Source organism: Leptonotus elevatus, chromosome 2 (assembly GCF_054856555.1).
Source record: "Leptonotus elevatus isolate MCC_2025b chromosome 2, RoL_Lele_1.0, whole genome shotgun sequence".
NCBI lineage: Eukaryota > Metazoa > Chordata > Actinopteri > Syngnathiformes > Syngnathidae > Leptonotus > Leptonotus elevatus.
In genome coordinates this window covers 41,776,209-41,913,003 of record NC_141240.1, presented here as the reverse complement: position 1 = coordinate 41,913,003, position 136,795 = coordinate 41,776,209, and the positions used below count along the sequence as shown (strand labels likewise).

The following is a 136,795-nucleotide window of genomic DNA, read 5'->3' as shown; positions in this document are numbered from 1 at the left end:
GCTCCCTAGTGGTAGGGAGTGGAGCTACATTCTGCCACAGTCTGATATATCGTGCTTGACAAAGAACCTAACATAAGCATGTTATGCCGCTGTGGGTCAGTTATTCTTTTGTATCTCTGCTGCAGTGTCTTTTTCTGTGTGTGTGTGTGTGGGAGGGGGGGGGTGTGTGTGTGTGTGTGTGTGTGTGTGTGCGTGTGCGCGTGCGCATTGCACCCGTCTAGTGTTGTCATCCCCCTGCAGGGATGTCCCTTTACGCCTCCACGAAAGGCAAACAAATGATGTCATCACCAAAGTGTCCTTATCAGGACAGCTCAGTATTGCTTCAGACTTTGGAGGGAAACAGAGCAGACACACGGACTCCTCATGAGCACGGCTTGACTCTTTTTTTAGTTCAATGACAAGAAAAAGCAAGTTGAGGGATTAGTCTTGAAAATATCCCAGTCACCTGCAAAGGTAAGCTCTTGTTTATGCTTTCATTCTACATGACGACAGTGTGTTCACACGCAATGTGCTTATTCATTATTCGATTCGATTATTCATGCGAATTAGGCTGAATGATGTTCATGTGCTAGAATGGCGGACAATGAAAGATTGAAGACAACATATAGATTACAAATACATGAAACAATTGGTATGTGTTTGCTTTTGCTTTGTATTAATACAGTGCGATTAAAAAAATAATGTACCGACATACTGCAAGTTATATTTTAAGAGCGACACTTCACAAGAATGAAAAGAGTTCATGCAGAAGTTTGGGTCAGCATCGGCAGGATTGCCGATTCGCCAGAAAGTGAATTAACACATTGAGCTGCATTGACATTCATTTGGCTAAACTTGCTCAACAAGGAGGCTAAAAACACAAGGAGGAAGGAAACTGTGGAGGTCAAGGGAAGAGAGAGGCTGAATCACAAGGAATCCTGCCATTACACACAACGGAAAGAAAGGGTCGCATTTTTTGTGTGCTTTTTTTTTGACACAAATGATCCTTTTTATTATATACTGAGAATTTAACCATTTTAGTCATAAGATACAAAAGCATTCACAACGCTGTCACGGTGCGGATGAGGACCCAAGTGCAGGCAAGTAGAGGTGCGGAGAGTGGCAAAGTCACAAACAAAGGTTTGCTTTAATTCAACAAAAACAAGGAGCCAACAAGGCACAGGTAAAATAACAACAACAACAACAAAGTCCTCATTCAAAACGTGGGGGAAACGACAAGGCGAGATACGGAGACAAATGGCATCAGCGACAGGCAAACACACAATGGACCAACAAGAACTGAATCAAAAACGGGGGACTAAATACGCAGTAACTAATTACACAACCGGGGACACCTGGACAAGACCACATGGCTGGCACTGATTGGCTGACACGAGAGGGACAGAAGACAAGTACAGCTGGACAAAATCACACTTAACGAGACAAAGGCAGACAAAGAAAACACAACAAAACCGACCACAATGGAACCAAAAGCAAACAACACAAAAAAGCCAAACCAAAAAACAACCCAAAAGCCAAAACATGACAAACACAAATTAGCGCTCAACGAGCAAGTCCGCCTTCGACCTCTTTGCCCAAAGCGCACCACAAATCCAAAACAAAACCTCGACCCCGCAAACTAGTCAGACAGGATGGTTCATTCTTTCCGCATTAACGTTATGTTCATCCCGCTCATGTAACTTTCTTTGGAACACGCGGAAAACGCACGTCATAAGACAAATGCCCTTGTTTCAAATAAATACAGAAACAGAAACGCATACAGGAAGTGTGAAGCTCAAAAGCTCCGTTTCACAACAGAATACTAAAGTTCCATATTGGTGAGAGGAGCACTACAAAAAGTTTGGATGGTTCCAGACCAGTGTTGTGCCAGAACAGCAGTTTGGCACCGGGTTTGAACGCAAAGGTCAAAAGTATGGCGAAAATGGAGCCCATCCATCTCATTCAGAGAAATCGCCAAGATCGGAAAGTCATAGAAACTGAAACCTTTCCCAAACAGATGCAGGTTATTGCACAATGTTTTCCAAAAAGACTTCTTCTTGATCGCCGTACTTTGAATGTGTGATTTGTTAGTCTTCTTCAAAGGGCTACTTTCCTTTCCTTTCGCATTTCATCGAATTTGACTTAAAAAAACATGATCCATCCTCCCCAGAAAACGGCTCCGACAATGCAAATGGCCAGCTTGAGGTTTCTCCTGCTCATGTGCTCCCTCGGCAAGGTAGTCCAAATCCGCACACTTTTCTATGCTTGAATAACAGTTCTAATCAGGAAAGTTGTGTTTCAACCGCGTCAGCCGCTTGTGGCTGAAAGTTCTGAAGACGACTCTGAGGAACAGCCGAACCCTAACAGCGAGCATCCGGCAACAATCGCCATGGCCCAGTACAAGTGCTTCCAGCGGATGGTGAACGGAGACCACCATCACCGCAAGAGCCAAGCAACGGGTGAGGATGACGACGTTGATTTTGCTGAACATCTGCAGCAGAGGTCAAAGGGCAAAAACCATGCGACGCTTTGTCTGCAGGGCTGGCGTGCAACATGACGTGGGACGGATGGTTGTGCTGGGACGAAACCGAAGCAGGACTCGTAACAGTGCAGGGCTGCCCTAATTATTATAAAGACTTTGACCCTTATGGTAATATTTTTGCTTGTATGCCATCCAATGACCTTGGTCGACTTTGATGGTTGTCATAGATAAGCGGATACAACAAACGCATTAACCGACCTTTGAAGGGCTAATTGAAAGACAGTGAAATTCTCTCACCAACGTGATGATGATGATGATGATGATGATGATGAAGTGCCTCCTCGAGTGAACATAGAACGCATGCTGTCTTTGCGGGGGCTAATTATCGCGGGAACAAAATCTCTAAAAATGCTCTGTACTTGTATCGTTTTACAATTTCAATTTTATGAACTTGAATCATTCTAATCGCCTTCAATGCTTTGTGCCAAAGATTCAATGGTAAGACGTCCTTGAGGTGCATGTTTGAATCTCACTTTAAATGGGAAGTCAACCCCAAACATTGATCAAATCTTGACCATAATATGTGATATGCGGACCCACGAGTCGAAATATGTTATTGTTTTTAATATGAGTTAGGCAGCAACATCGAGCAGCTTTGATCAATATCAGAAGATTTAGCCGATGGCTGTCGACTGAAAATGACATCGTGGCTGCTTCGGTCTGAAGTGACAACCAATCACAGCTCAGCTTCAGAAAACAGGTGAGCTGTGATTGGTCGTTGCCTGAGCAACTGCGGTGTCATCTTCAGTCGACAGCAAGTGGCAAAATGGCCGTCCCGTGAGATGGATGAAAATGGCTGCATTTTTGCTGCATAACTCGGATTCCTCATTCGAATGTCATGTTTACACTAGTGAGGTCACATAAAACATATTATTGTCGAGAAATGCTGAAGGTTGACCCTTCAAGTCTGCCTTTTTCCATCAGCGCTAGCGTCCAAAGTTTGTACGGAAACAGGCAATTGGTGGCGCCACCCGGAGAGCAACCGGACCTGGACCGACTTTACCAACTGCAAAGCCAACACAACACATCATGGCACGGTGAGACAAAATCAGGGGTCCATTTCACAAAGCGCGTTCAACAAACACCGAGACTAACTCTGAACAGCGAGTTGACATAGACTGAGAGAGGAAACAGTTTTCGGTTCCGGGACAGCTGATTTGAGGAAGTACTGAAGTACTTTCACCGCGACACTAAAAAGTCCACATCAATGGAGCCGTGAGTCGTCGCGTTTCCATGGCAACGGGGAAGCGCAGAGCACGTGCCGCCCTCTGCTTCCCCTCTCAACTGAAAATCTCAATGCGATCACATGGCGAACACCGCAGCGGCTCGCTGTTGGGGAAGCGGCGCGGGAGAACGTTGCTGCTCCCGTCAATGCGTACATTTAAATGTTGTCCTTTGGGAAAATTCATTTCCTTTTGGTTCAATCCTGCGGGGGAGAAGCGCACTTGACTTAAGATGAAATATAAAAGCATTATTCAAACCGTTATTTAAAAAAAAACGGAGTTCAACACACACTTTATGCTGTGTTGTGAGCGCTTGACTACGGCGCCGGAAATGTTGCAAATGTAAGGCCGGATTAAGTTGTGATGTGAACCGGTACCGTTTAAAAAGATAACTGTCCGGAAATATTTATGCCCGGTCTGACAACATTCTCGAGACGAATATTGAATTCCCTGTGAAATAACGCGGCACCTTCATCAATAGGGTTGTTGTCAAAAGGAAATGCCACGTTTGTGACAAAAGTGGACTTTACGCTATCGACGTATTTGCGCAAAAACTGTCCACAGCGGACTTTATGAATGAGGAAATGAAATGTCGTGTGTGACGCAAAGGAGGCGGGGACAGAGACAACCTCAAAGTAAATTGTGAAAAACCTGCAGCCGACCAGGTTTGGTTCATGGAAAATGTTAGGACGGTAACTGAGCGAGCGCTTAAAAGACCTCTTTTTATGAAACCGGCTCGAGTTACCTCTTATTCTCTGGTTACCTCCTCTTCTGAAAGGGAAAATGCAGAATTTGCCACATGTCAGGGTTTCTTGACCCACGGTTCTCACTAAACCTGCTTTGTGAAATGCACCCCAGGACTCATTAAACACAGAAAGCCTCGGAAAGTTCTCAAGTGAAATGTTGTTCTTGCAGGCGGCGATGAATCACTTCTACCTGGTCATGATTGGTCACGGGCTGTCGCTGGTCTCACTGATCATATCACTGGCAATATTCTTCCATTTTAAGTAAGTGCCTGCTGAACAATGCATCCATTTAGATAGCGCTTTTCGCGACACTCGGGACACTTTACAATGGAACGGATACATTATTCATGCACTCACACATTCACTCACAAGCAAGCAAGCTACTTAAGTAGCCACAGCCGCCCTGGGGCAAGCTGACGGAAGCGTGGCTGCCAGTGTGGGCCTACGGCCCCTCCCACCACCACTAAACATTGGCACCTTCCATACACCAGTGTGAGTAGCACTGGAGGCAATGCGTGTGAAGTGCCTTGCCCAAGGACACAACGGCACATGACTTGGATCGAACAGCCGACCTTCTGGTCACTGAACGACCGTCCCTACACCCTGAGCCACGGCCGCCACGGCCGCCACAAAATACTGAAAATGCGTCATGTTGATTCCGTTATATTCAATCGGCTTTATTTACTTGAGGTCCCGGCAGGCATAGGCCTTCGGGCAGGAGGCGGGGTACACCCGCAACTGGTTGCCAGCCAATCCAAGTCATAATCAGTGTCTTCGTGTAAAGGTCATTATTTGTTGTAAATAGCATTATTTGTTAACCATAGCATCAAATTAGAACATTATTCAAGCTAATTTGAGCAAATGTGTTATTTCAGAAGTGTGTATCTAACTGGTAGCTCTTTGCAGTTAATCAGTACCCAAAAGTAGCTTTCAGCTTCAAACATGGAGTTGAGCCTTCATCAGTATTTAGTGAGAATGTCTGAAAATGAACATTGGCCATTTCAATTGTCCCTAAGATAGTCTCCCAAATAGGACCAATGTCATGTCAATGTGCAAAACGTTTGTAAAAGCACCTGTGAAATAAAGCGGAACGTGTCCACGGACTTTCTTCTGCAGGAGTCTGAGCTGTCAGAGGATCACGCTGCACAAAAACCTGTTTGTGTCCTTTGTTCTGAATTCAGTCATCACCGTTGTGTGGCTAACAAAGGTGGCCAAGAAAGGACACACTTTCGACGACTCGGTAAGTGAGTCGCTGCCGTTGCAGGTGCCGACCGTGGACTCGTTGGACTTGTTGGACTTGTTGCCATGTGCTTGTTTGCTGTTGCTAGGCGAGCTGCAAGCTGCTCATGTTCGTCCACCTCTACCTGCTGAGTTGCAACTACTTCTGGATGCTGTGCGAGGGCATCTACCTGCACACTCTGATTGTGGTGGCCGTGTTTGCCGAGAAGCAGCATCTCTTGTGGTATTATCTGCTTGGCTGGGGTGAGCTTGTCGCGGAAGGAACTCGTACGACCTTTAACCTGACACGTAACGCATGTGCTTTGCTTTTGGCAGCTTTTCCGTTGGTGCCGGCAGTGCTGCATTCTATAGCACGCCAATGCTACTACAATGACAAGTGGGCTTTTTTCTTTTCTCTCTTCATCTTAAATATTACAGTAAAGTCCGGACTGAATATAAGGCACATCGACTGGAGACAAAAAAGGACATATATAAGACAGACTTGTCTTCAAGATGCACGTGTCCACGTTGAAAGATTGGATATTTGCACGGAAAGGATGTTACAGAGAAAGATGTACTTTTTAAAAACATTTTCTTTTGTGATGTAATTTCTCATGTAGAGGCCGACACGGGCGTTTGTTGATCTCGAGAAATATTAACCCCTGCCCCCCAAATGCCCCCCAAATTGTTGCACTGTCCCCACAATTTGCTGGTATTCACACTCAACCGTATTAGCACACAACCGAAAGCTAAAGAGCGAAATAAGGGCTCGAATTAGCATCGGCCCTAAATGTAGCATGGAGCTTGTTAGCCCGTAAAAATCCATAACCGAGCCGAATCATTGATTCCGCTTCAGGGTTCAAAGCACGAAGATAAAAAGTAGCAGTTTATAGTCTGGAAATGATGGTCACATGTTGCTTTCAGAGCATCTTTTAATGAGGTTTTGTTTTGATAGCTGTTGGGTCAGCTCGGATACGTCCCTGCTTTACATCATCCACGGGCCAATCTGTGCCGCATTGGTAGTAAGTGTCAAACTCTTACTCTATCTAACTATCTATCTCAGGTAATGTAACGTAATCTAAGCTATCCGCTTCCAGGTGAACCTGTTCTTCCTGCTGAACATTGTCCGTGTTCTGATCACCAAGCTGCGAGTGACCCACCAGGCCGAGTCCAGCCTGTACATGCGGGCAGTGAGGGCCACGCTGATCCTCATTCCGCTTCTTGGCATCCAGTTTGTGTTGCTTCCCTACAAGCCACGGGAGCACTGGGTCTCTGAGATCTACCTGTACGTCATGGAGATCCTCATGCACTACCAGGTGAGTGCGTCCGCGCACAGCCGCCACTGGACGATTTCTACAGTTTCGTGTCTTACTATCGACACTTTGCGGCACTTTCAGGGTCTCCTTGTGTCCACCATATTCTGCTTCTTTAATGGAGAGGTAAGACACGCAACTGCTTGTTTTCTATGAGGATCCAACCTTTAATTTTGTAAATGAAGTACTCCTTGTTACAGTAACAAGTAATCAGTGTCGTCACAGATTACTTGAAAAAGTAATGTGATTACTGACAGATGATGCCTCCAGAAAGTAATCTCGTTACTTTACTTTATTGCCAAAGTAACTAAATGACTTAAAAGTAACTTATCAGTTACTTTTGACCAATTTGCGCCCTTTGCTGCCTCAACATAAGTATGACAACCGGTTACTCAAATAATACTTATGAAAGCGCATACACTTGAAACATGGACATGTTTCGATGTGTCTGTTTCACAATACAGAAATTTCTTACACCTGCGCAGGCTGGTTACAAACTGTAACTATAAAATGTTTCTATTTTCTCAAGTACCAGAGCTGGATTACAGTCATGCAGATATTCTCTTTTTTTTTCTTTTTCTTTTGCTCTGGCATAAGACACTGTGTGGGGCAGCTCAGCATTATTGCTAATAGGGATCTTTTCGAGTGTAACGAATTAAGTAACTGGAGAACTGCTGTCGGCTTTGCTTTGAGTTGTATCGCGCTGTGCTGTGATGACAAGCGTGTGCTCAAATTGGATGTGGAGTTTCTAGCGGGCGGCCAGCGCAAAGTGTTTGTCATCTTTACTGGACAAAAATGCAAAGTAATGGCAAATGCAACCGTTTGTGAAGCTCCTCCTGCTTCTTCCGTTGTTGCTCACACATGTTGGTCCACGCGACCCGGCATTGCGTCTTCCGCTGAGAAAATGTGACATGCGATGTGACGTCACTCCCAAATGCAAGAGAAACATTTTCTCCTCAAAATTGTCTTCAAAATGGACAACAAAATTCTGAATTCTACATACATTATGAGGTAATAAAAAATAGTAAGATACAGCCACTTAGGAAAGTAACTTTAACCAGATTACTTGAACTCGTTAGATTACTCGTTATTGAAAGAAAGTAATCAGATTACAAGACAACACTGCAAGTAATCAAGTAACATGAGTTGATGTCCATAAATTGCCATTAAATGCCATGGAATTGTTTTCGTAATTGCTGGTATTTTGCACCCTCCCGTAAGGTTCAAACGGTTCTGCGGAGACACTGGAATCAGCAGCGGATGCAGTTTGCCGGCACGTTTGCCAACGCCGACCTCTTCCGCTCGGCCTCGTACGTGGCGTCATCGCTCACCGAGGTTCACCGCTGCTACAGCATCGAAAGTCACACCGAGCACACGAACGGCAAAAGCTATTCCGACATATTCCGATCGGACAGCCCGTTTGTGTGACAAGGACGTTCGGCACAGGAGACACTCTGACGGTCCAAAGAACTGAGATGAAATGTCCCTTTTGTAACTCCATTTTTTTCATTGCAAAACCTTTGTATGATGAGGATGTCAACAAGCTTCACTGTGATGTCTTTTTTTTTCTCTTCTTCTTCGTCTGCTGGATTTAACAACAAAACCGCATTTTGAAGACCAAAAGGAAGATGCTCAGCTTAATCAAAGAGTCACAAGAAGATTGGCCGATATACACAGATCGCAAAAAGCTAGGGAACGGCTAAAACCTTTACAGGTGAACTTCATTTGACCTTCTGTAATGCAACTGTTCAATACTCTTTGCGCAACTTGCTGTTCTTGAACAAGGAGCTCAGTGGCAAAATTCACAACAGATGTTGGACTCACAAATCGCAAAGTTGTCCACTGCTGTGCCTTTTTGTGACTCTTCCATTCTTTCTATAATTCTGTGGCGTCCTTCTGGTGACGCTCCGTGGACGCTTCCCACCGACAGCGTCCTTAAAACGCTCGCCAAGATTTGTGTCAAAGACATCACATGTCGAGAACTGCTCAGTTGAGAAGTGCAAGTTGTGCAAAAAGCACTGAAACGTTCAACAGTTGTATGAGCAGATTCCAAAGTTCACCTTTAAACATTTCAAGTTCGTGTTGAATTTTCTCCTGAAAGCAGAACAGCCCGAACTTTTTGTGGCGTTGTAGTCACATTTCTATGACATTTCCCTCTGCTTTCACTACTTTGTCTTTTATTTATAACTCCTCCCTTTTGCACACGTCACAAATACTGAGGTCCATATTGTTCTTATTCTAAAATGCTGGAGAAAGATAATCAAGCTATGGATATCATCTTGTATGTAAATGACATGCATTTTTAAATATAACTTGTACGTTTTTATAATAAGCGTTGCTATGGCGAGCTTCTGAGGAGCTGCGGGTTTCAGCCTTCGAACCCGCTGACAATCTGTCAGCCTCCGCTGGATAACCAGTCATGTACAGTTCTTTGTACAGTTGCACATGCATCTTCAAAACACTGAATAATGATCAGATTGAACTGAAAATGCTTATTTTTGCTATTTTTCATTCTCAGCCTTTATGAAATAGATTTTTTTTTGGGGGGGGGGGGCTGTTTTGTAATAAGCAATAACATTGTATGAAGGGAATTACACAGTATATGGTTTGTAAATAAAGTTGTCTGTGTAATGATAACCCGCCGTTACTGTTCTGCTGCCATTTAAAAGGAAGACAATCATTCTTTTGGACTCATTGAAGAAAAGGTGGGATTTCCTTTTCTGACCTGAGAACTCGACTGCTGCTTCCAGACAAAGTGACGGCTTGTTTGCTATTTGCTTTTCGTCCAGCATGTGAACACAGAAGAAGTCCCAAAGGAAAAATGCATCCTTTGGCAACCTCAAACAGGGAAGCTGAAAAAGCAATTCATGTGACGCACTTTTAACATTGTAGTTAAGACAGGAGGAGACAGGAATTGGGAACAAAAGGAAAAACTTTATTGGAACAAGTGGGGACGGGTGAGAGGACGGGGGCAGACGGGTTGCCGTGATTGGACTGGCTTGACTTGGCAGAACTTGGGAAGCTTAGCCGGAACGTGGAGAACTTTACTGTGACGAGGACGACTAGACTAAGACGTAGACAACTAGACTGAAACGAGGCTTAGCTTGACGCGACGGGAAACACAGACTCCCACACAGGACTTGGACAACGACATAAACAATGATCTCACACCAACAAACACAACAGACTTATTAATACACAAACTTTAAAGAGACACACCTGGGGAACACAATAGGAAGAGGGCACCGATTGGTCAAACACACTGGGAAGGCGAAAGACACACAGGTGGACGTAATCAGACATAACGAGACAGGGGAAACATTCAGGAACACAAGACAAACACCAATCACAGAAAGACACAACAAACACACGAAAATAAACAAAACCCTAACCCGTACAAAACCGAAACGTGACATACGGGTTCTACATCATTTTCAGTTGTATTACAATACTGTTAATATTTATGTATCATTGCTGTTTTAATTCCAGGAGCAATAGACACTTTAACAGCAACTTAACGTGTGTGCGTGTGTGAGTGTAAAAACACACAACAAAATCTGTTACTAGACAAATAGAATCAGGCGCAGACGGTTATTACGTCCTTCAATTCAATTCAATTCAATTCCATAACACTTTCTTTGTCCCCACGGGCAATTCAATGGCATACGAGCAGTATTAAAAGGCAGGCATTGCACCAGCAAACATAAAACATACTCAAAATGCTACACTTCAAATGTGCTACATGCGTTGCGTCAGTCTCTGGGGACAAATGTGTCCCTCCTCCGCTGTCGTCTCCAGCGTGGGCATCTCAGCCTGCCGCTTGACGGGAGACGTTCAAACATTGGGTGAAGCGAGTGCCGGATTCGGAAGGCCGAGCGTGAGGTTTATTGGTCACGAAAGGAAGACGAGGCTCTGACAGGGTCCGATGATTTTTCAACAGACCTTGGTCATATGAAGTAGGCGTGTCCGGTCTCGCAGGGGGACGGAGTGGAACCAAGAGGTCAACGCCAAGGTTAAAATACTCTCGATGAATGTATGATAAAAGGTCAGGAGAAAGTCCTTTTTCAGCCCAAAAGAGCTCCGCTTCCTGAGCAGATATTTGATGATGACCCGAATGTTATGTTCATGTGAAAACCTCAAGAGGCCATCAAATATTGTACCCAAGTATGTGAGATTCTCCCACCATCTCCACAGGGTCAGCCCGGATAGTGGTAGTGACGGCCACTGGCAGTTGTCGGTTGTTGGAGAATATAAAGATCAGTTCTGCTCTCAGGTGAGTTCAGCAGGAGAGAAGCATCCTCGCACCAGGTGAGGAAATCCTTCAGAACCGAGCCCTGGTGTCGATTTGGGGCAGGCAGCAACGAGAGCAGGACAGCGTCATCAGCAAATGTGATCAGATGGCAGTTGGGCTGAGTGGACCTTTCCATAACTGTTGATGTTTTGAAGCAGACTGACATACTGTACATATATATTTATATATATAAAACTTTCATGTTTAATGTTCCCCAAAACAAACTGATATTGAGTGACTGTGTATAAATGAGGATACAATAATATCTGTGTTATGATCACTAAATCAAGAACTTACAGAGACCCTAAGGTGACATAAAAAGGGGAAAACATGCCCTTGAAGTGGCAAGTAAGAAAAGATTTCACAGGAGGAGTCGAAGAAATATGAACATAGCTATGATGAAACTGCAGAGAATGAAGGCGAGTTGTCATTTGCCTCATTCCAAATATTTCCAGATACGCATCTGGCTCCTCTCATGATGGAACTCTTGAGAACAATAGAAGGAGCACTTGGCCCCACTTGAGGGTGTGGCGGGAGGGCGAGCAATGCAAGGGTGAGCTATGTGGCCTGCCTGCGTGGATGCGACCCGGTCGGGGCGGGGACGCAGGATGTCCGCACGGCCCACTCAGACCCACAAAGCCTCAACGCAGACTCCAACGGGAGGAGGCGCGCGTCACGTGATCGTGTCAATGTTCACGCGTGAGGCCGGTTCTGATCAAACATGATCCAGCCTTAAAGTCAAAAACGAGGAAGATGTTTTATTCCGAAAAAGTGTCTTTTCTATTATTTTAAGCCACTGCAACATTGTGTCGTTTTCAAATGAACACTGTGCTTAAATACACACACACACGCACACAAACTACTTAATTAATTACATTACATTATTACTATAAAAGCTTCATAAGAATTGTACCTAAATCTATGAAAACAGATTTTAAAGACTTCGAGCAAATAGTTGTACTTGAAAGTTAGATAGAAATGAACTGTAATGCTTTAATCCACAGTATATTTCCATTTATTTTCTTTGCACCTGCTGATAATATATTGTCATCAATTTTAAAATGTTTGATTGCACTTAATGTTTTAAATATTTTTCATTTTTGCTTATATTTAATTCAGGGATTCTATACTATACTATACCATCCTACCATAGAAATAACATTGGTTGATTTAAAATTTGAGTTCAACCAGCTTAGTGGAATGGACATACTGTACATATATATTTATATATATAAAACTTTCATGTTTACATACATACTACGTCCGCGTTCTTTATTACTCCTTTGGGAGAATTCCTTAAGGAAAATGAAAGTTTGAAGATTTCATCTCTGATGTGGATTCGAACAAACCACCACAAACAATCAGAGTATTTGAATGGACAAAATGTCAGTTCCTTGAGTTGTCTCGTACGTGCGAGACGTTTGGTCAGTCTCGTCTTCAGCATCATCTGCCAACAGGAACTTCCTGGCTCCTCTTCCACTTTCCTGCCATTGTTCTCTGCGCTGCCACCATCAGGCTCCGCCCAGGATCTTAGAAAAGGTGGGGTGTTCAAATGGTCCATTACAGGCACGGGGAAGGTGCGGTTGTGTGAAACGTTTCATATCGGCAAACATTATCGCTAATGTCCTCTTCAAATGTGGTCATTGGCATTTCTCAGTTACTTGTTGGAGTAATCGACACGCCAGGCAGAATATGACTCTCACAACAATGTATTCCCGCAATGAAACCATTCCAGCATATCCCACGTTGGAAATCTAATATGAATGCTGTCGCATCTTTGAGTCCTTCTCAGGCTGTTCCTGAAGCGTGACTGTGAGATGCAAGTTCATTTGGCGTGCAGGAAGGAAAAGGAGTTGCTGGGAAATCTCGGACGGACGGCGGCTCCTCAGCGAGCAAGAGTCATCCCAGCTGGGCGTCACTTCCAAGTCATCTCAGGGTCGCGGGCGCCTGGAGAGACCGCGCGGATTAAAGGAGCCGCCAAAATAGGAAACCTTTCGGCATCTGCGTGTCGCGATGTGTGGCTAAAGCAGGCAGAATTCTAGGAATTCCACGGGAATTCAGATAAGATCATCATTAAACAAAACGGGAACTTCATGTTGTCACAGCAGCAGTTGCTGAGTGTTTAATAGGGACAATAAATGAATAGAATAAAAAATCAAGGCTTAGGGTTATGTACTAGACGGTTTCTCAATATGAAAAACGGAGAGATTGGTTTCATGATTTTGCCAAGTGCGGTTTTCCTAAGAACGTATGCGACAATGTTCTTCCTATGAACACATTACTTTGCAAATTGGAACTCACTTCCTCCACCGACTGTATTTCTGTGATAGATATTTTCCTAGACTAGCCAAGCCTTCACAAGGTATCCCAGCAACTGATGACATTTCACAAGATAACACGAACGGATAAAAACGGACACGGGCGCAAATGAAGAAACCGCTTCTGGTCAAAAGTAAGTCACAAGAGAGGCCTAATCTATTTCGAAAAGCCCAAACTGTGGCTGAATGCTGACGTGAAACACCTGTGGGCCCAGGTGAACAGAGTGGCTAATGAGGTGGGCGTGGCTTATTGGCAGAGTTGAGCAGTGAACAACGGCAAACGCTACTTCATTTATATGGCGCGTTTCCACCTTCCAAGGCCCTCAAAGTGCTTTCAGTCCGACTACGCGTTCGCCTGCCGATGTGGCAGCATCAGGAGCAACCGGGACCTGGTTCAGGATCTTGCTCAACGGTACTTTGACGTGGTCGCAAAGGCATGGGGTCAAACCCGCAACCTCTGGGTTGGCAGACGACCACTGTGCCACTGAGCCACGCCGCCCCATCCGTTCCCGCCGAAGAGAAAACGAAGCCTAATTAGGGCACGTTTAGTTGGGGCCAATTTTGCATAACGCTGAATAAAGGCAGCACTCGGTCGGCTTCATGCAAGTACACGAGCTTTTACAAAAAAAATGGGCTCCACAAGCTTCCGTGAAAATGCTAAACATTGAGACTGGGACCAGGGATGGCGCGGCAGCGGGGCTGCAGGAGGATTGTAGACCCGTCAGAAATCGGTTTAGCCTTTCCAGCATTTGAATTCATATTCTAAAATGTAGTTACACATTTTTTTTCTCATCCCGGTTAAACCCTCTTTCAAATCCAAGTCTAGTCTCTAAATGGGACTTTGTTGGTATTTTTGGATGGATGTATTCTTGTTCATTTTTGAATGGAGCAAACATGCTTAGATGCATGCATGGAATTTTTGCAAGCGTATGTGTGAGCAGCAATTGAATGCATGAAATAGGTTTGCGTCCGTAAGCCTGATATTGAATCGATGTTCTGTACGGTCTTGTTTTAAGAACCTTAACAAAGTCTGAAATGGGCGACGGACACGCACCTCTGAGTCACACCATATCCACATGTTGAAATTTTCCCCACAACATGAAAATAGGCAGCCGTCTAAAAATGACCTCCTCTCTTTTTTTAATGACCTCCTCTCCAGATGCCTGGCACGGCTGCAGGAAGTGGCGAGAGTGGGCTTGCTTTTGGTGTTGGTACGGGGGTGAGGTCGACCCTCAAACATGTGCAGGCTGAACTTCGGCCCTTGCTCTTCCTGTAAGGACGCCTTCCTCCTCGCAAGCTCTTTGTGCTCGCTCGCACACCCCGACGTTGCCAAATGAGGAAACGCCTGCCAAGTCAGCATGCGTTCGTTCTCAAGCGAGAAGCCGATCATTTGCGGCCGAAAAGAAATACACTTTGTGTCCACTGCTTGGTTTCATTTCAGCCACCCAGTGAGGAACTACTTCTGTTTGCGGAGGCGGGGGCGTTTGGGGGGGGCTCCTAAACGGAGAGTTGCTGCAAATGAACTGCGCACCCTAGAGGAGAAACTTCACCTTGGGAGTAGTTTGCTCTTTTATAAGCGTTCAATACATGTTTATTTTATTCTCGTGCTTTATTGTGTGGAATGAGATCAGCCACCCCGGAAAAAAAGACATTTATTCTAAATCAATTGTCAACAATAAACAAATAAATTTAAATTTACAGTCAAGCATGTTGCATTTACAGGTGACATTGAAAGAGTTTGAGCAAAACACACAAAACATTTTAATGAATGAATATGTTTATGAACAGAAGTTGAATTAGGATCAATAATTAGATTTAATCCAGATTGAGAGCTACTCGTGTCAATTTAAAGGTGAATGTTCTGGATTGAAAAATGTGTTCGTCTGTCATTTTCCTTATCTAAATCTCATCTCTTAGGCATTTGTTGAGAACACTTTTACTCCAAAGACTATATGAAGGTTTCACAGACAAGATGAATAAATAACGGTGGCCTTCTACCAGTCACACTTTTTTTTTCCAAGCCACGTGTGACAGCAATGATGTAACTTTCATCCACAGCGCTCACAGGAAGTGGAGTCATTTTCTCAAACTCACACACCCACATTTCTCCTGCTATTTGTGTTTTATGAGAAACACACAGGTCCGATGTCAAGGCCGAACTCCTGATTGGCCTTTCCGATGTCCATGGGCGCTACGTCCGCAATGGGCAGCCTGACTGGGGTTTGAGTCCTGTATTCCAACACTGTCTTGGCCCATTTGCCATTCGACTTCTGGCGAGAAAGAAGACACAAAGCATGGACGTTTTTCCCCATCTCTGATATACATGTTTTTTCTTCTTCCATTTGTTGAGGACTTACCACACAGCCATCTTCAATGACGGCGTATCGCAGGCGGTTGTTGCCTTGCGCCCTCAAATCCTGACCGTTGGCCCCTTTCAGGATCAGGGCTTTCTTCATGGTGCCCTTGCCGTCCTTATAAGCCACGCTGTTCTTGCAGTGGTAGGCGATGCGCTGGTGGGACTCTTTGGAGAGACGCTGCAGTAGCTTGATCTGAACTGCTACCGCATTTGGCTGCTCTTCGCTGTTTCCGTAGCGGAACTGAAAGGGTTTGACCGTGTTACGCTCGTTCAGTCCCAAGAATACTCCCAAAGTACCACTGATCTCATTCAAGTATCCGCCAAGCAGTGTAAAATGAAGCGGCCCAAAGATGCGCCATGAACCGAATGGTGGAAAATGGACGACCCCTATTCAACGTATAATTGGCATCCTTTGAAATTCATTGGAGAAAATGTCCCTATAATTTCTTCAAAATATGCTGAGAAACATTCACTAATACCATTTCTATTAAAAACGGGGGTCAGAATAGCAATAGCTTCTTTTGTTATACCACTAATTCTATTATTTACAACCATTCAGAATTGGTCAGCGGTGTCCAAAAGTAATCAACATAAACATATCATGTGCTTACTGGAGTTCCGCCGTACATCTGGGCTCCGAACCAAATGGGTTTGTTGACAGTGGGAGTGGATTTTGTCCACCATGATTTGCGGGAAATGTTGGCTGGATTAGCAGCGATGCAGGTTTCACCGCTATCCATGTTGCAGAAGACTTTGATGGCATCTTTTGTGCTTCCTTGGTTTGGATCAACCCAGTACTCGCCTGGAGACAAACGGAACATATGTATGTTAATATTGAAGCAGGTTGAAGTTGTGTATGTATTACTGAGAAGAAGAACCTTACCACTTGGTTTTTGTGGGTAACATTGCTTGATGTCCTGACATGTCTTTGCAGGGTTCTCCTTTGTCCCATCTGGACTGCGAATGTTATGCACATGCCTGCTAAGGGTCTTCAGAGCCGAGTGAACAATGACGGGGCTCTTTTCAGGAAGAGCCTCATCTTTGTTAAACTCCGGAAGGGGAGGAGGGTCCGCTTCCACGTCATCCTTGAAGAACTCCTCAGTTTCTGGCACGCCACGCTCATCGAAATCCATGGGAACTGCAAAGTATTCATTCACAGCTGCAGTGGGAGGTCCAGGTGGACCTGGAAGCCCAGGAGGTCCTGGTTCTCCCTCAGGGCCCTGAAAAAAAAAAGGGAATAGCATGTGGGCTTTGGTCAACTGGAAGACAGCTCAACATCGTACCAACGTGTTACCTGAACGCCGACGTCACCACTGTTTCCTCTGCTCCCAGGTGCACCCATTGCTCCTGGCTGGCCCATGTTACCCTCCTTCCCAGATGGACCCACCACGCCTGGATGACCCTGTGGAGTCATAAGATGATGTAGCTCTCTTGGGTTTTATTTTCAGTTCAGAGAAAGTTTTCTGCATCTTACCCTTGGCCCAGCTGGTCCAACAATACCTGGAGGACCTGCATCCCCTGTAGCCCCCTGAAGGAGAAAAAAGCATCAGTCATATTCACTTGTTTTTCTCTTCAAAGACACATACAAAGATATAATATCCACTTACAGAAATTCCTGGCAAACCGTGGAGACCAGTAAAACCTCTGTGACCTTTCTGGCCCCTCTCTCCTTGTTCACCTTCTGGTCCTTTATCTCCCTGAGGTCCTTGAGGGCCCTAAAGAGATTACAAAAGAGATGTAATATCCTGTTTGATCATAGAGAAAATGAGACTGTGCAGGGATTCTCACCGCTTTGCCTCGTACACCAGGCGCTCCATGGGGTCCAGAAGAGCCTTTGGCACCCTAAAACCCCAAATATGCAAAAGGCCATCACAACGGTGTCACCATTTACTGAATGCTAGAATCATTGCATCGCCATAACTCACATTGTCACCGCTTGGTCCAGTACTACCTGTCGCTCCCACCGGACCCTCATTTCCTGGAGAACCTGGGCCTCCAGCCAGACCCTCGGGACCTGGATTACCTCGATCGCCCTGTAAAGCCACGCAGCTGATGAGCATACACAGATGTCTGGCCGCAGGCCTCGTAACATGTCCACACCTACCCTTGCCCCCATGAGTCCGTCTGTGCCGGGAGGTCCTTCTTCTCCAGCCACTCCCTGATTGAACACAAACAACCTTAACACACTCATACAAATGACTTGTGGCAAACCCTACTGCCAAAACCCAACAACCTCAGGGCCCGGATCGCCACTTGGCCCGGTAGCACCCACAGCACCAACTCCACCAGGAGGACCCTTTCCACCTGGGACTCCAGGAGCTCCCGGTTTTCCAGGTAGACCCTACATAACATAAGAGAATGTTAAATTGTCATCATGGTTCAACTGCCTCGAGCAGAGTAAGTCCCGCATACCGCAGTCCCGGGCAGGCCTGCCATAGCTCCCTCTCCTCTCACTCCAGGATGACCAACAACGCCTCGCTGTCCTGCGGCACCAGGAGGTCCTGAAGGTCCAGTAGGACCCTGATGATGAAAGACAAGACCAATCAAGGACTTTTACGTTTATGCAGCATGTGGGAGCGTGCTTAATGAAACTACTTTCTACTCACCGGGGAACCGTCTTCTCCAGAATCACCCTTGTCTCCAGGTGTGCCTGCCGGGCCTGGAGCGCCAATCTCGCCTTGAAGTCCAGGGCCTCCATTTTCCCCACGAATACCAGAGGGGCCCTGCTTTCCAGTAAGGCCAATGACTCCATCTGCTCCAACAGCGCCCTAGCACATACATGCATGCAAGATTCCAAATTACAATACCATTTGACCAATTAGAAAAGTCCTATTTTTCCCAATGTTATCCAAGTGGACTCACAAGAGAACCAGGTGGACCGACACCTCCAGCTAAGCCAGGGAAACCAGGAGAACCCTGTGGGAAGAGAACACTTCTGATGAAGCTTGTGTCAACAGCATGTGCTGAGTTTTTCGACAGGACTGTGGTGGCCAACTCACCGCTGCGCCCTGCGTTCCTCTGCCACCTTTGAGTCCAGTCAGACCGACCGGGCCCTAGAACATACATCTTCATTAATTCATCAAGTAAAATATGGCAGCGAGGCTGGGGAAAAGATAAACTTGCCAGCAAGCTGAATTCTCGCGGTATTCACAAACACCGCAAGAATCCATCTTGTACTGCTCCTGCTGATCTGTTCGCAACCGACCTTTTTAGGTCGGACCAATCAGGCATTGTTTAGGTCGGGACATGAAGCTGTGACGACATCAGGAAGTCCGAAGCCGTTATTTGGAAACAAACAACGAACCAAACATGGCGACACTGGACGACGAATGCATGGGCGCTGCAATTAATTCTGTTCTCGCAGAATTACTCACAGTTTCCTTTTGGAATTTGAACAGCGAGCGGTGCTTCGTGCATTTTTAGCTGGTAAAGATGTTTGTTTCCTTTTTTTTTTCCTACGACGATGACGACATTCACATTTGTTGCTGAGATTGGTCCAAACTAAAGTTTGGTAGGCGTGCACAAGTTGGTGCATCGCCCAATCAGCTGGTAGTATTGTACAGAGAACGTGCCGCCTTTCCCGAGCAAGCTCACAGTTGAGCGGTCCCAGATGTGGACAACTCACAATTATCAACCCGGCTAGCTTGGGATGCACAGATAAGCATCCGATGAAAGTGCTGGCTTTTGTTTTGTCGACGTCTGTGTCTTTAAGGGTCTTTTGTTCACTTTAGAAGTTTGTTTTAAATTCAGGGCTCACGACACGTAACAAAATCCCTACTCGGCATTGACCACACAGCAGAGAGGGCGGGATTAGCACTGACTCATTTACATGGAAGAGGACTGCCCCCTCAAGACTGCCCAAGTCCTACAAGGGGGTTATAAATACAATTGGCAATTGTTTTGAGAAAAGTGTCAAATCATAAAACGTTTCCTTCCATTGCAGACCTGTACTCCCGATATGCCGGCTATTCCTGGTGGTCCCGGTGGTCCTCCCTCTCCCTTAAGGCCTGGTTCTCCAGTCTCCCCTTTCACCCCAGGTTGACCTTCAGCACCCTGAGAAAAACCCACCAAAAAGTAAGCATGTGCAGTTTGGACCAATTACAGTATATGCTAGAACGTTTTGAACTGATGACTTACAGCAGATCCAGGAAAACCTGCAGCACCAGTTGCACCAGGCTCACCAGTTGAACCCTGTTGATGGCACACACTTGAAAGTCAGAAGCAACAGTGATGATAATAAATTCTGATGACATAAGGGGTTTTTTCCTCACAGGTACTCCTCTTGTTCCTCGGCGTCCGTTGGGTCCCGTGGAACCGGGCTCTCCCTGGAAAAACACAAACGCACATAGAAAAGGAGGCTTTTGTATTACCTCAAGTCATTTAACCAAATTCATATACTGGAATGCCAATGTCATGTTTTAACGCAAAACCTAAACATTGAGTCTTACCTTGGCGCCGTTGGCTCCGACTGCACCCGGAGGTCCAACTGGACCAGAAACACCCTTAAATAGACAAATATGTGTAATTATAGAAAATATGCCACACATTGATCATCAGACTCTTTAATAGTTTAAGACGTGGGTTTCCAGTGTCCACACTATTTCCTCTGAGGGCTGCATGCAAAAAAAAAGGAAGAAAAAGGATACATAGGCCAAATTAAAATTCTTCTACTTTAATTTTGTTCAACACACTAAAAGCAATCTATCAAGCAACTATATATTTAACTGTTTTTAAGTGCTTTGTCACAGCTTTCTGTTCAGCCCTGTTTTAAAAGGTTTAAAAACAATCATTAGGATAAATGATGCCTGTTTGTCAGAAATCTGCTCCAAACAACTCACCCGAGCTCCATCAAGTCCAGCTTTGCCTTCCAGTCCGATGTCACCGACAGAGCCCTGTTGGACGAGATCCTCATTTTGACTTCATGTGTCAACACTGAAATTGTTTTAATCTGGGTAAGTTGCAGGCGGCACTTACCACGTCCCCCTTTGGGCCGGGGGATCCTGAGATGCCTCTTTCCCCTGGCATACCCTGAAGTCCTGGACTTCCTATTTCTCCAGTAGCTCCTTTTACACCGGGCTTTCCCTAAAATACACCAGCGCTCGGATTAATATTGACCATGGCTATAATTTGAAGACAGAAACAGTGGCATGTTTCCCCTCTGATACCTTGAATCCATCTGGACCTGGACTACCTGGAGTACCCTTAGGTCCCTGCAGACCTTTGGGTCCGGTTTCACCTCTCCCGCCAGGAGCACCTCTTTCTCCCTGTTGGGGACAGTAATGTCCAATGATGTACAGGATTCAAATTTGACACTGTAGAAGAAAAACAAGAGCTGCTGACTTACCCTCAATCCGGAAGTTCCGGCAGAACCTTCCTCCCCAGCAAGTCCCTGAGCGCAACATTAAAATGACTTCATTGGTGGATCGTTACTGAAGCATTCTGTGATACTTCATTTGATCAGGAACAGGTAAATATTTTCAAATGACTAATACTGTGTGTCAGATTTGTATACACACCTCACTTCCTGGTTTACCAGAGTCACCGGGTGGACCTGGCACTCCAGGCAAACCCTGAAAAACACCCACGCTTGTATAAACAAGCAAGTTCATGCATGAGTTCAATTCAGACGTTTTTGTCGTGGTGAATCACCTGAAACCCAACGGGTCCCTGTGACCCTTGCTCGCCTCTCTTCCCTGCAGGACCCTGGATAAGAGAGCATAGTAAGAAGATTGAGGATTGAACTGGATTCTGCTTGTTTTATCCAAGATTAATCTGCACAAGTTTTTGGTTTCAACTGCATTTCGGTTCTCCCGCTCACTGCAAACAAACTCCAACATGTTAGCCTACTGTTCATTCCCATGGACGTTTTCTTGTTTGTATTTCTGTACATACTGTATATACAATATATACAGAATATAAGGCAAAGATGCTTTGATCAAGGGACTGTGGCGAGAGTAATCGGATTCTGGTAAAGATGATGAATGAGCTACTTACCGCTGGGCCAGTTGGACCAGCAGCGCCCTCCTCGCCGTCTTTTCCGTTCACTCCCTGGAGGACGTTTTGTGCATTTTATCATCACTTCAGTTCTTCATTGGATTAATAGTACATTTACTTTTGATTTGTAACAGAAAAGAACATACCCTTTGACCCTGTGAGCCAATACTGCCAGCCTCGCCATTCTTCCCAGGATCACCCTGAAAGTTACAAAGGAGTCAGCATCCTCTTTACTGCGTCATCAAATGGATTCTCAGATGATGCCAATTGAGTAAGGTCAAACTGACAGAGAGGCCTTTTGGACCTGACAGGCCCATGATTCCAGCTAAACCGCGACCTCCTGTTGAACCCGCTGGGCCCGGTTTGCCGTCATCTCCTGCCGAGCCCTGCAGCATGAAATGCTCATGAAAAATGCAGCATTGGCCGCAAAAAGACTCGTCAAGAACGATTGTTACAAACCTGCGGTCCTGGTTTGCCTTCTTCTCCGTCTGCACCCATAATTCCAGACAGACCCTGATGGACACAACATAGCGTGAGGATTGCATTTATGAGAGGTGAAGCCATGCGACAACAAGAGGCTTAATGTACTACAGATTTCAATTGGACTTACCCGAGCACCAGTTAAACCGGGCTCTCCACTGCGTCCCAGATCTCCTGCCGGACCTTTTGTGGCCAGTGTGCCTGGTGGCCCTCTTTCGCCCTGAGCTCCCTGCGATGGCAAAATAGCAATTTTGAAAATGTGACAAAGGAGAAACTGATTTGCTATTAAGGCAAGACAAGTAAAGGCAAGTTAAGCATAGCACTATTTACACGTAAAGTCATTTACGGAGCCCCAAAAAAGATAGACATCAGAAGAATGTTTTCGACTTGTGACAAAGAAGCCGTAAACAATACAATTTTCAGGTCAGATTGAAATGTACCAGCAATTTGAGCAGATTTTATGTGTCCAGGAAGATTGTTGCACAGTTGAGGAGCATAGAAACACAATGCTGCTTCACTTTGTTTCTGGTCTGAAAGTCTCAAAGGGTCTTGAATAGATTTGGCTCACTCACTTTTGCACCTGGAAAACCATCCGTGCCATGGAACCCACGATTCCCTGGGATGCCCTGTAACAAATCCATTCCAAAAAAACAAACAAACAATGTTTGTCATTGTCAAGGACATTTGCAACTACTTAACGAACGAAGCATCCCAGTTAAGACATATTGCGCCAACTCACAGTCTCGCCTTGAGGTCCCAGGTCACCGACGGACCCCGCATCCCCTCGAGGTCCACGCTTGCCCTCATCTCCCATGGGGCCTAGCAGACCTGGAGCGCCATGGTCGCCCTGACAACAGGTTACAATCACAGAAGGTTAACCTGTGCTCCACTAAGCTGTAAGTATTTTTTATATTGAAAATTCCGTACTCTTTCTCCTTTAAGTCCGGCTTCTCCTCTCACTCCAGCCACACCAGCATCACCCTGGAGAAAAGATGGCATAAGATCACGGAAGTGACAAAAGACACAAAGAAAGTGCTGTCTCTCATTTTAGGCTGTTACATCTTGGCCTTTTGGTCCCTGTGCTCCTGTGGTTCCTTGGGGTCCTGGGGACCCAATCGGGCCAACGAGCCCTGATGGACCCAGGCCACCTCCGAGGCCCTGGAAAGAAGTCACAGATTTAATGACAAACGTCACTGATGCTAAACGAGAAATTGGTATACTGGCTCACGTACTGTTGACCCCCTGGCACCTGGCGCTCCATCAGGCCCCTCGGCTCCCTGTTCGCAACCAATGACGTGCTGAGTTAGTAACGACAATGTCAACTTTTCATGTCATTAAACAGATCACTGTGTTTGCCCGCCTGCTTTCCGGTGGGGCCTAGTGGTCCGACGTGACCCGCATCTCCTCTGGGTCCCTGCTGACCTGGACTTCCTCTCACACCCATGTTTCCCACTTCACCCTGGAGAGGTTCAAAGTAACATGCAATAACGAATTCAAGAATTCAATGGATCGGTTGATCGCATTTGTCAAATTTCAAGGCAAAACTACAATCATACCTTCTGTCCCGGCCCACCCGGGAAACCTGGCACACCAGGGATTCCAATAGGACCCTGTGATTGAAAAAAGGAATGATCATGATATTGGGCCAAAATTGATAGTCATTGTAATGACACCAGTTTTTGGAAAATGTTGGACTCACTCCAAGTTTATTCTGGACTTGAAATGACATGAATTGTACTCACCAGGGGACCTGATTTGCCAACATGTCCGGCTGCACCGCGTTTTCCCTAAACCAGAAACACATCAAATCTCTCAATGCGGCAACATTTAAGGCACTCCAAATCAACATATAACGGATGGTTGTTCCTACCACAGCACCGGGTGCACCAGCCCTTCCCCTTTCACCCAATAAGCCTGGTGGGCCCTGCAAGACAATGAGTTCTCAATGCCTGTCCACATCCAAAGTTGCAATCTGTTCATCGTGTGTGTTGCCTACCACTGGGCCAGGAGCACCCATGGCCCCAGAAGTACCAGAAATACCCTGCAGAACACAATGAAGAGTAGCCGATGAATGTGAAAGAAACGGTACTGGCTCTGGTTTTGGGTTTTGTCATCAAACTTCAAATCCTACCTTGACTCCAGCAGCACCGGTCTCACCTCGAGGACCAAAAATGCCCCACTCGCCCTGTTGGAGGAGAAATTCACAAGTTCATTGCTCATGTCCAAAAACGTAAAGAAATTTGAATACGAATGTACCTTGTGACCTTTATGACCTGGGACACCTGGACTACCCGGTAACCCTCGTGCACCCTAATAAGATGGCATCATTAAATATGAAATGCTCTCAAAAGAATGTCAATCCAAAAAGAATGTTGATGTAGGAAGTGTTTGCCTACCAGTGATCCTGGAAATCCCAACTCTCCTGGAGCACCAGCGGGTCCAGCTTCCCCCTAAGCAAATTTAAACAATAGTTATACATGATGATCAAGCTCAACATAATCTTAGTACACAATCAATCGGATCAATGCAATAACTTAATATGGTTATTATTCATTGATAAATGTCACTCTGGTGATGTCTCACTGACATCAGGACCACTTTTTCCGGTCAAGCCTTCTGGTCCTCGAAGACCCGGTTCACCCTAAGGATGAACACAAGGGAATGTCAAAGTTTGAAACTTTTAGAGCACATCCAAGAGTGCAGGCTTGGCACGAATGTCCGAATAGCAACGTGAAGACAAACCACATGTCCCGGTTCTCCAGCCTCGCCTGGCAATCCCTGGCCACCGGCTGGTCCCTGAACAGGAACAGACAGAAAATGCTAGCGACTATGTTTTACAGCGACAGTTGAAAAAGCGTTCATTTGCATTCTGTCGTCTGCCCGCGTAGCACAGGTGTCAAACAAGATGTCAAACTCAGGTCCCGGAAGCCAGACCCAGTCGGTCATCATCAATTTCTGTGGCCCACTAAGGCAACTGTGTGTTCACTTCCTAAAATGCTCTTGTGTGTGGAAATTTGCCATTTTCTTTCACTTTTTACAGAGCAATTGAACAACATAACTATAATTGGAAACCATAACTAGAATCGAGTTTAACACCTCTGCGTCAGGTTTAAGGTGTGTGCAAAACCTACTGGCGGACCAGTCGCCCCAGCGGGTCCTCGTGATCCTGCTTCACCCTGAAACGGTAACAAGTGGCTTAGTGTCGGGCGGACCACATCAGAAGATTCCTAATGGTGCGGACATGTTGGCGTGTACTCACTCTTGATCCTGACACCATTCCGGTCAGGCCTGCTGACTTTTCATTGAAACCTGAAGCCATTTGTGACATAAAGTTTCCCTTTGGGTGAGAAAAAATGGACATTATCAATGCTTTTTCCCTCTTATTTGGATTTTTTGCCTGTTGACGGTGAATTGCTGTCGGAAGAATCCTTCTCACCCCAGGAAGGGAAGGAAAACCCGGGGGGCCCGGCTCGCCTGGATTTCCGGGTATACCGGGCTCTCCATCAAAACCTGGAGGCCCTTGGAATCCCTGTAAGTGTGATCGCGATTACATGAAATCCAAAATGTAAGCTTCGTTGACTTGTGTTTGAACATCAAAGCTCTCACAGATGGAAAGACAGCGATTAGGATGATTCCTAACTTGACCGAGTGATAGACACTGCTCTTCGTCTTAAGGTCAAAGTTCGCCATGCTTTCTTACCCTTCTGCCTTTAAATCCTCGATGTCCATGTCTTCCCTGAGCACCCGGAGGACCCTGAAATGGAAACGCAGCACATGTATTCATTTGAAATGCAAAGCGCCATTCGGACCTTGTTGCTTCTTCCATCTATAACTCACTGAGGGTCCTTGAGGTCCGGGGATCCCCACAAGCTGAGCGAGCCAGAGAAAATAAGAATATCATATCATCAACTTTCAAAACAAGAGTACTGGTAATCATCCTTGACGTTGCGTGCATCTCTATATGTTAACTTACATGTGGAATATCACCAGGTTCGCCCTTCTGTCCCTAGAAGAAAGAAATCAGAAACTCATTTCAATACTTGGATATTCACAATTGAAATGACTTTAGAAGACAAACTTTTTCTTTTCATCTCTACCCGCTCTGGGAAAAAATGGAGACTAAAAACAAAAAACATTGGACTTTTTTGATATGTTGACCATTTTTCACTGAAGCAAATAGATGCTCTTAATGCCAATATGTCGATTTAGAATTTTGGAGTTATGCCAACAGTCGTTTTTACAACAAACTAAAAATATATATAAAATCTTCAAATAGCATAATCACGGAAATAAATCATTTCTAAAAATGTCTTATTTTTTTCCAGAGCTGTGTGTCCATACAATGTACTTTTTTATTCTTCCTATAATGCTAAGTAAAGGTATTGGAAAACAAATATGATGACTTACCCTATAACCCATGATTGCTTGAAGAGAAAGTGGAAAAAAAAAGAAGAAGAAGAAGAAGAATATATTTATCAAAAAATGTTTTGCAGCTGGTGATGAATGCTTTAACTTTACAGGGCAGCGCACCCTTGTGGGCAGGGTGCATAACTACAGATTGATCCCCGCGGCCTTACCGATGTGCCTGGTGGCGCTGGCCAGGTTCTGGCACACTGGGCAGCACTCGCCCTCTGGGGTCACGACCTCGTGGCAGTCGGGCACCACCTCGCACTGCACGTCGCTGCAGAGACTCACGCCGTTGTCGCACACGCACACGCTGCACGGCGCGGGTTTCCAGATGTCGTTGTGAGCGTACATCTGGCCTTCCACTTGGCAGCTTGAACCCGCCTCCTTCACGGGAGCTGCAAGCACAGAATCAGTCAAGGACCAAATCAACGTCGGCCGGTGATTGCCACCACGATGATGCGTTCGTCTGTCGACCCGTGACAGGAAGAACAATTTGGTTTTATGGCAGAATTTGACACTAAAAGTCGAATCGAGGCGAATTCAACGTCTAGTAAATCTCTGACAAAGTGACGCAGCCTCCACACGAACCTGCGGAAGGGTCTGCCGCGGGAGTGGCCGCGGGTGCGACGCACACCGGGCAGCACTCGCCCTCCGGGGTCACCGACTGGGCGCAATCGCCAAGGTCGTCGCAGATCACACTCTCGCACGTGGCCTTGCCGGACTCACACACGCAGATTTTGCAAGGTTCGGGGCTCCACATTTCTTTGTTGGCGTACTCGTGTCCATTGTCAGCACACGTATCTATTTGGAACAAGTGCATTTTTCAGACTTAATTATGCAGTGTTAGCTCGGAGTTTGAACATAATTCGTTTCTGCGAAGTGTTCAAAGTCAGAATTGTTCAACCTCCCAAACGTTTTTTCCCATAGGAAATCATTCAAATGCAATGAATCCGTTCCCAAGCTCCAACATCAGAAAGTTCCTATTTTAATTTCTATGTATGTTTTTTACATTTACACCCTGTGCAGTATTAAAACAATAAAAACAATACCTTGCCTTACCTGTTGTGGTGTGATGGCATCAGTGAATAGCAAATGCTATGTTAATGCTAGTGCTGCGTTTGTGTATTTTACATTGGGCATATTGTTAGACTACTAAGCGGTCCTTGCGTGCGTTGTTTAACATCAGGTACGTTGTTGAACAGCGAAGGGGGGTCCTCGTGACAGTATTGACAGAAGTCGTCACGGGAGTTACAACGGCGTGATCATCTTCTTCCGAATTCCACTGTGGTTCGTAGTTTTGTCGTGTTTTTCTTTGCTGCCACTGGCACTGTTGTCTTTCTTTGGGCCCGAAATTGTCGTGGAAAAATCCAAATGCACTCGCGAGTATGGAGCACTTCCGAGAGTATTGACGATCTGACAGAAAATGAGCAGTTCATCGTCTCAACGACCGCAACGTGAGCATTCGGCATCGCTCGGCGTCGCTCGGCGTCGCTCGGCATCGCTCGGCGTCGCTCGGCATCGCTCGGCATCGCTCGCTTCGCTCGGCATCGCTCGGCATCGCTCGGCATCGCTCGCTTCGTTCGGCATCGCTCGGCGTCGCTCGGCATCGCTCGCTTTACTTGGGTGTTCGAACTCCGAAAATCAGTTCAAACTCCAAGGCATTTTTTACTCCGATTTTTTGTTTGATGTCCGATTTGTGACGATTGACATGATTTTTATTATCCATATTATTTATGGCTCAAGTATCAGTACCTGGTTTGATTGTTGGGGGATTGTGAGATTACAGCAAAGGATGCGTTGACCTACTTGGATAGCAGATTATCAGGAGGAAAAAAACAATTCATCAGAGAGTTAGCTTTATTGCAAGATGGTCTACTATTCTAAACAGAAGAGATGCTATCATTATGATTGTGGCTGTTGCTACTGCTACTCTGCTATCCCCAAAATAGCTCTCTAAACACTTTGACAGTCTTAAGTGGCTTAGAGTAGAGGAACGAGTGACACAAATGAAACGATGTATGGTCTATAGGATTTTAAATAATGGGGTCCCAGTGTATTCGATGAATCGTTTTTTCTACAATAAGTGAAGTTCATGACCTCGCCACCAGGGGTAGAGTCTCAAACCTCATCCCTGACAGATTCAAAAGAAACCACAATGGAAATAAGCCTGTGGCTTCGTTGTGTTTTTAATCCCTCTGGCAGCAGTCGCGTCGTTGTGTGTTTGTTAACATGCTTTGTTGTCAATAAATATTTCAATCAATTCATCACAAATATTGAAGACTCCATTTGAGCCTGAATGGTTGTTTGTTTTCTTCTGTATGTGCTCTGTGATTGGCTTGCGACCAGTCCAGGGTGTATCCCTGCCACCCCTCGCACAAAGTCAGCTGGGAGCGAATCCGGCTCACCCACGAGCCAAACACAAGAAATAACGGATGGATGGATTTTAGTTGCCGGCAGAGCGGCATTGCTCTGCCGGCATTCGAAGGTCAAATAATGAGTTCAAGTCATTAAGATGAAATATTTGGGGTCAAGGAATTTGTGGCTAAGGCAAACGAAAATAAAAATAGATATATTTTGAACTTGTAATGTGTTCTGTGTTTTATTGATGTTGATATGTTCAATAAAACCATAAACCAAAACAAAGAAACGGAGCAATCATGAGAAGATTTGTATGAAATGTTGCGTCCCACTCGGAGATGATTGAAAAGGGGAATTCTTTGCAATAAATTGCGTTTGACTTTTGATTGTGCTGAATTGTTTGTCGTATCCCGCATCGTCAACATCATCACCCATTTTCCATTAATGGCACTGGAAATGGAAATGGACCATGAAAGTCGTTCCACAAAACAACCCGCATGGTTCCATTCATGTAATTGGCGATTGTTTTCAACTGTCCTTTTCACTGAATCCCAAGCAGGAAGCGGAGGCACATTAATGTGACATGAGAGATCATCAGGGGTGCTGCAAGAAGTGATCCAATTTCACTTGTCTGAGAATTATTCCTGATAACGATATCTTCAACTATGTACTCCAGCGACATATAAATACAGGCACAACAATTAAAAGCGGTTTCATTCGATCGTAGGCGGTGCCATTTCCATTTGTAAGATTTACGTTCAATTACATTAAAATGGCTCAAATTTCACAGTCACAACACGAGTCCCCCCAAAATTCCAGTATTCATACTTTTTGTGCCGTTTTTGTTGTTATTGAGATCTTCAGAATGTGTTGGAATGGACTGCTATTTATATTGTGCTTGTTTTAGCTATGGTGCCCAAAGCACTTTCTATAGACTCCCATTCATCCAGCAGTGGTCAGCTGCTGCCACGCAGGACGCTGCCGGGTCCACTGGGAGCAAATCGGGCCCGCTTCAGTGTCTTGCTCAAGGGCACTTCCACATGGTCACCAGGGGTGAGGATCAAACCCACAACCTCATAGATGGAAGATGACTCCTCTACCACTGAGCCACGCCACCCTTCACGGGTTAATTGACTCAATAAATGTTGGGAAAAACGGCACTACATTTTGCCCGATTTTCTTAGGCAGGCATTCTCACGATCAGCGGAAAAACAGGCTTCATTTTGGCGCCGGGGCGAGTCTCGTTTCATGCGTTTGTGAATTTGGCGGACCGTGCAACATGTTCCGGTGCATGGAGCTGCCACATCGCAAGAAGGTTCGACAGACACGCTGTTGCACGATCGGGGGTCCAAGGCCGACTCCATGCATGGCCACCGACAACATCCGCGAAGGGAGATCTTGCAGTTGACTTGGAGAAAAACGCACTTTCTCGTGCATGGACCCCAGCCAGTCAAGTTCTGCTTTCGCGAGCTCAAGGACTGTGTGCATCTCAACCGCCGTGATTTGAAAGAGAATGAAGGGAGCTGCTTCGTTTGGCCAGCAGTCAGCAGCATTCCATCCCACAACGGCGCAAAAGCCCTTCTCCTATCTTTGCTAATTCAAGCCAAATACCAAAAGAAGGAAAACCTCACCCGTGCGCGCGCTTAGACTGCGCTTTGCACTAGACTTGCACGGGGCACGAAAATAAGGCCCTTCGTGGGCGTAATAAAAATGTCTTCGATGAAATCATTCATGGGTATATTTAAAGTCATTATTTGGAAAGTTATGTGACTCCAAGGCTTTCTTATGTGAATATATAACATTAAAAGTTAATGACAAAGAGAGAGCACAAAAATGAACATGAATGGGGCTTTGCGCCGCGACTTGGTGATTACGGAGCACTTAAGGTGCGCTTCAACGCATGTTTCATCTTGACAAGAATTCAACAAGTGCCATCAATCCATCGGACTCAACTCCCGGCATCATGAATCTTGTCATCGACCCGTCATATCACCTCATTATGACATACATGAATGCATTGCATTGTTTTGATGGCATATTGAACGGAATGGCCTTTTTGCGTGCTGGCGAGAAGCCGTCGATGGCGCTTTTGTGCGGAATGCGGCCACCTGCTGCAGACTTTGCGAGCTGCCTCGTAATTATGTGGTGGAGCCTCCCCCGCGCGAGACGCTGCTTCTCACCAGCAGCAGTTATTTTTAGGGGAAACCACAGTCGATGTTATATACGTTGGCTTTGGCATGAAACGTGTGGTTTGCCTTTTTTTGGCGGGGGGGGGGGGGTGCCACGCCCGCAGTTGCCTCCTGCAACCCCCGCTGCAGAACTGACAATTTGTTCTTCTCAAGATAATCATAAAAATGAAAATACATATATATAGAGGCCAATTTTGACATCCTTATGTCATTAGTTCGTCAGCACTATTTTAATGGTCAAAGACCCCCAAATTCCTCGCAGCGATCTCGTTTGCGTCTTTACAGCCCACAAAACGTGGAACAATTTGTGCCACCTGTTTAAAAATGCCGTCCTCCACCCGAGCAGCACAAAGAAAGCAACAAGTTGCATCAGTTGATCCTGCAAATGGAAGTCGTCTGCATAATTCGCACCCTTTCACTCAGGGCGTGTCTTGTGTGCCTCCGGGCTCGAGTCTGACCAAAATTAGTGGCCTGCTTTTGTCCGTCCCGTCCGCGAGGCCACATCATTACAGGAATGGAGCTCGAACCCCTTCATTGGGTGCCGACCGACCTCGCACCGAAATAGACCGGCCGCTCCTGTGAGCACATACTCAACTCAGCGGGATTGTTTTGCTGTTTTACTTCCAGCTTGGCATCCTTGGGAGGCAGAAAAAGTGCCCAAGAAGGTTAAATCACACTTTTGTTTGTTTTGAATGTTGTCACGCACATCGCCGGCCAATCTCACAATCTGTCTGTGCAACTTGGAAAACGTAAGGGACAGTCGAGGAGGATGAGGAGAATGCGGCATGCGAGCCAAAAAAGAAAAGAAAAAGATATCTGATTGGAGGTTCATGACGTCACAAATGACGTCACAAACGACATCACTGTGACGCAGGCAGCCGTCGATCAAAAAAAATGATGTTTGATTCTCGGCACTGCAATGCAAACGTTTTTAAAAATGTCATCATGATGATGTACATAAAAGAGTCTTAATCCACTTTTTTTTTTATCTGAACTGGATGCTCTTTCAAACCTTTCAAAAATTGCAGGAGGAAATTCAGGGGGGGGGGGGGTGACTATCCATCCATCCATTTTCTATACTGCGTCTTTATTAGGCTTGTGGCCATCGAGCAGGCGTGTCAAACCCTTTTTGTTTCAGTGACCCACTTTGTAGTTCCAGCTTCCCTTATTGGGCTGTTTTGACCGTGACAGTCCCATCGTATCATTAGATAAACACAACAAATTGATGGTTTGCTAGATGCTTTTTTTCGGGAAATCAGAAGTTAAGGATAATAGTTTGTTGGATTATTGTTGAAATCACTGTAAAAAGGGTAACAAAATGACTGCTGCATCTCAATGTTATTATTTATTATACATGAAAATCAAAATTAGAATCAGACTCCAGCAAGGATCATGGAAATACACACACATGACTCGCTTTCGTGGGCCACACAAAATGACGCGGGGGTCCAGATCTGGCCCCCGGGCCTTGAGTTTGTCACGTGTGATCTCGAGTTTAGCTAACATTGGGCGAAAGGTGGACTTCACCCTGGTACGGTTGCCGATCAATCACAAGGCACGTGTCGACAAACACGCACTCACGATAAACGAGTCTTCAGCGAACCTGTCGTGCAAGGCTTGCGAACGCGCAAGGACGTCGGAATATGCCGAGAAAAACACACAAGCACTCAGACAACAGGCAAACTCCACAAAGGTTCGAACCTAGAACCTCTCAACTGCGAGGCAAACACACAACGCCATAGTGCTGCCAGGAAAAAAAATATACAATTTAAATGAATTATATTAAATCTGTGAACTAAAATGTATCGTCTCCATGAAAACACAGGGTGGCAGAGAGATAAAAAAAAAGAAAAAGAAACAATGCCAAAAAAATAAGCTACTCACCATTGTTGGAGTTTTCCTGGCAGGAGACTGTAATCACCTGAATGAGGGAAATGGCGGCCAGGAGCAGCGTAATCCTCAAGTGCACGGAAAGGCCCATCGCTGCACGCCAGCCACGCAAAACACACTCAAAAGAGGAGCAGCATCCAGCCCCAAAGATCCCGATGTCCCTGAGTGCAGCCAACTCCCGGATGAGCTGGGCTCCTTCTCCTCCTCCTCCTCCTCCTCCTCCTCTTCCTCCTCCTCCTCACTCTTCATCATGGCCAACCACGCCGCCAGACGCCGCTCCAGTCTTTGAACAACGTACGTAATTAAAGGCTGCATGAAAATCCTTTGGGATCGAGTAAGAATGTCGAAAGATGGGAAAGCAAAAGAAAGAAAGAAAAGAAAAAGTTTGATTCCGCGTGACCTTTGACCCTGATTTGGAGCGATAGCGTACATCGATCCAGCACATCTTTTCGTGAATTCTTTTCATTGGCTGATTGAGGAACTTCATTTGGATGCGCTCACACATTCTCACCCTCGTCCAGACGGACTTTTGAACACATGCGATCGCGCTATGGTCATCGAGAAGGTGTGCCCGATCGTTTGATTGGCATCATGTGTTCGTTCTTGCAGCGCACAAGTTGCATCATCCGCTTGGTGGACAATGATGCCAAAATGGAGCATCAAAGGGGCGGGGCATAGGAGGCGGGGATGGAAAAATTAGGAAGATGAGATCATCACGTTTGTCGTGTGATGAACGACAATTCAGAACTGACATCCAGAGATCAATATTGAAAAATAAACTGCCAGTAGATCAGCTGGTCAGCGTTTTATACACTAAAAATGGATTGGTAAAAAAAACAAAAAAACTCAAATCTAGTAGGTTAAGCTTATATTGGCTTGATTGGTCAGACATTTTATTGGTTGGCCAAACAGCCAATGAAATTGGTTACAATGGAAAGTAAGTCAAGATACATCACTTGGAAATATATTTATTGTATCAACTTAATGTATTTATTAATTATAAGTAATAGCAATATATTATAATATAAATTTTAGTGTTTGGAAATGGAAATTTGGGTGGGTTTAATTTGACCAATCTGTTTTTCGGTTGTAGCAGCTGTCGGGAATCGATGGCACATGAAACGTATGCAACGCTGGCCAAAAAGTGGAACAAATACAATTGCAGAGAGAAAGAGAGAGAAAGTGTCCAAGAAAAACCTGAAAGCAGTGAAGGAACAAATGCATACAGTAGACCACAAACGTAAATCAAATACTGTATATTTAAAAATTGCATTTTGTCACCATTGGACCTTATGTTATGTCCAAATTTGGTCAATTTCATATTTTTCCACAAATGACTACAAATGGACTTTTGTCTTATTAACCAATTTGAAGTTTTGAAATTAAGCTCAAGACACTTTAATATAACTCTACCCCTTCTAAACTCTGCGGGAGACGTGCAGCATTATGTTGCTTCAAGATTGAAAGATATTTTTCTGGAAAAAAAATAGTGAGCCTCTTTTGTCAAAATGTATCATTGTAACGCTTCATTGCAGGACGCGCGCCAGCCATGGCAAGTTTGCTTGCAGAATTATTATTATTTCTTTTTTATTTTTTGAGTATTTTGGAAAATGATGCCACCCCATTTTCTGTTATTGGGGCAACATTCTAATGTGTAATAAAGGAGTGATTTTCAAGCTAATGCCGTTAGTTTCAACATGAAAATGGGGAGATGCCGTGATGAAGTTTGGCGCGCAACAGTATGTAAATGTTACCAATTGCTCCAATAACTAACTAACGATAACAATGTGGTGTTTGGAAACGTTCTCAATTTCCTGAAAAGTAGTTGCTTTGGAGAGACGAGGATTCCGCCCAACAGTGACGATATGTTGACTGGGTCATATTTCTTTCCCGGCGCTCGAAATTGAGAAGTGGCTCTCGAAAGGGAAAATGTTCCCCGCCCGAAGTTATGTCGAGATGACACAAAGAACAAGATGGCCGTCTATTTCTGGCCACGTCACGTCATAAGCGGAACCACAAAAGAGGGAAGGGTGGCCCGCATGCATGTCGGACACGCGTCGTGACCTCTGCCAAAAAAGTCGCACTTGGTGAAAGACAAAGAAATGGTTATAATTAAGCAGGAGTGCTTTCATTTGGTCCAAGATTCTCTTTTCTTATGTTACGCTCACACATTGGAAATAAAGAATTCATTTATTCATTTAAGTACAGTTGAAAAAAGCTGCCATACACTCGCACTTCAAATCTGCGTCATGACGTTTTCCAGGTCATGTGACAGGAAGTTGCCGCCTTCTGGTGACCAGGTGAGCACGCGTCTCGCCTTACAAACTCTGCATTATTCAATCGTGAGAAGCAACGCGGCCGCCGCTGCTGCTGCTGCTGCTGCTCCATTGGACATGTTTGCAGCGGCCACCAAGAACTTTGTCAAGCAGGTGGGAGACACGGGCAGGTTGATCGCCGTCCCCGGCCTGAGCGAGGCCGACCGCTATCAGCCGCTCAGCCTCGTCACCAGGAGGAGAAAGAAGCGTTTCTGGAAGAAGAACAAGAACAAGTACGCCTCCACCGCATTCTCCCTCAAAGATATCCTGGTCGGCGAGAAGGAGATCACAGCAGGTACACCCTAAAAAAAAAAACACCCCAAAAAAGGTTCAATTTGACCAATCGAGCTGGTCGTTGTGTGTCCGACAGATGCTTTGGTCGAAACAACTGCTCTCGAGCGGTCGGTGTTTCCAACCAATATTTATCGGCGATTGGGCCAACCCAAACAAATTGGTCATTCTGACCAAGAGATTGGTTCATCTGTGTTAGAGGCTGACATTTTGACATCGGGAATCCCGCGGGTCATTGGATTCCCGAAAAAAAAGTACCCCTGCTGGTCTCACCCACCTAAATGGGGCAAAATTGGCTTTCCACATTTGCGGTGAGCAGCAGCGGGAGCCGTGCTCGGCAATCATCTCCCCAATCTCAATCCACAATGCTGAGTGTCAGGCAGGGAGGCAAACAGCTCCCATTTTTATAGTCTTTGGTATGATTGAACCCACAACCTCCCCGTCTCAGGGCAGACGCTCTCCCACTAGGCCACGGAGCTGGTCACCCCTAGTGATCTATCTTGGCACACATTTCCATTTTTAAACACTATATTATAATCGCATAGTAAAATCCATTTATAATACAATAAATTGATACAATAAATATATTTCCAAGTGCTCTATCAAGATTGACTTTCTTTTGTAACCAATTTCATCGGTTGTTTGGCTAACCAATAAAATTGGTATTCCCGTAACCACCCGGAACGGTCAATGTCCGACCAATCGATTGGTTAATCAAGCCAACATGATCCTAATGTCGTTTTTATGAAGCAATCCATTTTTAGAGTGTACGCTGAGCGTGAGATGTCAAAAGTCTGATCACCAAACCTCCATCAGGTGTGTCGTCTTATCAGCTGCTCAACTATGAAGACAAATCGGACGTGGCCCTCAGCGGTCGCCATGGAAACCACCTCATCAACGACGTGGGCTTCAATGTCAGCGGCTCCGATTCGGTGGCCGTCAAAGCTTCCTTTGGGATCGTGACTAAGCACGAGGTGGACGTGCCCACGTTGCTGCGGGAACTCAACTCCAGGTATGACGCAACTTTGCATCAGCTCGGTTCACGCGACCCGCAGGCCTGTTCGTGGCTCTTCGGACATGCGAGAACTTATCGTGTGGCAAAAAAGCAACACGTCCTTTTCTCACCGACTGACGGAAGAGAAGACATACAGCCGAATGATGTTTGACCTATTTGGGTCAGAGGTCATATGAGAAGACGGCTTCCCTGAATAAATGATCATGTTATTCTACACTTCCACAAAGTCAACTTCAGTGTCAACGTTTGATGCGCAAACAAAACGCAGCCTTTGTCGAAAACGCGCACACACAATATTGAAAATGAGCTGCATTTTAGGAAAGTAGATGTGGAGCATTGCCTGGTGCGCCAATCGAGGGAGAGCGGATGGAGCGTCCTGTGCGTCGTCACGGAGAGCATCCGCACCACTCGCCAGTGCTCTCTTACGGTCCACGCCGGCATGAGGGGCGCCGCCATGAGAGTAAGCAACTCCGACCCGAAAAGGGGGCGTCGACATGAAACATTTCTTCATAATCATACGTGACCTCACTCGTCTCAACATCACATTCTGGTGAATATGACATTTTTGCGCAATATGAGTTATGCAGCAAAATCCAGCCGTTTTTATCCATCTCAGGGGGCGGCCATTTTCCCACTGGCTGTCGACCGAAGATGACATCACAGTTGCTCAGGCAGCGGCCAATCACAGCGCACCTGTTTTTTAAGATGAGACCTGAGCCACTGTGATGTCATTTTCACTCAACATGGCCACCATCTGATATTGATAAAAACTGCTGATTCCACTAACGCATTATTAACCAAAAATACCGTAGTTCAACGAGTGGGACTGCGTCGAAGATATTATTGTCAAGAAATGTTGGGGGAGTTGAATTCCAGTTTAAAAACAATTCAGAAAACATTTTGCTTTAAATAATTTGAATTCAGATCAGCACCCAATTGTAATTGAAAGGGAATATATATATATATTTTTTATTTTTTATTTTTTTTTATTCAAACTGTTTACGTACTGTTCCCATGTGCATTAAAGATGATCTCTTACATGATTTCGTCTGACGAAGCATCCACTTGTTTTCTTTTTTTGGGCCGCAGTTTCAGCTCGACGATGGCCGGAACCCAAAAGGCCGAGATAAGGCCATTGTCATCCCAGCTCACACCACCATCGCCTACAGCCTGTGCGAGCTGTTGGTTCGATTGGACGGGCAGCTCGGTAACACGCTCACGTGCATCGCTCACAATCAAGCCTGCAAGTGTCTTTCTCAAGCAAAACTCTTTTGCGCTATAATCAAGCGAGAAAGGCAACGAATCACGAGGACGAGAAGTGTGTGTTGTTTGTAATGACGGGTTCCGATTTACAACTAAAGCCTCGTGAAAAACCCGTGTGGCTCACACGTAAGGCTCTTCTACGCACTTGTGTTTTCCTTCATGAAAGGTGAAATGCAGGTTGCATCATTCTGTAATTCCCTTTCATAGATTATATATATATAAGCAGATAAATACTTGAAATCGCTTAAGTTGCGGGCCCTGCGATCTATAAACGATGAAAGTTTGACTTTTTGAATGGAATTACGGGAATGATTCCACTTTTTGAGGATATTCAAATTCTTGGACGAGCAACTTCATGATGAACTCGTAGCAGTGAATCGCCAAACGTTGTATTCAGGGAAAGTACAGTTAAGTTGCATGCGATCTTTAAGAACTGCTGGATTTAAACTGTTATTTAGCTACAATTTGTATTTCGCTTTGAAGAGTGAAACATTTGAATGTCATCAAGATTTCATTCCTTTTTCCAAAACACGTGTTCGACTCCCGAGCCTGAAAAGGATCAGGAAGTCTATTTTCTCTGTGTTTTTTCTGCATCAGACATCTGCGTTGCGCCGGGATCTCGAGGTGGATTTGAACAGGGTCAAACGAGGCAGCGGTTGGGCGGCTTCGCGGGCGACTTGTCCACGGGCCGACTGCGCCGCTTCCTGTCCGGCATCATCTACGGGAACCCCTTCAGAGCAGGTGCGGCGGCGAGCGCTCCGTCCCTTCTTCCCGCACATCTTCACCGTCGGCCGTCTGTCGGCGCAGACGATGGCGCGCCGGAAGAGCCGACTCGCTCGGATACCTTCGCGGACGACGCCGTGACCGACTACTACGAGAAAGCCGCCAGCATGACGGACGTCTCCTCGGCCTACTTGAGGGAAAGCACGCACACGCGCGTCAACCTGCTCACGCACAACATCGCCAAGGGTGCGTGCGCCCTGTGCGGGATGGGCCATCAAAGGCGACAAACCGTCTATGGCTGTGTGGAATGCTCATTCGGGGGTCAGAAATACGTACGGCTGCATGTTGTACCCTGTTTTGACCTCTGGCACAAAAGCCTGAAGTGATAACGTTTTCTTTTGTTGCTGAGGTTCAATATTTGTCTTGTTTTTCGGTCAATAAAATGCATGGCTGACCGTGCTGGGAAGTAAAGTAACACTACTTCCTTACTGTATTGTGGCGAGAAATGTAAAGTAGTGTTGTTCCGATACCGATACCGCTATCGGCAAAGGCCCCGATACTGCAATAAAACAGTGGTATCGGTATCGGTGAGTCCCAACAAGTAACATGCCGATACCATTCATTCTGACGCTAATATAGCACATGCAGCATCTTGCGCGACTTTCACTGACGTGTGACATGTTGACTGCATGCCGAGCCAAGATATCCGATTGGCCCTTGAATGCTCTGAACCAATGGCAGGACAGCTTTTTCATGTTGAGAAAAACAACAACCCTGTATGGTATCGGCATGGGCCGATACAGCAAAGCTGGGTATCGGAATCGGGGGCCAAAAAACAGATGCTTCTATGTACTTGTTTACTTTACTGATGACTTTTCGCATGCACTCCCTACATTTGACATTAGCTTCTATTGTACTTTCTACTTTTGCTCCTATGAATGACATTTTTCATTTTATTAACAGATCATTTAGCCATTGTCTCGACTTCCAAATGTAGTCCTCCTATATTTGAAAAAGGAGCGATGATAGCTCATATGAGCGTATGACGATACGTCTCAAATTTAGTCGGCACACAATAACCTGGGAAATGCGATCACTGCTCTCAACAATAAACAATAGAACATATGCTACATTGCAATAAACCAAACAAGAAGAAGGTGATTGAAAAAGAAAAGAAAAGAAAGTAATACAAGCATTTGGACTTCTCACTGTCGGCTCTCAGAAAAGATAGCAAGACTTGGAACATCAACAATACCACATTGCCTATGATATTAAAGTTATGTATTCCTTTTTTCTTCAATGCAATCGCGCCCCTCCACATCCTCTTAATACACACTACAGCCTCGCTGCTGGTGGTAAGTCACCATTATTAGTCTTCCCCTTTCAATAACTTTCACCTTAATGTTAGGAGCACATGGTGATGATTCCGTTTGGAAGCCAACTGTACTGTTTTGCAAATAGGTTTTGAATTTCTGCAAGGTTTTCTGGACCGGCTATTCGGTTGCCTTTATTGTCATTATACAAAGTACAAAGAAATGTGAAACTCTGTCGCAAGTGCACACATAGTAGACAAATAAAAAATATATACAATGAAATAAAATGGGACGCAAATAAATAAAGCCAATTCTGTATAAAACTACTGTATCCACTATACATATTGCAATGTGCAAATGTGCAATGCTGGAGGAAGCCAAGCAGGTTGAACAGATATGAATGAAATTGATATTTCACTTTGATAACGTGGACACATCCAACTACGCCCACTTCAAAAAGTGAAACATCACAAGTAGCCTGTAAATATTCAGCCTCCATGAAAGACAGATTGCTGGTCGTGTGACGGCAATGAGGGTGAGTTCCCTCAAAATGACTGGGAAGACAACAATTTGAATGGACACGTGAGGACAAGCGCTTCAGGAAATGAACGTAAACATTTTCATAAAAGAAAGGAAAACGAATTTTGAGACGTGTCATTGTCGTGGTATAGGCTTTGTGTAAATGTTGGACCCTTCAAGCTCAAAATGGGATTATTCTGCCACATTTTCATTTTGAGTGTTAGTCCTCCTTGCCGCCAGATGGCGCCTGTTTGTACATTTCGACTCAACTCCGAGCGGAAGTTCCGAGTGTCAACACAACGTAAACACGTGCGAGCGGCATGAGAACAAGCATGTATGGCATTATTAGACCTTTTATTAATACTTCACTGAACATTTCCACGGAATTTGAGTGACTGTACAGTATAGTCAATTTAAAGAATCTCGCGCAAAATGAAGTTTGCTTATAAGGTGAGTAACGAGCCTTTTGCTTAGTACGGTAGAAGAAATGGAATCCGAACGTTTCTCGGAAATATGGCAATCAAAATGATACTGCGTTTTTGTGCGTCACCACTAAATGGCATTAATAAATAAACGTTGAAGTTAGGCTCGCTCATTTACTGAACGCAGTGTTTTGTTTTGTTTTTTGCTGCCGTGACCGGGAACTTGCCACGGAGCCTTTTGCCGTGAATCTCGCAAGAACTCCAAGTACAAATTCGCGAACGTAACAGGGCAGCCTACACATCACGCTAAAATTACATATTCACGGCCAATTTACTATAATCACGGTAAAATAGCCGTTCACGCCAGGCCAAGACATCGGTTTAAGGCAGAATAATGCCAGCGGAAGTGTTGCTGGTCACGGCAAAAAACAACAACACAACAGCAACTTTTTTTTCATTATAATTGTCAACTATATACTAAACTTCTCTGTACACAAAATAGTTTAATTTAGTTTTTGTGTCAAAAAATAAGGAATATCTGTTTACCTTGCGCTACGTATTTTTTATGTTGTGTCGTAATTTGTGAAAGTAAAAAAAAAAGCAATAAGCCTTTTTTAAATTACTTTTTTGTAATGCCAACCACTGGCAAAACGTAAAATGTATTGTCATGTATTGTTGAGCATGTTGAGTGTGTAAACAAAATCCTTTTATTTGTGTTAAGTTTTCAAATCTGCTCGGAGCTGTCTATCGTCAGGGGAATCTAAGTTTTTCTAAGGATGGCAACGCTGTAATCAGTCCGGTCGGAAACAGAATCTCCATCTTTGACCTCAAAAAGTAAGTGCGCTGCATGGCGCGTCATTCATTTTGTTAAACCTTGAAAAGGGAAATAATAAGTCTGCCCTTCAGCAACACATCAGCGACTTTACCACTCTCCACTGCAAAGAACATTACATGCGTGGGAATCTCACCCAATGGGAACTTGGCAATCGTGGTGGATGAAGGTCAGGCCACAAATGTTACTTTTGTCTCGTGTTTTGTAAAAATATGAATAATAATAATAATAGTGTGTATGTTTTGACAGATGGCGCAGCATTGCTGGTCAGTCTCATCACGCGCGCCATCCTTCATCATTTCCACTTTCACAAACCCGTCAACAGCATCCGCTTTTCACCCGACGGCAGGTAGCGATGAATGCGTGCGAGCAGTGACACCAACAACTTGAATGTGTAGATAAATACCGACCCGGGCTTTCTTTTTTGTGAACAGGAAGTTTGTTGTCACGAAGGAGAATGTTGCGTTGCTGTACCACGCTCCCGGCAAGCAGCGGGAGTTGAACGCCTTTGTGTTGGACAAAAGTTACCACGGTCCGTACGGTGAAACCACCTGCATCGACTGGACTGACGACTCCAAGTAAGTCGGTGCCACGTGAGACTTTTGACGTCATCGAGCGGGAAGCTTGAAAACTCGATTGCTCATGCAAGCATGCGTGGAAGCTGAACCTTCGAGTGAGATTAGCGATAACCATCTTGGGTTCTCCGACTCTGAGCAATGATTACTGAACAAACTGCCGCTTGCTGTGAAGTGACTTTAGCAACCCGCCGACTGCCTCCACCACTTTGGCACGTGTTGCTTCAGCGCACGCAATCACTTTGAGTGTGTGAACATGCAATTCAGCGGCCGCTATGTTTTGCATTTTTCGTCAGGTGTTTTGTGGTGGGCAGCGAGGACATGTCCACGTGGGTGTTTGGCGCAGAGCGTTGGACAAAGCTCACCTACTACTCGCTGGGCGGACACAAGGACGTCATCGTGGGATGTTTCTTCGAGGAAGACAGTCTGGATGTGAGTCGTTGACTTCTTTTTAGTCCCGCCCATCCCAATCAAACACATGCTAATGATAATAATATGCAATCATGTGTTTGTGTGTGGGTCTGCAGCTGTACACAGTCAGCCAGGACGGGAGTCTGTGCGTCTGGGAGAGTGACACTGAGCTGGACTCCCTCGTTTTGAAGGATACACCCGACAAATCCAAAATGCCCAGACAGGGTGAGGAAGAGGAGGAGGAGGATGAGGAAGAGAGAGAAGGGGAGGCTCAAGAGGGACAAGTCATCAGAGGGAAAGCGCAAAAGTCCAAAAGTGAAGAGAAAACCAAGAAAGTCAGATACAAGCATATAAGCAAGTAAGTATACGCCCACAAACGTTCGCATTTGTCAACCTCTCACGCACGCCGTCTGAGTCCCGCCACGGGTTGCTGGTATGCGACGTCCTTCCTGAAAGTTTGACTTCAATTTATATTTTACACTTGGAATGTGTTTATATGTTCAATAAAGAAAGCAAAAAGTGTTGCCCTCTTCCCTCTTAAGGCACTTCTTCAATAAGGAGCGCGACTTTACCAAGCTGACGGCGGCTGCCTACCACAAGCCCACGCACATCCTGGTCACGGGTTTCGCCTCCGGAATCTTCCACCTGCACGAACTTCCAGAGGTTAACCTCATCCACTCACTCAGGTCAGAGACGCGAGACGAGAGACGATCGGTCAAAGCCTGCCAGGGGACATTTTAAGCACCGTGATGGTCTTTCTCCTTTTAGTATATCGGACCAGAAAATTGCTTCTGTGGCTCTAAACTGCTCCGGCGACTGGATTGCCTTTGGCTGCTCGGGTGAGAACGTCGTCCATCGAGTTGATCATGGCGTGAGACTGTTGGCTGTTGTCGTTAACTGCAGCTGTTGTTGCAGGCATGGGTCAGCTTCTGGTGTGGGAGTGGCAGAGCGAATCGTACGTCTTCAAACAGCAGGGACACTTTAACAATTTGGCGTCACTGGCTTACTCGCCGGACGGACAGCACATCGCCACGGGAGGAGATGATGGCAAAGTGAGTGCAAAGGGAAGGCGCGTACGGCGCTAACTTGACTTACGGGTCGAAGGCGTTCCTCGAACAAGCTCCGAAGGGATTCTTTCTTATGTATTCAAGCAATTCTCCCCGTTGAATTACATTGAACTGCCAACAACAGTTATTTACAAATTGTTACCGTCTAATTGTTTTATTTGTGTAGCAACAGGCTTTCATGGCGTTTCTGCATATTGTCAATGTTTCTAGGTGAAAGTTTGGAACACCAACAGCTGCCTTTGCTTCGTCACCTTCACGGAGCACACCAGCAGCGTCTCCGATGTGGCTTTCACCTCCAGCGGCTTTGTCGTGGTGAGCGCTTCTCTGGACGGGACGGTTCGAGCTTTTGATCTTCACAGGTAGACAAGCCACGACGCGTCAAACACGACACGTGGAAGAAAAGCTATCGTTGTCACTCAGCACGACTTGCATTTCTTCTTCTTTTGCTTCAGGTACCGGAACTTCCGCACGTTCACGTCGCCTCGGCCTGCGCAGTTCTCGTCGCTTGCGGTGGACGCGAGTGGGGAGCTGGTGAGCGCGGGGGCTCAGGATTCCTTTGAGATTTTCCTCTGGTCTATGCAGACCGGAAGGCTGCTGGAGGTGCGCTCTTACTTGCATACTCGCGTCAGGTTCAACAAGCACACATAGAACATCCTCTTAACAATTGTCTATATCCAATTATGAGCTGGAGATCATTTCAAAATGTATCATGTGAATGCGCGTACCTTTGTCAAAGTTGACCTGGAACAGCCTGCGTGTACATAAATAACATTTGTAGCTAGCACATGTACGAAAATGACATTTAAATATAGTTTCACTTTTGTGTATTTGAGGGCACTTGTGGAAATGTTATCACATTTCAGGGTAAAAGAATGACATGGAGGATATGGAATTGCGGTCCAAATTGTAATGGTTATAAATGTATAAGTTATCCCCTCGCTTCCTGTGATTGGCCAGATTTTAGGTGGCCACGAAGGTCCCGTTAGCTGCTTGTGTTTCAGTCCGGTTCAGTCAATCCTCGCCAGTTCCTCGTGGGATCGGACCATCCGGTTGTGGGACATGATGGACAGCTGGCAAGTGAAGGAGACACTTCACCTCACCGCCGATGGTAAACACAAATCCTACACGTAACTTTAGAAATCAAGACCTTGTTCAATTTGACCCTATCAGATGGTTCACGGCCATTTTTAATAGACATTTTTAAGATTCTGTAATGTTTTTGCTTCTTTTGCCACATCAAGTTTTTGAAAGTAATTGTCATCTCTTTCAAATCTGAGTATGAAACGTCATCGTTATTTTGACGCGTCGACTTGAAGAACCCCACGGAATTTCGGCTCATATGAACTTATTGATGGATATTTTTAACTAAAACTCGGTTCCCTGAGTTGGGGACGAAACCAGCATATTTTTGATATATTAAAAAAAACACAAAAATGCCCACCCCTGGAAAAGTTGCATTCGATTTGGATTAACATATCTGAAATTGTTTAAAAAAAGAAAAAAAAAGCATGGTAGACACTGTCTGAAAGTCTTGTTTGATATTGTTTGTTTTTTGCTTTGTCACTTCAGCTCTGTCGGTGACTTACCGCCCTGATGGTCAAGAGCTGGCAGTGGCCACGCTGAATGGAGAGATTTCGTTCTGGAACCCCAACACGGCTGCGCAGGTCAGCTCGGTGGCAGGACGTCACGATCTGGAGACGGGCCGCAAGGAGACGGATAAAGTCAGCGCCAAGCAGTTGTCCAAAGCCAAGTGAGTGGCGAGACGAGCGGCGTTCCTTCTTCAAGTTCAAATTCGAACCTTTCACTCGTGCTTTATGTCAAGGTGCTTCACGTCGCTGTGTTACTCTGCTGACGGGGAGTCCATTCTAAGTGGGGGCCAGTCCAAGTTTGTCTGCATCTACAATGTCAAGGAACAGATGCTCTTGAAGAAGTTTGAGATCTCATGCAACTTGTCCTTTGACGCCATGGAGGTCTGACTGCACATTTTTCACATAATTGAAGATTTGCCGAGGCCGGGATGAGAACGGCCGTGTTTGATGGAGGCGCTCGTTCTAAATTCAGGAGTTCCTGGACCGCCGTAAGATGACGCAGTTTGGTAGCCTCGCTCTGGTGGACGAGGGTGCCGGCGACAAAGACGGCGTCAACATTAGTCTGCCTGGAGTGAGGAGAGGTAAGAGGTGGCGTTTGATGACATCACTTTGCAAAACACATTGTTACCTCTGATAATGATAGTGGCACAATTATCCACTCGATCCTGGGTCTACTCCAACAGAATGAAGCAGTTGCCCACTAGCAAACTGTATTATTATGGGCCTGCTAAGCGGAGCAAGCAGGCACATATTACTATCCTAGAAAAGGGGTTTATTATTATGGGCCTGCTAAGCGGAGCAAGCAGGCACATATTACTATCCTAGAAAAAAGCGGTTTATTATGGGCCTGCTAAGCGGAGCAAGCAGGCACATATTACTATCCTAGAAAAAAGGGTTTATTATTATGGGCCTGCTAAGCGGAGCAAGCAGGCACATATTACTATCCACCCTAGAAAAGGGTTTATTTTTATTTTTTTTATATTTTATTCCACCGACTTTTCCGCAAAAATGCGGCCCGAACCGTAGATCGCACCGGGACAAATGAGGTATCAAACGATGCGGATCTGACTCGCTGCGCTATTATTTTTATAAGAATTCCCAGTTACCATGGCGACGCTATTCCCAAAAAACTCCCAAATAAAGTCCCATAGGAATGAATGGGAAACCGAAAATGATCACATCAAATCAAGCACCTTTTTCCAAGACACGCTGCGCGCGCATACGTTACCCGACCGATGTAAAAATTTGCTCAAAAATTTAAGGAATGAAAGCTCTCCCCCCTATGCGGGTTCAAAGACAGTGAGTGAAATATCCTTTATCCCATGTGTGTGTATTGCATGAGCTAGAGCGGACCAATTAAGAAACAGAGTGTAGACAGGGGAAAAATTGATTTCAAGTTTCACTTCAACTCGTCACCATGGCCACAATCTTTGCTCACTAGACATCATATTTGCACATTTTGTAGCCACAAGCCTCTGCTTTCTGAAAAACTAAGTTTTATTTGGCTAAGGTGTCATTTAGTACCTTTATTTTCACTTTAAGCGAGGAGAAGTCGGACTTTGGCGCCTATCTCCTCCATGTTAATTTCGCCGTTTTTTCCCTCTTCATTTTCGATCAATCATAAGTTTTCAACCTGCTCTAATTTGGTCATTTTTCATCCGATTAAAAAACTGAGAACATGCTCGCGTTCCCCAAACCCTTGCCGTTCTAACAAGCCATTTCTGGAATCTGCATCTTCAACCGTTAAGTCGTGAGAGGCTTTTGTTTGAGGTGAGCGTAATCCTATACAAATCAATGAATGTTGCTGCGTGACGTCTCCTAACAACTTAAAATCAAATGTGTGTGCGTGAATGTGCATGTTTTGTAAAGGGGCAGTAAGATACTTTTAGTTGATGTTGATTATGGTGAACTTCCACATTTCTTGACCGATTTCAATGGTTTAAATTTTAAACTGTTCAGCTCATTGAAATGTTACTTAAAATAAATTGTGTGTGCGTGAATGTGCATGTTTCTTAAAGGGGCAGTAACATACTGTTGATTTTGGTTAACTTCCACATTTCTTGACCGATTTCAATGGTTTACATTTTAAACTGTTCAGCTCATTGAAATGTTACTTAAAATCAAATGTGTGTGCGTGAATGTGCATATTTCTTAAAGGGACAGTAAGATACTTTATTTGATCTTGATTATGGTTAACTTTTACATTTGTTTGAGCGATTTCAATGGTTGAAATTTTAAACTGTTCAGCTCTTTGAAATGTTAGTTAAAATCAAATGTGTGTGCGTGAATGTGCATGTTTCTTAAAGGGGCAGTAATACTTTTAGTAGATTATGGTTAACTTGCACATTTCTTGAGCGATTTCAATGGTTGAAATTTTAAACTGTTCAGCTCATTGAAAAGAGTCAGCAGGCCCATTCAAAATTTCCGCGGAAATTTTTCTAGTTATTATTATTATTTTTTACATAGATATTTATTCAAACACGGGATGCTTTTATACAATACAATGGTATTTTTCTTTAATAAAGACATGTAAAAAAAAAAAAAAGACATTTTTTTTGGGGGGGGGGGTGTTTCGAGGGCTGGAATAGATTAATGGCATTTCAATGTTTAGTATTGATTATAGGGGTCAAAGGTATAGTCCCTTGAATAGTTAATGCAGCTCCCTGCTTAGTTTCTTGTGAGGGAAAAGGGTGAAAGGTTTGAATTGGATTATCATTTGGAACAACAACACCGAAGAGACCCGTAGCTGCCTTACTCAAAACTAGGTGGCCAACTCCTAGTAGATCATGAGACACCTGATAATCCCAGACATCATGAGACACCTGATGATAATCCCAGACACTAGCCATGAATCTGAGACGGAATCGTCTACCACTATCTGGCATTATTCTTAGGCTTTAGTGGAGCCCTGTAATGCAATCGGTGGCCTTCTTGTCTTGGGATGTCTTTGTGCATGCTTCTAAAATGGGACAATTCTGTCTGCATTTTTGTCCCCCAAAGGTGACATGAGTTCCCGACACTTTAAGCCGGAGATCCGAGTCAGCTCATTGCACTTCTCTCCAACGGGTAAGTGATAGAAGAAGCGATTTCTGGTGCATGGATGAGAAACAAAAGAAAATCTAGGCCTCAATGGACTTCGTCTCGACTTCCTTTTTCAGGACGCAGCTGGGCAGCCACAAGCACCGAGGGCCTGCTCATCTACTCTCTCGACGCAGCTTTGGTCTTTGACCCCTACGACCTTGACCTGGACGTAACGCCGGCCAGCATACGCAAACAGCTGCGGCTTCAGGAGTGGGCGGCCGCCATCGTTTTGGCATTCCGACTCAATGAGAAGGCCCTCAAACAGGAAGTGCTGGAGACGGTGCCGCACGAGCAGAGTGAGTCAACGACTGTCAACGCCGTCTATTCGCGCTTTGCTATTCTCAAATTCAGCTCTTTGCGTTTTGTTCTCGTAACGCTCTGCGATGCCACAAAATGGCAGCAAAACCCCAGCTAATACAAAAGTTGGAATTGGTGTCAAGGAAGTGTGTTCTAGTGAATCATGTGTAATTTTAAAGATTAATGGAAGATAAATTGAAGATGTTATTTAAGTATTTCTAGTTCAGCGTTCAGCACTAAGGTACTTTTCAACCTTGATCAAATATTTTCATAACTCTTTCAGAAGAGTTTTGAAAATATTTGATCAAGGTTGAAAAGTGAAACATCGACTTAAACCTAATTGAATGGTACCTTTTACATGGCCTGGGGGGAGGGGGGGGGGTCTGTATCATTTTTACTGGCACTAGTGTTGTCACGATACCAACATTTTGACTTCAATACTATACCTGCATAAAATGCCTCAATACCGACAAACATCAGCAAAAGCAGCATAATTATTTTCTAACGTTTTTATTAATTCAGAATATTAGGATGTATACATGTTAATTTATGTAAATACAGTATATATTTCTGTATGTACTGTACGTGCTTTCACATTACATGCCATTTTCTTGTATTTGACTGCATTTGATGTCATCCGTTTGAAATCTTGGGAATGCGCAGTGGCACTCCAGTGACTCCATGTAACGTTGCTCGTGTGCGCGGGCGCGACTCGGCTCTTCTCCATTACGCTCCCAATTAGTCGGATGCGTCATCAAATACTGCAAACTGGGAACAAAAGAATTCACACTCCACTTATTTTTGAAGGGACGTGTCAAAAAAATCATCATCTGGGCTTTTTCTGTGCGTCCCTCTGTGTGCCTGTTCATTAAACGCACTTTGAGTCCACTGCGGGGCGCTGGCGCGACGCTTGCTTTTTCTTCTGCTTCTCGGCGAAAAACATTTGCTCTTGTTACAAAACGTCATGACGGTTGGCTTGCCGTGGCTGTCGGCCATGTAAGACAAAAGTTCCATATGACACTTTGGAGGTACGGTACTGGTGCCGGTATCCCGTGCAACACTAACTGGCACGAAGCAACTTTGAGGAGGACGGTAGGAACACCGCCACGCAAAAAAATACAAATGTGCTGACTGCTTCATGGCATACGTCACTTCCTCCTTTTGCCAATCGTTACAAAGACAGACGTCAAATTGAATGTCGACGTTTGCTGGCGTGAGCTCCAAAACGACGCAATGCGCTTGTCCTCATGGGAAATGTGGTCTTCCTTCAAGCATAACATTACCGCTTTTGTCCATATGGCGTCGCCATAACCAGCGTGAACTTTAATCAAGGCATTTGATGGCTTTTTTAAGGGGCCGGGCGGCTCCAGCGATGTGACCAAATGTGCAATATTTTCTCTTTCAGTTGCAGTCATTTGTGGCACACTCCCTGACGTTTATGTGGAGAAGTTGCTGGGCTTCGTGGCCACGAGCTTGGAGAAGACCGGTCACTTGCAGTTCTACATGATTTGGGCTCAAAGCCTGCTCATGCTGCATGGGCAAAAACTCAAGAACAGGTTTGCTGCAGCTCACACTTGAGTTGGATGTTGGATGTTGGATGTTGGATGTTGGATGTTGGATGTGGAGTGCAGTACAAGATCTCACGGTAGTGTTTGGTGTGCAGGTCAGGAAGCATACTGCCCACCCTGCAAGCTTTGCAGAAGAGCATCCAGAGGCACTGGGACAACCTGGCCAAACTGTAAGTGTCGTCATCATTGTCGTCCCCCATTTGTCAATGTCACATGTCAAACCCAAAGCCTCGCCCCGTCATCTTTTTCTGGCCCACCAAAACAAATCAATTGTGTTGATGTCTGATGTTTCTTACTAAATGTATTTGCTCTTCATTTGAGCAGAAAATATGCCTAAAAATGCTATTTTCATCACCTTTTTTTCTTCCAGTTTTTACAAGCATTTGTTTTTACCAAAAGCCTTCTTAACAACGTTTGAACAATAGAATATATATATTTGTGGTGACCACTAATTTCCATGACTTCTGATTTCAAATTCAACATTTTGTTAACTATTTATATAACAAATGCAGGGGCAACTGTCAGTGGCGTAAATATCGCCGGGGCCAGAGACAGCGCAGAGACAGAAGGGGAAAGAAAGAAAGAAAGAACAAAAACAGTGAAACTAAAACTAAATTATTATTTTGCATCGGGGCCTCTCAGCATGGTGTTACGCCACTGGCAACTGTGTAATTGTAATATGTTGAGGTGACACATTGATATGATTTTCACAATCACAATGATGTGGCTCGCGATAGAAACGACTGCGACACCCCTGGTCTGTAAAATGCTGGATTGAAATATGAAAAGTAATTCAGATTTGTCTTTAATTTCATTCTTCAGCTGTGACTTCAACCTGTATAACATTCGCTATGCTGTGGCCCTGTCCAAGCAGAGGGGCATGAAGAGGGCACCAGAGCAGGAGGGGGAGAACAGCCAAGCTGATGATGATGATGATGATGATGATGATGATGATGAACAGTCTGAGGAGATGAGCCAGGCCTCCTTGGATAATGAAGAGATGATACTATAGACTGTTGTATCAATGTCACAATCTTAAAGCTTTTCCTTTTTTTTTTTTAAATAAATACAAATAAAATACATTTATCATACAAAGGAGGGTGTTGTATTTCGAAAGAGATTCACACAATACTGTATGTTTATATGGCTAAAGTGTTGAATTCAGTTCTTTATCTGAAATGGGCTTTTATTAATTTTTTTACACAATCAAAATGGCAGCTGTGGAATAAGAAAACAACAAAGCTAAAGGCGACCTCAATCTTGTGTGCAGTACCGAACCTCGATTTGGAAAATTAACGCGTCTCGGTGGGCGTTTCACGAGTTGAAATTGAACTACCGTTCCCAGCAGCCCTTGCGGCGGCTGTGGCCGCGAGTTGAAATTGAACTACCGTTCCCGGCATCCCTTGCGGCGGCTGTGGCCGCTGGATGAACGGAAAAGGCGGGGTTGCAAGCAACATGAGGGAAAATAAGAACATGTCTGAGTCCCCGTCTCAAGCGGGAAAAGAAGTCGCGGTCAAGAAACACAAGCTGAGCAGCGATGAAAACAGTAATCCAGATTTGTCAGGGGACGAGAACGTAAGCGCTCAACTGTTGTTCTGACATGATGATGTTGAATTGTGGCGCCAGTCAGCCAAGTTAGCACCCTCGTGCTAAAGTAGCCAAAAATGACATTTGCTAGCTTGAGTGATGCCTTGTTCAAGTAGTAAACAGCTAGTTAATTGGGAGTAACTCGATGTACGTATTTGCGCTCACTAACCTGCCTCAATAACACGAGTTACCGTGCATTTAGTTCTCAAGGTACTTACTTTCTGACGATTTGTTCGGGTTCCAAGCAGAAGAACACCGGTGCTAGTTGTAGCAGTTAGCACAAGTTATCGCTGTAGTCCGTCCGTGCTAACAAAAACTCATACAATTGCCAATGCCTGACTGTCTTCTGCGGAGCGTCGTTATTCATTGTGAATTTGCAGTGCGATTTTACCCGAGGTCATATCTGCCGGCCTTAGTTCCAACTATTATGTGTTGAAACTGCGGATTGCGTTTGATTTGTGTCGTGTGTTAGGATGACGCTGTAAGTGTTGAAAGTGGCACCAACGCAGAACGCCCTGACACGCCCACCAACACCTCCAACGCCCCAGGCAGGAAGAGCTGGGGCAAGGGCAAGTGGAAGTCCAAAAAGTGCAAATACTCTTTCAAGTGTGTCAACAGCCTGCGGGTGAGAGCAGATTCTGCAACCCTCATCTTTTTACTCGCACTGTGCCTATAACCTCCGGTGGGTGTTTGTTTCGAAATTGACTGATTGTTGCAGGAAGACCACGGCCAGCCTCTCTTCGGGGTCCAGTTCAACTGGCACAGTAAGGAGGGAGACCCGCTGGTGTTTGCTACAGTCGGGAGCAACAGGGTGACAGAGCCGTTCCCATTTGAAAAGATGATCGAAATACAGTACAGTGAACCCCTTCTGTTTGCGATCAGAGCTTGAGGCTTGAGCCCTGCCACAAATAGCGAAAAAGGGCGAGTGGAGTTTATTTATGTAGCCGTTAATAACAAAACGTCACCCAAAAAAATGACATCACCTTCTCTAGACCCCACCGCCCAGTTAAAACCCATTAATCGGTAAAAAGGGATTGTGCATGGATGACCAGGCGGCAATGGATGCCAAGTAGGGATGGGAATTGATAAGATTTTACGATTCCCACCATTCCGCTTTCGATTCTGCTTAACGATTTCATTCTTTATCGATTCTTTTTGGGGGGGGGGGAAAGTGAATAAACATAGATTAGCATCCCTTTTGTTAAAGCTTAGCTGTATCTATAAGCAAGAGACATGTTTAAAAGTAACATGGCCTTCCAAACACAAACAGTGAAGTTGTAAGAGGTCCACATTTGAGGACTCCTCAATGGGGTGCCCAGAAAAAAAAGATTTGAAATTAAACATAAAGGGCAAACGATGCCAAGGACTTGAAACACCGGGGGTTTTCGATTCCCATCCCTAATGCCAAGTCGGCAATATTGAATTGATCTGATGCTTCACGGTGCTCGTTTAACCACCGTCAGATGCCTGTTAATGAAATGAAGCGCTGCGGGTAGAATCCTCCAGCGAAAGTGCTTCTCTGGACTTTTCCAGATGAATCGGAGAAATGCTTTTCTTGCTTTGGACCGAGCACTGAAACAGTGAAAGCTTTTTGAGTTTTTCAACAAATAACAGAGGGTTAGCCGTGAATATGCGGGGGTTTACTGTACGTCGTCATTGACGTTGCTGTCCTTAACGGATGGCGTCTCGTCTCCAGGTCACTCTTTATGAATGTCACTCTCAAGGGGAAATCCGCCTCCTGCAGTCTTACGTGGATGCCGATGTATCCTTGCCGGCCTCGTCTTCGCCACAATGTCGATGATCACGTTGCATTTTCAGCGGTTTTTGCGCCGCCTGGCAAATGAGCGCTCGCGTCGAGCGGCACTTGAAACACGAGCCCCGCCATTTTCTTGACCGAAGTCTTGCAAAGGCGGACGAAAACTTCTACACGTGCGCCTGGACCTACGACACCAACACCAGCCACCCGCTGTTGGCGGTCGCCGGCTCGCGGGGAATCATCCGAATTATCAACCACATCACAATGCAGTGCATCAAGGTTGGCTTTTGTCTTTCCGGGCGCCGAACTCTCCCGTTGAGCGTTGGCAGTAAAGCGTTCGCGTCGTCTCTCGCCAGCATTACGTCGGCCACGGAAATGCAATCAACGAGCTGAAGTTTCACCCCCGGGATCCAAATCTCCTCCTATCAGTCAGCAAAGGTACGCTTTCGTCGCTCCCGCCCAAAATGTTGTTCAGTGCCTGGAAACGGCGTGTGCCCGCAGATCACGCCCTCCGTCTGTGGAACATACAAACGGACACGTTGGTGGCCATATTTGGCGGCGTGGAAGGTCACCGAGACGAAGTCCTGAGCGCCGTACGTTCCGCGCCGTCGCGCTTGATCGGCTCCCGCGAAGCCCAAACGCGTCATTTATCATCTCGCTGCAGGATTTTGACCTCCTGGGCGAGAAAATCATGTCGTGTGGGATGGACCACTCCCTCAAACTTTGGCGAATTAACTCGGAGAGAATGCAGAAGGCCATCCGCGGATCGTACGAGTACAACCCGTCCAAGACCAACAGGTAACGCAAGCACAAGCAAAAAGTCACGTGCGCGGGTTTTCACACTCTTGCTTTCTTTTCTTTTTGAGGCCGTTTGTGTCACAGAAAATCCACTTCCCGGACTTCTCGACGCGGGACATCCACAGAAACTACGTGGACTGCGTGAGGTGGCTCGGCGACCTCATTCTTTCCAAGGTAGGGTCCGAAGGCGGGGTCCGGCGTCGCACCGGTCTCCTTTCACGCGTCTTCTCTTCTCGCAGTCGTGCGAAAACGCCATCGTGTGCTGGAAACCCGGCAAAATGGAGGACGACGTGGATCGCATCAAGCCCAACGAGTCCAACGTCACCGTTCTCGGACGCTTCGATTACAGCCAGTGCGACATCTGGTACATGCGCTTCTCCATGGACTTCTGGCAGAAGGTGACCTTTCGCTTTGACGACGAGGCGCTTCCGGGATTTTCTTCGGCGCAGTCACGGTCCTTGAGCTCCTCATTGGTGTGACGCTGCACGACATTTGCCGTGCCAGAATCCGGTTACGGGGCGGAGCTAACTCAACTGTTTGGCAGAAATGGTTGAAAACGGAGCGACTGAGCCATTGGGTTCAAAAGTCCAAAAATGCGAGTAGCCCCGGCTGCAGAGCGCAGTTCGGGGCGGGGCTTGGACCTAAATGTTTGACTCCGCCCACACGGATTCATGGCTCCTCCGCGCAACAAAATTTGTGGTTTATTATAAAAAAAAAAACATTTTTTTTATGAAGTGTCAAAAATGACAAACTCTCTACCCTTATTCATTGGGAGCGCAGCTAACTCGACTTTGACGCAAGTGGTCAAAGCGGCCATTTTGTAGTGTGTCCAATGGCCTCCACAGAAATGAGTGGGATGGGTGCAGTAGCACGTGTTCCCAGCAGATGGCGCACTTCCCAGATGGTTGACGTTCGTATTTGGGTATTTAGCGAAATGGATCCTCACGGCGTCACGAGTGTTGGCCTCTTTGTTTAGCTCCGCCTCCATCCAAGCACGCTTGGAAAGGTGACGCCACCAAAGCAGTTGGTTCGATGGCGGTCTGCTTTGTGAAAGGACCTTGTTGTTGTTGTTGTTTGTTTGAAATGATGTCCTTCTGGTCGACAGATGTTGGCCTTAGGAAACCAGGTGGGAAAGCTCTACGTTTGGGACCTGGAAGTGGAGGACCCGCACAAAGCCAAGTGAGCGGATCCGGTCGACCAGAAACGTTCTTGTGAAAAATGTGGATCTGAAACCGAGTCCCGTTGTTTCCTCCCGCAGGTCCACCACGCTCACCCTCCCCAAATGCACGTCCGCCATCCGCCAAACCAGCTTCAGCCGCGACAGCAGCATTTTGATCGCCGTGTGCGACGACGCCTCCATCTGGCGCTGGGACCGGCAGCGCTGAGCGCTGAACGCTTCCGAGCCAAGCGACGCCGACGGCTCCTTCCTTTTCATTTGTGCTCGTCTGCAGTCAAGTCCCTTTTTTCTTTTCTTTTTAATGAACCACGAACGCTTTCCGACATTCTTCTATCGTGATCTTTTGTTCACAACGTGTTCAAATCGAGTACATTTGGGACTTTTTGCGCAGTCCAGATGTTTGACTCGTTTCCCCAAATCGCCAGGATGAATAATTAGGCATCAAAGGATATTTAGGTAGAAAGCATTTCATGACGCAGTTACTGTCGTTTAATAGTAAAACCGGATTCTTTTCCTCTGTAGAGTTCTTGTCATTAACTCTTATTTGGACTTGAATAAACTTATTTTTATACACAACTTGGTTCCTTTGCTTGAGTTGCTTTATGGCCTGTTGAAAACCACGACACTTAAGAAGAACAGACCAGATAGAATATATTTTGCTTCCATGTTGCAATTTTATTTTATATTTTTCATATGGAGATTTCTTCTTCTGATCTGTATTTCAACCTTACTGCGTCTGACCGGCATCGACTTTCTATTTTATTCCACTCTCCGTTTTGGTAACGCGCCGAAAGGACACATTTCTAAAAATGGCCATCGATCATTTAGATAAAAAAGAAGTCTCGAAAGCAACACATGAGTTATTGACTGTGCCGACTTTTATCAGGAAGCAGCCCCCATTTGCCAACGATGACGCAAGCGCCGACCACATGGCGGGAACGCTCGCGTCGGCCGCGCGGATGTTGACCGCTCAAGCAGATTGTTTGTCGCTCGTCTTATCAGCAGCGCCGCGACTCCAACTTCGTCCGTCCGTTCGTTCGTTCGTTCGCTCTCGCCGTCACGATTGCGGACTTTTGGCCTCTCATGGCCTTATAAAGACACGCCAGCCCGCCGACCGCGTCGGCCATGTTCGCCTCCAAGTTGGCCAGAAGTCTGCGGGGCAAGGATGCGTCCGCTGCGCAGCACTTGCGCATGTTGGAGTGCGGCCGCGAGGAGGAGCGCGCACGTTGCGTGCACGCTTCAGGGCCGCAGGTGCAGGTAGGCCTCCGGCACTTTTTCTTTCTCTTCGTTACCTGCTTTCCAAACACGCGTTTCATCGACTTGCTGCCATCATGTTTGCGTTCTTTCCGTATTTTAGAGAAGCATCCCTCCATTTTTTGGTCATTGATCCTTGTGTGTATTGATTGGGAATTGGGAGGCAACTTCAAGCTTGTGTTGACAAAAACATTGGAATTCACGCTGTCATTCGTGGAAATCCTTCACAGTAATCACGCGTCGAAGCACACATGCAAGAAAAGACAAACAGCCACTGAAAACGATTCGTATGCTATGCGGAGTTGATCCTGACTGATCTATTATTAGATGACTATAAGTACGTTTCTCATTATTATGATGATGATTTACTACAGCTATATCCCAAGTGTATGCATTTTTTTAATGCACTACATGATACAGAACTTCACTTTTTCCATTCTCGCCATCTCATCCCAAAATGAAAGAAAGCACCCCCCCCCCCCCTCAGAATTCTACACATAATATCACATAATGACAATATGAACGTTTACTTTTTTTTTTTTTAATTTACGTTATTATTATTGGAAATAAAATAAAAATAAAAACAACTGAGATAGTTCATGTAAATATGTTTTCACAGCTTTTGCACAATTCTTTATTGATACACATTTGGCAGTAATTACAGCCTGGAGTCTTTTTGAATATTGTCATGTTTGGGTTAGTTTTTTCAATTTTTCTTGTGTCATGATTTGGGTTCTGTTTGATTTTGTCATGTTTCTGTCATGATCCGTTGTGTTCTGTTTTTCCTTGTGTGTCTGTCCCGCCCTCCCTCGTGTCAACCAATCAGTGCCCTCAGCCACCTGTGTCTTGCCCCAGGTGTGTCTTGGTGTGTCATTCGTGTGCGTGTATTTAGGCCCCGCCCACACGAAAGCCGGTTTCAATGTTTCTTAGCGTTTAGGCCGTTGGTCCGCACGATGGCGCGGTTTCGGAGCGTGAAAGCGATGACTTTTGAAAGCGGGCTCCAGAGTGGACAGATTTCAAAACGCGTCCGTCCGGACGCCACATGCAGGAGACTCCTCCAGCGATGACGTAACGGCCGCAGCTCCGTGACGACGCATTGTCGCAGATTGATGACGTGAGCGGCAATTCTCGCGTGACTGCGCGCGAACCGTCAGTCTGTCAACAACAATGGCGGATTGCCGTGTCGTTTAGCGCAAAATATTTCGCTTCTTTCTTCCCACGTTCAACAAGCGGTGCTGGACGTGAATCACCCGCCATTGTCACTTCTCCTGTGTTCGTCTTTTTCAGGTTGTTTTGATACATGCAAAGCCATGTTTGTTCTGTAGATTGCAATAAAGTTAGAAAAAAAAGAAGTCATTCTTCTTAATATAATAATAATTTTAGATTGGATAAGTTGTAAATTTGTGTGTTTTGCCATTTTAAATACGTTTTCACAAACTTGAATCCAAAAGTCCGATTCCGGAGCTATAGACAAGTCTGTCTCCCATTTTGAGATGGGTAAAGACATTTTACCAGTCTATAAAAGTAACTTATATATTTTTGAGAGTTTTTTTGTTGTTGTCGGAGAAAGCTTGGTAATATCTTTAGCTAAAACAGGCGGTTGGCGCGTACCCCGAAGTGTTGGAATCTGTTTCTTTATCATACTTTTAACTTGCAGATAATGTAAAAAAATTGCATTTTTTATTTTGTATTTTTGGAGCAAGTTTGCATATGATATAAACATATTATCTGAGAAGAGATGGTGGAGATGTGTCATTCCTTTCTGCTCCCACACACCTAAATATAACGATTGGTTGCTAAGTTGAAAGTCGGGGTTATGCCATAGAGGAGAAAGCCCGCTGGGCTACACTTGGGCTTTTGTCATTTCTCGAGCCTTCCACCAGGCAGTCAGGGTGGCGGAAATCATTGGGTTTTTAAAACAATGATGTCGCTTAATCGATGTTGTAATAAAGAATCAATCTAGAAGTCTGAGGTTATTACAATCCTTCTGTTCTAGTTCCAGCCAACAGTTAGTATCTCTATTGGGTTGTGCCCATAAAATAATATATTGTAGCTGGTTGCATATAATTTGGATGAACTTTTCTGAAGAGTAGGTAGACTCATTTTTTTTATTCCAGTAAAATTTTGTAACGGCCGAGTCCAACAACTGGAACCAGTTAGCCGTAGGTTTAAATGGAATCATTGAGAATTTTATTTTTATTTTGGGTAAAACTTTCATTTTAATAGTGGCTATTCGTCCTATTAGAGAAATAGGAAGATTATTCCAGCGCTCCAAGTCACTATAAATGCTATCCAGAAGTGGAGTAAAGTTTAAATGAATTAAATCAGTTAATTTAGGTAGATTTTTATGCCTAAGTATTTTAAATTACTTAAATTTAATCGGAAATGAGTAGTGTGGGTCCTGGCTTGCAGGGTTCCATGAGTTTTCTGTAATAGGTAGAAGTATTGATTTTGTCCAGTTAATAGAATAATCTGATAACTGTGAGAATTTAGTTATTAAGTTAAATACTTCCCCTAACGAAATAGCAGGCTTTTCTAAATAAAGTAAAATATCATCGGCATATAGATTCATTTTATGTTCTGTTACCCCAGAGTGAATTCCTTGAATCCTTCTTTGCTGGCGTATAGCTAATGCAAGCGGTTCAATAAATATTGCAAATAATAAAGGCGACAGTGGGCATCCCTGTCTTGTGCCTCTGTAGAGTAAAACTCTTAGATATAATCCCATTAGTAGTAACAGTAGCTTTAGGAGAATCATATAATACTGACACCCAGTGAATAAATGACTTCCCAAAGCCAAATTTATTTAAAACAGCAAAGAGGAAGGACCAGTTAACTTCGTCGAAAGCTTTTTCTGCATCCAATGATATAATAACTGCCTTTTTATCGTGCCGCTGTGACATGCTAATAAGGTTAAAGAGCCTCCTAATATTATTAGTAGAGTGACGATCATTAATAAAGCCTGTTTGGTTGCTATGAATGATTGTCGGGATTACTGTTTCTAGTCTAGATGCGAAAGCCTTAGTGATCATTTTAATATCAGTGTTAATTAGTGAAATCGGACGGTAACTTGATGGAAGGGTGGGGTCTTTTTCTGGCTTTAATAAAAGTTGAATTGCTGCTGTATTCATGTGTGGGCGTATGTGACCATTAGTTTTAATTTATGTTACTACTCTTAAGAAAAGTGGAGCAAGCATTAACCAGAAGTGCTTAAAAAATATAGCCGGATAACCATCCGGGCCGGGTGCTTTGCCATTTGGCATACTATCTAGAGCACTGTACAACTCGTTTATAGTAAGTGGCGCATCTAACATATCTTTATATTCAGTAGTTACCTGAGGTATATTTAAGCTACTGAGGAATGCCTCAATATGCTCTGGGTTAGGCTTATTAGTTTCTGAGTATAGGTTGTGATACTAGTTATAAAAAATGTGATTAATTTCTTCTGGTGATTGTGTACATTCACCAGTTGTCCCTTTAATAGCCGTTATTAGCGATTTTTCCCAATTGCTTTGAAGTTGGTTTGCAAGAAATGTACCTGATTTGTTATTATATTCAAAGTTGTTGTATCTCAATTGTTGTATTATAAACTCTGTCTCTGTAGCTGAAAAACATGCGCACATCTTGATGCCGCCGTGCAGTCAGCCTGCATCTCTATTGGCTAAGCGATGAGCAGTGTCTGCTTTCTGTCAAAGGTGGCGCCAAACAAGTCCGGCTTTGTCTCCTCAGACCACAGAACGAATGTGCACCGATTGCTCGCATGCGCACTTCAACCGTTACACGACCCTTGCGGATGCACGTTGCTGGATCTGAATTTGTTTTGCTGACTCCAGCGCACTTTGGACCTTCGACTGTAATGCACTGCAAAGCAAAGAGAAGACTCGGGCGCCTGCAGTATTTGAACCTTAAGCCATTGATGGGTTCAGACGGTGTCATTGTGCCAGCATTCAAATCACTTTTGCCTAATGTACATGTCGTTTGAAGCGTTGGTGAGTAAAGGCATTATCTTGCATACATCTACTTGTATGCAAAAAGACCCCAGCTGGAGTCCGGAAAACTCAATATGCGATATGAGCATTTTTGTTTGTCCACACTGCCTGGCCATGGAGATGACTTTGAGGCCCTTTGAGGTGCCAATGGCTGACAAAATACTGATTATACTGAAAGTGATGTCTTTACTGAATATTAAAGTACTAATTATAATCCAAACAGTGACATCGTTACATAAAAGTAGCAATTATTGTACAGCAAATGTGGCTAAAGTAGCCCAAAACTGTAGTTAAGTCATTGTATCGTTACTGTAAAATAATATCACTTGAGTACAAGTAAATATTGGTTTTCAGTGGATCCCAAAACACGGACAAATAAGTGAATTTACAAAAAAACTGATTCACAACAAAAACGAAGCACACGAGCAAAAGTCATGACAGCACGACGCCTCTTTTCACGCACGGAATATCATGACGCCTCTTTTCACGCTCTTAGTACAAATGCGAGTTGATCGTTTGGCCCACTTTAAAGATGAAAGCTCCGAGTTTGTAGCCTGCGTTGTAATTTTTTCTTTTTATGAAACCTGGAACTTTATTGACACAACTCGTATGTTGACCTCCATTACATTGAATTGCTTTAAGGAGTGTCTGGACTCGTTAACCCGCCGAACGCCAGATTGACGTCCCGACATCTTTGCCAGCAAAAAATGCCTCTTCAACAGAATGAATTGCAGCGTCCCTTCGTCCAGGTTAGGTTTGTCTGTTTCCCCCGGCGTCGGCGCTTCTTGGTTTGGTCACAGCTGCATGTCCCGCCCCCAACACAATGTGGCTCTGTAATTGGTCCCAACCACTCGGTGGAAATCAACGGGCTCGCTTCAAGCTCGGGAGTTCGGGAACTCGCCAATGCCCGCCAGAATTCATCTTGCAGAGCAAGGTTAAGGACTCGTACCCAATACTCGTACCACTTGACCATCGAATCGCAAAACAATTTGAATGGATTGCTAATTGTACTTCTGCCATAAAACGTACGTCAATGTGCAAAAAATGCCAAATTCAATTTGATCATAATTGTAAATGGAGTGCACTTATATAGCGACACCATATGTAGTCCAAAGCGCTTGATCAAGCCTCATGTTCTCTTTTTTTTTTTAGAAGAAAAACACAACAAATTGGCGTGTAGCAACTTCCAAGTATGTGCCGACGCGCGAATGCAGCCGCGTCGAGCTTTGGAAAGTTTTTGTTTTTCCTTTTTAGTTTAAAATGACTTTTTTTCACTTTCAGGATCGCCGTAAACTGGCTAATGGCAGAATCCAGTGCTTGTTTGTTTGTTTTTCCACTTTTGGATCGTCCACCCGCCACGGCTTTCGGTCCAGTTAGCTTGCGCTATGCTAACCGATCAGCGTCCAAGTTTGTAAACTGCTTTTTCGTGCTCGGACGCCATCAAAGGCCAACAGCAAACCTGACGACAAAAGCCGCACTGCCAAGATTGGCTTTATTGACAGATTGCTTAACAGTTTGCTGGGATTACGGTTGCCAACTCCCTGAAAAATAAATAAGGATGGCCAACCTGATTGCTTCAATTTTGCTGGTGTGATTTTTATAAAGCCTTTTTTTTTGTAGATGAAACCATTTTTCCCATATTTTTGAATGATATGAACACGTGTAAAAGTTGTTATCCAGAAATGTTCTTACATTTTACAAACATTAATTTACGAAAATAAATCTTACTGAAACTATTCTTACTGTAATATTTATAGTTAGTGTCGTGTATCAACTGCATGTACAGGAAAAATGATACAAATCTGTTTGAACTTGTGCTAAATGGAAGGCGGTGTGCGTTATTCATCAACGGTTACTTTTGATGTCTGATCTATTTCACGTACGTGTCACTCTGCCGTGTTTTCCGTACAACATCCGTTGCACTTTCCCATATGAACCTTGATTACATCCCATATTTATCGCTGGCCTCGCCCGGTGGACAACAATTGTTTCTGGGGCTCCCCTTCGTTTGGTTGCGCGTTGCGCGTTGCGCGTTGTACGGCATTCCGCGTGCGTCCTGCACGGCTGCACCACTGGAAGCAAGACTTGAGGCCAGTCAGTCCAACATTTGGTAAAAGTGCGCCAGCAGACGTTACAGTGCGCTTGATCGATATTTCCTCACACTTTCCTCCACCCGTGTTTTGCATCTCAGTCCTGTCGGTATTTTGACAATTGTTTCCGCCTTTATTCGGAGGAGTACTGCTGCTGCGCCGCCGGTCGGATTGTCGGCAATGTACTTCCGCAAGCAACATCACGTCGACCAATAAGATGAGCGCATTCTCGCCTTGGAACTTTACCGTAAGTTCTCACGTAAAGGTTAAGCTGTTATTCATTAATACCAGACATTTTACAAACTATTTTTGACTCTCACGGTGAGACGGGACAAAGTGCGTCCCTCGACAACTCCGTACGGGACGCGTACGTGTAGGTCTAAATACGGATGCTGTGATGCTCATTAGCCGGCTAAACATTCCCATTGACAATTGCCAACACGCGGACATTTCGGATATTTCTCGAATGCAAATGCTTCGTTGAAACGGCAAAAACAAAAAGCGTAATCTATTGCTTTTGCCTGTGACCAGCATACAGACCAGTCGATTGTTCTAGTAGTCAAATGACATTTCATCACATTCTGAAATCAAAATAATGATAACAAATCAGAGGACAACCATCCAAAGTCCAATGCTTTTCAAAGAGCTTCCATTTACCGAGTTGACCGCCGACGAGTCGACTTGTGACGCGAGCTCAGAATTGTCGATACGTGCGCAAAGACGTCATGTGCCAAAGAGCGCGCGTGACACCATGCTGATACATGATAGTACTGTATGTCACACGTTGCCATTAGAACATTCCTGCCACACTCGTACCCAGGACAATATGCTGTGAATCGTTTTCAAACAAATCTGAAAATGTGGATTCAACGAATGGAATTGCCAATTGGGATCTCGATTCGAGTCACCGTTGATTCATGCTTCGTTTTAAAAACACAAAGTGAAACCGACCCTCAGTGGTGGGTTACGTTTGAACCCCCCGGTCCCCCGATCCCCCGGCACGGTCCAGACGAATTGACTGAACGATACACGTCTGTCCTCTTTGCAGCAAGCTATTGACAACTTGGCCTACGAGTACGGCAGCCAAAGTGACCTCCGCCCTCCGGTCCGAACCTCCAGCGAAAGCTTTCAACTCGTGGGCCTGGCCCCGGGGCACCCGATCCACGGCGTCGCGGAGAGCAGGATCTCCGCGGTGGAAGACTCCAGCGCTCGGACCACAGCCGCGGAGATGGCTCAGGAGCTGCGCCGGATGGGCTCTCGCGCCGACTCGCTGACTGTTTGGATTGGCGGGATGAGCTGCAACTCGTGCGCGCAGGCCATTGATGGCAGGATCTCTCAAATGACGGGCGTCCACTCCGTACGAGTGTCGTTCCAAGATCAAAATGCGACAATGACCTTTGACCCGGGCCTCACGGGGCCGGAGCAGCTTGGGCTCGCTATCGAGGACATGGGCTTTGACGCATCGCTTGCAGGTAGGTCGGAACAAACGTTAGCCTTTAACCGAGTGATGTCAAACAAAACACACAAAAAAAGAAAGTACAAAAAAAAACTGCCCGGATCCTGCACTTGATAAACTTAAGCAAACTGCACGTTTCTTCTAAGATTCAGAGGTTCATTTTATTTTTATTTTTTTTAATGAGGATTATGATATGAGGATTTCTCCCAATGTACTTGTAAGGGAAATGAATAGGGCTGGGTTTAAAAAATCAAAGAATCGATATTGAATCGATTTTCCTTTTCAAGCATGATAATAAAACCATAAATCGATTCTTTTAATATCTGTTTTTCACATACATTAACAAGAACATATCATTTTAAGGCCTGATTTTTTTATCTTACTGTTTTCTTGAAATTTACTGTTAACATGAATTAAAAATTATTTTCTTACATTTATGAAAGACCTGACTTATTACACTTTATGACAATTCTAAATATTTTTCATTTCTATTTGCAATTATTGAATAAGAATTATGTCAACATTTTTACCTCATCCAAGCTTGTTAATGTTTGTGTACCACTTAAGTGATTTATTAATAAATTTAAGCAGTTACTACTTCTGCAAAATTTCATTTGGAATTGAATGTTTGTGAACACATTTTTATCACGTCTTTGATATTTAAGAAGACTTGATGTTCCATAATTAATCAATATCGGATTGAACTGAAGTGAATCAAAGCGAATTGAAAAAAAATCTAAATTGAATCGAACTGAACTCTTGTGAATCTAAATCGAATTGATTGATTGAAGACATTTGAATCGATACCCAGCCCTGGAAATTAACGTCATGTTATTTTTATTGACATTAATTATGCTATGGTTTTCCTGGTCCTCCCCATGTGACATCAAATTAGACTGTAAGTGAACTACAATGAGTTGAACAATCAGGCGGAGCCCAAAAATCGTACTCTTGCATATGTTAGCAGCACTACGCGGCCTTGAAACTAAAGTAGTGCAGCCCCCGAGAATCAAACAGGATGTGGTTGTAAAAACGTAGCTCGTGTGCTATTGTACTTTAAAAGGCCACGGCAAGGCAGAAATGTAAAGATTGTCAAAGGCAGTCAACGTGACGTTAGCCTCGCTTTGGTTCCCACCCAACCAACCGTCTCCAGCGCAACATGAAGTCCTCCTTGAGGGTCTTTTCTTCGACCATTCACGTCAGCGGTAGCTGCCAACAAGTCAAATGAACGTCTCGCGCAGCTTTGAACGAAGACTTTGAGTGCTTTCTCAAGTTGAATTTGGCTTTCATAAGTAAGATAAAAGACACGACTGATGTTGAACTTTTAAATGTGAAAATACAGACATTTGTTAAGCCTTTCTTTCTGCTTACCAGAAGCAGCCCAGACCCAAGAGGCGGCCATGAGCTGTGAACCGTCTGCGCTGCCGGGCCGCTCTTGGAAAAAGGAAGTTAGCGACGGCACCGGATGTCCTTCCGAGTACGCAAAGCAGCGGATGGCCACCAAAGAGGAAAAGTGCTTCATCGGTGTGAAGGGAATGACGTGCGCCTCGTGTGTGGCCAACATCGAGAAGAACCTCTCCAAGCACCCGGGTGAGTTGCGTGGTGGCTGACAAGAAGGAAAAAAAGGAAAACTTTTAGGCTTAACAACTCATCAAAACACATCACAAGATTTATTAGCAACGAGTGTTATGACAGGTTTTTATTTGTATCCAATTTCTATATGTCCAAATGGAGTAAAGTGGGTTGGTTTGACCCGCCTGCTACGATAACGAAACGCTGAAAAAAAAAAAAAATGCTGCCCACACTTAAAATGCATTCTGGCCATTAAATCAACCAGCTTGTTTTTGTGGACTTTTTTTTTTCTTTTTTCTTTTTTCTTTTGTTGCAATTTCAACTGCTATTTGTTTTAAAGGGAGTTTGGGTTAGGAGGGAATCATTTGCAATCAGCGCCAAGGCAACCCGACCGAACCCCCCCCCCCCCATGTTCCAATACATTATATTCTGGTTTTTAAAAGAGCGTCTCCAACCATTCCTGAATTGACTGTGGCCAAAATGTTGAAAAATGTCTGAATCTGAACCCAACAATGAATCGTCACCAGCGGCAAAGTCAGTCAGTCCTACTGTTGTTCCCAGTTCTGAGAAACCGGTAGAAGAGAGTTTACCACTGCCTGAACCGAGTCCAAAAGGTGAAAAGACTGATGCTGCTCCCGAACGTGGTTAACCTGCTCGCGAAAGGAAGGCGCCTGATCGTTTGAATTTGTAGATCACAAGTGCGTTAAAAGAATTTTGTGTGTTTAACAGTTGTTAGTTATTCTGAACAGCTAAATAACTATGGGGGGGGGGGGGGGGGGGGGCGGTGTAGTAATACTACTACTAAGGTAAGGCAGGAGGAGAAGTAATGTCTTAATATGTACGTAGTCACGCAATTCCGTGTGTGACCTCATCTACAACCGGGGTCGTCATTCCTGCCGACCTGAAGCTACGTTCGAGAATCCAACACTGCCTTTCACGGTCGCTGCGCTTCTCTCTCTTCACTCTTGATATTTACGCCACTGCTTTCACATATATGCTACAATCGACTTCACAGAGAGGCAAAGTGGGAATGGAACCTCTTGTTTGGTGTGCTTGTGTGATTTCAGAGCTGTTTGTTTTGGATTTGGTCAAGGGATTCCCATTTTGGACATGTGTTTTAATTTCGGACATTTTTCTTCCACCAAAGAGACGGCAATCGTCTATTTCGGCCAAGTATGTAGAAACCCTCAAAGAATCGGTCTTTGTGAGTATGAGCCTCGCAAGTATTGCAGAACAAGCGGCATGAAAACACAACCAACATTTAGGACGTGACACGGAAGTCTTTCCGCGATGTAAGATATGCGAGAGAACCCTCAACCTGCTGTGCTATTAATGGCAGCTGTGCAGATGTGGAGTCATCAAGCAAAAATCGAGCGCAAAGAAGGAGACGGTAGTCAAATTGTTCGAATAAATGATTACAAATGATGCAATTCGTCCTACACGTTGTCACGTTGCTGGGCTCTCGCCGCGCCTGTTTCTCTAAGAGGCTTCCAGTGTCGGATTGTTACTCCGTTTGCTCACAGCCAAGTGTTATCCTCTGTTTTTCTGTCCTCGCTACTCGTTAGATTCTAAAGCTCTCGTTTTGGCTTCACGTAAGTTTTGCTATGTTTTATTTTGTTCCCACCTTTGAGGGGTGCGTTTTCATTGCAATATAGTACTTGTGTTGATTTCTGGTGTTTGCGGTTTGTAGCCTTCGGGTCATTTTGTGTTGGTGTTCATTTCCCTACTTTCATTTTCAAGCACTTTTTTGTTAACCTTTTTGTCCTGGCTTTCGACCACAGCTTTTTTGGTATTGACGTGATTTGGTGAATAAACCATTCGCATGTTCTGTGATTCTGGGATCTCCTCTTCGGTCATACCGGAAACTTAACACAGTTATGCGGATGCTGCGGAGAATCGTCACACACTTGAAAGTAGAGGATTAATTATGATTCCAGGATGATGCATCGGAATATCGATCAACAGTTATTCAAATAGCTTTTAATCATTTGACCAGCACAGATAGTAACTGTGACCTTTGACCTCCAGGGGTCATCTCTGTTTTGGTGTCACTGATGGCTGGAAAAGCCGAGGTGAAATATGACCCCGATGTGATCAATTCGCCTGCTGTGGTTCAGCTCATCGAGGACTTGGGTTTTGGCGCCAAGACCATCCAGGACAACGCGGTCACGCGAGGGAAACTGGATCTCACTGTGAGTTCATTTCAAACAAAGTGCAAGAAGCTCTCATTTGGATCAGCACGGTACAGTATCTCCAAATGTTATGATTAACATTGATGTATGCAATATGTAGAAAACTGCATTCATAATTTAAACAACATTTTTGATTCACATCTGCAGTTAGAATCAGAAGTTTACAAACAGTTTAGAAAACTTACCGAATGCAAAGTTGAGGAAATGTTTAACGTGTTCAGAAAACAAAAACAAAAACGGGGAAAAACAAGTTTTAAATTATTTTTTTTTAAACAACAAATTCAAACAGTTGTATTCCAATAAAAATAATTGTAAAAAAAAAATCCTACATTTTTGGGGTATTTTTTTAAATGATATTCTTAGAAATTCTATAGAAATATTCATTTATTTATTTATTTACATCAGTTTAAAAAAAGACATATATATATATTCTAATAGCAATATAGCAATAAATCTAAGTGACCTTGGACCTTAATGTCTGCGTGACTGACGGGGTGACCTTGAGTCCATGGTGTCGAAAAACAATGTTAAATGTCGAAAAACGGTGTTTTTCCTTCACTTGACTTTCAGATAACGGGAATGACGTGTGCGTCCTGCACCCACCATATTGAGTCCAAACTCAGCGCGACCCGAGGGATCGTGGACGCCTCGGTTGCCTTGGCAACGAAAACGGCAAACATCCAGTTTAATCCAGATGTGCTGGGAGCTCGAGATATCATTAACATCATTCAGGTGGAAGGCGTGCAATTCGCTCTCTGACATTTTCTTGCCTGTGTCTTAAAGTTGTTTCTTCTAGAACCTTGGGTTCGAGGCCACTCTGAAGAAAGCAGGCTACAAAAGCAACCTTGACCACACGGAAGACATTCGACAGCAAGTACCTCATGACCTTGTCAGAGCAAATTGAAAACAAGAAGCCAAGTCCAAAATGTCTTCACAGTCATATGTTCTTCTATGCACCCCCCCCCCCCCCACTAGTCTAAGCACGGCATTGTGATTAAGCTTGTGTTTATGAAATATGAATTAAGCAGCAAAATCCAACTAATTGTATCCGTCTTACAGGGTGGCCATTTTACTACTTGCTGTCGAATGAAAATAACATCAGTGTACACTTTGAGTGGTCCTTGATTCATTAAAAGGGGAAATAAAAATAAATGAAAAATAAAAAAAGAAAGCCAAATATATATATTTTTAACAAAGTCCCCAAAAAGTATTTTAGCCACATTTCCCTTTATTTTTTAATTTTTTTTATTAATGGGTGGAAACAAAAAAAGGCAAAAATCCAAAATGGGAAAATATCCACAGGTGCTGAAGTGAAAATATGCAGGATAAACTTTTGTTTTAAGTTGTAGTGTCACCGTTCACCACTTGATGGCAGACATGTAGTTGCGCTTAGATTGGGTTTTTCTTCCATATGGGACAACATGAGTAGGCCAAATATTTTTTATTTCCGGATTTGGAATGATATGAAGGACAAACATAATAACTCAATAATTATATATATTTTTTGTCATACATCTGTTTTGGAAAATGTGGGGGTCCTACGTGGCCCCCCCAGTGGCACTGATGAAAATGTCATGTCATGTTGAAAATGGCCACCCCCTTGTATGGATAAAATCAGGTGGTTTTTGCGATTGAATTCATAGTCCACAAACGCAATATTGATCAGAATACCGTGTCGATTCGTTGAGACTGCTAGAACATGTTGATAAGAATATTATATGCTATATTTTTGACTTGGCATCCCATTTATGCGGTCATTTGAAATGCAAAAGTAATGTGTGTGTGTGCATATTTGCTTTTGATGAGCACAGATGGAAGACCTCCTTCCTGCTCAGCCTGGTTTTCGGCCTGCCTGTCATGGGCCTCATGATCTACATGATGGTGATGGACGGTCAGCACCAGCAGCATGGAGGCGCCATGCCGGAGGAGCAAAACCTGCTGCCTGGCCTCTCAATCCTAAATCTCACCTTCTTCCTGCTGTGTACACCTGTCCAGGTACAATAATGTCTATTTACACAATTTAGCGATTGTCAGCGAGTGGTATGAAAGCTCCCTCTAGTGGTGTGTACCAGAATTACTGAATTAAATGCTCAGTGTAAGGTTTCAGTGGATCCCAAAACACGGACAAATAAGTGAATTTACAAAATTAATTATTTACAACAAAAACTAAGCACATAGGCAAAAGTCCAACAAAAAGAGCTTGCAATGGCAAAACAAAATTTAACAGCAAAAAACGCACGCAACAAATACGCGGAACCGTAAACACACTTGAGCCAGTCCAAAAAGGCAACAAAGTACAGCAAAACATCTTCAAGAACTGACAAGGAACAATACCAGTGCTCCTTACACTGGTGTATGGAATGTTTGGTGGTGGTGGCACGCTGGCACGCTTCCGTCAACCTGCCCCAGGGCAGCTGTGGCTACTTAAGTAGCTTACCGCCACCACAGTGTGAGTGAATGTGTGAGTGCATGAATAATGGACCCATTCTACTGTAAAGCGTCTTTGAGTGTCTAGAACGGCACTATATAAATCTGATGCATTATTATTATTATTAATAATAATACGGGACGGCAAGATCAATGTCGAGATGGCAAGCGAGGTCTAGGAGTCGAGGCAGACAGACAGACAGACGCACCGGGGCAAGGACTGTGCCTTATCCTTACTAAATACCTTCTCAAGGTCGTGATATTCGCCGATAATAACCTCCGGGCTCTCCTTAGTCAGAGACAAATTGTGACATTCCGTGGCTCTTAAACAATGAGAATGACAAAATGCGCTCCAATTCTCAGTAACTGCAGTATCCCAATTTATGTCTTGGTTATGCATCTTAAGCCACGGAAGACCGAGGACAACAGGAGCAGTGCGAGATGGCATAAAAAGAAACCATCTTGTGTCATCATGATTATCGCATCATTTGACTTCAAGAGACTGGTAATCCGATTAGCAGCCGCCAGGAAATGTCCGTCCAAGTCCAACACCCGACGTGGCTTACGCAAACGAAAAGTAGGACACTTCAAAAATGCGACCAGGCCAGGATCGATAAAACAATCGTCAGCACCGGAATCGACAAGTACGTTCGCTTTGGCAGGAGAATCAAAAGCCCGCATTTCACCCTTAAATTCAAGTTTTTTAATGCTCTTATCCGTGGGATAATCAGCAAGTTCAGTATTGGCATCGGCGGACTCACGCGAAGAATCGTCGACAGTGAAAGTGGACGAATCTTCCGCCGGCTGCTGTCCTCTGACGGCAGGAGTCCCTCCAGCGCGGCGGGAAGGCCGTACCGGGCAGGACGACACACGATGACGTAGAAGCAGGCACCGGTCCGTAGACGACGCCGGTGGCCGAGATACGTGGGTTCGTCTGTAGCGTGGACGGCCTCCAGGACGCTCCACGCGGTCCTTCCTGGCCTGCCCGCTGCCGTTCACGCATACGTAAGCGTATGGCGAGTGCGATGAGGTCCTCCAGTCCCGTGGTTTCGTCTCAAACCGCAAGTTCATCCATAACACTGGAGTTGAGACCTGGACGGAAAATGCTGCGCAATGCAGCCCCGTCAAACCTGCTTTCTGTTGCCAATATGCGAAACTGAATTGAGGCAACTGTCCTTGGCAAAAGTCCAGGAGCCGACTTCCGGCTTCCTTGCCCTTAACGGGGTGGTCAAATACCCGCTTGAGTTCCACGATGAATTCAGGGAGTGATGAGTGCAATCCTGGCCAAGTATTGCTCACAGCCATCGCCCAAGTTGCTGCCTTACCTGACAGCAAAGTCATCATGTCGGCAACCCGTGACACATTGCTAGAATGTGTCACGGGTTGCTGATAAAAATTTAGCGAGCACTGATAAATGAATTGGCCGACGAGTTTACCGCCGTATCGAGCCGGATTAGGCTCCCGAAAACTGTGCGCTGTCGCATCAGGGTCAAGCGCACGCGATGCCGGGGTCGGCGCTCTGGTTTCCACACGCGCACCGACGTGGGCTGCGAACGTCTCAAAGCGATTCATTAACATTGAAATAGCCCCACCGAGCTCAGTCAAGGATTGCCCGCGGCGCACCAAGAGTTCTCCCTGGCTGGCTCGGGTCTGGCGCAATTGAATGGCCGAGGGATCCGTGGTCGGACTATTCTGTAAGGTTTCAGCGGATCCCAAAACACGGACAAATAAGTGAATTTACAAAAAGATTTATTTACAACAAAAACTAATCCAGTCCAACAAAAATAGCTTGCAATGGCAAGGGAAAATTCAATAACAAAAAATGCACGCAGAACCGTAAGACACTTGAGCCAGTCCAAAAAGGCGACAAGGCAAAGTACGACAAAAATCTTCAAGAACTTACAAGGAACAATACAGGAAGGCAAGCTCAAGGTCGAGGTCACAACCGAGGTCTCGGAGTCGAGGCTATCTTGGACTGAGGCACGAGCGACTGAATAGTCCGACAAATGACATGAGCAGAAGACATCATTGCTAGTCTTATGTTTGGGAAATACTGGTGGACATCTTGAAGCCTTTGACATGATGGTGTGTGTTCTGGTTTGGCGCTGCAGGTGTTCGGAGGCCGCTACTTCTACAAGCAGGCGTATCGCTCTTTGCAACACGGCGCAGCCAACATGGACGTCCTTATTGTGCTGGCCACCTCCGTTGCTTACGGCTACTCGTGCGTGGTGCTCATCGTGGCCATGGCGGAGCGAGCCGCTCAGAGCCCGGTCACATTTTTTGACACACCGCCCATGCTCTTTGTGTTCATTGCACTCGGGCGATGGCTGGAGCATCTCGCCAAGGTAGGGAATGGACATTCCTGTATGGACTCTCCGATAACGCAAGGAAGAACCCTTTGAGTTCTTTCAGCCGTGTCAAGTTTATTATGAGAAATTCATGAAATTCAGTTTTCCATTAGTTATGTCGTAAAACAATCTCCGCCACCCTTTCCTCGCAATTAGAGCAAAACCTCAGCAGCCTTGGCCAAATTAATGTCGTTGCAAGCGACCGACGCCACCGTGGTCGCCATGGGACCCGACCACTCCATCATCAGGTGTGACTTCAAAGTATGCAACTCCTAAAATGAGATTGAACTGGAATCCATGCTTTGACCTCGCCCTGCGTCCGTCAGCGAGGAGCAGGTGTTGGTGGAGCTGGTTCAACGGGGCGACGTGGTCAAGGTGGCTCCGGGAGGGAAGTTCCCCGTCGATGGGAAGGTCATTGAAGGGAGCTCAATGGCGGACGAGTCTTTGATCACAGGTCATTCATTATTTCATAGAAAGGAATACATACAATGTTTCATTTATTTACATAATCGTTGAAATAGTGGTGAGCATGTTTGTCAATAAAGAAAGGTGCGAATCTCCATCCAATGATCATCTCTGTCTCCATAAAAATAATTTAAAATAAAAAGGATTTCATTCACACCTCCATCAGGTGAGCCCATGCCGGTCAGCAAGAAGGCGGGCAGCCCGGTGATTGCCGGCTCCATCAATGCGCACGGCGCTCTTCTCGTGGAGGCCACCCACGTCGGCGCAGACACCACGCTGTCACAAATTGTCCAACTGGTGGAAGAAGCCCAAACATCCAAGGTTAGGCAACGTCCATTCGTGAGTGCTTCAGACTCCAAACGCGGGATGACAATTTTTGGCCTGCCGTTCACTGGCAATCTCTGAAATTGTGCACTGATACTGTAAATACAGACTTATTAACACTCAAGGTGTCGTAAGACCGAATGCATAAAAAGGAACAACTGAAATGCAACTTCCATTACTGCCTCATCCTGAAGCCGCCTTCGCATCTCACTCCAGATGTGGATGTTGTTTCGCGGCGCTCATTCATCGTCTTTGATTCCCGCACGCAGGCTCCCATCCAGCAGTTCGCCGACCGACTCAGTGGCTATTTTGTTCCTTTTATCATCATGGTCTCTCTGCTAACTCTGGTGGCGTGGCTTGCGGTCGGCTTTGTCAATTTTGATGTCGTAAGAGAAAACTTCCCGGTAGGTGGAATCATTGACGGGAAAAAACGTAACTTTCCTTTCCACAATTCAGACTCTACTGTTTTACTTTGGCATAAGTCAAATCAGTACTTTTACTGTTTGTTTCTTCTTTTTCTTACACACGTTTCTGTACTTTGACTTTGATACTGAGTTTGAGTACCCCCCCCCCCCCCCCACATCCAAGCAAAAAGCAGCTCCATGCTATGTTCTTGACAGGGTTATAACCGCAACATTTCCAAGGCAGAAGTCGTCATTCGCTTTGCCTTCCAAGCATCCATCACCGTTCTGTCTATTGCATGCCCCTGTTCCCTGGGCCTGGCCACCCCGACGGCAGTCATGGTGGGCACCGGGGTGGGAGCGCAGAGCGGGATCCTCATCAAAGGGGGCGAGCCGCTGGAGATGGCGCACAAGGCAAAGCGCATCCGTCCTTCACTGCGCTCAGTCGGTGTGTCGCAAGAGGATGACTGTCACTCGCTCCGTCTTCAGATCAATGTGGTGATGTTCGATAAGACCGGCACCATCACTAACGGCGTGCCGCGGGTGACGCGTGTGTTGGTGCTGTGGGAGACGGCCCGCATGCCCCTGAGAAAGATCTTGGCCATCGTGGGAACCGCAGAGGCCAGCAGTGAGCACCCGTTGGGCATTGCCGTTGCCAAGCATTGCAAAGAGGTGAGTTCCGACTTTGAGTCCGTTTTATCAATGCCGTCCCAATTCACAGTTCAACTTTTAGGTTTACTCTTGAATCGGAGTAAGGAAGATGGTTCTACACGAGTGGAGTCTTAAAAAGAACCCTGACTGTAATGACAAGTGATTGCTCCATATGATTTATTTGCTTGTTTCTAACATATCCATGAGAGTCGTTTTTCAAAAATCATTTCCAGTTTAATACGTTTTGTAGAAATGTTATTTGCACGTACGCCGCCATTGTTGTTTACGCATTCAGAACGTCGAGACGTAGAATGGCGGCTGACTCTCTGCCAAACAATGCAAAACGGGTAAAATAAAGAAAGCAAGGTAAGCCTCCGTAGCGTTCCTAAAGGGACGATCAAAGCTCTCGAATGCGTCTGGTGAATGGCGAGAGCACAGCGTGGTTGGGGGGAAGAGTCGCCCCATCGCATGTTGTTTCTTTCGGAACACATTCGAGGCTTACCTCCAGCCGGCTTTGTACGTCAGTACGCACTGAGGGCCAAATCCACTAAGAATGCGCCGCGTCCCCGAACCGTACCAAACATTTCTCCACATCTGCACCCGCTTCCTGTTAACTTCCGATTCACTAAGGATATTGCTCCGATGATATACCAGCGCAAACATGGCCACAAAGTTTGGCAGTTGGGAGCAAATTTGCGCCTGATTTACCACACATGGCGATGGATTTGCGGCAAGAGCGCGGCAGTTTAGTAACAGCAGAAAGATGAAATTAGCGCAAAGCGGTCTTAAAGCGGGATTACACCGCATGCGTGTGCGTTGCGACTCTGCTCCGCTCCATCTTGACTGAATGCTCCGGACAAGTCCATTTTATGGACAAAACTCACCGGCAGCGCACAGCTGCGGTCCGCTCGTTCCATGGCCGACAACTTCCCGTCGTATTTTGTGCGATGGCGCGCGATAATGTGGCATTAAAAACAACCACGTCAGTCATACATCGATTTTCGCTATTTGCAGGTCAGCGCTAAATAGCCGGGTTCAACTGTAAATATAGGCTTCCGGAAAATAACACAATTGTAAATGCAACACTTCGCCCGTATGAGTTGCGGGCATGTCATATCTACCGCTTTACATATTTATAGCGTATTTCCACCGGAGGCCAGCGCCACACCGTGCGGTGTTGGCGAGCGTTTCCATTACAGCTGACCGTGTCGGAAGCGGACCGCGCCGAGCTGCTCACGGCCGTAATGGACATCGGCGAGGGGAAAAACAACTTCCCGGCCGTGTCCTTTTCGACAAGTGCTCGTATTCTTCTTAGCTCCCTCTGCTATCAGCGCGTATAGCCTCGAGGGCTTTCCGACGATAAAACGTCGTCCTTTTCTTCGCGGCGGTGATCCTCTGTGCGTTGCGAGTCTTGAAGAAGCGCCACCAAAAAAACTGAACGAGCAACCGATACCGGGCAGCGTCGTCCTCCATGACTTCCGTGTTTTGGTTATGTGTTGTTTCCCGCGCTCTCCTATTGAGTCGCAGCCGGTTATGCGCTACTTCCGCCCAGCGTCCCAGATGCACATTGGGGGTGGAAACGCACTGCGTGCTTGGGTTGGGCCGAGCTGACCCGCCCGCAAGCCGAGCAGTGCGGTGCTGGGCTCCAGTGGAAATAAGCTAATATTGTTCCCAGAATGCATTGTGTTATCGCTTATCGGACGTTAATCCATGTCGTACGTGTTTGTGTTACCACGAGCATGTGGGCCTTATTTCACATGTTTGATTGATATAGGTCTATGTTGTTGGGTTGTTGTAACTTTAGCTTGTGCGTAAAATAACGACATCCCGGTCAGTTCCATGGAGCAGTTCCAAGTTGCATTGCTCATCTGAGGTTTGATTGTGAAATTACATATTTATATGTTTTGATTTTGGCCGTCTGTTTAATTGGGTTGACGTTACGCATTTTTTAAACTTTACAAGATCATCTGGCGGGCCGGATTAAACCCCTTTGCGGGCCTGATGTTTGACACCCCTGATTTAGCGCCATTTATCGAATGTCCTTAAAATACTAATTATTGGTGCGATCATTTAAAAAATATATATTTTGAAGTTGACGTGGCCATACAGTATGCATGTGTCACGTTGTTTGCGCCACTCAAGCGCAGGGTGGCTTTAGTGCTGGCGTTGGTGAATTAGACACTGTTAATCAATGAGTGTCATTTGCATAGAGGTGGGCAATTTCTCCGCCAAATGTATGCAAATGACCTCATTTGCGCACGTGCAAAAAACACCGGTGCACCGGAGCGCGATCTGGTGAGCAGTGCAGTTGGTGCTGAATTCCCTAATCTGCACGTTCTTAGTGAATTACGCGCTCCCGGATGACTCCATTTATGCCGGTTAGCACCACGCAAAAGCTACACAAACCTTTCGTGAACCCTGAATGCGTTGCGACGTGAATAACAACGGCAGCGTACGTCCAAATAAAGTTTCTACAAAATGTATTCAACCGGAAAGGATTTTTAGGATAGAATAGGCACAACAAAATTGTGGACGTTTTCCCTTGTCAGTTAAAAAATAAAATAGAATAATAAAATAGCATATAATAAAATATCTAGATATCTACAGCATAAACATTGTACACAGAAGTAGGAATAATAGTCAATGACATGTTATTTGTATTGCACACACACACATTGCACATTTGCATGATGAATGGTGTCTTGCACAGATTGCATGTCGTCAGTGTTTATGGCAGTTCGGAGCGTTAGGGGGAAAAAAAAGCCGTTTTTTAGTCTGTTAGTTTTTGACTTTATGCACCTGTCGCGCCTCCCAGAGGGCAGAAGTTGGAACAGGTCAAAACCAGGTTGTGAACTGTGAAAAATGAAAAATGAATCTCGTAGTTGTGCTCGTAACAAGCAAACCATCAGGGTTCCTTTTAAGGTTCCTTTTAAGGAGCTGATGGCCGTTGTTGAATGCAGGAGCTGGGTGCCGATTTGCTGGGTTACTGCCAAGACTTCCAAGCAGTGCCCGGCTGCGGGATTAGTTGCCGGGTTTCCAATGTGGACCACCTGCTGCCACAGCAAAGTGAAGAGAGATTTCTGTTGCCGGGGTCGTGCACAGATGACAGAAGTCTACAGGTTGAGGCGGCAGAAATATCAAATGCAGGTGTGTTTTCTTTCAGGCCCAACGGGTCGGAGACCTTGCAACAGCTGATTTGTCATGCTTGCTTGCTTGCTTGCTTTCAATAAAAAATACGTTTTCTTACCTGGGATCCAGGCGGGATTTTGTGTTACTCCGTCCTGATCGGGAACAGAGAGTGGATGAGGAGGAATGGTCACCATGTCGGAGCAGACGTGGACGCTGCCATGTTGAGCCATGAGGCGAAGGGACAGACGTCTGTTCTGGTGGCAATCGACGGTAAGCAATTGCCGTCGTACGATATCTGGCTGCGCTCTTACAATAAGGTTCCGCATGCAGGACTGCTGTGCGCCATGATCGCCATCGCAGACACAGTTAAAGCAGAATCCGCATTGGCGGTGCACACACTGAAACGCATGGGCATCCAAGTGGTCATGATCACCGGGGACAACAGACGCACAGCTCAGGCCGTAGCTGCGCAGGTGAGGAAGCGCTGAGCATCGAACCCGTACGTCCTTTCATGTTTGTCCGCCGCAGGTCGGGATCGGGAAGGTGTTTGCGGAGGTGCTGCCCTCGCACAAGGTGGCCAAAGTGCAGGAGCTCCAGAAACAAGGCTTGCGCGTTGCCATGGTGGGGGACGGCGTCAACGATTCGCCCGCCCTCGCACGTGCCGATGTCGGCATCGCGATCGGCACGGGCACGGACGTGGCCATTGAAGCAGCGGATATCGTTCTCATCAGAGTGGGTGGCGGCCGACGCGTCGAACGATGCGATGCCACGATGTCACCATCTGGTTTGTTCTGCAGAATGACCTTCTGGATGTGGTGGCCAGTATCAAGTTGTCCAAGAGGACCGTGCAGAGGATACGGATCAACTTTTTCTTTGCCGTTATCTACAACCTTGTCGGAATACCCATTGCTGCAGGTGAGCAATTGTATGTTATGACGCAAATCGCTCTTCAGTGGTACCTTGACTTGCACCTTAAATCCTAATTTGCTGTTCCTGTTTACTCCAGCAAATGACTTTCAACTAGTTTTTGATTGAAAAACAAAAAAACATCACAGTCCAACAATGATCCTCTGTGACATCACCTGTGCTGCTGAGCCGCTAGTTCAGACTGGTTCTGTCTCACCCCCCTCCCAAAAATATATTCCATGTCCAAGTCTTGAGATCTATTGTAATGTTTGTATGTGTAAGGTTTTTTCTCGGCTCACCTTAAGCTCCCCTAGATTTTCCTCCTCATATTCTTTCCTTCTTATCTAAAATGGACACTGAAAATTGAGTACCGACAGTCCTCAATTGTAAGGTGGAAAAGCGCAATATAAAATGAAGTACCGTCTTGTGGTTATGATTTGTGGAGATCCTGCCTAGGTTTTTTGTTTTTTGTTGTGGGTTTTGTCCAGGTGTCTCTCGTTGTCTTGTCAGTTGGCTTGTATTTAGTTTCCTGGTTTCTTTCAGTCTTCGTTGGATTGTCACTGTCACCACTCTTGTGTTTTATTGTTACTTTGAGTTTTGGTGTTTTCAGACCTTTTTTTTTTTTTTTTGTATTTAGAGTTTTACCCAGTAGCACGTTTTGTGTTCAGTACTCTGTTCAACCTGGCCTTGGTTCTCCTGCCTCCCTCCAGCCCACGCGAACCATGACAGTTTTTCATGTTTTTTGGACGGGTTGCGTCTGTTCAGTCAATTGTGCTGCGCTGTGCATGTGCAATGACCAAGATTCATTCATTCAATTCATAGATGTATTCATTCATTCATAAAGGGGAGGGAGGGAAGGTTCCCCTGGTTTTCTCATTCACCCACCGGTGGTCGTCGGACCCTTGCATTTAGCATTAGGAAAGGTTTTCTTGAGCTAATTCCAGACATACTATTCTCCCAAAAATCTTCTTTTTGTGATCGTTCCTAATTGAATTTGTTCTGCCAAAAAACACCAAACACCAGATGCTTATTTAGCCCATTTTTGGAGATGCTTCAGCATTTGATTAAAAATTGCTTGATCCACCTCTTGCCCCCACCCCCCCCTCGCTGACCTGCCATGCAATTTTTGGAGCTCGAAGTTGCCCAAAAACCACGACAAGCGACCTATCACAATCTCAAACGCCCCTCTTTGTACCATCCGAGCACCTCCAAACTTCTTTATAGCACCGCTAAACCTCTCATCCTAGAATGGCCTCTGCCAAACATTTGTGGCGGCCGTGGCTCAGGGTGCAGACGGTCGTTCAGTAACCGCAAGGTTGGCTGTTGGATCCACGCTCTCCCCGAGTCGTGTGTCGTTGCGGCACTTGACGGCCATTGCCTCCAGTGTTACTCGCACTGGCGTAAGGAAAGTGTGAATGTTTGGTGGTGGTGGGAGGGGCCGCGGGCGCACACTGGCAGCCACGCTTGCGTCAGCCTGCCCGAGGGCAGCTGTGGCTACTTAAGTGTCTTTGAGTGTCCAAAAAAGCGCAATATAAATCGAATGCATTATTATTATTAAAGACAAATATTATATTTTTATTATTTTTCCTATTTAAAAAAAGTCCTTTTGAGACGCAAGTGATTTCAGTGAAGAGTATGTTTGCAGCATGAATCAAACTGCTAAGTCAAGGGTACCGTTGGACTGGAAGCTGCGCGTATTCAGCCCCGCGATGTGCCCACTGCAGGCATGTTGATGCCCGCCGGCCTGGTGCTCCAACCCTGGATGGGCTCGGCCGCAATGGCCGCCTCGTCCCTTTCTGTGGTGTTGTCATCTTTGCTGCTCAGATTGTGAGTCCTGCTCCACTTTTACATTGTCTTTGCGTGTGCATGTGTCAGCTTGTGTCAGCACCATTTTGTGTTCATAACATCCAACTTTTCAACGTTTCATCTTGTGTCATTAGAAAACATTGGGAAAATGTGCAAAATGCCCTCAAAAAGTCCCCAAATTTGGATTTTGCGTACCATACCTGACCAAATGGAACTCAATCGTATTCCTAAAATCAGGCTTTCGTTGACATAGAACATGCAACATTATTGCCAATATCTCTCTCTTACTTCTATGAGATGAACTTGCAGTTTGTTGTTCATAAGATCTTGTTCCGTTTGGGTTCAGAAGAAATTCTGCTCCGACAGTTACTTTGTTTATTTAACACATTTGTGAACAACTTGGCCTCAGCAGAACTTTAATATGGTAATCGGATTAATATTGCGTTAAGCAGCAAAATCCAGCCCCCCCATTTTAGGGGGCTGCCATTTTGCCACTTGCTGTCGACTGAAGATGACATCACAGTTGCGCAGGTAACACCCAATCACGTCTCAGCTTCAGAAAACAGGTGAGCTGTGATTGGTCCTGAGCCCTGAGTAACATTGACGTCGTCTTCAGTCAACAGCAAGTGGCAAAATGGCCGCCCCCTGAGATGAATAAACACGGCTGGATTTTGCTTCATAACTCATATTGCACAAATGTAATATTCATCAGAATGTCATGTTTAGACTCGTGAGGTCACATAGAACATATTATTGTCAAGACATGTTCAAGGTTGACTTGCACATTTAAGAACTGCATGTTTTTATGCTCGACTAAAAGCATCCGTTAAGATGAGCGGGACCTTTTCCTGCAGATACAAAAAAACATCAGCGGAGCAGTATGAGGTACGAGCAAGAGGCCTGACGCGGAGCCTCCAGTCCTCACAGATCAGCACGAACCCAAGACTCGAAGGCCCCCGGCCCCGCAGTCCAGCTCCTTCCACTGGACCCTGGGAACAGTATAACACAAATGGCGCTCTTGTCTTATAATATTAATATCTTTATGTCTATGAATGTTTCCAAAGTAATGTTGTGTGATGTGGTGCAGCCACGTGCGGAATGGAAGAACAGTGACGCATGCAAACGTGTCTGACACGTCTTAAAAGGATGCTCGTCCAAATGTCCACATTTTTTACATGTTCACTTGATTCACATAAGTGGGAGAAATAACGATTTTATGAACCTGCTTACAATTTGTACGAGTGCCTCAATTGAAATGGAATCAAACATATTCGGGCAATTGACGATTCCTTTGTGGTGTACAAAAGTAAAAACATCATCTAACAACTTCTGGTTGGGACTTTTTCCTTTTATTCGATACTCGTTGAATATTTACCGGAAGTCTCCGTCATACATGATTGGGAACAATTAAGGCTGACTGATTAAACAACATCCTCTCTTAATTTGAAATTGTCCTGAGTGTGCATGTGGATAAACGGTGCCGTTAAGACGCAGTTACTGAATATCATCAGTGGAAGAGCATATCAATAAAATGAATGTTGCGGAGGCCGGCTCATGGCGGTGAGAACTAGTGATACATGCATGTGCTGTTCGTGCTGGCGTGAGCCTCGTTTAGCATCGTTGGGAAATTGGCAGACCGCGATGCGCCGCGCTGGCCATTCCGGCCGACCGCTGACATTTTCTTTAATACGCCTCAGGTGCCTCAATTGCCCTGCGATTGGCTGGCAACCAGTACAGGGTGTACCCCGCCTACTGCCCGAAGCCAGCTGGGATAGGCTCCAGCAACCCCCGCGACCCTTGTGAGGACAAGCGGTACAGAAAATGGATGGATGGATGGATGGATGGATGGATGGATGGATGGATGGATGGATGGACGCCTCAGGTGCACCTGGCAAATTGGTTGGTAAGAGTCGACTAAACTTTAGACCAGGTGGAAGCAGGTCTAAAATTGAAGCAGGCTGATCCGTTGCTCGACATCATTTTGATCTCAATTTTGATGACGAGGTCTGTTTCAAGACTAATTCGAGTTGTGTCCATTTAGATCTGTTTGAAAAATGCAAATCATTTCATTCATGTAATTACAACGTTTGAGTCTAAATGCATCTTAAACCGAGGCAGGCTTGCAGTACCGGCCTGGAGAGCGTTCATTTTCTTGGCTCTGCATAATTAGAAATCAAGTTAGACGATCCAAATCTCTGCAACAGCTTTTAGCAATTAATCCAATCTCAGAATAGCAAACGCGGAGTCTGCATGGTGACCATGAAAGATCTTCCGCCTCCCATCAACAAGGTCCTGGAATCCACACTGAGATGTTGCAATCATGTTTTCATTGATTTTGTTTTCTCACAGGCCAAACACGCGCTTGCTGTGCCTTTCATTTTGATCTTTTAAGCATAAGAATATCAAAGCCAAAGACATTTAAGCCATTGATGAGTCAGGCTGAAATCGAATACCGGTCATTTTATATATATATATATATATAGACATGTTGACAAGAAGACATATTTGCTCTTAAAACAAATCGGCAAATCAGTGCCCGTTTCGCAAGATTTTCACAAAGAGGAATCGGCGCCTAAAGTGGAGAAAAGCCTGTTTTTGGACCTTGTTTTTGGCGACGCTCCAGACGGGACGTTCCGACCAGGGAGCAGCAGGAAGACGACATTAAAAGTACTTCTGTAGCCTCAAGGGATATTCAAGCTGCGGTTGTATAGAGCAAGACTCAGGTGTGATGCAAAACGGCCTTTTGAACACGTTGTGTTTCCTAGATTTGTGTGAGGGAGCACTTTTTCTTGCTGCGCGCTGGCCAATCGAAAACGACGCTGCGTCAGCTTCTGCTAAATGACTTCCCAGCCAGTGAGTGTGTGCCAAGCATAAGCACGTTTGCTACCGATCTGCTTGGGGCTGCCGTGCTCCTCTCTCGTGCCTTGCAGAGCAAAACGAGGAGATAAAGCACAAAGGTACACTTGGTGGTGGCCCCCCTGCAGATTGTTGATGGTCCCGTACCCAATTTGATAGAAAAAGCAGAAACTGCATTATGGCGCAATTAATTAGGCTGTCAAGTCTCATCTTTTTCATGTTTTATTTCAATGAGCCTCATGCCTTTCTCGTTCAATCAAAAGTTTGCTTGACATGCTTCATGTTCTCATGCTATTTAAGAATGGTCGTGCTTTCCCTTATCAAAAAGAAGTAGGGCCAACATTTAAGCATGCTTGAAGCATTCTCAAAATTAGGAGATTATGCTTCCAGTAGATAAAAAGAAAACATGCAACCTAATGAACTAAGATACAAAGGTAAGGAAAAAGCGAGATGGGGAATAGAGATGGAAGCGTTTTGACCTGTCCATCCTTTTATATTTGAATCAAAGCGTTGCACCAGTCGTATGGTCAGATTGCAATGAAGGCGCACTTACGAACTGGTTCAGGTGCACGGGAGAGAGAGAGGGACTTGGCGAGCGTCGATCCTCAGCTTCTGTGCGCTTTAAGCAGACTTGGTCGACTGATCATTTTTGATCAGAATTGACAAGCCAGATGCTTCATTTATCATTCTGAACACATTTCAAACATTACCGCGACCATAAAGTTATTGAATCTGCTAAGCTTACTAATGAGTTCCATTTAGATGGCTGCAGACGTTACACACATCATTCATTTGAGATGGACAGACAGGTTGTGTACAAAGATAAACAACAGAAGTCGCTTGATGTCAGTCAAGTGCATAAAGTCCGTTTATGTCCCGAATGATGTCGACTTCAGATGAATTACGAGCGGCAGGATTCTTGAGAATAATACCGATAGTGACCGCTGGGGGGCACTGTTGTACCATATAACTTTGCAAGGGGCGTTCTTTCCCAAAACATATGGCTGATTCCTGAAGATAGACCAGACCATAAAAGTGGTCTGGGGACTGATAATCAGTTTTATCTCTAGTTTGCTTGCTAAACAGGCTTTTTGGTCTTGGTAGGCGCTGAGGTACGTGTTTCCTGTGGGTTGTAAAAACGAAATCCAGTCCCTGCTGCAGCAAAAGCTTTTCCTTTTTGAACTGTCTCTGGTTGGTTTAAGAAAACACAGGGTTGAGGCATGCACACACATTCCTCAGGGGCAAGTGTTTCAAAAGGCAAATGAAAAAAATGTAAGGTGACGCGCAATATCCGTCACAGCTGCGTTCCGACGAGCAATCATCTCCAGCTTTTTCGGCTTTGCAGACAAGTTCATTGCCATTCTGTTCGTGGCGATGTTGGATGCAGCTCGGTCGTTCTTCACCTGTGACTGGCCTTGGACCGCCTTTTTTTGCCCATCCTGCATTATTCTGAGGATCCGATGCCGCCAGAGGGCTCGGATCCCGAGCAGAAGCATCCCGGCCACAGCGCGATGAACGGGTAGATGTCCTCGGCGTCTTCAACGTCGAGTGAGGCGAGACACAGCGACCGCCATTTTCCCCGGCTATCTTCAGCAAATCCCAGCTTGAAAGTTCCCACCCGGACATGAGCGTAGTCCAGGTCCAGTTCTCATTGTTGAGAAGATCTTGTCCAGAGCACTTAAAGACCCGTTTACGAGTTCCATGTTGTTATTCAGCAATCAGGAGGGAGAGACTTGCTTTCAAAGCTAAACAGCTCCCAAGTGATTAACAGTCTTTGAACGATAACGAACGGTTCATCTGTGTGTGTGTGTTTAGGAACGCCAAGCCTTGTTTACAGTTCAGGCTTTTCACCCAGATTGTAACCTTATGTGCAAATGTCGTCATGTCATAATTTGTGTATTTTGATCAGTGTATCTTTTGAATATAAGTTATTTTTCTTTTCTTTTCTTTTTCAAGCCAGCAAATGTCCCTGTGTTGGTTACTCCAAAGTCTGAGGAGATCAAAAATGATTTTAGTGTTGTTCTGCTTTGACTTTGTACGAATACATGTTTCCCTCTCAAATCATATTTCGATTCCGTGGCCTGGAAGCGAATTTGCAAGTTATAAGGGAGGCAGTTTTTATACATTGTCTGCACAGTCCTAAAGTTTATGAAATCATATAATTTCAATAATTTGGATTTAATAAATAAATTGTGTGTGCATTGTATGGAGCGTTGTGTATGATTCTCACAGTTTTTTTTTTCTTCTGGAGTACCACCAAGAGATGTCGGCAGCTTATATAGATATTCCCCCAAATTTCAGCACAATAGGTCAAGTAAGGCAGGATCAGCACACAATAAATGATTTGAAAGGCTCCCTGATATAACATATTTTGGGATCTAAATAGAATAGATATACTTCTAGCTAGTTTTTTGTTGTTGTTGATTTATATGAGTGTTCCGTTTTAACAAGTCATTGATAATTATTCCCAGTATTTTGTGTTCTCTAACACGCTCAATATTCACATTGCTGACTGGAATGTTTATAGTTTCTCTCGCCATCTCCAGTCTGAAAAGACATCGGTGTGTTGTTCACTAACACACTTTTCTTTGTCTTGGCTTTAATTAACGGTAGCAATGTTTGATTCTATGACCTTTCTGAACGCAACAATTTCCAAATAATGAATGTCATCTCACGTTACAACCTTGGGATGACAAAGACTTGAGGTGGAGGTGATTTGAGGAGAGCAAGGTCAGAGAAATACTTAACATAAAATAGAACCCTGGCTCACATGGCAATAAGGCAAATGAGAGTGCGAAAACGGAGGGAAAAATGTCTCCAAGCAGCCTGCTCGGATTTATAGATTGAATTTGTTGGTGGAATTCAACTTATTTGTGCAGCAGAGAACACGTGCTCATTTTTTGTTGCACGATTCAGTTTTCATCTGTAGCAATAAATAGCTGTACAAATGTAAGACACTCCACTGTCTTGAAGAATAAATGGACATTTTTTTATTATTATTTTTATTTTATTTCATTAATAGAATAAAACATTGTCATCTGCAATTTTTATTTATGGGATGTTCAATGACAAATCTGTCCAGAAAATCTGAAGTTTTAAACCGAGCAGATTTGGATTTTGATGAAATTTGGTGTACTTGTTTATAGTTGATGGGACAACACTAAATTGCTCATTTTAGATCAATTGGAATAAAGGTTTGGGAGCTACAGTTCCAGAGATAAAAGGGTTCAAAGATGGCAGACACGCCCCTTTTTGTCAACATTTGACGGCCGTAGCTGCCAAACCAGCGCTCCGATTGACCTGAACTTTGGTATTTAGTGTTGTGTCATCACTATCAACAAATACACCAAGTTTCATTCAACAAAAAAAAAACATTGGGCCATTTGGCATGGAATGACCCTAATTGAATTGTCTGAATAGAAAATAACTATATTAACTCAAGGATGTAGTTGTCTCTTAAATTTGCTTTGAACATTGTTCTTAGCATTAGGGCTAAAGTAATTTCAACTATAACAAAATATGTTCAATATTTTAGGACAGTGAACATCTACATAGTATAATAACATGAATATGGTTTCTACTTAAAACATCAAGATATCAAAGTCAATATCACATTATACAAGTAAAAAAAGTGAAATACATCTGCCCACTCGACAGTATAAAGTAGTTGAAACGGACGCCGCCTTCAGTTGTTTACACAGCACAAATAAAAAGCCCACTTAATTGATTTTCTTGGAAGAGAACGTTTTGTCCTCCTGGCCACACAATTGAGCTGACTTTTTTCAAAACAGTGATTTTCTTTTTGGAGCTGCTTCTTATCGCACGTGACTTGTGCAGCAACGTCTTATCACTCACTCATACGAGCGTCTCTCAAACATATTCCCTGCTTGACTTTCATCTCTTTGCATCAATGCACACTCGTTTCTATTCATTGGCGCATCATTTCTACAACACGCTGCTGGCTGTATCGTCGTCCTTGCTGACATGGGAGCTGCTGGGCAGAGACTTGAGGGACTCCACGCGTCTTCTTGCCTCCTCCTGATTGTGTCGGATGTCGTCGATGATGTAAGCGGTCACCATGGAGAACCAGCAGAACATGGCCACGAACATGGCTGCGTCCGTCGTCTTCTGGTGAAAGTTGCAGAAGTTGATTACCGAGTCCAGGACCTGGACGACCGGTTGCCCGATATACTGGTCCCGTGCAGACGTGTAGCAGCTCACCTCATTGATCGTCTCGGGGTCGAGTCTCAGCTCCCTCAGCACTTCCTGCAAAGAGCACTCGCAGTTCCAGGGGTTGTTGGACAAGCGCACGCGAGCTTGCAGTCTCGTGACGGTTTCTTTCGGCAGGCTGCTGAGGTGGTTGTTGGAAAGGTCCAAGGTCCTCAAGCCTTGGGAAATTCCTTGGAAAGCGCCCGCCTCCAAGCTTTCAATGAGGTTGTGAGAAAGGTCAAGTTCCCTGAGTCGGTGGAGGTCCGCGAAGGCCTCCTTGGGGACGTAAGTGATGTGGTTGGACGAGAGCAGCAGGACCACGGTGTCCTCGGGCACATCTGAGGGGACGTTCTCCAAGTTGCGTGACGTGCACCGCACCACAGCGCCGTTCCTTTCAGCGCAATGGCATCTTTTTGGGCGGGCGCGAGCAACGCTGATCAGCGTCGACAGAAGCGCACCCAGCAAGTCAAGACAAGAGCCAGATTTGAGCGTGGCCCCCATGAGTCCGGATTTTTCATCTTCAGGTCGCCAGATAAGCCTTAATCCAGCGCATGTCCCAAAGTTTGCATAATTGGAAGGTGAGTTTTCACGGCGGAGCCCTGTCGACATCATCTGCCAAAGAGGATTGTGAAGTTTTGTTTTCGTCCCTCATCTTTCCCCGATGACTGGAGGAACAAAATAAAGTGTTTTAATGACAACACCAAGTCCCCTGTATGCACTTTAAACTGCTGAGAGAGCAAACCATAAAACAGCCTCTTTGCACAGCATGGTACCCTTTGCAGAGGAAAAGATGCCAGTAGACGAGGCAAAGGGCAAAGAAGTTCTTTGAATGTGAGTCAACAAATGAGAGAACTGAGAAGTCCAAATCCAGCATTTCATCACTGATCAGTAGCAAAGTAATGTGCATGGATGACAAATGGATGTCAGAAAAACTCCCCGGCTGTTTCTGCAATGTTTGTAACAGCCAGAAGATTACAGACACAGAACCCTAACCCGAATCCAAGTAGACTCATCAATATTCGAGCTAAATCATTTTACAAATCCACGAAAGATTGTACGCCCAAACATGTAACTCCGTTTTAGAACATACATTTTTTTTTTTACATCGGCTTGTACAAGAATATCCTATTGTGTGACAAAAAGGTTCAGTAAAGTCAGGAATGACTACCTGGCCGTTACGTCCTCTCGGTTCCGACTTGGTTCAAGCGTACAAATCATCTCCATTTGTCCTTCCTTTAGTTTTCTCTCCCAAAGATGAACTGCAGAAAGCAACTGCAGCCGCCAAGATGCAAGTGCGCATGCCGGCTGCGGTTGGTGCAGCTTTCATCCTCTCTCGCTCTCTCGCTCTCTCTCTTGCTCTCTCGCTTTCTCTCTGTGTGTGTGTGTGTGTGCGCTTGTACATACAACATTGTGAGGACCAAAATGCGTCTGTAAACTGTGGGGAGCTGGTTTACTCCCGAAACATGCATACTGCCAATGCATATGTTGAAGAACTGCAGTATCAAAAAGAATTACCCTTCCCAAGAAATTAGGCTTGGGATATGTTTATATTTACAATGATTTTCTACTTTGCATAACTTTTATGAGTGTCACGTTGCTGGTCTCTCAGTGTGTTTTTCCTATGTCTCGCAGGACTGGGATTCCAAACTTTCACAGCCACAGCCAAGTGTTATCCTCTGTTTTTTCGTCTTCGCTACTCGTTGGATTCTAAAGCTCTTGTTTTGGGTACACTTGAGTTTTGCTACGTCTCTTTCTGTTCCCACCTTTGAGTGGTGCGTTTCCATAGCAATAGTACTTGTGTTTGCGATTTGTAGCCTTCGGGTCTTTTTGAGTTTGTGTTAATCTCCCTACTTTTTGTCCTTCTTTCGACCAGCGTTTTGTGTTTGTATTCATGTGTTTTGGTGAATATGACACTCGAACTGTGTTCTGTGATTCTGGGATCCACTCTTCGGTCATACCGGAAACAAAACAATTCGATTCGGCAATTTGCAAGATGCAATTTTTGGAGCGGGAAGTACCCCAAAACCACACACCCCGGGTCTTTAGCACCCCTAAACGTCTTTATAGCACCGCTAAACTTCTGATCCTAGAACCGCCTCTGATGCAGATTATACATGCATTTATTTATGTAACTGTTTGGTGGCATGCACGTGCATAGAATTGAGAAAATATGTTTATTCGTTGATTGACGCAAAAGGACACACATGGCATACAATTCAATCACCCGTTGATGTCGGCGCTCGAGAGGATGTCTGAGTTGAACAGTCAGAGTCTCGCTTCTGGGAAGAAAGTGCCCCTCAGCCTCGTGGTCCGACTCCGGATGCTCCGTTGCCTCCTGCCTGAGGGGAGGGAGAGGATGGAAGCCGTCATGTTGCTTTGGCTCCTTCCTTCTATGTGTATCTGTGGGAAGGCACGCAGCCATTGCTGAGGGTGATGGAGGAGGAGAGAGTGCTGTGGATGCCGATGACAGTCTGTGATCAGCTGGACTCAGTTTTCCAGCGATGGACTCAGCACAGGAATGTTCTGCTTTTTCATCAGGATCTGTGGAACGGTGGTGTTGAAGGCAGAGGTGACATCCAGGAAATGCAGGCAGGTTGAAGTTATGCTTACCCTCAGATGGTCATGATGATAGACAGCGAAGCCGAAATCATTTGATCACATTATGTACACATCAAAGTGGGAGATGATTAGTTTTGAAACCACAAGTGAAGGAAAATGCTTTGTTAAGCTAACAATACTTTTCAATCACATGGCTGGAGTTTGTTTGTCTGCCATTTTAGAGGTTGCGAGCTGGAAAATAAGCTAGACTTGAAACAGGAAAACGGGTAGGTTGGGTTTTGTTTTGGTTCATGTTCTGACTTGGTTTCGTCTGAACCTTGTTGATTTCTTTCCCTCCACCTGCCCACCTACGTCTACCAATCCGCTCCCTCCAGCGACGTCAATTTCTTTGTATTTAGCTCACTGCTTTTTTTCCGTCTGTGTTGGTTCATTGTTGCTACTCATTGTTTTTGTTTGTTTGTTTTGTTTTTAATACTTGGTGTGTGTGTGTGTGTTTTTAGACTAAGTATTTTGTTAATTCCATATGCCTTGTTTTTTTGTTTGAATAATTTTGTTTTGAGACTCTTGGTGGGCCGGATCCGGCCCTCGGGCCTTGAGTTTGACACTTGTGAAATAATGTCTACCACAAAAGCTAACTGAGCAGTTGAGAACAGTACAACTATAAGGTAACGTTACATTCAGTAGAAGTCTAACTAACCCCATCAATAAATTCACAATAATCTTTATCATCATCATAAAAGAACAGCAATCGTTGACGTGAAGCATTTTGTGGTCTTTCATGTTACTGATTAGTGGTAGCAAAAATGCATCCTTGGAGTGGCTCATTTCACGCTGAATCAAAGTTCAATGGCTCGCTGCTTAAAGAAAAAGAAACACCACAGGTGACAGCTTTGTTATTTGTGATATTGTGAAATGTTTTGCCCAAACGAGCACAGTGCTCGCATTGGATTGGATGACATGCCTGCTTCCTTTACCCTGCTTCTCTGATGTCCAGCAAACCCACATTGAAGAAATCATCAGACGAATGAAGCCAACCACCTTCCGGCCTCGACCCTGATGAGTTATTAACATTGTTTTTTAGTTTTAATTTATATTTTAGCCGTTTTGGATTTAGTTATAGCAGTATGGCTCAATGAATAGAATTGTATTCTTATCTGTGTTACTTTCATGAGAAGGGCAACGGGTTCATACATTCATTCGCTATCTCTAAATGGGAGGGCCGGTCTCTGCTGGTCGGAAGGGAGTCAGGCTTATTATTATTGTATTTTTTCTAATCTGATTTATACCCATGGGAACAGATTCTCTTGTATTCACTGAGTTGTAAACAAATGTACTGTGGGCTGATGGGAGGAGACTTTTCGTATTCTCCCACTTTTGTATAAGTATTGATGCCCCACGTTGGACGAGACAGAAAACCTGATAGAACACGGCTTCAGTGTCATCAGCCTTTTGTCATCAGAAGCTTCTGATAATTATTTACCTTTGCAAAGGGACTTCTTCACCAGGATCTCACCATTCAGTTAATTTAACACGCAAAGAGTACAATACTTAATATTGTCTACTCTAACAAATGGTGACCCCCGACGCTGAATTATAACGAATGGTCTCCTCCGCTGAATTATAACGGATGGTGTTATTCTGACGTGGAACAAGCTGTGGCGTTTATGGACGGGCGGAACTTCTAGGCCTAAATAAATAAAGTACGGTAAGTGGAGACTTTAATCCACGTAGGGAGGTTCTGTCTGTTTGGGTCCGCTGCAGCTGGTTTTTCGTCTTCCAAATTGTCTAAATTTTAAATGAGATCTGTGTGAACAAGTTATAGTTTGATGTCGTTAGAGAGTTGATAATTCCGACGATATTGAACTAAACACGTCGTGGAGTGGTGCATTTAGAAGTGACGTGAATGCAGACTCAAAGAGATGAAGCTTTTTTTGTACAGGAAGAAATAGCGGTTAATTTTTTGATTTGTTTTGTTTCTCGTCAACGCTATGAAGAATCCTTAGACCATAATATATATTGAATAAAAGGGTTTGCCGGATGACGTAAAAAGTCTTTCTTTTTACTAGGGATCGCGATGATTATGGTAAGCGCTTCTGTTTTTTAAGCAGTTTTGGCCGAATTGGAGGACGAGTATCATAATTGTTCATGGCTCTTGGTGTGAAAGTCCTCGTATCACGTAATATGTTTTTTGAAAAAGCGCCTGTTTGAAATTGAACAGTATTGAGGGGTCCAGGTTGATTACAGCGATGATTGGATTTTGTATCACTGTATTTGCAATCGAGAGATTACGTGAAAAGATTTATTTTAGTTTTGGCGCTCCTACAAATTGTAGTTTTGGGGTCAGGATTACCGTATGAATTCCTTTTGTTCTGCGGTAGATTCGTGAGCGCGTGACAATTTATTTTGAAAATGAGCGCCTTGCAAAAATTTTGCAATATATGGAGAACAGTTTAGCTCAGCGGGATTGGGTAACCGCTGTGTATAAACGAGAGGTCACGTGATTCTTATGTGTGTCTGTTGTGTGGCCATATGTGTTCACCTATTGAACTATTATATTAAAAGTGAGACGTCACTGTATTGAAACCGAAAGTAAAAATAGCCTATAAACAAAATGGAGGCGATTTTGACCCGGATACAGAATGGTTTGTCCTGAATGCGCTTCCGGTTTAGAGTCGGGACTTGTGAGTCGCCGTGCGAAAAAATAAAAAATGTTGATGAACAATGAAAGAACAAACTATGGATCGATTGTATGAAAAGCTTTCGCTGGACAAAATGGTATGTCAGACTTTTGTATTTTTTTTGTTGGTAATGATGTAGTGGCTGAATTTGATGCTAAAATGACTCCAGCATTTGTGGAGCAGTTTACGGGTGGTTTGTTCGAAGTTAACCCGTTTACTGAAATCACCGTACAAAACTGCGGTTTAAATGCCATAAGATTTGTAGACAACGAATTTATAGAATAAAACCGTTTATTATTTTCTAATGATTAAAGAGTGTGTGCGTATGCATTTGAGTGTGTGACCTAGCTTTTAAAAAGGTGGGGGCTATTTTTGTGATTGTGAGTGAAAAATGTGATTTTGTTTGTTTTTCATCAATATTTTTAACTAAGTTTGGTGTTGTTTTTGTGTGAGATGAGACTGTTGTGATAGTGGCGTTTGTTTTATTAATGGGAATGTGATAAAATAGGTTTTGCGATGTATAATGTTAAGATTCCTCACCCCCCCCCCCCCCGTTTCTAGGTTAGAAAAAAAGGAGGGGGCTGTGCGTAATGGGATTTTTTCTTTGTCAAAATGGTAAGAGAGGAATGATAAACAATATAAAATAAGTAATAGTATTTGAAAGATATTGTTGAGTTTTTGAAAAAAGAATATTAAATTAGTGTTTTATTTTTTATTTTATTTTTTTTTAGTGACTGAGCCAATAGTCTTTATACTTTAATGATTGATGAAGATGGTTAATTTGTTAACTTTCTCTTTTCGGGACAAATGTATAAAGAATAATGATAAAATAATGGCATTTTGTTTGAGTTGTGTTGAGTTGACATGATTGTGCCTACATCTGTACAGCTGTGGCTGGAAGTAAGATAGTTGAATAAGGAGTTATAAATGTTTTTGAAATTGACATAATGATAATGATTTTTAATATTTGTTTTTTCTCTGAGTGTGTCATTTCAGAAACTGATGTTTGAGTTCCAAGGCAGATGAGGGTTTGATGGCCTTCACTGATTACAAACTGCGAACGGGATGCGCCCCAGCTGCTGATACGTTGTATTGCTAGTAGCTATTTTGAAGGGGTATTTAAAAAAAAAAAAAAGAGGCTGTTTTTTTTTTTTACGAAACATTTTTGAGAAAGCAGGAAGTGAACTGTCTTGCTATGATCCCATATCCTCAGTCTGGCATTTTTAATGCATTGTATCAACGAGTGTGCATTTTTTGGTCAGGTGAGCTCTCAGAAAGACTGTGTGTCATCGGATCCACATTGCAGACAGCGTCTGAATGGATGTGGCAGATATCAAAGGTCAAAAGCCGCAGAGCAACAGTCTTCTCGTCCTGTGCCTAAGAAAAACATGATGTTCACCTTCCAAAATGCCCAGTGACTGTGTACAAGCTTCATTACAGAGATGTCTCCTCTCATCGAACTTTGTCTGACACAGCCCCGCCCTGAACATTGACAACAGCTGCCGTCCTGCCTTCTGCTGGGGGACTGGACTAGGAAAGTTGGTGGTCTGACTGGGATGCGACCCCCAATCAGTAAAATGCTGCACGGTGTATGCAGGGCATTTTTAATGTGTTGAGTGGGGAACTGTGATCTATAGCAAGATATTTCAGGAAATTGAAAACGACATATGTAAATTTGAAATGAGGAATTGAGAAAATTTATTTCAATCTATAGCCTACTAAATTTTTGCCTATATTTTTGGGAGAATCAGTTTCTGAATTGGTACAATGGGAATTTTATTAATATGATATGATACGATATACTTTTATTTTCCCCGTGAGGGACTTTTTTGGACTTTGTCCAGCTGCAGCTATAGTATAAAATAAATAATAGAATAAAATGAGTGGTAACAAGTAAAAGACTAACTAAGAGTTTGACGGCTAAGTTTGATTTTTTTTTTTTTCACAGCACTGTGATTTATGAATCCCAGAGCCCCGCTAATATGTGAAAGATTAGCAGTTTGAAGATAATTTTTAGTTTGATTAAATCAAGGAAATGGTAGATATTTGTAAATTTTGTGTAATTTTATCCTCAGCCCCGCTAATCTGTAAAAGAGGTGAGGTTGATTAGCAGTTTAAATAATTTTTAGTTTGCTTAACTCTAGGAGAATTAGATTAATATGGTTACCTCTATTTTTATGGTCCCAAAGTCATCATATATTAGTGTCTTAAATTGTATCTGCTTGTGCTCATTTTTATTGTGTTTTGTAGCTCTTTTGTTTACCTCATAGCCTGATTTAGAGGGTTGTGTTATTTACGACGTCTTTTGAGTTATGAGGTCTCTATTTTATCCTCCTTTTATCTTGACGTGTTTGAAAAAATCAGTGGATCTTTGTCAAATGAGGGAGTTTATGTTTAAGAAATTAACTATTAGTAGATTAAAATATGAAAAGGTTTTGAAGTGATAATCCACAGTTTGAATATGAAGAAATCTACCAGAGGCAATCGATCGCAAAGTAAGTCTGAAGCAAGCAAGGACAATAATGCATATTCGCCGAATGAAGGTAATTATATTATATTATATCTTTTTATCTCAGAATCACATTTGAAAAATGTAATGTTTGGAGCCCAGTGTTTGCAAAAGAGTATAGATAATATGAATATATGTGAGCTTTTTCCGGGATCATCAGGATTCGGCCGATCATGGGATTCTGGGAAGAGAATATATGATATGAAAGGCAAAGTTATGCAAATTTAGAATAAATTTAGTCGTGGTAAAAAATTACCTATTATTGAACAAAACCTATTTGAAAAATAAATATTTACAAGCTCTGTCTTATATTAATGAATGAGCGAATGTCATTCAACTCAATCAAAGGCTGGGTTCTATTTTAATGTCACAAAAATAGATCTTTTCCTGTTCCAACAGCACAGGACCTACGGATCTTAACCAAATAACATTTACTAATCCCAACTAACAAAAACTATCAGGGTTTTTCCTCCAAATAAAATTTATGTGGGTTTATGAGAAGACTAAAAACATATTCCGCTCTCAGGTTGAAAGGAGAGACGCTCTCAGGTTGAAAGGAGAGACGAAATTCCACAACTGGAAAGGAGCTGCCGGCTATCTCATCAACTGATGATCATCAATCTTATCACCTCCGACCTGGAGCCACGTCAGCTGACCCAGTGATCGTTCTGGAGCGGCCGTTTCGACATCATTCGACATCGTTTTGACATCATTCAACGGATCAAGTCAAGTGCCTTTTCTTGGGCAATCATTCCACGAAGAGTCACATTTTCGGGCAGAATAATCCCGGTGACAAATCGAAGAATTTGGGTAGTCTACCCCAGATTCTTAAAGAAGAGAAAAAACTATTGCGTCACTTTTTTCATTCAACAAAACTTCATCACAAGATGGCTTCAAAGAACACATATTCGTCTGCTGATATATTGCGACACTTTTTAATGAACAACATTTTATGTTAAGCCTCACATATGCTATGCTTATTCCACTAAAATCTTTTAAATGTATCAAATTGTTTTTTAATGTCATATGATTGCTAAACTACCTCCTCTTCTGCTAAAGGGATGTTTTAAGGATAATTATTTTTACCACACAACCATTGAAAAAAAAAAATTTTTTTTAATGTGTTGAGCTCTCAAGAGCTCAAATGAGGGAATGATGAGTTATTAACATTGTTTTTTAGTTTTAATTTATATTTTAGCCGTTTTGGATTTAGTTATAGCAGTATGGCTCAATGAATAGAATTGTATTCTTATCTGTGTTACTTTCATGAGAAGGGCAACGGGTTCATACATTCATTCGCTATCTCTAAATGGGAGGGCCGGTCTCTGCTGGTCGGAAGGGAGTCAGGCTTATTATTATTGTATTTTTTCTAATCTGATTTATACCCATGGGAACAGATTCTCTTGTATTCACTGAGTTGTAAACAAATGTACTGTGGGCTGATGGGAGGAGACTTTTCGTATTCTCCCACTTTTGTATAAGTATTGATGCCCCACGTTGGACGAGACAGAAAACCTGATAGAACACGGCTTCAGTGTCATCAGCCTTTTGTCATCAGAAGCTTCTGATAATTATTTACCTTTGCAAAGGGACTTCTTCACCAGGATCTCACCATTCAGTTAATTGAACACGCAAAGAGTACAATACTTAATATTGTCTACTCTAACAACCCTTAACCATCCTCTCTGCTTAAATCCCAGATCTCCGCCGTCAGCCTGATTATCGCTCAGGTTGTTAACCTCTCACTTCAAACTGCTAATGTTACACCTACTCTCAAAGTCGCTGTTGTTCGCCCCCTTCTGAAGAAACCCTCCTTGGACCCGGACTACAGGCCTATTTCAAACCTTCCCTTTCTATCTAAAGTACTCGAAAAACAGTTGCCACGCAGCTTCAGGATCATCTAACACAACAACAAATTGCTTGAAAAGCTTCAGTCTGGTTTTCGTGCAGCCCACAGCACAGACAGCCCTGCTCAGGGTGACCAACGATCTTTTGCTTGAAGAATGTGAGTCCAGGCCGCTCCGTGTCAGCTGTGGTGTTCCCCAAGTGTCAGTCCTGGCACCCATGCTTTTCATAATATACATGCTGCACCTTGGTCATATCTTTCCATTGCTACGCCAACGACAAACAACTCTTCATTAAAACTGCCCATAATCCTTGCACAGCCCTGTCAAATCGAGGCTTGGATGAACAGTAACTCCCTTCAATTGAATAGCAATTAAACGGAAGCGCTCCTCATCGGTAAACCTCATCAGATACTTTCCTCAGCTATAATTCAACTTACTTTTGATGGACAGGTCATTCCTCTTTCCTCGACAGCAATAAACCTAGGAGTCCGGCTCGACCCTCACCTGACCTTCAAAGATCACATAAAACACCTGTTGAAAACCTCAGTTTAGCACCTTCACAATATCTCAAGACTCCGTCCCACTTTCTCCCTCCCAACAGCAGAACAACTGGCCCATGCCTTCATTTCCTCTCGGCTGGATTATTGCAATGGGCTCGTCACCGGGCTACCTGGCAAGTCCATCCAGAAGCTGCACTAAATCAAAATGACCGCTGCCAGGGTTCTGAAGAGAGCCAATAAATACCAACACATAACCCCCATTCTCAAATCACTGCACTGGCTCCCTGATCAATTACAAAATTCTGCTACTTATTCATAAATGCATCCATGGATTTGCACCGACCTCCCTTAAAGAACTCATTCACGCTACAATCCGTCACCCTCGGATCTTCAAACACGTACCCAGTACCGGGCTCTCCACCATGGCAGCCGCACCGCAACTCTGGAACAGGTTCCCATCCCAGTTGAGGGCCACCCAGAGCCTGGACTCTTTTCAATTTAGGCCTGAAAACCTTTTTATTTAGAAAGGCCTATGTCATATAATTATGAAAATGATTTTATTTTATTTTTTTCCCTCTCTGTAGCACTTTGAGATTATGTTGATGAAAAGTGCATTACATTAATATTATTGTTTGCACTTAGTGACGAGCTGCTAGTATGGATCCAGCCAGATCTTTATTTAGCTGGATTCCTGACAAGACAATCAATTTGATCAGAATGAGTTTCTTCCTTGACGATCTTTAAACGCATTCTGTTATGTGAGGAAATAAGCATCGTGAAGAGCAGATCTCGTTATGCTATGCAGAGCACAAGGCTTGTTTGATTGACACTACAGACTGACTTTTGCACCTGCAAGAATCCCAGACGAAATACCAAAGATCAGCAAGGATAGCGCTATATAAAACTGCCAAATAGGAATTTAAAAACGAGGAAAAACTCTTTTATCGCTTCCTTAGTTCTGCTGACAGCTGCTATTCTTTTGCTTGAAATGTCATCTGATTTCATTTGGCACGATACAAATGTTGGAGTGATCATTATATCTCAAGACTGAACACAGATAACGAAAATGAGGGGGAAAAACTGAAAAGTCACAGAAAGAAAAACTGAAACTTTATTTGTTTTTATACTTACCAACACTTTTAAATTAAACATAGTACTCACAACTAATATAAATCTGCACAGAGCAAATAAATCAAAAATATTGACGAACTTTGATCACTTTTTTCCCCCAAACTGCAATACACACAAACAGAAGCTGAAAAATAAAAATCTTCTTCTTTTTTTAAACCTCCTGCCACATGGAAAATAAATAAAACGCAAACATTTTGCAACAAGCTACATCGCTCTCCTGTCTACGAGTCGAGAAGGGGAGAAAAAAACCCGGAATAAATAATTGCACATTGCACCCTATTATTGCATTAGTTGCAGTTTGCTTCAGTCATAGACACAAACGTAAATACAGTTTTGCAAACACATAATTTGACATGAATGTTGATGTTACTGAAATCACACTGCCAGCACTTCAACTCAATATTCCTTCTTCGCCATCACGATAGACTTGCGTCTAAATGCAAACAGAAAATCAGACAAAACGAATGCTCTCTGGTCTTTTGTATGAATCTTTGAAAGGTTGCAAAGAATGACAGCTCGTCCTTTGACATTCTATTCAGCCAATAATAGCTGCTGTTACATTGCTCGACTCAACTATCACATCAAACTGTAAGATTATTGCAGAATCGCAACTGGCAACGTATCCTAACAGCCTTTGGTCCGTGTTGACGTCAAAGGCTTGGTTCCGTGTTGGACGTACAGTCGGTCATGTGACTTGGACAGTAACATTCAACAGCTGTTTGTGTACATCAACACACAATTGAGCTTCTCGCAGACTTTGAGCTTTGTTGACCAAATAGCATCCGTACTTCCCGCTCGTTAGCTTGAGTTTACTGATGAATAACCAAACAAACAAAATGTGCGCTTGTCAACTGACTCGCACCAAACAAAACTGAAAAGTTGAAAAAGACATTCAAACCTAAAGCGTCGACTAAACAATGAAAGACATGACACAAATAAACAATCGTGAAAATAGACTGAGTGGTCATGCCCGCCCAGGCACCCGTGGGTCCCCCTTCCCGCCCAGGCACCCGTGGGTCCCCCTTCCCGCCCGGGCACCCGTGGGTCCCCCTTCCCTTCCCTCCCCGCCACCCAACAAACCCCTGAACATTCTTTGGCCTCCAAACACCTTTTGGCTTGGTCCAAACTCTTTTGCTTTGAAGATTCATCCTCTTTCCCTTGTCATTCGCTCTTTAGAACTTCTTCTTCTTCTTCTTTTTTTTTTTTTTAATTTTCATCAAAGCAACAAAGGAAGGGAACCAAAAGCTTTTGGACACAACCCGAGGCCAACTAACCCCTCGCACGTCAGAGGCAGTCCAGAGTAAAGTGTTGAATCGTCTATTGCATGAGCGCCGCGTAGTTGACTCAGAGTCATTAAAGTCCTTGTACAAAACAAATACAGTATGATCATAAACAATCATTTCAATTTGCAGTCCGTGTGCTAGCCACCGACTTTTGTCTAATTTGCTTTCATGCATGATTGTATACGCTAGTAATAGAAGGAGGCTATCGGTCCGGGCAGGGTGGAGCGGCCGGAAAAAAGCTTAAAACATGAGCGGAAAAGAGCAGGAGCACAAAGATAGAACATTTCAAGGTCCACTGAACAGGTTCTGCTCAAATACGCAATACAACACTCAACACATGCAATATAAGCAATAATAGACATAAATATGGGAGATCAAGACAAAATGGGAGGCTCCAGGAGTGATACCATTGGCGAAAAGGGGTCATGTGATGTCATTTGACAAAGATGCAAATTAGGACATAAGTGGAATAGTCCAATATTGTTTTCTAAAGGCTGCGTTTTTCTAAGATATATTATAAAAATTTGGCTACATCCCACCACACTCTGCCGATAGCATCACTGAGCTGTAACAAATGCAAACAACTACTTCTACAAAATGTTCAATCGTTTACTTCTTAAATGTTCTATGACGCAGCACTGACAGAGAAAAAAGCAAAAAGTAACACAAGTTGTCGCTAATAAACATTCAACATGCTTCAACAGTTTTCTAAAACAAAACGAAAAATGGAATCACCAGAGAGTTGTCTTCTTTTTTTTTTTTTTAAACGGCTCTCTGAAATCAAAGTGAGCTCTCGGCCCTCGCTGGTGCGTGTGGCGGACCAGGGCGGCCGGTGCTCAGGGTTTTCGGAGAGCCGGAGCCAGAGTCCGGAGGGCGTCGTCAGTCGTTGGAAGGGGCCAGATGGGAGAGCCAATCGGGGAGCTCAGGATGTGGTCATGGAGGACGGGTCGTTCCACATGGCCGCCACGTCTCGGAACCTGCGCCATCCAAGTGACCGGGTGAGTACGTTTGATTGATCGGGTCTACTGAGCAATGCAGAGTATGGAATAGTCATACACGGCAAACGCGACATTTTACAGCGTGATGGAGACCGACCGGGCCACGCCGACAAAAAGCAGGATCTCGACCAATGACCTCTGACCCAATGGCGTCATGAGACCTATTTTAATGTTCTTAAGCCCTCGATAAATGAATTGTGAAATGAATTAGTTTTTTTACTAAAAAGATCAAAAACCTTAAATATATAATATACAGAAAGCGAAATGAACGAAATATTCAGGCACATAACCTCATTATTAATGTAAATGTAATCATAATCTGTTGGTTTCCCTTGACTTCCAAGTGTAAGGTGATCCACGGTTCCATTCCACGTAATCATGTCCAAAACGTTCTTATGAGTAAGAATCCGGTCCATGTTTTTATTGCGCCATAGACTTGCTTGCATGCTTGCAGTTGAACGTGCTTCTGCCAGCCAAGTGTTCCTAACATGCCAACGACAAGCAGCACTCGGGAAAATAATGTGACGGATGGACTGCAATTAATGACTTCTATGATGAGAAATCCATTGATTTCCTTCACTTCAAAACGACTGTAGGTCGCGAGAGCCCTCGTCATGTTTTGTGTTCCAATTCGAATCCATTCCACTTGAACTTCCTTATTGCTGACAATCCATTCCATGTTTTCCTGCTTGTTTGCTTGCCACTATTAGCGTCCATTGTCTATCACGGCCGAGAAAGGGAGCCATGACGGATATAAGCAAGGACGTTTCTGAAGAAGAAAGTAAGTCTTCATCACTGTCTGCTGGTAGTAACAATTAGTTAGCTTTGGCCACGGACGAGCTAACAGCAGAAAATCCCCTGCTAGATTGTCTGAGGCGGACGCAAGCAAAGCCGGCGTTGTTCGTCAAACAGATCTCTCGTACACAGAAGCATTTGATGATGGAAGTCGGGGGGCTCCAAAATGGAATCTAGCTTGGGGCCATATTTGTGTCCGGGGGCGGCTCTGACCCAAGCCATGGTGGAGGATCTGTGATTTGTTCTTTACTACGCTTTGGCGAAGAGAGAACTGCAATAGTCAAGATGTGAGGAATGATGATTCTAACTTCGAAGGTTAAGGCGTCTTTTTTGGTCATTGGACATTAGTTTGGGAACAGATATTAAAAATAGAAAAAGGACTCGTTGTTTGATTTTAGCCCTATTAAAATACAAACACCAACATTGAAATACAGCTTGATTTGGCTGTCTGGGACTGGTAAGGAAATGTCCAATAGCAGTTTGAGTTTCCATTTTTATTTCAGAAACGAAAATAGGATATAGCGGGAGACACAATTCGAAAAAAACGGCCCGTATTTGTGTTTTGGGTTACCGGAAGCATTTTTCAAACTGGCCAGGAGATGGCGATAGTGTGGCATCCGAATATCGTCTTCTGTACGACCATCTCCAGCCAAAATTCCACACGTGGAGAGAATTTCTGGTACCCGTCTTTTTGTTATGTTTTGGTTTTCTGCCGTTTCCTGTTTCCGATTTCTCCCTTGCAGTCAATTTTGCGTGCTACACTCCTTCCTCTCTCCTTCCTCTCTCCTTCCTCTCCGCTTTCTCCGCCCTCCGGCGTGATTTTTTGTTTTCTTGTTTTTGCCCACGACGTACAACTTTTGGTCGTCGTTGCCTTTTGTTTAAGCAACCGTTTGTCCACGTGTTGTGCGCCTTTTGTTGTTCCACTAAAATTGAGGGACTTTCGCCCTGGCTGGGTCTGCCCTTTTCTTTTGGGGTCCAACAAACAACCCACTGACACTTTTAATGCAAGTATAACAACAACAACAATAATAATAATAATAAACCAACCAAACTCAGACATTGCTTTTAAAATTGTGGTTTAGAAAATCCTGTGTAAAATGCACATTTTCTTTGTCATTGTAAAATTGGAACTGTTCCTAGTCCTTCATGCAAGCAAACAAGTGATCTTAGTGTATTAAGAAAAAGAAGAAATCATGGAGATTGGAGTTGGGGGGGAAAAAGGAGCATTTTTTTGTGCCCATTTTCTGACAAGCTGCAAACCAAAACCCTGCTGCGAGTAAAACCCTGAGTCATTGCCGAGTGATAGTCATGAATGTGTCAGAAATGTTTCCCAAATGACCTCTTATAAGTTTGAAGATGTCACAACTTGAACATTTCTCGACTCCCTATAGTCAAATTATTTTCAATTTTAGAGGCACCACGTCTCTTTCATGAGGTTTTATTTATTACTAATATTACGTTATTTTCTTTCTTTCTTTCTTTTTAGGGTTAGGGTTACAGACATGGACCCTGGTTGGTGGTTATAGAGCACAAAAGGGTATTTGGAGGAAGCCGGAATGTAGCACGTAGCAAGCAGGTTCACCTTGCATTGATGAGGTACTGGGCCAGGCTTATGTTGGCGGGGGTCCCCGTGATGGTGATCTGGCGCTCCGATGACCCTTCCATGGCGTTAGCAATTTTGATCTGTGCCCCAGACATCTGACGGATCTCGTTGATTTTGGTTCCCTGGCGTCCAATTATGCAGCCTATTAGCTGGGAAAAGAATGGGGGCGGGACTTAGAACGGCCAGGGCATGCACCTGTTGGTCTTTCTTTTTTTGTCAGGTTGTAAATAAAACTACGGCATATCCCGAGTGAATTCATTTGCATTTGAATAGTGCTTTATGTGATACTCACATCATTGGGAATGGTGAGTTCATGAGTACTGGCCTGGTTACTGGCATCCAGACCTGCTGCTGACCCCGCCGGGACGGCGAAGAGGAGGACAGGAAGAATACATAACATACCATTGGACATGTTGCTGGAAGTCATTTAAGCAAAGTGCCGCGACGGGCGCCCGAGCATTCGTCAGAACCGCTCGGGGCGGAAAGTCTTTGAGAGACTTGCATCATTTTAAGAAAGGATGCTATGGGGGGACAAAAAACACCTCAACGTCAACAAGAGCAGACCACCAGCAGGCCATGTCCGAGGCAGAGCAAAAGGAGGAAGACGACGAGAAGAAGAAGGAGGAGAAGGAGAAGAAGAGGAAGAGGAAGAAGAAGAAGAAGAAATAAAAAAGTGTCGGAGAAAGAGAATGTGTTGACTTCTTCAGGTACAAGCGAGAGAAGGAGTTTCGGTCAAGAGGGTTGTCGTGTAGGTGGGTACGTACCGGGGAAGGCAGGGGTGGTCTGTCCGAGGGGGGTAAAGGGGGTTTGCTGCATAGCCAACTGGTGGAGCTTGCTCAACTGCTGAGGGGGGGAGGAGGAGGACATCAAAGCTATGAGGTCATCGTTAAAAACACGTTTGTGCACACACGCACGCACAAGCACGCACGCACGCACACAAGCACGCACGCACATTCAGGTCTGTCCGAAAGACTACGAGTCAAGATAGGATCTGAGGAAACACAAAAAGGTGAAGGTAAAGATGATCAAAAAGGGCTTGGCCTGAGTTTGTTGCGGAGCTTCAAGCATCTCAATTGGACTTTTTTCTAACTTGATTACTTCTGAACGACAGCATATTACGGCCACGTATAAATTCAGGGGTTAATATTCCGAAAAAAAAAAAAACTCAAACAAATTTGCCACTTAATAAAGTGCCACATTTGCGAGTTTATAAAGTGATTTGCGAGAGAAAAAAAACTCACGAAAAAAAACACGTAGCGTGCTACTCAGATATTCGTGGCAATAATTTCGGTTGGGTTTTCAAATAAGAAGATACTAATGCCTTTAACCATATCATGTTAAGTATTCGCACTTTGAAGCATCGGGTACGGCCAGCGACAACGTCGCCTCGTTTTGCAAACGTCCGCACCTTGAAGATCAAGCATTTACGTTCATTTGTTAAAATATATATTTACTTGTACATTTGTGTTTCCAGAATTATTATTTACACATTGATACATTTTTTTTTTTTTTCCTACAAGTATCTCATCTCCATCCTGTCTTTTTATTTTATAAACCGTGTCCCGTTAACCACCAACGAATCCTCACGTTAGTCTATAGCTACGCTACGTGTATTTGTCGTAAGAGGTTTTTTTCTCTCGCAAATTTGTTTTTTTCTCAGAATATATATATATATATATATATATATATATATATATATATATATATATATATATATATATATATACGTGGCCCTAATACAAGCTCCTTTTCTTTGTAAAGAGCTGCTGAGCAAGAAGTCCTTATTTTCTCGCAAGGATCCAAATAATGGTGGAAATAAAAGAATGTACTTTCATTTTTACATGATGCAGCAACCAACCTGATCCAGCAGATGGCACTGCGACGATAACGCGCACAGTCGGGGCTTTACTTTTGTCGACGATGCTAGCGTGTCATTGTTCATGCCGGGGCGAGTCTCGTCTCCCGTCTTTGGGACCGCATTGCATCTCTCTCGGCATTCGGGCCGACGCAACTGCTGCACATCTGGCAATTTGGTAGCGCTCACCCTAAAAACGGGTGAATTTTCATTTTCGTGCCAGGGATAGCCGAGTTTAGCATGTTTGGCAATTTCATAGACTCGCTTCTCCTCCCTGGGCATTGTTCGGATTGTTCGGTTTTGACTTGAATTGATTTTGCATTCATAAACAGGTTGTCAATGTCTGTGGTCGTTTGTGTTGAAGGTTGTTTTTTTTTTTTTTTTTTTTGAGATAAGCATCTCAGTGCCAAGAGGCAGTCAACATGTTACGCAGTGCCAATGTTCACGTGGAACGCCTTTGAGCAAACTCAGACAACAAAGTCGATGTAACATGCCGGCGTGCCTGAAAACAGAAGCTGGCGATGCGATTGGCTGCATTGTGAGCGGCAGGCCAAGCCCCCCCCCCCCCTCCCTGAGGTTCAACAGAGAACAGACAGAAGGAAGTCAAGAGTCTTCACAGTCAAACGATAGAGTGGGATTTACATGGCAGATATAAAAGACAGATTCATATTAGCATTGAATATTAACAAAGGAAGAAGGGGAGGTGCTGGTGTGATTGTGAGACAGATGTGGATGCCGTGTGGAGCGCCTGCTTTGGCGAGCACTCACATCTGGATGTGGGATGGCATATTGTCCTTGGATGGTGTAAGCCTGCAAACATGAAACGGAGATCTTGGTTTTTTTCAATTCTGCATCGTTCATTTGCCACAACACTCAGAAAACATCCATTTTGTATTAACTTGCTACTGTTACTGTATGGAGCTTTTCATTTTTCAACAGGTTACCAGAAAAGCATACACTATACTTTTGAATGTTGTCAATCAATCAAATCCAGTTGAATTATATCAATATGGGATGACTGTAACAAGGGGGGGGGGGGGGGGGGGGGGTTATGTGATTGGTCTGTGAATGGCTTGGTGGAGCGGCTCAGCTAAATTTCATCTCACCATTAAAGACAGCAGCTGGAGTGATAACAAGCAATGACACATCTGGTCTGCATGAGCGGGTCGTTTTGCACAGAACCCCAATGAATTAAAACAAATGGAAACGTGGCCTGATGTTAATAATAGTTAACAAAGCAGTGGTTAATAAGGAACACAATATGGATTTGGTTTGGCTGAGCTGACAGTTTTCATCTCTGTTTTGCCATTTGATGTGTTCTTTCTCTGTTCCGACAACACTAAACTCAGTCGAGTCATGAACGTTTAATGTGCTGACTAATATTGGAGCTCTCGAGATTGGTCCAGTATCGAGTCCACTTTTTAAAGGGGAAGGCAACTCCCTATTATTATTATTTTGGACAATAATATGTTCATTGCAGCCCCACTAGTCTAAATGTGGTATTCTGGGTGGAATATGAGTTAAGCGTAAAATCCACCCGTTTTGATCCATCTCAAGGGCGGCCATTTTGCCACTTGCTGTCGACTGAAGATGACATCACAGTTGCGCAGGTAACACCCAATCACGTCTCAGCTTCAGAAAACAGGTGAGCTGTGATTGGTCCTGAGTAACATTGACGTCGTCTTCAGTCAACAGCAAGTGGCAAAATGGCCGCCCCCTGAGATGGTTAAAAATGGCTGTATTTTGCTTCATAACTCATATTGCACAAATGTAATATTCATCAGAATGTCATGTTTAAAAAAAAAATAAAAAAAATAAAATAAGAATGTCATGTTTAGACTCGTGAGGTCACATAGAACATATTATTGTCAAGAAATGTTGGAAGGTTGACTTCCATTTGAAGGGTTTTGGGTCTCATCTCGAAATTGAAAGCATTTTGACTGGTTCTTAAATTGGTCTCAGGACGGACTCGGGTTGTTTCCTCAAGACTGTTCAGGACCAAGACAGAACTACTGTGATCAATGAGACATGCAAAATAGCGGTGCTGGAGTGCCGCATCCCCCGGACACGGAGAGTGGATGAAGACCAACAAGCAAAGTCATCAATAATTAAGTTTGGTTTCCAAAGTTCATTTGCCAAGCGACACGTAAGCGGAATCGTCCAAAACCAACATCAAGGAAATTGCTTTTGATGTAAACGTAATCTTCTTTGAGTTCTACAGTCTTGGTCCTGTCTCACTGTCGATAATGTCTCGGTCTCGGTCTCGGTGTGGTCTTGACTCATTGCGGACCATCAGGCCAAATGGTTTTGAGTTCCTTCATCTTTCAAACCGCTGGTGGTGTCTGAAATGCAGTTGATTGGTTCGTCCATTTTGCCGAGATTCTGTTTCTGTGGCCAATAATGTTACTTGGCAAGTAATTATGAGAAGTCGTACGTCCATTAGTTGCAATCTTTTTGGATGAACCAATGAAAGTCATATTAGATTGGAATGATTCTATTACAATTTTGTTGCGCCCATTCTGTCTTAGGACAGAGTGAAAAAAAAAATTCTGCTGTTTTTGGCGCTCATAAATAATTTGCTGCGCTGGCCCGTCGTCTCCCTGCCAAGTTGATGGGTTTTTTCCAACCCGGAACTGCAGACACACAAATGAAGCCTCAATGACTCCAGTGATGTCTTTTATCGCCAGTTCAGGCTGACGGATAACAGTGAGGAGACATCGGATAGTTTCATGCCAGTGGGGGGGGGGGGGGGGTGAGTGGGGGGGGGGGGGTGGTTGTGTGTACGTGGAGGGAAGCGGGGTTGCTTGAATAAAACCTGGTGCGAAACTAACAGGCAGTGGCTGGTGCTGCAGTAAGAGGCTGAGGTTGGCCGTGGACGCCCCCAGCGGGTCGGCTCTTACCTGGCCACCTGAAAAAATGACAGGGGTGGAGGCAGGCTTGGGGCGGTAGGGGATTGTGGCACCTTTCGGTGGGGACTGAGGAGAGCCGGGGGGGGGGGGGGGAGTGAGAAGTGGACAGAGGGTTAGAGAAGAAGAAAAAGAGCATCGAGTGACACCGAGGGGGGCTGTGCCTGCCTGGGGGGGGGACGACCTGTGACACAAAAGTGCTCTTCACTGTGCACATGCTGACATTGCTTGTCATTCACCTGGAACGTCACTTTCAACTGGATAATGATGACGCCACTCGCTAAAAACAACCCGCAACACTCGAGAGACTTACAGCCGCCGCAAGCGTCCTGGCGTCCGCGTCACGATGGCGAGCCGGACAACCGCTCGTGCAGACAATTCATTGAACATAGAACGCAGACATGTGACTGATATGTGGCGGTCCAAATGTTCGTGGTTCCGTACAGCCACAAATGTGAAGAGCGCAGAATATTGCCGGCAAACGTACCTCCAGCATCACCACACATATCTGCTTGACGCACTGTATGATGGCCTCCGGCGCCCCGGAAATGGTCACCGCCCTCTCGGTTGAGTTGGGCAGCATGTCGCCTGCCACCTGGACTTGCGCGCCGGTGGACTGCACGAAAGAGGCGAGAGAAGGCAAGCGTTGGTTTGTGTTTGCCGGCCGCGACTCGGCTTCTCTTTACGCTACCTCTCGCATCTCTTTGATTTTGGAGCCCCCTTTGCCGATGAGCGAGCCGCACTGGCTGGCCGGGACCACCAGCCTGAGGGTCACGGGGGGTTTGCTGGTGGCAGGACTGTTGCTCATAGAGTTGATGATATCCTGCAATCACATTTTTGGACCCTTTCACAAGGTTCGGCAACGATAAGCACCGGGATACTTTTGGCCGGAAAAAAAGCAGCGTGAAGAGAAACCGTGACAAAAACGTGCGCCGCCACATGCTTTGTAAAAATACATCATCATCATTCAGCAGCAGCAGTTCCAAAGGGGGGCAGACTGGAAATCAAACTTTCATCGTCTGGTTTGTGTTGCTATTCCGTGGTTCGGGTTGTCTTTCAGTAATTACAAATCCCATATAGGACGAACGTGCACTGTGAGTGTGAATGTGGCGCGTCCACAATCCAACCTGGTATGAAAAAAGTCCGTCTTCGCCTTCTTTAGCTTTCTGCTCTTTTCTAAAATAAAACGGGCAGATTGAACTTCCGCGACGGAGTGACGTCACGTAAGCGCACTTGACCCTGCAAACCTCAGGATAAAGGTTTGTCACACCCACAGACATTTGACAAGCTGCCCCCCCGCCCCCCCCCCCCCCCCCCCCGTAAAAGGGAACGGGAACCCAAGTTCCAGCCAAGCGTTGCTGCAGCACTCGTGATTAGACGCACTTCTTATGAGCAAAAAGAAAGAAAAAAAAGCTGACGCTGGTTGGATAATACTGGAGCGGATGGAGTTTATAACCCGCAGCATGACCGGCAACTTGACGCGACTTTGCGATGCTCACTGGCTGCTACGTGGTCTCGACGAGACGGCACGAACGTTGTGGCCGCGCTGTGGCCTAAATGTGCACATTTGTGTTACGACGAACACGACAACATCGTCTCTTAGTCACGTTGTGCTACTTTTTATGCGGTAAAACGTTATGCCACTTTTTCACGTACGGTTGTCACGTGCGTAACAGACGTCTGTCTGGCTCAAATTGGTGCACTTGGGTATGGAAAATCGGTACCAGTACGGCACCGGATCCGACTTAAGCGCGAGTTACCAGACCGAACGAAAACGAACATTTCAGTGCCCGCCTTTTATTGTTGTAACGCCCCCTTTGCACTTCCGCTGTCAACATGCGTGACTTGCTGCGGGCTGCCGTAGAAATCACGGCGCGACGCCGACGCGGAAAGAAAAAGGGTCGAATGTTTGGATTCAGTTTTCACCGAAGAAGGATGACTTTGGGAGCGCAATATGCAACAAGGTGTAGTAAAACTTGGCGATGAATGGAGTCCGTATAAAAGCGGAGCAGGCTGCGGCGTTTATGTGCCGAAAATCCAATCACTTGAGCAGCGGCAGTCGGACTCCGGCACATAAAAGAAAGCAGACCTGCCACTGCCAGTATGTTTGAAACGGCAGATGACGTTGATGACACCGACAGCAGCCTTTCCTCTTCTTCAGGTAAGCGTCATCATTGGACGCCGATCGCAAATCTTGCGTCTTCGTTAACTTCGGTCAGCAAACTTGTCAGCAAACAACACAAACGCGCACGTGGCTCTGCATTCTTGCGCTTGGCGCTCGCTTTCTGCTTGACGTGAAACTCGAAAGTCCTTCATTTCGTGTGTAAAATGTTCACAGGGACACAACAGAAAGGTTCGCTAAAGTTTGTCGTCTCGGTCTCCAATAGACCTCCCGCCTCGGCCTGCGTTTTAAAGGTGCGTTGTGCAGTTGAAAAAGGTCCTATTTCAGCTTTTTCCACATCACGCATGCTCCACCGGTGCCCAGATGAGTATGAAGAGCCCTGAGTTGTACTCTGACTGCACCTATCAGCTTCTATCTTCCCTCTCGAGTAGAGTGTGCAGACGCTCACACTTCACAGTTTCTTTGGGAAGGGAAGGGGCGGAGTTTATCTTACCTGATTTGAAATCATGTCTTCGTTTGTCAACTGTGGCTTTCAGATCGTGCGCATACTCACATGAGCCTGACCGATGCTGCAGTTATGCTTTGGGCCAGAGGTGGCAGTCGCGAGTAGAAAAGTGACAACAACTGCACAAAGATCCTTTAAATAGTTCAAATGCACGACTAAATGTTTAAGGTACTTGTCGACTATCGTTCTCGTGCCTTAGATGGCGTTTACCGCCCGCTGGGGGAATCCTGGTTAGTTTCTTTTCCTCCGCTTAGTAAAATGCTTAACATGTTGTTAAATGTTAAATGTTGTTGTCGTGAGCTGGTAATCAAAATAGGCTACGACTCGTAACCTGAAAAGTCGAATCAATCTACTATTTTTATTTCTGCCTTTCAAGTTACCACAGTGACTCCTTTCACTTTTATTTATAATATTATGTTCAATTGAACCCTGAAAATAAAAGGGTATTGTTCTTGACAAAAAATATGCAGTTTTGTATGATTTAGCTACCGATTTGAGAACCGTTTAAGTACCAGAACCGTTTGAGCGAGTAGCGAGAAGGCACCGGTATCGAATAAAAGCAAAGCATGACCAGTCCTACGGCCATGTCAACTTTCAAGCATATCACAAAAACCTTACATTTCAACATGGTGTTGTTTGGAGAAATGTCCTTTTAAACAGGAAATACTGCTTGATTGAAAAAGACGTTCCGTCACGTTTACACCATTTTGTTCCCACCTCACGAAACGAACGGTGCCAAGGAAGGACATTTTAAGAGTAAATGTTGCTTCTGTGAAAGTGGGAGCGGTTACCTCCTCAAATTTGTAGGCGATCATTGCGAAGGCCTTGAAGATGGCGTCCGTGGGCCCGGTGATGGTGACGATCCGTTCGGGGCAGTTTCCTTCTGAGATGTTGATGCGAGCGCCGCTCTGCGTAGCGGCACAAGCTCATCCAACAGCAAGAAACCACAGCGGCGCCTTGACTTACGAGTGCTCCGCCTTGACTTGCGAGTGCTCCGACGTACAGCTTTGTGGAGTTGTTGATCAATTTTGCTTCATATTGTGAGCCAATTTTGGGTTGAGCTAACTCATAAATCAAGGTACCACCATAGCATTAGGTTTCAAAAGAAGGTGCTTGCATAAAAAGCTCTACTTACGTCTTCACGCATTTTCTTCACTGTCTCCCCTTTCTGGAAGTAAGAAAGTCCATTCAGATGTTATTGCGCAAGCAAAAATATTGCACTGCAAATGTGATCCGATGGCAATTACCTTCCCTATGATGCTCCCGACCTCCTGCAGAGACACAAACAAAGTTAGCTTTTTCCCGGCCTGCGTTCCAATATGTGATCATTCGCGCCCGGGGCATCTTTCGCACCTTGCCGTGCATCAGCAGCCGAATGGTGAGGGTCACATTCAGTCCGCCTTCTGATTGGACCTTGATGGGCTCCATGTCGGATTTGAGAGGAAAGGGGTGTGGTCAAGTCTGAGAGGAGGGGCGTGAGGGTGCGGTAGGCCAATGGGTCACCTGCAAGGAAAACACGGGTGCCATCAGACATGTCGCACAAGCTTGTCTGAAGCTCTTTTGTCAGTCAACCAGAAGCTAAAATAAGAGCGTTTTCTGTTTTCTGCGTGCAATTTGAAGAAAAAAATGTCTTTTGCTGAACATGTTTAAACTAATGTCATAACTTGTTTTGAACTGGTGTAATATGTTAATATGATTTGCCACGGTAAATCAATGTATTTTTTTCCATCATCCTAACTCATTTGTAACATTTGGAAAAGAGACTTCAGCCATGACATTTGCCATCCAATTCTTTTTCTTTCTTTCTTTTTTTCTAATCAAGCTCTGCCTTTTCAGATGCCACTTCAACCTCATCACAGGCTCCAGTTACAAGAGTGACCACAGGAGGGCGCTCTAGACCACAATGCCAAGCACCCAGCCAGAATGAGACAACGCAGTCAAACCACAGGCACGATCTCATGACAGCATTTACCGAAGATAGTTTGTAAAAATGAGTGTTTGTTCTTGTCCAGAGAGGAAAGACGGCTCATTACCGTCTCATTTGTAATGGAAACGTTTGCATTTGACCCGTCATGGGAAATTCAATTCATATATTTGTGTTGCACACACAGAGATCAGGTCAGTCGGAGACCAGCCATTGTTGCTCAAAGGCACGTTCCACAGCGGGAATGGAACTGAAGACTCTCCGTTTCTACAAATGAGCTCCTCTAAGACTAAATTGAAGATGATTTGGATGTTGCGGTGTCAGACTTATTGCTGAGGTTGTCTTTATTATTCCAGCGAGACATCGAGGAGGCATCGCACGTTGAAAATGACGCTCGGTTCGAAAGTGGGAGCAAACCTCCGGAAGCAACTGACCTTGACAACGTCTTCATCCGCCAATCAGACCAAACCACATTTACAGTTTTCATTTCACCTGCTCCAGCTGCGTTTTGCTAATTAGCGGCTTTGTAATCATGCAAAGTCCTGCCGTGCTTTTAATTGCAAGAAATCAAGATGTTCCTTGATTAAAAGCACCGAGTCGCCAGATGTTTGCCAGGAAAAAAGCGCCACTGATGTTGATTGCACTTAATTGCAGGACTCGATGTTGACGTCCGACCTCGGGAAACGGCACCGATGCGATCTGGTGAGCAACGTATTCCCGTTCTGCAATTGTAGCAGTCTTTCATTATTTGGATGAGATTTGCTGAACGATTGCGGCGCAGGATCTCAAAATCGTACCTCGGCTAAGCGATGCCGCATGCGCGGCTGGGTCGGAGGCCGGAGGAGAACCGAGAGAGGAGGGCGGGGGTTCGATGGCCAGCTGTCTCTGCAATCTCCCAGAGGAGACCAGATTACATCAAAACCTTAATCCGGGTTTAAGACTCCATCCAGTGGTGCAGGTCCACACGAGGGGGGGGGGGGGGCGAGCACATCTAAGTGCTGCAAATCGCACTCTGTAAGTTGTTGGATGTCGTTGAGCCCGCGGGTCAGTCCGTGACCTCTTCATGCATTTATGGCTACCGTAAAAATCGTACCTTCAAAGCGCTTCCTCAACTGTGATTAAAACACTGGAAGCTGAATATTCAGGTCAACCCCAAAAATAAAAAATACGCTCACAAACACACGCACGCACGTTTGAATCGGGTTTCGAGCATCCAAGAGAACTAGGTCAAGGCCCGTGAATCATTTGGCCCGTTGGGCCAAAACCTTGCAGCAAATGCTCTTTTGATTTGGAGCTCACATTGGGGAGAATTTGCCCCTTCTTTGATAATTCTACAAGAAAACCTTTGACGAGCATCCACTTGTATTTGCAACTGTCCCCCCCCCGCGCCTGACAGGAAGTTGGGGGGACGGCAGGGAATTCTTCATGACATCTGATGGGGAAAGTGGGTCATACTCGGTGCTGCAGCGCTGCTTGCCTCCTCTATGGCGGCTATTGAATTAATCACGCTTTACGCTCGGCTGGGCAACACAAAATGCACCGTACTCCCCCCCCCCCCCCCCCCCCCCCCGGTTCGCTTTCCTCCCGAATTGGCCTACGTAGGATTGCCACGCACAGAAAAGACTTGCGCATTGCTGTTGAAGAAAGACGATGCCGGGCCTCGTGGCTTGATGTCTTGCCTTCTATTTGTGCTCGTGCAACAATGAGGAGATGCTGCTTTTGATGAGGAGCTGCTGATGTGGAAATGATGCAAAAAGCACCCCCGGGCTCATTTGGGACCCAAAGACCGCCTCTCTTCGTCCGTGCTCGGCGATGTTGCAAAACAAGTCACAACAAGCAGAGGACAAGCCGCGCCGTCCGATCCCGTCCGATCCAAAGCCGCCTGTCATCTGTCTAATCCTCAAATCAAGGGCGGGATCCCGCCATGATGGGAGCAAAGACATCAATGGAAAATCACCGGTGTCCAAACTATGGTCTGTGGGCCATTTGTGGACCGCCGTCCAATTTTAAGCAGCCCAATACATTTGTTGTAGATAGTGTACAGCATTTCTCAATCTGAAAAGAAAAAATGCTAATCACTGACTGTTTTACTGGATTTTGACTGATTTTGTATTTGCTTCAGTTCAGACGCAGCATAAAAGCCTTCTGTATGCTCTAGCACAAAAAAACATACATAAATAAAAAAGTATAAATACTTTTATGGGAGCATGGCAGTATTAAAATGTTTTTTTAAACAAGTAACAACATTTGTCTTCATAACGCTGTCGTGAATGAAGATAATGAGTTTTGACAAGCAAAAACGGTTTCCTTCACTTTTTGCTTTGTGTCAAGTTCCAAATGAACATATGACCTAAACGATTCTAAAAAAAAAAAACTGCTCGGTTTTCAACATTTAGCTCTTGTTTTGGTTCTGAATGTGCAGTAGGGCGACAGATCTTTTGTGCTGGGTTTGCACGGTCCTCTGACTACCCCAAAAACCCCACTTTAAAAAACAACAACAACTCAACCTATAATATGTGCTTTACAGACAGCTACTCAGGTAGCCGTTTTTCTAAAGGTACTGTAATGTATGCAATTGCTTGATTGACTGATTTTGGTGTACTTGATCATTTAAAACCAAACCCCAAAAAAATCAAAGTGCCATTTACATCCTTTGATTTTTCTGTATGCGGCCCTCGGAGGTAAAAGTTTGGACCTCGCAACTCTACTGTAGATTAACGGCTTGTGCATTCAGAGTGCGTTCATGCAAAGAGTTGTTGACCGAAACGCTTGAACACGTAAAAAAACCTTCATGGTTTTATCTGTCACAGATGTTTGCATGGAAGATGAGACACTTCATCATTTGGCCTCGGGCGAACATTGAGCGTGTTCAATGTTTCCTCACATAACGACTGACTGAGGAGGTCTGCGGATGTTTGTGCTCCAATTACGGGTGAACAAAAGGGGGCAAGGGGAGCCCTCTGGCTGACCTCATTGATACATTGCCCCCCCCCCCCCCCTCCACACACAGTATACAAAGGATAATTTAGCATCTTCACATGACGACAATCCGATTTGCATTGAAAGAAGCTTCCTTCAGAATTCCTCTTCACTGGTATTTGTGCAACTCTCGTTTCGTCTTTTGTTACAAGTGCTACGGCAGGAGGAGAGTTGTGTGTGTGTGTGTGGGGGGGGGGGGCATCATCCAATGCTCCAGCACTATGACAGTGCTTTCAAAAGCTGTCAGTCCACATCAACGAGCCAGCATCCCGATAGCTCAGCCTCGATCACGATCAAAAGCTTCCTCAAAGACACGGCAGAGCCAACTTGCAGCGAGTAACGTTCAAAGTATCTCTGAGCGCTCGCCTGCAACGGTGGCGGGGGTTGTCCGCGGCGCTCTGTCGAAGGCTTAACCATACACGCGCACCATGTTGTGCTGTTGGAAAAAGCTGTCGGCCATTTTAGATTTGCCATCATTTGCAATAAGTCAACTAAGTCGCCAGTCCTTTTCGTTTTGAAGCGTGTTGGCGTTCAGGTCGCTTTTTAGGCGTTGAGGTCGCTTTTTAGGCGTTGAGGTCGCTTTTTAGGCGTCACACAAGCGAAGGACATGCTTCCAAATGCTGCTTATGTGCTCTCAAGTGTATTTTGACAGCAAGGAAGCAGCCACATTCATTGGATGGACCGACGGCATTTCAGGCTTAGCCAACATGGCAGCGCTAACATCAATGTGACGATAATTGCAATAACAATCGGCAGTGACCCGCGTGTGCATTTCAGCACGTCGCAGCGGGCGTCCATTCAGCGGCAGATACGTTCGTGCTCAATGAAAGCCATCAGGCTCCAGCGGGATCAAATTGACCATTCAATGAAATGATCTTGGGAAAGACAAAATATTCCCACTCTGCACGGGACTTGGTCGCGATGACAATAAGTTAAGAAACCGTTCACAAGATTTTTTCCGGACGGTAAAATGAGATCAGAAGAGCGGCAGATCATCTCAAATGCGAAATTCATAAATTCGATGCATAAATGCTGATGGCGCTTCTTCGCTTAAGCACGTCAATGATCCAGAATTCTCACAACCATCACTATTTCTAAATGTATACAATGGAATAAATAACAGAAAAAAATGATGAAATGAAAAAAGCAAGCACCAGATTTTGGCCTTTTATGGCCAAACAAAAACACAAAAACGGTTTTACCTTTCTGTCGGCAGGATGATGTCAACGGCTGTCGTCGGTGTCGCTCGATTAAAAATCGCAAAAAGAAAAAGGATCCCCACCCTCTTCTTTTTGCTCTCGCCAGGACGGAGCGCCACCCGATTGGTCGGTGCCAAGCGGTCACGTGAGCGATCGGCGGAACACGTGACCCGTCTCGAAATTCGATGATTGTCATCAACCTCGGCAACGCAAGTTGACTTGTCGTTTGTTTGCTGTTTGGTGTCGAGTGTAAATAGGTTGCATGACGATGCGTGAACTGGACGAGCATCACGCGCCGCCCTATCAAGACCCTTCGACCCCCCCTCGCCCCAACCCCCCTCTGTTTTTGCTGCAACAAAAGGAGGGCATGCGTGCCCACTGAGGCACGAGGGCATCGGCGGGACGTAGCGAGGGTTGAGGTGCTCTCAATCCCAACGCTGGCCTCGGGGAACGTTTGCGTCCCCGTGGGAGGTTCAAGAAGCCAAAATGCGCTGACATGAAACGGAACGGACAAATGTTTCTTTTGAGAGAGTTACGCAACTTTTAGGTCTCAATCTGCCGAACACCTCAAAGGCTTGAGTGAACACATGCGCTGCTGCCATGACATGCAGATCGTCCTCTGCTTTTTAATCCGGCCGGCCATGTGCGTGCGTGTGTGCGTGCGTGCGTGCGTGCGTGCGTGCGTGCGTGCGTGTGGAATTATAGGGTTTGGGAGCCCATCCAGATTTTCCAATCCAGCACAAATCCAGCCCTCATGTCAGATGGACAGTTGCGTCGATCTTAATCTGACATGATTAGGCTTGGACGAAAGCAAATGTTGTTGGATTAGGGCCAATGCAGACAATGAAGAACAGCTTTCACCTCATTGACAGCATGTCTCATAACAGACACGTTGAATTCGCCGATTCATACCTGCAACACACAAATTGTAAATGCACTCGTCCGACTGTAAAATGTCCCAAATGAGCTCTAGATTGAAGAACAACATGTGTGGGGGGTTATGATGGCTTGGTCCACCTTCTCTGCTCTCTACACAAGCCACGTCAGTCAAAAAGTTGCTGATAGTCCAGCCTCGGATTTTTTAGCTCAAATAGACGTAATGGGTGCACCAGGATGTCGTGAAGAGAGACCTTTAACTTTATTGACCCCACCCCGCACACCCTGCCTGCCTGCCAATGGCCTGGAGCAAGGTGATGGGCGGCCCCCATTAGCAAGCAGCCCACCCCGACCGCAACTTGTCCTCAACGCCAGCCTTTAGCCTTTAGCATTTGCGACCGTGTCCTAATGGAGGCAGAAGGGCGTGAAGGACGGGCTGAGGGAAATAGCGGCGGATATCAATCCCAACGATTGGCCTTCGTGCAGGGGAGGTGACGACATTGGCCTGAGTTGACTCAAATGACAAAAGTTACAGAAAAGGGATCCCTTTGAATATTGTCATTATGCTGATCATATCTCGATTGGTCACTAAAATGGTGATGTGGAACGTTCATACCTTTTCGTCTTAAATCACGAAAGCTTTCGGACACACTTTGCTCTGCAATATTGATTTTGCCACAACGAGCACAATCGTGTATCGAATTGACGTCAGAGGCCTGGACTGAAGCCAACTATTGGGCAACAAATGCACAATCACTCACAACATTCAACTTCCTCCGTACCATGTAAATGTAATCTAAGATTTATTTTCCACAGATTGGTAAACATCGGAAGTACGGGTCGAATTGCATTATTCTCCACCGTTAATCATTTCTTCTTAAGTAATAAGATCACAATTTCTTGTGTCAGTAGCAATCAAAATGTTGTCTTTTTATGAGCATGCAATGTCCAATGTTTTCATAAAAGAATTCAATTCAATTGTAAATACATGTTCTTTTGTGTTGACTTTATTCCCAATGGCCGCCATCAGAGCACTCCAGCGCATTTCAACTGGTCCTCTAAAAGCATCCGATGTAAGACAATAGAAATGGCAGCTTCCTAATGGAAACTCGTGCCCTGACCCTTTTTTGCTGCAGCACGTAATGGCTTCACTTTGCCTGCTGGCAAAAAAATCATGTATTGAAACTTCCTTTTTCTTTGCTGATGTTTTTTTTTTTTTTTCTGCATTCATCCTTTGCTCGAGCACGCAAATGTGACAAGTCGCCATGCAAGTGACAGATCTGTGTTTATATTGCACGTCATTGAACAATTGCAATAAATAAACAATACATTTTCCATTAGCTTAGCTTGGCAAGTAACCTTCCCTTTTGGCCTCGTAACAAGTGTTATTAGCCATTAGCCATTAGCCAGTACTGCGGTTAGCTTCATGCTCGGTGAACGACGTTTTGTTATTCGCCATTCGGGTTAGCTTATGCTCAGTCAACGTGCACCCGCGTATTGTACCTGAGAGCGTCTTTACGACATTGCTGCTCATTTGCAATCCAAGGAAGGCAAGACTGTTCTTTTTTTCGGTTTTGTTGGGGTCGGATTTTGTTTATTATGGGTGTGTTTGTTGTTTTTGTCTGTGGTTGTTGTTTGTCATGTGTTGCTCATTTCTCCCATTGTCTCGTTATGTCTGATCACGTCCACCTGTGTGTTTTTTCCTTCCCAGCGTGTCTGACCAATCGGTGCCCTCAGCCTCTTGTGTTCCCAGGTGTGTCTCATTAGTGTCAGTGTATTTAGTTGTGTTTGTCCAGTCTGTGTCGGTCCGTTGTCATTGCCACGTTATCTCAGACAACCAAAAATTTAATTGTGGCAAATTTTGTATGATTTATTCTTTCATTTGTGTTATTTGTAATTTATTTGCATGTGAAAAAGTGATTGTCTTTTCTGTTCATTTTCTGATTGTTAATTTTATAATTGATTATTCGTTTGTGGTTATGTTAATACAAAAATATTTACTCTTCAGAATTTACTGCGAGAATGTTGCGGCACATCCTTCAATAAGAAAGACGATGTACGCTGGCACCATTTGCACGATTATTTGTGTAGTACTACAGCGCCGAGTCGTGCTGTTGAGTCATAATAAATGCGTCATGAGCAAAATCTATTTTCATCAACACAACCCATCAACACGTGGACTCTCCTGGAACAAACCCAATCGGATTTAGTCCCCGGCCGTGGTCGGAGATCTGACACGCAAACATGCAGGGCACATACAACTGTGAAATCAGACGAGGATGATGATGATGAAGATGATGATAGGCTGAGCTATCGCCACATGAGCCAGAGGACCACCGCAGGGTCACAAGTATAGGAATGCATAATGGACTAGTAGAAAAAGATAAAAGTTATATATACTTTATTAATTCCCGCGAGGGCAAATTCAGTTGTCCATCAGTAGCATCAGGAAATAAATAGGATATGAAATAAAAACAAACGGTGTCAAATATGCTCAATGTGTAAACCCCCGACAATTGACATCAATGTTGATTATTATAAACACGAATAGCAGCTGGGATAAAAGGTCTGTTAAAGCGTTGGGTTCTGCAGCGCACACAGAGGAGACGGTCCGATCCATTGCTCCGTTGAGCAGACACAGTCTCATGCGGCGGATTCTTGCGTTGTTGATGACCGGCATCTTTCTCCCCGAGCTCTTGTCCACCACTGCCACCAAAGAGTCAAGTGACTCCCCAACCACAGACCCCACCCGCTGGACCAGTTTGTCCAGCTTGTTGCGGTTTCTATGTTATTGGCCCAGCAAAAAAGAAGAAGAACAGCAGCAACAACAGACTGATAAAACATGGACAACATAAAATTACACACTTCAACGGACTTAAGCCTTCGCAGAAAAAAGAGCCTGGTCCGACTCCTTTTATGAAAGTGCTCTGTATTGATATTACAGTCCAGTTTGTCATGCGGGTGAACACAAGATATAACAACAAGATATTTGTATGTGTGAGCACGTTTAAGGTCCTGTCCATGCATGTTGATTGGCTGAAAGATGTTCTTATTCTTACCTAAATTGATTGTCATTTCTTTGGTCTTGCTTATATTCACAATGAGTGCGTTCTTTGTGCTCCAATCGCAGAAGGCAGTGATCGAGTCCCTGGACTCCCCCTCCTGGCAGTTCTTGACTACGATGGCTGTGTTGCAGGAAGGAGTAAGTCCGATGCAACAAATAGAGAATGGTGGCATCCACCCCAATTCCCTCCTGATGGGCAAACTGAAGTGGATGATCCTGTGCATGCTGTACCTGTGGTCTGAAGTAGCGCAGGACAAGACGCTCCAGCGGCTTCATGATATCGGAGGTCAAGGCCACAGGTCTGTATTTATTTATTTATTTTCTATCTCCGATGCATGTGCTTCTTTAGGCACAGGTACGAGACAAGATGTTTTCCACAGAACCGGAACTTTGCCAGCCTGAAGACTGATGTTGTCGAGTATCTGGAGGGGTATCGCTAGCTGCTCTGCACATTCCTTTAATAGGCGAAGGCTCACACCATCTGGTCCAGGGCCCAGAGTGGAATGAAGCTTCCTCAGCTCTGCTCGCACCTCCTCAGCTGTGAAGGATGGTCAGGTGAGGAGAGAGCAAGTGTGGGTGCGATGGCAGAAGAAATAGTTCAATGTTATAGAACAGGTTAACTCATTTGCACGCTCCCGATTATCATCAGGCCTCCGTTTACCGTTAATGCCAGTGATGGTTTGTCTGTAGTTCCGCTCGGACTTTCCTAGACTCCTTTTCACTTCCCGCTGTATCTCCTTGCGTTTTTCTCTGCCACGCGCCTTGAACACCATCTTCTTCTCGTTTAGAAGAAGCTTAATGTCCGCTGTGATCCACGGTTTATTGTTAGAGTAGCGCCTGACAGTAGTCAGAAGTAGAGCAACATCCATGCAGAACTCAATATAGTCTGTTGTTCTGTCAATGTCAATGTTAGTATTCCTGTTGTTGTCCTGTAAATCCTGGATCACACTCCAGTCAGTACACTCGAAGCATGCTCTCAGGGGTCCACTTCCTGAATGGCCGCGTTGTTACTGGCTGGCCTCTAGACAGGCCTCAGGTATACCATATTGTGATCAGATTTACCGAGAGGTGGAAGTGCCGAGACTGTATGCCAAACTATGACATTAGCATAGCACAGGTCCAGTTTTCAGCTTCCTTGTGGGACAACACACATATTGTGTGAATCCAGTCAAGTGGGGGCCGATATTAACATGATGAAAGTAATCAGAAATGATGAAAAGAGAGTCATGATTTAGTGTTTGCAGTCGTGCAACAGTTTCTTGTATGACATCACACGCTACTGACGGCGCCACGCTGGGAGGAATGAAAACAATAATGGCAACAATGCTGTTGAATTCTCTCGGGACATAATATGGTCTCAATAAAACTGCCAGGAGCTCGATGTCTTTACAACACAGTCTCGCCTTATGAGAAAAATGTCTGGGATGATGCCATGGATTGTTCACAAAAAGGTTCAAGACCTCCACCTTTGCTTTTCCCGCTCGATATCACATCTCTATCCACTTGTACCAAAGCAAATCCAGGAAGCTCCACAGCAGCGTCCGGTATTATGTCTGTGAGCCGAGTCTCTGTTAAACAGACAGGACGGCTTTCACGGTAATATCGTTGATGTTGGACGAGTGCCACAAGTTTGTCACATTTGTTTTAGTAGCAGTTGACATTACCCATCACAATTGGTGGCTTGGTGGGCTTGAATCTCCTCTTTTTAGCTTTTAGCTTAGCATCCGCACGGCAACCTCTGAAAGGTTTTTTAATCTCCAAAGGGATTGGATGTTTAATTCCGTGCCCAGTCCGTCGCAGCATGAGAAGATCATCCCTGCTATATACAAATTTGCACATGGCATATCAATAAAAACACAAATAAAAGCTGTCGAACAACTTGGCTACCAGAACTACTGCAGAGTCTTCATCCACTTGTCACACCCACCTAAGTGGGGCAAAATTGGTTTTCCGCATTTGAGCCATGCCCTGAGGGAACGGTGAACAGCAGCAGGGGCTCCGCTCAGGAATCATTTGGTGATTGAACCCCCCCCCCCCAATTCCAACTTTTTTAATGCTAAGTGTCGAGCAGGGCGACAATGGGTCCCATTTTTATAGTCTTTGGGATTGAACCCACAACCTCCCAGTCTCAGGGCTGACACTACCACTAGGCCACTGAGTAGGTAGGCACAAATGAGTGGTGCATTGCAGTAGTGGAGCAAACCATTTTGAGTTAAGCTCATCCAACGAGTGCAGTGATAGAAATTGGACCTGACCATGCCAGAGGCTGGAGATGAGACACTCTGGCGCGCACACACACACACACGCACACACACAGAGGAACGTCATAAAGCTCAGAAGGACAGCCTTTGACGTTAGCAAACTTCGAGGGCCCGCAGAGCAGAAACCCAAGAGACAACCTCGGGCACTCGGTTCCGGTGGCAGGAAAGTCGTCAGAACCAGCTGAAGATGCTGCACATGACTGCATGCTAGTAAACATTGAAGAGCTGGAGCACAAGGAAACGTGCAGCATGAATGAAGAAATGTTCCTATGTATTGAAGGATTTGTTTTATGGGTGATTCCGTGGCCTGGAAATGTACCACGGGTTAATTTGACATTTTATTGGCTTGCGGGATTTAGCGGACTCCGGTGGTTAAAATGCAGAGTGCAAACATAACGCGCTCTCACTTGTGTGGCCATGCAGACTGAAGCCAGACTGCGACGACAAAAAATGAGCAACCCCTTCTGATGTGCATGACAATTGGTTCACATCGACAATGCACACACCAGAATCTTTCAAATTTCCATCAAACGATAGAGAGAGGTGCTGCAAACTCTCTCGCGTGGATGCTGAACTACCAGTCTGCAAAATATTCATTCAGATCACATCCTCCTCCACCGTCTCCCCTCTGCCTTCAAGCTCAAGCTGCCATTGAGGCTTCGACAAAGGACACAAGTTACCCTGAGTGTCAGAATGGCTGAAGCCGTCACGTTTTCGAATGACTGTGAAGCATTATTTACTGACGATGGTTATCTGACAGAATGTTCTATTGCTTTTGGATATGGACTGTATGCACATGTGCTATGTTGAACCCCGTTTGATGTACTGACGTATTTTATAGTGTGTATTTGAATGGACACACAGACGTGTTTTTACGATAGCAAGGTTCATCAAGTTTACTTTTATTTATTTAACCAGATGATAACCCATTGAGATCAAGATCTCTTTTACAAGGGTGACCTGGCCAAGAGGTCAACAGCACACGTCATAAAAACTAAGACCATACATACAATACATTGAGAGAAATTGTACAAATGTATAATGTCTTAAAATTGAATTATAAAATAAAGTATATATACATTAAAGGGCAAATAACAAATCATAAACACGGACACTGCTGAGTCGTCTCACATTAATTTGGTTCTACAGGTTTGGAGTTCAGACGCTATACAGCACCCAAAAAACATGCTTGAGCTGGAGGAAAGATGCTACACTATCTGGAATCGAGCCTCTTTCCGATGGTGGGGGGGGGGGGGGGGTGGTATTTCATGATTTTGAGTTAGCCCACAGCCCTGTATCCAACAAAAAGAAATCCACCCCCGCCCTGAGCAGATCTCCACACTCAGAACCACAGCAAGAATCATTGGAAATAAGATGACCTTTTTTAAAGCCGAGGATCTTCTGAAACTGAAATATCTTCATTTATGAGGAATTATAGACAAATGTTGTTCCTATTTTAGTTGCAAATAGGTTCTCCGTGTTATGTTCAAATGTGAGGATCCCAAAAACATGGACAAGCAAATCAAGTTTAACAAAATGTATTGTGACAAACAGCTGCAAAAATACAATAGTTCACTCGCAAAGCAAGGACTAACAAACAAACAAAAATGCACGCTAATAATTCGCGGAAATACTTAACAAAAGGAGCTTGCAATAGCAAGAATAATAAACAGAAACAAAAACGCACGTCACCAAAGGCGGAAAGAATCTAACAAAAAGAGCTTGTAAATAAGGAAGAATGAAAACGACAGAAACAGGAATAGTTACAAAAAATCAAACAAACAAGCACAAGCACAAGATCAAGGCGAGACAGAAATCAGAGGCGAGGACGAAAAACAGGTAACCGGCAGGTCGAGACGAGTTGTGCCAGGGTTCTGGGTGTGTGGAGGACCCAAATGCACAGATGAGTCAAACAGGTGAATGCCATGACAAAGATTTATTAACTGCAGGCAGTGGTCCAAGGTGTGGGTTGGTGGTCCGGGAGCGGCGCCAGAAACACAGGGAGTCGAGGCAGGCAAGCAACTAAGGAAGTAGATGATGCAAAAAAACGAATCGAGAAACACTTGGCAAAAATACTATCGACTGGCGAGATGCACAAACTCGTGAGGAAGTGTGTTGATCTGGCGACCAGGTGGAGTTCGGGACTGGCTTAAATACACAGCACTGATGATGATGATGATGATGATGATGATGATGATTGTCAGCACCTGGCCACATCACCACTCGTCGCTCCGATCCTGCAGAAGGACACTCCCACACACACGCGCAGAAATACAGGCGGGGGTCAAGGGGCAGACTCAGGAGACCTGACAAGTTGGGCAAAGGGGATCAGCAAGAGGATTAGTCCGACAAACTGGTGTCCTCTCAGCTGCCCAGTGCCCATAAATAGGCAGGCTAATCAACACAAAACATGTGTATGGATGGCCATGGCTCCCCCCAGTGGTCAGCAGCTGCAACAAACACAAATATTGAGAGCAGAGCAACCAACTCAAAACATACCACTCCACATATAAAGCTCTAAAAGTCTATAGTGGTTATCAGTTGCGTTGCAACACCCCACTATTTCAACACCTGCACACAAGCCGGATCACATGTTTTTTTTATATATATACTGTGGGCCACTAGAAAATGGACAGCGGGCCACAAATGGCCCCCGGGCCATAGTTTGGACACAACTGGTTGAAACCATAAGCATACCACAGTGAATGATCCAAAACCACTTTAATATCATTTGAAATGCTTCTGAACATGGATGGTGCCGAGCGCCGATGCTCCGTGGGAAGCAGCCCGTGCTGCTGCCGGGAAACTTTTGTAGGTCGCGGCTGGGCCAACACTTCAGTTGTGTACTGATTGGAGTTCTCCACGCTGACAACACCAACTGGTGCTCGTTGAGTTTTGCTTTTGGAGTGTTCTGCTGAGCTCTTCATGCTGGTTTTGTCAAAACTTTCATGAGCCAGAGCGCTGAGCGCAAACATGGATGCATCCCAAGACATTGTGTCCCCCCCCCCCCCCCCCCGTCTGCCTCTTCACAAATGTCACACAGCTGCTGGAAGAGGTTTGATTCCATGAGCAAGACTTCTGCTTCTGCCATGAAAGTTTGGCTTAGCCAAAAACCGTGACATTTTTACAGCAACCTCGACCGTATTTCACAACAAAACAAAAATCGTTTTCTGAGTTTTAGAAAATTGTACACATGAGAAATTGCATTGCCCAAAAAGATTTGAGTTGTTGAATTTGCAATATCGTGTGTCCACTCACCGCACAAGCCAGATTGGTCAATTGTGATTGACACAAGGGAGCTCTTCAAATCATCAATCTGGAACTTCATTCGGCAGAAGGAAAGGAGGCACATTCTGTACAATACTTCCAGCTGATTGGACGATGTAGCATCTTGTGCACCTTTATTTTGCTACGGATCAAAATCTTGTCTTCGGTCTCGTTTAGGAAAGAAATTGCGTAAACATGTTTACTGGCTAAAATTGTCATGAAAAGGTGCACGTAGGAGAGAGTGGACCCAAAGGCGAGGAGACACAAATTGTGAACAAAAGAAGACATTTTATTGGAACAAGTGGGGACGGGTGAAAGGATGGGGACTAAGCGAGAGGAGGCTGGTAGCCATGACGGGACTGGCTTGACTTGGCAGAACTTGGGAAACTTGGCTGGACGTGGAGTACTTAGCAGGAACGTGGAGTACTTAGCAGGAACGTGGAGTACTTGGCAGGAACGTGGAGTACTTAGCAGGAACGTGGAGTACTTGGCAGGAACGTGGAGTACTTGGCAGGAACGTGGAGTACTTGGCAGGAACGTGGAGTACTTAGCAGGAACGTGGAGTACTTAGCAGGAACGTGGAGTACTTGGCAGGAACGTGGAGTACTTAGCAGGAACGTGGAGTACTTAGCAGGAACGTGGAGTACTTGGCAGGAACGTGGAGTACTTGGCAGGAACGTGGAGTACTTGGCAGGAACGTGGAGTACTTAGCAGGAACGTGGAGTACTTAGCAGGAACGTGGAGTACTTGGCAGGAACGTGGAGTACTTAGCAGGAACGTGGAGTACTTAGCAGGAACGTGGAGTACTTGGCAGGAACGTGGAGTACTTGGCAGGAACGTGGAGTACTTAGCAGGAACGTGGAGTACTTGGCAGGAACGTGGAGTACTTAGCAGGAACGTGGAGTACTTAGCAGGAACGTGGAGTACTTAGCAGGAACGTGGAGTACTTGGCAGGAACGTGGAGTACTTGGCAGGAACGTGGAGTACTTAGCAGGAACGTGGAGTACTTAACTGTGAAGAGGACGACTAAACTATGAAGAGGACGACTAAACTGAGACGTAGACCACGAGACTAAGACGTAGACAACTAGACTGAAACAAAGACAAATGAACTGTAACGAGGCTTAGCTTAACGCGACGGGAAACACAGACTCCCACACAGGACTTTTGCTATGCAACATTCAATAAGGAAACAGTGAGTAATTCTGCAACAACATATCAATTGCAGCGTCCATTCATCTGTTAGGTTTGTTTGTCCCCCGCCATCGGTGCTTCTTGGTTTTGTCCCGCCCTAAACGGCGCCCTATTGGTCCAACCTAAAAGAAGGTCGGTTGCAAACGTATCAGCTGGAGCGGGACAAGATGTATTCTCCGGCGTTTGTGAACTCACAAATACCGCGAGAATTCATCGTGCTGGCAAGGTTCGATGTCCGCTTTACGCTCACAAAATGGCCCCTCTGAGATCAATTTGTAGGATGTTTTTACACCGCGCAGGTGGGTCTGCGTGCGTCTGCCTGAATAATCGGCATCATAAAATCCACTTGTGCAGTGTCGTGCAATGTCGCTCCTGCTTGATATAAAAGCAGCTGATCACTGTTGGGAAGTGAAACAGCATTTGAGCGGAGTCATCTTGTTGGTTGTGTGTGGGCTCGCTCACGTTGGCTGACCGCCGACGAAAAGTGACATTCCTCACGGCCACAGCACGCAGCAGCACAACACCATATGTGGAGCTCCTCACTTAGCCTTCGCATGGCTGCCTCCCCTAATTAGCAGAGAATAAAACAAATCCAATTACCCCTTGCAATTTCAACATCCTTCTCAACCCCACTTAAGTTGAGGAAAATCACATTTCATTGCATGTGGGTGGACTCTGATCAGGCTAAACATGTGAAATACAACATCTTATGCATGTCCCTTGAGATAAAAATAACCCTAACCCTTCACAATGTTTTAATCTGCATGCATTTCTGCTTATGAGACACTGTCAGGGTTCCTGCTCCGGGAGCCCCGCCTCCTCCTTCCTCTGTGCGTGTAGGTGTGTGTAGGTGTGTGTAGGTGTGTGCATGTGTGTCTGTGGTCAGGCGAGGCAGCTCATCAGGTGGAGGAGACGCAGCTGGAGCAGCAGCCGGGCGTGGGTGATTACATCGCCGGTCTATTTAAACCGGCCCCGGCCCACACCTCGGCGCCAGCCCGTCTTGAGTAGACGAGTCAGTCGTGTCGTGCTGACATGTCCGCTCTGTTCTTGTTGCTCCTCGCTGCTCCTCGCTGCTCCTCGCTGCTCCTCGCTGCTCCTCGCTGCTCCTCGCTGCTCCTCGCTGCTCCTCGCTGCTCCTCGCTGCTCCGCTTGTCTCGGTCATCTCTCGGTCATCTCCACTTTCCCCTGCCTGCCCACCTGCTTCAGTCTCGCCTGCTCACCTGCCTGTAGGCCTGTTCCCTGTTGGCCGCTTGTCTCTGAATATTAAAACTACTTGCCTGTCCTGTCGTACCTGCCCTTGGGTCCTGTCCGTACCCTCCCCGCCAGACACCGTGATGGACTCATCCGTGAGAAATTCAAATGAGCCCCCTAAGCTCAGCACCTACTTTTTGAAAATCAGTGATGTACAAGTATTTGTTTTTCGTGAGTATTCATTCATCAGTATTTTCATTCTCCACGGGTGAGTATTAAATATGAACCTGAATCCTCTTCAAATACCCGAATGCACAGTAAATGTTGGCCTTTTGGAGCTGAAACAATAAAGCCTATGTAGCTATATGTGGAAATGCTACCGAGTGCCTTTTATATGTTTACATTGAACAAAATCCATCCTTCCGCCCTTAACTCATTTGCTCCCAAACCATATAAAAACGTTCTATTTTAAATATTGCCATGTTCCCAAAGCATATTTTTACGTTTTTGTTTGTTTGTTTTTTTATGCTAAAGCAGTGGTCCCCAACCACCGGGCCGTGGGTCATTTGGTACCGAAAGAAAAAATATTGCATTATTTGTATTTTTTTTTGAAAATGATGTTTTATTTTGAAAAGTGGGCGGATTCTGTCTGTTACATCCGTCTCACTTGACGCACTTCAAGGCCGCTACACCACACGTCACATGATACGTCACGCTACATTTAATTCCAAGCTAGCAAAGTGAGCAAAAAACAAACTTCTTTAAAAAGTTTCTTTGCGAAGGGGAAACGGTCCAATGAAGGGACAGAAGAGGAACCTGGACCTTCTAAAAAAGGGAAAGCTGCCTTTAACAGGCAGCATCAAGAATCGTATTTAAAATATGGATTTATGGCCACGGGCGATTCCCACGCAACAAGCCCGCCGTGCGTAATATGCGGTGAGCGGCTTTCTAATGAGGCGATGAAGCCTTCAAAATGGTTCGTTACTTGGAGCGCAAGCACCCCACGGCAAAAGACAAGCCTTTGGAGTATTTTCAACGTGAACACGAGGGGCAGAAGAAGTTGCTGACGACCACCACGTCCACGCAGGCAAGTGCACTGAGAGCAGACCAGAGTGCGTTGCATTGTTTTGGGGCAGAAACCTTGTTGCTCATGTGTTGTTGTTGGTGCGACGTTACGGACACCGTTAATAAAGTTGCACATGATTACACAGTAGATTTACGTTCATTATTATTATAGAGAAAATACCACAGTTTTTTTCTTGTCATTTTATTTTGTTTTTATCAGCTAAACCTTTAGATTGGGCCGTGAAAATAGTGTCAGACATTAAAGCGGTCCATGGTACAGAAAAGGTTGGGGACCACCTTGCTAAAGCATACAGAAGGCTTTGATGCAGCCTCTGAACTGCAGAGAACTCTTAAAGCAATGGTAGTTATTACAAAAACGTCCTGCAGGTAGCAGCATAGTATAAGAGATCAACCAGGGCAAAAAAGTTATTTTCCCCAAAGTTTTCAACCAGTTTGTGAATAATCATCAAACTTCGCTATATTCTGATATTAATACTACTTGGTGCAAAATAGAAACAGATAGATGTATACTTTTTTTCCTGATGAAAGAAGAGACTAATCTTTCTTCTGCTAGGTTCCATGTTTTTATAGCAATAGAACACAATATTCTGTGGGCCTTGCAAAATCAGTCAAAATCCAGTAATACAGGCGGGAGCGAAGGGGCTTGCTTCTGTAAAAATGGCTGCCAGTCATTAAGTAAATGTTTTAATAATTGCAGTAAATATTTGTAAGAAAAGTCCACCATAAAACACTGAAATGAAAAGCAGTGTGTGCAGCGTTCCTTTTGTTTTTGTAGCTCAACTCGGGTCGACCCCCTGTAGTTCTTTTTGTATTGTCTGATGCTCATCGTTTTTGTCATAAGGCTATAAAGATATATATAAAACAACCTGAATATGAATGTAAAATATGGCCCTCGCTGAATTAAGTAGCCTCTCTTCAGTGCATGCGTGCGTTGTATTGTAACTGGAGGAAGAGGCGTTGTCAAGTTGCTTGACTCACTTGCATTTGCAATCGTCGCCAAAGGTCAGATGAGCTTCTGCAGGCTACCAGCGCCCCCTGCTGGAAAATGTTGGACAACAGCAATTTGAGTACTCAGCCATCCATCCATTCGATTATTCAGGAAGTTCATGTCAAGTTCCTACTGATGTCAAATTGCTAATTGGGCGATTCAAAGTTTCATTTTTTATGCATTTATTCAAAGCAAAATTCAAGATTTGAGTCAAATCTATTGTCAAATTGCCAAGTCAATTATTAGACTAAACCTGCAAACAGACTGCAGCTCTGAGTAACCGCTGAAGCATCAATGAGAAAATAATGAACATTTCTTATGCATTCTATATCATTTGGACGTTTGATCTGTTTCCCTTTTGTGCATCCTTTTACAAAAGATGCTCATTAGCATACTGGAGCAACAAACAATGCCGTAAACGTTGCCAAGATCTTTTCCAGGGAATGTGGAAAATGACAAGGGTTAGGTTAGGGTTAGGTTTATGAACAGGATTCCTCCTTCCGCCGAAGCGGGAGGAGGGAGGAGGGAGGAGGGAGGTGGGAGGTGCACTGCCCATCCCCCCGCGCTCTCGCCCTCCCTGGTACCAGCGTGGTCGACCGCCACCCCCCTGTTGCCTATTCTGTTGTTGGCGACGTCTGCCATACTGGACAACGGTCCAGTCATCACCATTGTCATACATCATATTTGTTTAGTTTAAAAAAATATATATATTCATTTAGGTTTTTAATATATCTATTCTACAGAAACAAAAAAGGTGTCATGTTTTGTGTTCTGTTTTTCCTTGTGCGTCTCCCTTGGTCTTGTTAAGTGTAATCCCGCCCTTCCTCGTGTCAACCAATCAGTGCCCTCAGCCACTTGTGTCTCGCCCAGGGTGTCTTGTTGTGTCATTAGCGTGTGTGTATTTAGTCTGCTGTCTCTCTTCTGTCTGTGTCGGTTCGTTGTCATTTTCCTCCCGTCATGCTACCAGTTTTTGCCTTGTTGTCCAACCCACGTTTTGTTTTCACTTGCCATTTGGAGTTCGCTTTTGTTTTGTAGGAATTAAAGTCCTTTTTTATACATCACCTTTTGCTCGAGATGGGACAATGAAGCCTTGTGAAGCTTTTGAGGCTTTCGGCTGATTGATTTGGAAAAAGAGTCGAAGTTTCAAAGCCCCATAAAATAGATTGTACCGGGGTCAGCTGGAGTCATAGCAGCTATAATCTTCAAAGTGAGTCACCTGATTGATTTATATTATATTCATATTCCAACACCAGTACATTCAGTCTTACATTTGTGTCTGTCTAATGATCATCAGGTACACATGGAAGTGTTGCAATATGTTGACACTGTACCAGGACTATGGTTCAATGTGATGTCCTGTTACTCATTCGATTTTTAGAAACATGATTTGGATATGACGCAAGTGCGCTGTGAAGCCAGATGACAAGTATTTCAACATCAGTCTTTGGGAGATGTGACTGAGGAGAAGCGCTTATAGCAACTCGGTGGAAAATACTTGGGTCAAGCCTGTATCTTCTACACACGATTTAAAAATAATGCATCATTGGAAACTTTAAATGCATCATTGTGGGAGTACTTTTGTTGGAAACATACCGAATAACTAACTTTTCCGGGTGAACATAAAGTGAAGCAAATATCTACATGAGGGAATTGTGCTTGTGCCCAACTTTTTCTATTTTTTTGTTTTACAAAAGGTTTGAATCGGTTACGTCATTTCCGGTATCTCATTTGCGCGCATAAAGCCGCATACGTCATCAGCGCGTGATCACGGAGGTTTGATGGAGGCTTTTGATGCATTGTTTCGAGCGGTCTGTCTCACTCGGCTGACGCGTGCTCCGGAGTCTCAGTGTCAAACGTCCCATCTCTACCTTTTGCCTCCTTGCCCTGCTTCCCTGCGACTGGGCTTGGTAATGTAGCCCGAACAAGCAAGTCCTGCAAATTCTTGTTCCTTCTGAACGCAGATATTACTCTTGATTGCGGCATCCAATCGGTTGGTCCCAAGATCTCTGCAAAGTTCTTCTTTATTCTGTTACGGAGAACCTTGGCCACCGAGAAGTACGTTGATATAAATGGGATACGCTTGTCTGGGTTTTTGGTTCGTTTCTCTTGATATGATTTCAGACATTGTCTTAGAAATGACCTCGAATAGCCTCGTTTTTTCAGGGCATTAAATAGAACCGTCACCGTTTCCCAAAAATCTTCCATCCTGGTGCAGATTCGATGGAACCTGAGGATTTGGGACTTCACAATACCTTTGAACGTATGGGCCGGATGGAAACTCATTTTGTGGACTAGGGCGTGAGTGTCCGTGATCTTAAAGTATACTTTTATATCTAATTGGTGATCAATATTAAATTTTGGTCCCTTGAATACCGTAGTATCTAAAAAATTGATTGAATCTCTTTTTATTTCTGCTTTAATTTGTAGTGATGGGTCGTGTGAATTTAGAATATTTACCAAATTTTGGAACTCCGCCTCCGTCCCGGTCCATATGCCCCATATGTCATCCAAATACCGCAGATAGCCTATCGGTTTTTGGACACATTTGGCCAAAACTTCACATTCCCAATTTGCCATGAAGATATTTGCATAAGATGGGGCGAATTTCTTCCCCATCGCTGTTCCTTTTATTTGGAGGTAATATTTTTCATCAAAAACAAAGTCGTTCCTGGTCAAATTTATTTCTAATAATTTCAATAGATCCGAATCCGGTCGCGTAGGGTCTGGAAACTTCTCAAATATTCTCCTGACGCATTCTATCCCCGCTGAAATCGGGATGTTTGTGTACAAGCTTTCAACATCCACAGAGAAAAAATAAAAATCGGAAGCGACTCGCACCCTTTTCACCATTTCGATAAAATGGTACGTGTCCCTAACAAATGAGGGATGCCTCGTTGAGAGCGGGTTCAAGTAGTGGTCCAAGAATTCGGCCGTGGCATACGTGTCACTCCCGCAATCCCAAACTATCGGTCTGCCAGGCGGGACTTCATAAGGAATTGTCCATTTTTCCGGGTCCTTGTGGATTTTTGGAAGTATGTAAAAACGTCGCTCTCTAGGATTTGACTGTCCTATTAAATATTGGCTTTGTTTGGCATTTATAAATGTATTCTTTTTTAAGTTATTGACAATTTCGGCCACCATCGGCATCGTATCCCAATAAATTGGTTTAACCAGTTTTTTATAATATTCGGAATCATTTAATTGTCGTTCAACCTCCATTATGTACTGTTCCCTACTCAGGATGACAATTGCAGAACCTTTGTCAGCTGGTTTTATAACCATGTGCTTAGCTTTCATCAGCTCTCTCAAAGCTTGCACTTCCTCCACTGACAGGTTTAGCTTTTCTGGTGACTTTATATAATGGTTGCCAAATGTTTTTAAGTCCAAATCTATTAATTGGCCAATTTCTAATGGTAAATCGCCTATTGGAGGGATCCATGTGGAAGGTCCGACAAAATGTGGCGGCTCCCTTTTCCCCGAGTCCCTAAAATATGCTGTTAATTTTAATTTCCGATGGTCATTTTGTATATCCAATTGAAATTGAGCCTTCTGGTCCTTAGCAAGTCCCAGCGTGGGTATAAAAGACAGACCTTTGTTCAAGACCGAATGCTGTAGGTTTGTTAACTTGAAGTGTTTGGCCAAAACCACCACATCCTTCGCCACCAAGGATCGAGCATCCCTAGTCACTCGGATGTGTGCTCTTTCTGCCCTTGCCCGGTCATGGCTTAATGGGCGGGTGCGTTTAAAAACGTCATCCAGTGATTAAACATGGCTGTCGCGGTCTCCTCCGTCCAATGGATGTCGTCTGGTTCCACCTCAAATTGGTTAGCAGGCAGTAATGGAATGCACCCCATATTCCTCTCAATGTGTTCATTGATGATTTGGAGATTGTCCTTCTCTGTGGGGAGTAAGTCCAAGAAACGAATTAACGAAAGCCACAGTTCTGCATAGGGGAACTTCCTCTTAGAGGACCGTATCGCCCCTTGCAGGTTCTTAATGGTGGTCTCCCTGGATTTATTCCCCCTACTGTTTATTCCAAACGCCAGCACAATCTTTTCTACCACCAAGCTCTCCGGCGCCAATGTCTTCTCCATGAGCGCTTGCCCATGGCCGGGGGAACCTGGAATGGAAGCGTCCACTTTTCGGGACTTTTATGAATTTTGGGGAGGATGTAAAACCGCCGTTCCCTCGGTTCCACCTGCCCCACCAAATATTTTTGCTGCTTCGCATTAATACATTTTTTGTTTTTCAACCGGGTTACAATTTCTGCCACTTTTGGCAAGGTTTCCCAATGAATGGGTTTCTCCAAGTTTTTGTAGTATATCGAATCGTTTAATTGTCTCTCCGCTTCCATGATGTATTGTTCCCGGCCCATGACGACCACCGCCGAACCCTTGTCGGCTGGCTTTATCACAACATGTCTCATATGTGTCAACTCCCGTAAAGCTTTTACCTCCCCCACCGTCAAATTGCGTTTTTCCAGGACAGGTATCCAATATTGGTCAAATGTTTCACGGTCCAAATCAATCAATTCTTGGATTTCCACAGGTAATTCCCGTACCGGAGGCGCCCAGGTAGAAGGGCCCACCCATGGGAGTGGGTCCTGTCTACCTGAGTCCTTGAAATAGGTGATCAATTTTAATTTCCTATGATCATTTTGTAAATCTAATTCAAACTGTGCTTTTTGTTTTTTCCAATGTCCAGGGAAGGAATGAAAGACAAGCCCTTCTGGATAAAGAAAAATTCTTCGCCAGAACCACCACATCCTGCGCCACCAAGGACCGTTCCTTCATTGCCCCTTCTACATCGCGACTCAATGGGCAGGCGAGTTTAAAACTTCCAACCAATGGGTGAACATGGCTGCTGCCGTCTCCTCCGTCCAATCAACGTCATCATCCACCACCTGAAATTTGGGAGCAGGCAAGAGAGGAATGTAGCCCATATTCCTCTCAATGTGGCAATTCAAATCCTGCAGATTCTCTTTCTCCTCCGCTGGGAGAGTCTCCGAAAAATGAATCAGCGGAATCCAGACCTCTGCATATGGGAACTTCCGTTTTGAGGCTCTTAAGGCTCCCTGCAGATTCTTAACTGTGGTCCCCTTACATTTGTTGGCCCTGCTGTTGATGCCAAAAGCCAACACAATTTTTTCCACCACCACATCCTCCGGTGCTACTGTTCTTTCCATCAGGCCCTGACCATGTCTGAAATTGCTGCCCGGGTAACACTCCACCTGCACGTCATCATTATAGTAAGGTGGGATCCTGGCCAAATTGGAATCCCCAATTATTAGGCACTTCCTCCTAACATTCAGATTCCGGTCCGTCATCTTTCTTTGTGTGTTCTGATGACACGACACACAAGGGAAAAAAGGCTTGAGAGAATGGAGCAAGAAAAGAAGAACAAGCAAAATCAAGAGCAGATCCATAATCTTTGAGAAGGAGAGGTTCGAGTCTCGGAGAGGGGTCTGTACGGACCGAGCACTCCGTCGCCGGACCGGG

At 44.8% G+C, this 136,795-nt stretch overlaps 7 protein-coding genes and 1 pseudogene across 19 annotated transcripts; 5 read left to right on the top strand and 3 right to left on the bottom strand.

The window, feature by feature from the left end:
- Positions 1 to 282: 282 nt before the first annotated feature.
- On the top strand, positions 283 to 9,576 carry LOC147180082 (calcitonin gene-related peptide type 1 receptor-like). Of its 2 annotated transcripts, XM_086069778.1 has the most exons (13): positions 284 to 453; positions 2,150 to 2,215; positions 2,291 to 2,438; positions 2,519 to 2,629; positions 3,446 to 3,558; positions 4,660 to 4,751; positions 5,607 to 5,730; positions 5,819 to 5,972; positions 6,045 to 6,105; positions 6,664 to 6,730; positions 6,806 to 7,024; positions 7,106 to 7,147; positions 8,243 to 9,576. In XM_086069778.1, exons 2-13 carry the CDS (start codon positions 2,165 to 2,167, stop codon positions 8,447 to 8,449), a joined length of 1,389 nt encoding a protein of 462 aa, XP_085925904.1. In that variant the 5' UTR covers positions 284 to 453; positions 2,150 to 2,164; the 3' UTR covers positions 8,450 to 9,576. The 2 variants fall into 2 exon arrangements, with proteins under 2 accessions (XP_085925903.1, XP_085925904.1); XM_086069777.1 differs by having other exon boundaries at positions 283 to 453; positions 5,819 to 6,105.
- A 5,760-nt stretch (positions 9,577 to 15,336) lies between these two features.
- Positions 15,337 to 33,451, bottom strand: LOC147180081 (uncharacterized). The gene is made up of 55 exons (XM_086068391.1): positions 33,299 to 33,451; positions 27,456 to 27,668; positions 27,038 to 27,262; positions 26,868 to 26,884; positions 26,434 to 26,466; positions 26,298 to 26,330; positions 26,161 to 26,214; positions 25,897 to 25,989; positions 25,720 to 25,797; positions 25,592 to 25,636; positions 25,203 to 25,256; positions 25,048 to 25,101; positions 24,857 to 24,910; positions 24,717 to 24,770; positions 24,592 to 24,645; positions 24,457 to 24,501; positions 24,331 to 24,384; positions 24,203 to 24,247; positions 24,017 to 24,070; positions 23,821 to 23,919; positions 23,693 to 23,737; positions 23,520 to 23,618; positions 23,388 to 23,441; positions 23,200 to 23,307; positions 23,033 to 23,086; positions 22,591 to 22,689; positions 22,440 to 22,493; positions 22,268 to 22,366; positions 22,127 to 22,180; positions 21,981 to 22,034; positions 21,636 to 21,689; positions 21,503 to 21,556; positions 21,331 to 21,375; positions 21,152 to 21,250; positions 20,961 to 21,068; positions 20,825 to 20,878; positions 20,435 to 20,488; positions 20,258 to 20,311; positions 20,124 to 20,177; positions 19,932 to 20,039; positions 18,986 to 19,039; positions 18,849 to 18,902; positions 18,593 to 18,754; positions 18,399 to 18,506; positions 18,220 to 18,327; positions 18,091 to 18,144; positions 17,912 to 18,019; positions 17,775 to 17,828; positions 17,594 to 17,701; positions 17,461 to 17,514; positions 17,281 to 17,388; positions 16,870 to 17,206; positions 16,598 to 16,788; positions 15,988 to 16,227; positions 15,337 to 15,900 (listed from the first exon to the last, which is right to left on the bottom strand). Exons 1-55 carry the CDS (start codon positions 33,393 to 33,395, stop codon positions 15,754 to 15,756), a joined length of 4,746 nt encoding a protein of 1,581 aa, XP_085924517.1. The 5' UTR covers positions 33,396 to 33,451; the 3' UTR covers positions 15,337 to 15,753.
- Positions 33,452 to 35,697: 2,246 nt separating this feature from the next.
- On the top strand, positions 35,698 to 39,297 carry pjvk (pejvakin). The gene is made up of 6 exons (XM_086069733.1): positions 35,698 to 35,914; positions 36,727 to 36,922; positions 37,244 to 37,385; positions 38,015 to 38,132; positions 38,786 to 38,929; positions 38,996 to 39,297. The coding sequence occupies exons 1-6, from the start codon at positions 35,698 to 35,700 to the stop codon at positions 39,295 to 39,297; spliced, it is 1,119 nt and encodes a 372-aa protein (XP_085925859.1).
- Positions 39,298 to 41,033: 1,736 nt separating this feature from the next.
- On the top strand, positions 41,034 to 51,680 carry pwp2h (PWP2 small subunit processome component). Its single transcript, XM_086069097.1, has 21 exons — positions 41,034 to 41,193; positions 41,887 to 41,999; positions 42,072 to 42,166; positions 42,247 to 42,346; positions 42,432 to 42,575; positions 42,869 to 43,004; positions 43,100 to 43,341; positions 43,526 to 43,669; positions 43,752 to 43,822; positions 43,899 to 44,035; positions 44,261 to 44,409; positions 44,503 to 44,650; positions 45,008 to 45,158; positions 45,620 to 45,800; positions 45,873 to 46,020; positions 46,112 to 46,220; positions 48,640 to 48,705; positions 48,798 to 49,016; positions 50,423 to 50,573; positions 50,681 to 50,755; positions 51,408 to 51,680. Exons 1-21 carry the CDS (start codon positions 41,176 to 41,178, stop codon positions 51,595 to 51,597), a joined length of 2,787 nt encoding a protein of 928 aa, XP_085925223.1. The 5' UTR covers positions 41,034 to 41,175; the 3' UTR covers positions 51,598 to 51,680.
- A 309-nt stretch (positions 51,681 to 51,989) lies between these two features.
- On the top strand, positions 51,990 to 56,479 carry eed (embryonic ectoderm development). 2 transcript variants are annotated; one of them, XM_086069098.1, is made up of 12 exons: positions 51,990 to 52,160; positions 52,645 to 52,797; positions 52,891 to 52,983; positions 53,869 to 53,934; positions 54,082 to 54,207; positions 54,285 to 54,366; positions 54,430 to 54,521; positions 54,593 to 54,726; positions 54,795 to 54,900; positions 54,966 to 55,124; positions 55,832 to 55,905; positions 55,985 to 56,479. In XM_086069098.1, exons 1-12 carry the CDS (start codon positions 52,011 to 52,013, stop codon positions 56,109 to 56,111), a joined length of 1,362 nt encoding a protein of 453 aa, XP_085925224.1. In that variant the 5' UTR covers positions 51,990 to 52,010; the 3' UTR covers positions 56,112 to 56,479. The 2 variants fall into 2 exon arrangements, 1 of the variants encoding a protein (XP_085925224.1); XR_015094105.1 differs by having other exon boundaries at positions 51,991 to 52,160; positions 54,966 to 55,090; positions 55,985 to 56,053.
- Positions 56,480 to 56,886: 407 nt separating this feature from the next.
- Positions 56,887 to 96,270, top strand: atp7b (ATPase copper transporting beta). 6 transcript variants are annotated; one of them, XM_086068309.1, is made up of 21 exons: positions 56,888 to 57,160; positions 64,285 to 64,708; positions 66,067 to 66,282; positions 68,293 to 68,456; positions 69,027 to 69,188; positions 69,253 to 69,326; positions 70,268 to 70,451; positions 72,995 to 73,228; positions 73,388 to 73,479; positions 73,558 to 73,685; positions 73,863 to 74,017; positions 74,290 to 74,424; positions 74,641 to 74,835; positions 74,911 to 75,093; positions 78,033 to 78,219; positions 78,331 to 78,471; positions 78,532 to 78,674; positions 78,730 to 78,933; positions 78,999 to 79,116; positions 80,832 to 80,934; positions 81,768 to 82,355. In XM_086068309.1, the coding sequence occupies exons 1-21, from the start codon at positions 57,029 to 57,031 to the stop codon at positions 81,940 to 81,942; spliced, it is 3,549 nt and encodes a 1,182-aa protein (XP_085924435.1). In that variant the 5' UTR covers positions 56,888 to 57,028; the 3' UTR covers positions 81,943 to 82,355. The 6 variants fall into 6 exon arrangements, with proteins under 6 accessions (XP_085924436.1, XP_085924437.1, XP_085924435.1 ...); XM_086068310.1 differs by lacking the exons at positions 80,832 to 80,934; positions 81,768 to 82,355 and adding an exon at positions 85,115 to 85,975 and having other exon boundaries at positions 56,887 to 57,160; XM_086068311.1 differs by lacking the exon at positions 74,641 to 74,835 and having other exon boundaries at positions 56,887 to 57,160.
- LOC147180077 (leucine-rich repeat-containing protein 3 pseudogene) lies at positions 86,841 to 89,284 on the bottom strand (annotated as a pseudogene). Its single transcript, XR_015094134.1, has 2 exons — positions 89,147 to 89,284; positions 86,841 to 88,643 (listed from the first exon to the last, which is right to left on the bottom strand). The product of XR_015094134.1 is annotated as a leucine-rich repeat-containing protein 3 pseudogene (transcript).
- A 2,889-nt stretch (positions 96,271 to 99,159) lies between the features above and the next one.
- LOC147180075 (poly(rC)-binding protein 3-like) lies at positions 99,160 to 117,650 on the bottom strand. 5 transcript variants are annotated; one of them, XM_086067739.1, is made up of 13 exons: positions 117,375 to 117,648; positions 112,623 to 112,772; positions 112,517 to 112,540; positions 112,405 to 112,437; positions 112,061 to 112,177; positions 109,334 to 109,465; positions 109,130 to 109,258; positions 108,568 to 108,711; positions 106,505 to 106,546; positions 104,646 to 104,724; positions 104,174 to 104,232; positions 103,861 to 104,030; positions 99,160 to 101,462 (listed from the first exon to the last, which is right to left on the bottom strand). In XM_086067739.1, the coding sequence occupies exons 2-13, from the start codon at positions 112,695 to 112,697 to the stop codon at positions 101,408 to 101,410; spliced, it is 1,059 nt and encodes a 352-aa protein (XP_085923865.1). In that variant the 5' UTR covers positions 112,698 to 112,772; positions 117,375 to 117,648; the 3' UTR covers positions 99,160 to 101,407. The 5 variants fall into 5 exon arrangements, with proteins under 5 accessions (XP_085923865.1, XP_085923867.1, XP_085923866.1 ...); XM_086067741.1 differs by having other exon boundaries at positions 104,646 to 104,721; XM_086067740.1 differs by having other exon boundaries at positions 104,174 to 104,229; positions 117,375 to 117,647.
- Between the last annotated feature and the right edge of the window lie 19,145 nt (positions 117,651 to 136,795).

Excerpts from the sequence above, each read along its gene's own strand:
- eed (XM_086069098.1), top strand. The coding sequence starts at position 52,011 with ATGAACGGAAAAGGCGGGGTTGCAAGCAACATGAGGGAAAATAAGAAC. Across the intron at positions 52,798-52,890 it reads AGTGTGTCAACAGCCTGCGG|GAAGACCACGGCCAGCCTCT; the intron begins GTGAGAGCAGAT and ends TGATTGTTGCAG. Across the intron at positions 54,367-54,429 it reads CCTCCTATCAGTCAGCAAAG|ATCACGCCCTCCGTCTGTGG; the intron begins GTACGCTTTCGT and ends GTGTGCCCGCAG.
- LOC147180082 (XM_086069777.1), top strand. The coding sequence starts at position 2,165 with ATGCAAATGGCCAGCTTGAGGTTTCTCCTGCTCATGTGCTCCCTCGGC. Across the intron at positions 2,216-2,290 it reads TCATGTGCTCCCTCGGCAAG|CCGCTTGTGGCTGAAAGTTC; the intron begins GTAGTCCAAATC and ends CAACCGCGTCAG. Across the intron at positions 3,559-4,659 it reads ACACAACACATCATGGCACG|GCGGCGATGAATCACTTCTA; the intron begins GTGAGACAAAAT and ends TTGTTCTTGCAG.
- atp7b (XM_086068309.1), top strand. The coding sequence starts at position 57,029 with ATGTTCGCCTCCAAGTTGGCCAGAAGTCTGCGGGGCAAGGATGCGTCC. Across the intron at positions 64,709-66,066 it reads CTTTGACGCATCGCTTGCAG|AAGCAGCCCAGACCCAAGAG; the intron begins GTAGGTCGGAAC and ends TCTGCTTACCAG. Across the intron at positions 80,935-81,767 it reads TCATCTTTGCTGCTCAGATT|ATACAAAAAAACATCAGCGG; the intron begins GTGAGTCCTGCT and ends CTTTTCCTGCAG.
- pwp2h (XM_086069097.1), top strand. Across the intron at positions 43,823-43,898 it reads GATTGCCTTTGGCTGCTCGG|GCATGGGTCAGCTTCTGGTG; the intron begins GTGAGAACGTCG and ends CTGTTGTTGCAG. Across the intron at positions 44,651-45,007 it reads AGACCGGAAGGCTGCTGGAG|ATTTTAGGTGGCCACGAAGG; the intron begins GTGCGCTCTTAC and ends GTGATTGGCCAG.
- LOC147180075 (XM_086067739.1), bottom strand. The coding sequence starts at position 112,697 with ATGGAGCCCATCAAGGTCCAATCAGAAGGCGGACTGAATGTGACCCTC. Across the intron at positions 112,178-112,404 it reads TGAAGAAAATGCGTGAAGAC|AGCGGCGCTCGCATCAACAT; the intron begins GTAAGTAGAGCT and ends GCCGCTACGCAG. Across the intron at positions 109,259-109,333 it reads AAATCAAAGAGATGCGAGAG|TCCACCGGCGCGCAAGTCCA; the intron begins GTAGCGTAAAGA and ends TCTTTCGTGCAG.
- pjvk (XM_086069733.1), top strand. The coding sequence starts at position 35,698 with ATGTTTGCAGCGGCCACCAAGAACTTTGTCAAGCAGGTGGGAGACACG. Across the intron at positions 35,915-36,726 it reads CGAGAAGGAGATCACAGCAG|GTGTGTCGTCTTATCAGCTG; the intron begins GTACACCCTAAA and ends AACCTCCATCAG. Across the intron at positions 38,930-38,995 it reads CGGGAACCCCTTCAGAGCAG|ACGATGGCGCGCCGGAAGAG; the intron begins GTGCGGCGGCGA and ends CTGTCGGCGCAG.
- LOC147180081 (XM_086068391.1), bottom strand. The coding sequence starts at position 33,395 with ATGGGCCTTTCCGTGCACTTGAGGATTACGCTGCTCCTGGCCGCCATT. Across the intron at positions 24,911-25,047 it reads CCGGAAAAAGTGGTCCTGAT|GGGGAAGCTGGACCCGCTGG; the intron begins GTCAGTGAGACA and ends AAATTTGCTTAG. Across the intron at positions 23,087-23,199 it reads TGGGACCTCAAGGCGAGACT|GGCATCCCAGGGAATCGTGG; the intron begins GTGAGTTGGCGC and ends GATTTGTTACAG.